We start from the raw sequence: 144,179 nt of genomic DNA, 5'->3' as shown, positions 1-144,179 counted from the left end.
GACCTGGAAACCCAAGAGCGTGAATTAATGACTGGAATACGGGAGCTAAGACAAAAACTCGCAACACGGGCTCGACAAGAGATATCCAAGTAGCTCTCTGACAGATGGGCAGACTCATTAAATAATGTCTCTATTAAAATGCAATATTAATATATTAGTGCTTTTGGTGCGATAGTTTATATTGATTGCTCTTTGATTTTGACTCGATTGATGTGAAATCGAGTTTTAATGTTGTAGTTATGTACAGAGTGGTTAAGATGTGCATATCATGATTGTGTTTTTTTTAAAAATGCTGCTATTGTACAGATTTGGTAATAAAACCGCAGGGAATTTTTAAGGTACTTAGAGTTTGCTCCTTTGAAAAGATGCTGTGTTCTCATGCCTGTGTAATTGAAGCTTTAATCCCTTTGTCCCACTCTGGAGCATTGCGGTGAGATGTGACAGTTGCTGCAGTTCAGGGCTCCGCTGGGTTGACTCCTTCCTTGGGCAAGTGAGGTTTACAGTAGGAGGGAACTGATTAGGCTTAGACCCCAGGACATCACTTGTCAGCTGGGGGGTGGCTTCACAGCTGGAGTCCCCAGGTCTGAAGTGCGGTTAAGTAAAGCAAATAGAAAGCTGTGACTGCTAATTCTCACGAGTACGGGATATCCCAGCCACTCCTCCACAATATGTCAACATTTATCGTTGCCATTTTAAAAAGAGACTCTCGCTAATTTTCAAAATGAGTCTTGTTATCCAACACAGGCACTAGCACTCAAGATCCCTTCCATTACATTATCTTCCTGTCCTGTAGTATGACTACAAGGTTGACCTGATGCACATCTGGTATGCTAACAACCTTAAAACACCTTCCTTCACTGTAACACCCTCTTCCACTCACACACCCCCCACCCCACCCCCCACACCTTCCTTCACTGTAACACCCTCTTCCACTCACATCCCCCACCTGCCCAACTCTCCTGTGCCACATGCTCTTGAACTGACCCAGCCTTATTTACCTAGCTCTCCTCTCTAAGAAAGTTGGCAGGCACACAGTCCATTCCACCCAAGGACAGACCAATTCCACCTCTTCAAGGGTTTGTTAGGGCAGATTTGCCACTTGGTAGGGAGGGGAGGAGAGAGAGAGAGAAAGGGGGAGGGAGAATCTAAAACCAGTAAATCCAACAGGGAATTCGGAAGGAACCTGGGGGCTGGTGCGAATGTGGAAATCGCTAACATGAACAGTGTAGATGCATTTAAGAGAAATCAGATAAACATATGCAGACGAAAGGAATAGAGGTACATTCTATTAAAGTGAAATGAAGCAGTTGGGAGGAACCTTGTGTGGACCCTAAACACCAACATAGAGCCAAAGGTTGGGCCAAATGGCGCTTTCTGTGTTGCTAATACTTTGTAATTAGTACCTGCAGATCCATCACAGCAGTGAGGGGAGGGAGGGAGGAAGATGGTGCTGGAGAATCCAGGGCCTTTCTTCTCCACCCTCAATCCCCATCTCCTACAAAGGCAAGAATGACCAATCCTAGGCCTGATATCCCTCAATGTGGCTCAGTAATTTAATCACCTGATTATGTGTCTGAAGCAACTTGGGCTATTCAAGATTGTAAGTCTGACATGGAAATACTTTTAATTGCACAGCTTTGAAATGTAGATAAGCAGACAACTTGGCGTCTGTATTCACAAATCCTTGAAGGAGATGGGAAGCTGAGAAGATGGTTATAAAGTACGTGGGGTGCTAGAACATTATCAAACACTGGTTAGGCCTCAGCTGGAATATTGTGGGCAGTTCCAGGCACAGCACTTCACGAATGATATAAAGGCCTCAGAATGGGAGCGGAGAAGGTTTGCCAGGGATCAGGGACTTTGATTCTGAGGAGAGGTTGGAAAAGTTCGGAAAAATTGTTCTCCTCGGAAAGAGAGAAGAGTAAGTGGTGACCTTGTGGAGATGATGGGTTTTGATTGGATAACTCAATCCTTCTGGTGATTGGGTCAATAACCAGAGGTTGTCGATTCTAAAATCATTGGGAAGTGTTCACTTGGCATCTTTGCCAATCAGATATTGGCAATCTGGAACATTCTACCTGAAAAGGCGGTGGAAGCTGATTCCATGAGTAATCTGTATGGTTGAACATACAGTAAGAGTTTCATAGAATCCCTACAGTGCAGAAAGAGGCCATTTGGTCCATTGAACCTGCCCTGACCCTATCCCTGCAACACCACATATTTACCCCACTATTCCCACTGACACTAAGTCACTGCCACCCGGCTTGTGTTATAAACAATGCTGACTGGCATTTCATGTGGGTAATCTTCAGTTTCCTCCTCCTCCAACCAAAAATTCTTCACTAAAACAAAGCACCTGTATTTCTATTTTTAAAAAACTTTCTGACCATGCTTTAACATGTTTACAATATTCCGTTTCTGGCTTTCCTCTTACCATACCCATGTATCTCACTAATTTCAGCACGCAGTTCTCTCACAGGAGACAATGAGATGAGCTGGATGTCGGTGTTGGGTGACAACACATTGACAATCAAAGGTGTGTCTGCAATTCAGAGCTCTTTGATTTGATTTCATACAGTGCAGAAGGCGGCCATTTTGTCCATCGAGTCTGCACCAACCACATCCCACCCAGACCCAATCCCCATAACCCCACATATTTACCCTGCTAGTCTTACCCTTTATTATTTTCACATGTATTAGGATACAGTGAAAAGTATTGTTTTTTGCGCGCTATACAGACAAAGCATACCATTCATAGAGAAGGAAAGGAGAGTGCAGAATGTAGTGTTACAGTCATAGCTAGGGTGTAGAGAAAGTTCAACTGAATGCGAGGTAGGAAAAGAGGTAGAATGAAGTTTTAGAAGCATTGAACCAGAGTAAAAGATAGAATCATCAGGTACGCTGGGCATAGCTTGCAAGAAGTCGCCTCCTCTGGCGCCATCTTGAGAAAACAAGTTCTGGAGAGTCGTGTCCAAGTGCTGGTTTCCCACATTTACATCAATCCGCTTCCTGGTGCGTAGCAGTGAGATTACGGACAACAGTCACATTGTGGAGTTTAGTTTGTTTATTACTGTCACAAGTAGGCTTACATTAACACTGTAATGAAGTTACTGTGAAAATCCCCTAGTCGCCACACTCCAGCGCCTGTTCGGGTACACTGAGGGAGAACTTAGCACCTAACCAGCACATCTTTTGGACTGTGGGAGGAAACCGGAGCACCCGGAGGAAACCTACACAGACACGGGGAGACTGTGCAGACTCCGCACAGACAGTGACCCAAGCCGGGAATCGAACCCGGGTCCCTGGCAGCAGTGCTAACCACTGTGCCACCCTCATGCCACTGTGGGGACCATATGCGGTCTGGCAACTCCATATAACTGGAGAAGGCTGCCCTTGATTCATAATTCAATTGGCTCGCCACTGCTGGCAGACGTGTCACTATTACCCTACCGCCACAAAAGCCACTTCTCTGAAAATAGGCCAGGAGCATGGTGACAGACCGTCTGGTTGTTGCCATGCCCATCTCCAAATGCCCCTCTGCCTCTGTGGCAAAATGATGTGGAGATGCCGGCGTTGGACTGGGGTGAACACAGTAAGAGTTTTAACAACACCAGGTTAAAGTCCAGCAGGTTTATTTGGTAGCATACACATTTCCACTCCATCTGACAAAGGAGCAGTGCTCCAAAAGCTAATGGTGTTTGCTACCAAATAAACCTGTTGGACTTTAACCTAGTGTTGTTAAAACTCTTTCTGTGGCAAAATCCAGTCCTACTAACTTTGGATGTTGAATTTCAGCATTGGCTTTGCAAAGTTGCACAAGAGGATGCACATTGTTGACATTGATGTAAAGGAGCTGCGTTAGGATTAGTGGGTATTCTTTAGACGGGCCTGTTTCAGTGAATTCATCGCGCCCATAATCACAGCTATTTGCTTTCATTCCACTCACATGCACTTTCAGCCTCAGTAATTCTTCCAATCCAGTTATTTCAATGATGTGATCTGCACAGAAATTTAACAAAAGTAATGGTTAAAAAGTTAATTGTGTATCCGATGATTTCTCATTAATTGAATTCTTGCGATATGAAGATATTAAAATCTCCAGGAATATCCCCAGTTTGAGTTCGATTGTCCTGACTTGGCCTTTAAACTCTCTGGAGATACAGGTGAAGTTAAGTAAAGTTTATTTATTAGTCGCAAGTAGACACTGCAATGAAGTTACTGGGAAAATCCCCTTGTCGCCATCTTCCAGCGCCTGTTCGGGTACACTGAGGGAGAATTTAGCACGGCCAATGCACCGAACCAGCACGTCTTTCAGACTGTGGGAGGAAACCGGAGCACCCGGAGGAAACCCACACAGACACGGGGAGAATGTGCAGACTCCTCACAGACAGTGACCCAACCGAGGAATTGAACCCAGGTTCCTGGCGCTGTGAGGCAGCAGTGCAAACCACTGTGCCACCATGCTGCCCCGAAGGTGCTCCAGTTGGGTTTTTGGTGAGATAGAAATGTAATGGTGTGTGGGAACACTATATGGTCTGAACGCAATAGCCTCCAAGTTTGGAAAGCTTCCACCCATCTGTACCTAGACTCACTCACTAAGAGTAGCCCTGGATATGTACCCCAAAGCCAGTCAGAGTCTTCGGAGCAGGAGGGAGAAAGGCAATTGGGTTGTTGAAAAAGCGGAGTTTGGTGCAAGTTAGGATTTGAGCAGTGGAGTTTCGAATGGGCTGAAGGAAGGTGAAAGATTGGGGATTACTGAGGAGAGAGTTGGAATAGTTGAGTCTGGAGGTTACAAAAGAAAAGTTGAGGGTTTCAGCAGTAAGTGAACAGAGAGTAAATAGAAAGTGAACATAATTCAATTTAAATATTGTCGCAGTTCTAAAAAGATGCTCCCTTTGTCTCAATCAAACGAGATGAAAGTTTTACATAGTAGAGTGTGAAATAAATGACAATATTTGATTTGATTTATTATTGTCACATGTATTAGTATACAGTGAAAAGTATTGTTTGTTGCGTGCTATACAGACAAAGCATACCATTCATAAAGAAGGAAAGGAGAGAGTGCAGAATGTAGTGTTCCAGCCATAGCTAGGGTGTAGAGAAAGATCAACTTAATGCAAGGTAGAACCATTCAAAAATCTGATGGCAGCAGGGAAGAAGCTGTTCTTGAGCCGGTCGGTACGTGACCTCAGACTTTTGTATCTATTTTCCCGCTATTGCACGGACAATATTGAGCTGATAGCAGACTTCAATCTGCACGGTTGGATGTTGACACTGTTTGCCATTGAAACATCTTTGCAGACTTTACCAAACCTCAAATTAAATACCCCCTTATATACCTTATGACCTTGAAAAAACTTTGAATGTTGCATGAATGATTTAAACCTGTCAGTATAGACATGTCAGTTACACAATTAATTGGTAAAGGAGTGGCTGCAATGAATTAAAAGTTTTCAGACAGGTGTTGGAACTGAACATAGAACAAGAATCGAATGTTGTATATAAACAGACATCTTCCCATCAAAGGAATGTAAAGGCAATTGTGATTTAATGCAGCGATCGTTAGATCTGTTGGGGCAAATATATTCTTGTTCCTTTATTTCCATTTTAAAGGTTAATCTCACTCATTGCATTTTCCCAGAGCAGTGCTGACACAATGGGGTGATAATGAAACGTGGAGATTAGAAAGTTGTAACTGATAAATCTCCTGCAACGACTTCTCTTCCCATTCGGTGCATCATTCCAAAGATACCATGTTAGGTTCCACGTACGGGGTGGCACGGTGGCACAATGGTTAGCACAGATGCCTCACAGCGCGAGGAACCTGGGTTCAATTCCGGCCTTGGGTCACCGTCTGTGTGGAGTTTGCACATTCTCCCCCGTGTCTGCATGGGTTTCCCCTGGCTGCTCCGGTTTCCTCCCACAGTCCCAAGATGTGCAGGCTAGGTTAATTGACCATGTTAAATAGCCCCTTAGTATCAGGAGGATTACTGGGATAAATATGTGGTGTCACGGGGATAGGGCCTAGGTGGGATTGTTGTTGGTTCAGGCTTGATAGGCCGAATATCCTCCTTTTGCATTGTAGCGATTCTATGATTCTAAGTTCACGTTGATAGTAAGCAGTTCCACATTTCTCAACTCCTCCAATATCTCGAAATTGTCAGATTGCTTGTCGGACGTCAAGTCCTGGATGCATTGCAATGTTTTCCAATTAAACACTGGCAAGACCAATGGGCAAATTTTCTACTCCCGCCGTGACATGTTTTGTGGAGGTGGAGCGTCATTGGCCAGTGGTGGGATCTTCCAGTCCTTCCGCCGTCAATGTCTTTTCCGTTGTTCGCCCTTCCACTGCCAGGCAAACCACGTGGGGTCGGGGGAGGGAGTGTCATCGATGTGACAGGAAGATTCCACCAGCAGGAAAATCCCACCCATTCTCTGAGACCTGCTCACAAAATCCATTCCCCCATTACCAATTCCGTCTCCCTCCCCTAGACTCTAACATTTGACCCTGCACTAAATTTCCAACCTCGTATCATCTCTTTCAAAAAGATCACTTGTTTCTGCCTCCATAACATCCCCTCTCTCCAGCCCCGCCTCAGTTCCCCTGATGAAACTCTCAACTTTTCCAATGCTCCCTCGCTGATTTCCCTCCATACACTCAAAACTGCTGCCCAGATCCTAACTTTCCTCAAGTCCCATTCACCCTTGGGTTCACTGACTCAACATTAGCTCCTCGCCCCAGAAATGCTTGCATTTATATAGCACCTCTTGTTACTGCAGGAAGTTGCAAAGTACTCGACAGTCAGTAAGAAACATTTTCTGAAGTGTAGTCACTGGTGGAAAGTAGGAAATTCGGCAGCGAATTTGAGCACAGCAAAATCACACATACAGCAGAATGGTAATGACCAGCTAATAAGCCAGAGTTTCCTCAAATTCTGTTTTTGAAAAATGATTTTTTTCCCCTCGTGTTTCTGCTCAAACTCAGTTGCATATCGCTGAATATAAAACCCGCCATGGGCCAATGCCATCATTCCTTTCTTCAGACAGCAATTTGGGAAAATAATTTATTTTAAGAAATATTGCTCAATTTATTTGGTCTAAATGGAGTGATGAAAAATCAATCATTTTAATCTGGATAACACGGTGGCACAGTGGTTAGCACTGCAGCCTCACAGTGCCAAGGATCCGTGTTCAATTCCTGGCTCGGGTGACAGCCTGCGTGGAGTTTGCACGTTCTCCCCATGTCTGCATGGGTTTCCTCCAGGTGCTCGGGTTTCCTCCCACAGTCCAAAGATGTGCAAGTTAGGTGGATTGGCCATGCTAAATTGCCCCTTAGTGTCAGGGGGATTAGTGGGTAAAATACTTGGGGTTATAGGGATGGGGCCTGGGTGGGATTGTGGTCGGTGCAGGCTCGATGGGCCGAATGGCCTCCTCCTGCACTGTGGGGATTCTATGATTCAGAGTGAGTAGGACCATCAGCTGTGAGTAGATCAGTTTTGAATTACTCAACAGCATTGAAAAATGTGCCTGTTAGTGCACTTTTAAAGATCTTGTGATGAGTGCAATTAATAGACATGTTCATGGTCATTACTTTATCCTGGGGGGTAGGTGTTGGCAGGTTTGGGTGGGGTTTACTTCCATAACACAATGTTTTTTAAACGAGTGCAGAAACTCGATTTCCTCTGAAGAGAACTTGTAAATAGTAATATAACTTCTCTCTCTTTCTAACTCCCTCAGTACTGACCCTCTGACAGTGCAGCACTCCCTCAGTACTGACCCTCTGACAGTGCGGCACTCCCTCAGTAATGACCCTCTGTGAGTGCCTCACTCCCTCAGTACTGACCCTCTGACAGTGCGGCACTCCCTCAGTAATGACCCTCTGTGAGTGCCTCACTCCCTCAGTACTGACCCTCTGACAGTGCGGCACTCCCTCAGTAATGACCCTCTGTGAGTGCCTCACTCCCTCAGTACTGACCCTCTGACAGTGCAGCACTCCCTCAGTACTGACCCTCTGACAGTGCGGCACTCCCTCAGTATTGACCCTCTGACAGTGCGGCACTCCCTCAGTGCTGACCCTCTGACAGTGTGGCACTCCCTCAGTACTGCCCCTCTGACAGTGCAGCACTCCCTTAGCACTGACCCTCTGACAGTGCAGCACTCCCTCAGTACTGCCCCTCTGACAGTGCAGCACTCCCTTAGCACTGACCCTCTGACAGTGCAGCACTCCCTCAGTACTGACCCTCTGACAGTGTGGCACTCCCTCAGTACTGACCCTCTGACAGTGCGGCACTCTCTCAATACTGACCCTCTGACGGTGCGGCACTCTCTCAATACTGAGCCTCTGACATTGCTACACTCACTCAGAACTGACCCTCTGACAGCGCAGCACTCCCTCAGTACTGACCCTCTGACAGTGCGGCACTCCCTCAGTATTGACTTTTTGACAGTGCGTCACTTCCTCAGTACTGACCCTCTGACAGTGCAGCATTCCCTCAGCACTGACCCTCTGATAGTGCGGCACTCCCTCAGCACTGACCCTCTGGCAGTGCGGCACTCCCTCAGTACTGACCCTCTGACAGTGCAGCACTCCCTCAGTATTGACCTTCTGGCAGTGCGGCACTCCCTCAGCACTGACCCTCTGACAGTGCAACACTCCCACAGTACTGACCCTCTGACAGTGTGGCACTCCCTCAGAACTGGCTCTTTGACAGTGCAGCACTCCCTCAGCACTGACCCTCTGACAGTGCAGCACTCCCTCAGTACTGACCCTCTGACAGTGCAGCACTCCCTCAGTACTGACCCTCTGACAGTGCAGCACTCCCTCAGTACTGACCCTCTGACAGTGCGGCACTCCCTCAGTATTGACCCTCTGACAGTGCGGCACTCCCTCAGTGCTGACCCTCTGACAGTGTGGCACTCCCTCAGTACTGCCCCTCTGACAGTGCAGCACTCCCTTAGCACTGACCCTCTGACAGTGCAGCACTCCCTCAGTACTGCCCCTCTGACAGTGCAGCACTCCCTTAGCACTGACCCTCTGACAGTGCAGCACTCCCTCAGTACTGACCCTCTGACAGTGTGGCACTCCCTCAGAACTGGCTCTTTGACAGTGCAGCACTCCCTCAGCACTGACCCTCTGACAGTGCAGCACTCCCTCAGTACTGACCCTCTGACAGTGCAGCACTCCCTCAGTACTGACCCTCTGACAGTGCAGCACTCCCTCAGTACTGACCCTCTGACAGTGCGGCACTCCCTCAGTATTGACCCTCTGACAGTGCGGCACTCCCTCAGTGCTGACCCTCTGACAGTGTGGCACTCCCTCAGTACTGCCCCTCTGACAGTGCAGCACTCCCTTAGCACTGACCCTCTGACAGTGCAGCACTCCCTCAGTACTGCCCCTCTGACAGTGCAGCACTCCCTTAGCACTGACCCTCTGACAGTGCAGCACTCCCTCAGTACTGACCCTCTGACAGTGTGGCACTCCCTCAGTACTGACCCTCTGACAGTGCGGCACTCTCTCAATACTGACCCTCTGACGGTGCGGCACTCTCTCAATACTGAGCCTCTGACATTGCTACACTCACTCAGAACTGACCCTCTGACAGCGCAGCACTCCCTCAGTACTGACCCTCTGACAGTGCGGCACTCCCTCAGTATTGACTTTTTGACAGTGCGTCACTTCCTCAGTACTGACCCTCTGACAGTGCAGCATTCCCTCAGCACTGACCCTCTGATAGTGCGGCACTCCCTCAGCACTGACCCTCTGGCAGTGCGGCACTCCCTCAGTACTGACCCTCTGACAGTGCAGCACTCCCTCAGTATTGACCTTCTGGCAGTGCGGCACTCCCTCAGCACTGACCCTCTGACAGTGCAACACTCCCACAGTACTGACCCTCTGACAGTGTGGCACTCCCTCAGAACTGGCTCTTTGACAGTGCAGCACTCCCTCAGCACTGACCCTCTGACAGTGCAGCACTCCCTCAGTACTGACCCTCTGACAGTGCAGCACTCCCTCAGTACTGACCCTCTGACAGTGCAGCACTCCCTCAGTACTGACCCTCTGACAGTGCAGCACTCCCTCAGAACTGGCTCTTTGACACTGCGGCACTCCCTCAGTACTGACCCTCTGACAGTGCGGCACTCCCTCAGTACTGACCCTCTGACAGTGCAGCACTCCCTCAGTACTGACCCTCTGACAGTGCGGCACTCCCTCAGAACTGACCCTCTGACAGTGCGGCACTCCCTCAGTACTGACCCCCTGACAGTACAGCCCTCCGTCTGTACTACATAGGGAGTACCTGTGAGTTCTGAGTGCACGAGTGTGTCTAGATTTCCCCAAAGAAAAACACCAACATTTGAAATGATTCACGAGTGTTGAAAATACACCAGAGGAAAGTACTCGAAGCTTTCCAATCTCATGAATTTATCTAATGTGACAGATACCCAATGGTATCTTGAGCTTGTGATAATCCGGATTCATCATTGCCTAAAGGTTGGGCAGTGTAGTTCTCTTGTTTACACGTAATTGCATGTCTTATCCTCAGTGACAGCCCTGCTCTATTAATGCAGCTGTGGCTGCAGCTGTCAGTGAGCTGTCCTGTTGCCGTGGAGCCGGTCGCAAGCATTAGTGATGAATGCTCAAAGTTACCGGAAAATTGGCTGGTATCAGCCCAAAAAGGTTGGCAAGATCAAGAGGCGGCTGGAAGCGATTAAAAACCCCTGGATCGCAACACCTGAGTTCAACCTGAGCCACAATGAGAGCGCGAGGCTGGCTACGGATGCTCTGTTGGATATGGGCACGGATGCTTATGACAAAATGTTGACCCAGGAGGGGGAGGTGGGCTTCTTGTCCCCTTCCGAAATACAATACATTGTCAGTAACCCCAAGGAACCCCTCCAACTTGAGGAACCAGCTTTAGCAGGAGCACAAAGCAAAGCTGGGGCGTCGGACGACTCTTCAGACCTGACTGGCACTTACCTGCCACTGATTTCAGACAGCAACGGGCCAATGTTGGATCAAGGGTGGCCAATGGCGGACAAAAAATATTACCTGAATGGCCCTTCGACCATCAAAGTTTACTTTCAGACTGAAAGGTCACAAAGCATCAAAAGCATTTTACGTTTTTACATCAGTAAAGCTATCGAGGTAATTCCTTTGCTACCGGCGCAGTTCAGCAATGTTTGTTTTGTTTGTGTAATGGCCCAGAATTTGTCAGTGATGTTAAAAGTGAATGAAACTGTCGCGCCGCTGCTGTTGTGTAAAAAAAAAATCCAGCAACTTGTGATGAGGAAGAGTTATTCTGTGAGTTGCGAATAGTTACAAATGGTTGGTGATTTGCATTTGCTTCACATTTACTCTGGTCTATAGGAGGTCATCACTGCAACTTTCTCGTGATTGTCATGGAGTTGGGACATTTGTGCATTAATTCCTCGCTAAACCCACCACAGAAAGTTAAGGCTGACACTTAACAGCACAAGGGCCATCTCAATGTGAAGATTTATATTCCTGCAATGCCACTCAACCTCTCTGGCACAGAAAGGGAAGAGTTAAAATTCTGGAATCTCATTCCTAAAGCCAGTAAATTGTTCCAAGAAGTTTTTAAAAATAATCTTACTTCTGTGGGTGGCATGGTGGCACAGTGGTTAGCACTGCTGCCTCACAGCGTCAGGGACATGGGTTCGATTCCCGGCTTGGGTCACTGTCTGTGTGCAGTTTGCACATTCTCCCCGTGTCTGCGTGGGTTTCCTTTGGGTGCTCCGGTTTCCTCCCACAGTCCAAAGATGTGCTGGTTAGGTGGATTGGCCATACTAAATTGACCATTAGTGTCAGGGGGACTAGCTAGGGTAAATGCATGACATTATGGGGATAGGGCCTGGGTGGGATTGTGATCGGTGCAGACTTGGTGGGCTGAATGGCCTCCTTCTGCACTATAGGGATTCTATGATTCTTTTTGTCTTTCTGCTCTCTCGCTCTCTCTCTTTCTCTCCCTCTCTTGTTCTCTCTCTCACTCTCACTCTCACTCTCTTTCTTTCTCTCTCTCTCTCTCAATCCAATCTCTCTTTCCTGTGGTTAATTTCTCTTTCTGATTTGACTCAAACTCACCTAATTTCCTTCTCCATTCTCTCTCTGCTTCTTTCTCAATCTCATTGTGTAAGGAGACTGTTGGTTCTCTCGCTCACTGGGGCTCTGGGTGCCCAGTTGCCCCTCACTGTACTGCTACCAGCTCACACACCCAGCACATTACAAGATATAAATTTTAGAGCTAAAGGGAGCAGGAACCGTTGACCCAGATGCCCAACACCAGCACAATTGTCAAGTGAGGATACTCAGTGTGATTTACTCACATTCAAAGTTACCAAAATAGTGTTAACCCAGAATGGTCAAATTCAAATCGATGTATTCCAAAATCTGGTCACTCCATGCCCCTCCACCAGAAACTGTTCTCTAACTGAAGTGTTAAATGGAGATTAATACAAACCTGTCACCTACCAGAAGGTTCAGGTTATTCCATGATTTACAGCAATTAAACTCGTAAATTAGAATTTCACTCTGAATATTTTGATTTGATTTATTATTGTCACATGTATTGGGATACAGTGAAAAGTATTGTTTCTTGTGCGCTATACAAACAAAGCATACTGTTCATAAAGAAGGAAACGAGAGAGTGCAGAATGTAGTGTTACAGTCATAGCTAGGGGGCAGAGAAAGATCAACTTAATGCAAGATAAGTCCATTCAAAGGTCTGGCAGCAGCAGGGAAGAAGCTGTTCTTGAGTCGGTTGGTACGTGACCTCAGACTTTTGTATCTTTTTCCTGACGGAAGAAGGTGGAAGAGAGAATGTCCCGGGTGCGTGGGGTCCTTAATTATGCTGGCTGCTTTTCCGAGGCAGCGGCAAGTGTAAACAGAGTCAAGGGATGGGAGGCTGGTTTGAGTGATGGACTGGGCTTCGTTCACGACCAATAGATCGTACCTCTGAAGTACACAGTATGTCTACATCTAAGAGGTCTTGTGGGTCAGTAGGGTTAGTGTCCCTGCCTCTGAGCCAGAAGCTCTAGGTTCGAGTCCCATCCCAGGACTTGATGGCCAAGGAAGGTTCATAACGCGGCCAAACAGGTTGAGTATTGATCTGAAAATCCTTCCAAACACACCAATGGCTGGCGGTAAGAGCGGGAGCGACTCCTGGTCAGCCACGCTTGATGTGGAGTGGTGCCTCTCAAGCTATAAGCTCCTGGCGACAGACTAACAACTTGTTCCGGGAATTACTAGCGACGGAAACAAACGCAAGTCTCCCTTAGTGCACCACTAGATGTGGGAGGAGAATTGAAATGGAATATTTACATCTATCTCTTGATCTAGTTGTGTTACTTAGTTATGTGGACATAGAGAATAGGAATAGGCCATTCGGCCCTTCGAGCCTGCTCCACTGTCCATTATGATCATGGCTGATCATCAACTCAATAATTTTCCCTCCATAACCTTTGGTGCTTTTAGCCCCAAGAGCTAAACCTAACACCTTGAAAACATGCAACTGTTTTCTATGGTAGCGAATTCCACAGGCTCACCGCTCTCTGGGTGAAGAAATTTCTCTTCATCTCAGTTCTAAATGGTTTATCCCATATCCTTAGACTGTGACGCCTGGTTCTGGACTCTTCCATCTAGTCCTGTTAGAATTTTATAGCTTTCTATGAGATTACCCCCCCTCATTCTCCTGAACTTCAGCGAATATAATCCTAACCAACTCAATCGTTCTCATACATCAGTCTCGCTATCCCAGGAATCAGTCTAGTAAACCTTCTCTGCAATCCCTCTATAGCAAGAACATCTTTCCTCAGATAAGGAGACCAAAACTGCACACAATATTCCAGGTGTGGCCTCACCAAGGCCCTGTATAATTGCAGCAAGACATCCCTGCTCCTGTACTCGAATCCTCCCGCTATGAAGGCCAACATACCATTTGCCTTCTTTACCGCTGTACCTGCATGCTTACCTTCAATCACTGGTGTACAAGGACACCCAGGTCTCATTCCCTTCTCCCAATTTATAGCCATTCAGATAATAATCTGCCTTCCTGTTTTTGCTACCAAAGTGGATACCTCACATTTATCCAAATTAAACTGCATCTGCCATGCATTTGCCCAATCACTCAACTTGTCCGAATCACACAGAAACATCTCTGCATTCTCTTCACAGCTCACCCTCCCACCAGCTTTGTGTAGCGAAGCTGGGGCTTAGAGAAGAGAAGGTGTTAAGATTTGATATGTATTTATTTAGCAAATGCTATGTCCCAAAGCCAAGCAGTTTCTTCTGGTTCTGCTGTGTTGAGTGCGGATTGGCCTCCACTGAGTCTGTGGATTGGACACTCTTCTATGATGTGGTACAGAGTTTGTTCTCTCCCACAGGCACGTAGCAGGTTGGCACTAATGCCCCATCTATGGATGTTGGCCAAGCATTGGCTGTGGCCACTCCTGAACCTGTTGAGGATGGGCTACTGTTTCCTTGGAAAGTTGAAACCAGATAGCTGTTGGGTTGGGTTTGAGACCAGGTCCTTGTTACTCGCGTCCAATGATTCCCATTCATTTGTCCAGGTGGAATTTGAGTTGAAGTGAGTTGAAGATTTGCTAGAGGGGTTCAAAATCAGGAGTGGTCTAAGACAGAGTAGATCAGGAGGAACTTTCCGCTGATACAGGGATTGAGAACCAGAGGACGCTGATTTACGGTGATTGACAAAAGAAGCAACAATGACACGAGGATCGCAGTGTTTTTGCAGTGAAGTGGTTTGGATGTGGAATGCATGGCCAGAGAGCGTGTTGGAGGCAGATTCCACTGTGGCTTTCAAAATTAATTGGAACCACTCCTGAAGACAAAATATTTGTAGGACTGCGGGGAAGGGTCAGGGAGCATGAGTGGCTCAGTTACTCACACACCGAGAGTTAGCACAACCTACAACCGTACTATAGCTAATGATGTTTGGGAGTAAGTTATTGTTAGACAGAGGTTATGAGTGTTAATGTTAACAGACAGTCCAGTCCTTATCATGATTTCCTCATCTCTCTCTCTGGTTCCTTTGCAGTGACTTTATCTCTGTGTCTACAGGTTACTGACCTTTCTGCCGCCAGGAACACGTTCTCTCTCACTCTAGTCCACCAAAACCCGTCATTGTTCTGAACGCCACTATTAAATCTCCCCAAATCCTTCTTTGCTTTAAGGAGAACAATCCCAGGGCAGCACGGTGGCACAGTGGTTAGTACTGTTGCCTCACAGCACCAGGGGCCTAGGTTCAATTCCCGGTTTGGGTCAATATCTGTGTGGAGTCTGCATGTTCTCCCCATGTCTGCGTGGGTTTCCTCTGGGTGCTCCGGTTTCCTCCCACAGCCCAAAGATGGTGCGGGTTAGATTGGCCATGATAAATTGCCCCTTAGTGTCCAAAGACGTGCAAGTTAGGTTGGCCATGCTAAATTGGCCATGCAAAATGGCCATGTCCTTAGTGTCAGGGGATTAGTAGGGTAAATACATGGAGTTACAGGGATAGGGCCTGGGTGGGATTGTTGTCAGTGCAGACTCGATGGGCCAAATGGCCTCCTTCTGCACTGTAGGGATTGTATGACTCTCTGGCCTCTCTACATAAGTGTGTAAGTGGAAGTTCTGAATTTGATTCTAACCTTCTCTCTCTCCCCCAGCTGATAGCGATTGTGATGGATATATTCACTGACATTGACATCTTCTGTGATGTCCTTGATGCTGCCAGCAAACGCAATGTCCCAGTCTACCTGCTACTGGATCAACAATCTTCACAATACTTCATCGAAATGTGTGAGAAACTCCAGATAACGAGCAGCCACTTGATAGTAAGTGTTTGGTCTGCTTTATATTCAAAAATAAAACAATCCAGTTTGTATGTGGCACAATGCATGTCCAGATGTCTACACTCAACCGCACAAACCCCAGGCCTAGCACAGAAAGCAAGTGTGCTCATGTGATGCTGGATTTTGTAGCTTTGCAACACCTGCTGGGAATTGGTCCTTTGGAATATAACTGAGGCTTCCCAGCCCACCTTGAGAGACGCAACCTGGTCAAGGCATGGGAGAATGGCCAGGTTTTATGAAGCTGGATCTGGTTAAGAAAAGGTTAAAGAAAGTATCAGACTCGATGGGCCGAATGGCCTCCTTCTGCACAGTAGGGATTGTATGATTCTCTGGCCTCTCCACATAAGTGTGTAATTTGATTCTAACCTTCTCTCTGTCCCCCAGCTGATAGCGAGTCGCAAAGATTCAGGGGAAATTTAATATAGATATTAAACATTATTAAGGCTTTTGATAGGGTAAAGATAGTGAGAAACTGTCTCAGAGAGGTTGCAGGACATTCTGAAGTGGGGGGGTGGAGGGGGGGGGGGGGTGAATAGTCAGTTGTGGTGGTACCATTGGTACAAACAACATAGATTAAAAAAGAGATGAGGTCCTAAAAGCAGAATATAGGGAGCTAGAAAACAAGTTGAAAAGTAGGACCTCAAAAGTAATCATCTCAGGATTACTACCAGCACCTCGTGTTAGTCAGAGTAGAACATAAGAACATAAGAACTAAGAAGCAGGAGTCGGCCATCTGGCCCCTTGAGCCTGCTCTGCCATTCAATAAAATCATGGCTGATTTTTTTCGTGGACTCAGCTCCACTTACCCACCCGCTCACCATAACCCTTAATTCCTTTACTGTCTCAAGTAAGGAGACCAAAACTGTACACTACTCCAGGTGTGGCCTCACCAGCACCTTATACAGCTGCAACATAATCTCGCTGTTTTTAAACTCCATCCCTCTAGCAATGAAGGACAAAATTCCATTTGCCTTCTTAATTACCTGCTGCACCTGCAAACCAACTTCTTGAGATTCCTGCACAAGGACACCCAGGTCCCTCTGCACAGCAGCATGCTGCAATTTTTCACCATTTAAATAATAGTCCATTTTGCTGTTATTCCTACAAAAATGGATGACCTCACATTTACCAACATTGTACTCCATCTGCCAGACCCTCGCCCACTCACTTAGACTATCTATATCACTTTGCAGACTTTCAGCGTCCTCTGCACACTTTGCTCTGCCACTCATCTTAGTGTCATCTGCAAATTTTGACACACTACACTTGGTCTCCAACTCCAAATCATCTATGTAAATCGTAAACAATTGCGGTCCCAACACTGATCCCTGAGGCACACCACTAGTCACTGATCGCCAACCAGAAAAACACCCATTTACCCCACTCTTTGCTTTCTGGTAGTTAACCAATCCTCTATCCATGCTAATACATTACCCGTAACACTGTGCACCTTTATCTTATGTAGCAGTTTTTGGTGCGGCACCTTGTCAAATGCCTTCTGGAAATCCAGATACACCACATCCACAGGTTCCCCATTGTCCACTCGCATGTAATGTTTTCAAAGAATTCCACCAAATTAGTCAAATATGACCTGCCCTTCATGAACCCATGTTGCGTCTTACCAATGGGACAGTTTATATCCAGATGTCTCGCTATTTCTTCCTTGATGATAGATTCAAGCATTTTCCCTGCTACAGAAGTGAAGCTAACCGGCCTATAGTTACCCACCTTTTGTCTACCTCCTTTTTTAAACAGTGGCGTCACATTTGCTGTTTTCCAATCTGCAGGAACCACCCCAGAGTCCAGCGAATTTTGGTAAATTACCCCAAGTGCATTTGCTATTTCCCCGCCATCTCTTTTAGTACCCTGGGATGCATTCCACCAGGGCCAGGAGACTTGTCTACCTTTAGCCCCATTAGCTTACCCATCACTACCTTTTCCGTGATAATGATAGTTTCTAGGTCCTCACCTGCCGTAGCCTTCCTGTCATCAATTTTTGGGATGTTATTTGTGTCTTCCACTGTGAAGACCGACACAAAATACCTGTTCAACGTCTCAGTCATTTTCTCATTTCCAGTTATTACATCTCCCTTCTCATCCTCTAAAGGACCAATGTTTACTTTCGCCACTCTTTTTCGTTTTATATATTTGTAGAAACGTTTGCTATCTGTTTTTATATTCTGAGCTAGCTTACTCTCGTAATCCATCTTACTTTTCTTTATAACTTTTTTCATGGCTTTCTGCTGACCTTGAAAGATTTCCCAATCCTCTAGTTTCCCATTAATCTTTGCCACTTTGTTTGCATTTTCTTTCAATTTGATACCCTCCTTTATTTCCTCAGGTATCCATGGCTGATTATCTCTTTTTCTACAGTCCTTCCTTATCACTGGTATATACTTTTGCTGAACACTGTGAAAGATCGCTTTGAAAGTCCTCCACTGTTCCTCAATTGTCCCACCATAAAGTTTTTTGCTCCCAGTCTACCTTAGCCAACTCCTCCCTCATCCCTTTGTAGTCTCCTTTGTTTAAGCAGGATACATAGGATGAATACATGGCTGAAAAGATGGTGTGAGGGGGGAAGGTTTCAGATTCAGTCGCAATAATAGGAAGGCAGGTTATTATTTGAATGGGTGTAAATTGAGCGAGGGGGATACTCAGCGAGACCTTGGTGTCCTCGTGCATCAGTCGCTGAAAGTAAGCGCGCAGGTACAACAGGCAGTAAAGAAGGCAAATGGTATGTTGGTCTTCATAGTGAGAGGATTTGAGTACAGGGATAGGGGTGTTTTTCTGCAATTGTATAAGGTGTTGGTGAGGCCACACCTGGGGGATTGGTGTTGGTGTGACCCAAGCCAGAAACTCCAAGGTGTTTTATGAAGTCAGTCTGAACTATAAGTTTTGCACTTTGATTTTGGCACAAGGTGTTTCACTCCAGGTATGATTCAAGTGTCCCACTAGAAAACTTTTATCAAACAAAGTTAATTTAAGTACACAGTTAAACTATAATAAGAAAATTAGCGTAACTTCTACCAATTACAAGAGAACAATCATAATATTGTATAAACCTTAACAGCTTAATGATACTGTTCCAAATCAAACAACCCCACAGACATACACCCTGGTCTCGGCGTAGCACAGAAAGCAAGTGCGCTGATGTGATGCTGGATTTTGTAGCTTTGCAACACCTGAATTGGTCCTTTGGATTACAACTGAGACACGGAGACACTGCTTGTCCCTAGCTTCTAGCTGCACCTCACAGACAGCAGAATTTTCACTCCAGAGAGAGACAGAGAACACTGCTTTCAGGCTGCAGTCCAAACAGCTTCTAACTAAAATGAAGCTTAAACCTGAAATTTACTGTGAAAGGAATTGTCCATGCAGGTATCACTGAATTGCCAATCATTCACACATCAAACCGCAGGCTGCAATCCCAAAAGACCATAAGATTCCAGGACACTGCATTAGTCTAAATTAAAAATAAACAATGCTTCAATTATCCTGCTTCAGTAACAATAAAAGATACTGGTTACAGACAGCACGGCAGCAAAACAAAAATGACAGACCCGCTTGAAAAAACCCTGCAGAGAAGAGATCAGAAGAAGAGATCACAGAATCTGACAGTGCAGAAAGAGGCCATTCAGCCCGACAACAATCCCACCCAAGCCCTATTTCCATAACCCCACACATTTACCCTACCAGTCTCCCCTCCCGACACTAGAAGGCAGTTTAGCATGGCCAATCCACCGAAGCTGCACATCTTTGGGGTGTGGGAGGAAACCCACGCTGACACGGGGAGAACGTGCAAACTCCACACAGACAGTGACCCAAGCCGCGAATCGAACCCAGGTTCCTGTGCTGTGAGGCAGCAGTGCTGAGAAATATGATTAAAATACCTTTGGTAAAGGCACAGTAGCGTGACGGTCTCCTTATCTGAGGAAGGATGTCCTTGCTATAGATGGAGTGTAGCGAAGGTTTACCAGGCTGATTCCTCGGATGGCAGGTCCGCACATGAGGAGAGACAAAGTCGGTTAGGATTATATTCACTGGAGTTTAGAAGAGTGAGAGGGGATCTCATAGAAACTCATAAAATTCCAACAGGGTTAGACAGGGTAGATTCAGAAAGAATGTTCCTGATGGTGGGGGAGTCGAGAACTCGGGATCATAGTTTGAGGATAAGGGGTAAACCTTTTAGAACTGAGGTGAGGAGAAATTTCTTCACCCAGAGGGTGGTGAATCTGTGGAATTCACTCCCACAGAAAGTAGTTGAGGCCAAAATGTTGTGTGATTTCAAGAAGAAATTAGATATAGCTCTTGGGGCTAAAGGGATCAAGGGATATGGGGGAAAGGGGGGGGATCAGGATATTGAATTTGATGATCAACCATGATCAATATGAATGGTGGAACAGGCTTGAAGGGTCGAATGGCCTCCTCCCGCTTCTAGTTTCTATGTAAATTATTCCCATTGATTGGCGGGTCAGTAACCTCAATACTTTGCACTGGCAGTAATAAATAATCTTCCCCGTTGTGGGAATGCAGACTAATTACAAAAATTTGCATTTATATAGCAGCTTTAACATGATAAACCATCCCAAGGTGCTTCACCCAGGAGAAATATCAGACAATATCTGAAGTAGAGCCGCATAAGGAGAGATCAGAACAGGTGAGCGAAAGCACGCTCAAAGGGATAGGTTTTAAGGAAGAAAGAAGGAGTGACACAGACGGATTTCCAGAATTAAGGCCTCAGAAAGCTGAAGGAACTGTTGGTGCAGTGATTACAGTTGGGGGATATTTTTTAATTCGGTCATAGGCTGGCAGCATTCTGGGCTAAGCCTGCATTAATTACCCATCTCGATTTGCCCCCGAGACGGTGGTGGTGAGCCAGTGTAGGTACATCCACAGTGCAGTTAGGGAGGGAGTTCCACGATTTTGACCCAGTGACAGTGAAGGATGCTCAATGGGGCAGAACTAGAGGAGTGCAGAATTTGGCGGCACAGTGCCAAATTCACAGCGCCAGGAACCCAGGTTCGATTCCCGGCTTGGATCACTGTCTGTATGGAGTCTGCACGTTCTCCCCGTGTCTGCGTGGGTTTCCTCCGGGTGCTCCGGTTTCCTCACACACTCCAAATTTGTGCAGGTTAGGTGGATTGGCCATGGTAAAAATTGCTCCTTAGTGTTGGGGGATTGGCAGGGTAAATGCACAGGGTTACAGGGGTAGGACCTGGGCGCGATGGGCCAAATAGCCTCCTTCTGCGCTGTAGAGATTCTATGATGTCTCGGAGGGTTGTGGGATCGGAGGAGGTATAGGCTGCTTATATTAAAAACCGACAAGTAATGGATGGGTGTCATGAGGTAACCACAATTGCCACATTCACACACTGTCTCAGTACAGAGCAGACATTGTGCCACTTCTTGTGTCATTCGAATATAAACTTTGATATTGCGTTCCCTCAATAATTTCCTCCCTCCTCACTTATACCTCTGCAGAACATAGAAATCCGCCACGTGTCTGGTGACCTCTACTGTTCAAAGTCAGGAAAGAAATTTGTGGGCCAGGTTCATGAGAAGTTTATCATCATCGACTGCCTGTATGTGTTAGCGGGATCTTACAGGTGAGTGCAAAGTAATTCGGCCAAAGCACATCATCGTGTTTCTGTACAGTACAATTAGCAAAAGGTGCTTGGGGCTAGTGATGCCAACCTCCCCAGGGATGCCCAGGAATGAACCCAAATCCATTGCAAACCCACCCTGCTGGAATTCAAATATTTTGCTCAGTATAGTCAGGATATAAATATACTATCGCACCTCATTGTCTCTACAATATTTATATAACGTGTCCAATACAATATCAAAACCCATAAAGAAATATTAGGAACGGTGACCAAACGTTTTGTCAAAGAGGCAGGTTTACTCCCCCTAAAGGAGGAGCGAGGCGGAGTGATAGAGAGGTGGAGAGGGAGAGAGATGGAGAAACGGAAAGATAAAGGGATGGAGAGGTAGAGAGATGGAGAGGTGGAGAGATGGAGTTGTGGAGTGGTAGAGGGATGGAGAAGCGGAGAGATAGAGGGATGGAGAGGTGGAGAGGTAGAGAGTTGGAGAGGTAGAGAGATGGAGAGGTGGAGAGCTGGAAAGGCGGAGAGGTAGAGAGTTGGAGAGGTAGAGAGTTGGAGAGATAGAGAGTTGGAGAGATAGAGAGTTGGAGAGGTAGAGAGTTGGAGAGGTAGAGAGTTGGAGAGATGGAGAGATGGAGAGGTAGAGAGTTGGAGAGATGGAGTGGTAGAGAGTTGGAGAGGTAGAGAGTTGGAGAGGTAGAGAGATGGAGAGGTAGAGAGATGGAGAGGTAGAGAGTTGGAGAGTTGGAGAGGTAGAGAGTTGGAGAGGTAGAGAGTTGGAGAGGTAGAGAGTTGGAGAGGTAGAGAGTTGGAGAGTTGGAGAGTTGGAGAGGTGGAGAGGTGGAGAGGTGGAGAGGTGGAGAGTTGGAGAGGTGGAGAGTTGGAGAGGTGGAGAGGTGGAGAGTTGGCGAGGTAGAGAGTTGGAGAGATGGAGAGATGGAGAGGTGGAGAGGTGGAGAGTTGGCGAGGTGGAGGGGTGGAGAGGTGGAGAGTTGGCGAGGTAGAGAGATGGAGAGGTAGAGAGATGGGGAGGTGGAGAGGTGGAGAGGCGGAGAGTTGGAGAGATGGGAAGGTGGAGAAGTGGAGAGATGGAGAGTTGGAGAGGTAGAGAGATGGAGAGGTGGAGAGATAGAGGGATGGAGAGGTAGAGAGATGGAGAGGTGGAGAGATAGAGGGATGGAGAAGTAGAGAGATGGAGATGTGGAGAGATGGAAAGGCGAGGAGAGAGTCCTCTGGAGCTGATGGTAGAGTGATGAGCTGGGTTTGCCCAAGAGGCTCGAATTGGATGAACGCAGAGGTCCTGAAGGGTTTTGTGTGTTTCTCCTTTGGTGATAGTTGGTCAGGACTCTGGGAAGAATTCTCACGTTGTCCTTCAAAATTGTCTCCCTGACTCGGGTTAACGTTCAAAGTGGCACCTCCAAAACTGAAGTAATCCCTCAGCCCAGCACTGGATATTTCAGCATAGATGTTGCCCTCAGCTCCTGGAGTGGGACTTGAACCCTCAACCTTCTGCTGACAGAGTGACTGACAGAGTCACAGCTGACACCTGATGCTGCAAAAATTACTTTCGAGTTCTGAAGAAGTCATATCGGACTCGAAACGTTAACTCTCTCTCTCCACAGATGTTTTTTCTGGCACGTTCTGTTTTTATTTAAAGAAACATTTGATATTTTTGTGGCAAGAAATAGCAGCATTTTAATTTCAATTTGAGTCAAGATTTGATCTCGTTTTTCCCTTCTGTTTTTCCAGTTTTACTTGGTTATCGGGGCAGGTGCACAGGAATTTCATCACTCTCTTTTCCGGACACATTGTGGAAAGTTTTGATGAGGAGTTCCGTCGACTCTTTTCTCAGTCAAAGCCAGTCAGCAAATTCAGCTCAGCGCAAGCGACGTCTCGCTCCATCCCGAGAATCCTGTCGAAAAGCAGCCGTGAGCCAGCAATCAGGTGGCCAGAAAGTCGCAACACCCACTCGGAAACCTTCAGCAGCCTGTCCAGTTCCAGCGGGCCCACACTCAGCCCTCTTCACGTCGTCCAAGGCGAGGACCTTCGCAAGGAGAGGCACAACAACTGGGCGGTGCCTCAGCAGAGGCTGTTGTACACCCCACTCCTCCAGCAGAGGAACTACCCCTCCCTACGTACTGGCATTGGGAGGTTATGCCCCAGTCCGGTCGACCGCCACCCCAATGAGATACTGAAACCAGCTGTGAATTCCAAAGACATCAGCCTTCTCAGAGCCCAGAGGGAAGCTTCACCGAACACGTCGCGACCGTTACCATTCAGGCAACATTATTTGCTACCAGACACAAAACACTCAGCCAACCCAGATCAAACCCACATCGGAAAATATTCACTGGAATCCCCATACAGAATGAACAATCTGACCAACTCCAAGCTCTTCAATAATAGATATCAAAGGTGTCTGAAGCACTGAAAATGATCATTTGGATGCAATTGAAGAAATTTGGGTTTGGATGTAACACAAGGACAATAATGAGGTTGATTGAAATTTGCCATTCTTGCGTTTGCAAGACGTAAAACTTCAGTAACACGTCTTTCTTTTCAGTAATTGGAAAATATTCACAAGAGGCCGACAATCATTTTGTTGAATCCTGAAGCTCTGGACTAACATTATTTTTAAGGTCACAAATCATGCATGACTTCATTGTGGCATATCCAAATTTAATCAGAGAGTAAAACAGGCTCTCATCCCTGTGACTCCTTCTCTTTGTCCCTGTGTGCTTTCGGTTTCATCGTTCTCTCTGTATCTCTGAAGATAGAGTCATAGAGGTTCGGCCCAACTTGTCCATGCTGCCCTTTTTAAATGCCTAAGCTAATCCCAATTGCCCGCATTTGGCCCATATCCCTCTATACCCATCTTACACATGTAACTGTCTAAATGCTTTTTCAAAGACTAAATTTTACCCGCCTCTACTACTACCTCTGGCAGCTTGTTCCAGACACTCACCACCCTCAGTGTGAAAAAATTTCCCCTTTGGACACTTCTGTATCTCTCCCCTCTCACCTTAAACCTATGCCCTCTAGTTTTAGACCCCCCTACCTTTAGGAAAAGATATTGACTATCTAGCTGATCTGTGCTCCTCATTATTTTATAGACCTCTATAAGGTCACCCCTCAGCCTTCTACGCTCCAGAGAAAAAAGTCCCTGTCTATTCAGCCTCTCCTTATAACTCAAACCATCAAGTCCTGATAGCATCCTAGTAAATCTTTTCTGCACCCTTTCTAGTTTAATAATATCCTTTCTATAATAGGGTGACCAGAATTGCACACAGTATTCCAAGTGTGGCCTTACCAATGTCTTGTACAACTTCAACAAGACGTCCCAACTCCTGTATTCAATGTTCTGACCGATGAAACCAAGCATGCCGAATGCCTTCTTCACCACCCTGTCCACCTCTGACTCCACTTTCAAGGAGCTATGAACATGTAACCCGAGATCTCTTTGTTCTGTAACTCTCCCCAATGCCTTACCATTAACTGAGTAAGTCCTGCCCTGGTTCAATCTACCAAAATGCATCACCTCGCATTTGTTTAAATTAAACTCCATCTGCCATTCGTCAGCCCACTGGCCCAATTGATCAAGATCCCGTTGCAATTGGAGATAACTTTCTTCACTGTCCACTACGCCACCAATCATAGTGTCATCTGCAAACTTACTAACCATGTCCCCTATATTCTCATCCAAATCATTAATATAAATGGCAAATAACAGTGGACCCAGCACCAATCCCTGAGGCACACCGCTGGTCACAGGCCTCCAGTTTGAAAAACAACCTCTACAACCACACTCTGGCTTCTGTCAAGAAGCCAATTTTGTATCCATTTAGCTACCTCACCCTGGATCCCTTGAAATTTAACCTTATGCAACAACCTACCATGCGGTACCTTGTCAAAGGCCTTGCTAAAGCCCATGTAGACAACATCAACTGCACTGCCCTCATCTACCTTCTTGGTTACCCCTTCAAAAAACTCAATCAAATTTGTGAGATATGATTTTCCACTCACAAAGCTATGCTGATTGTCCCTAATCAGTCCTTGCGTCTCTAAATGCCTGTAGACCCTGTCTCTCAAAATACCTTCCAACAACTTACCCACCACAGATGTGAGGCTCACTGGCCTGTAGTTCCCAGGCTTTTCACTGCAGCCCTCTTTAAACAAAGGCACAACATTTGCCACTCTCCAATCTTCAGGCACCTCACCCATGACTATCGATGATTCAAATATCTCAGCTAGGGGACCCGCAATTTCCTCCCTAGCCTCCCACAGTGTCCTGGGATACACTTCATCAGGACCCGGGGATTTATCTACCTTGATGCGCTTTAAGACTTCCAGCACCTCTTTCTCTGTAATATGCACACTCCTCAAGACATCACTATTTGTTTCTCCAAGTTCCCTAACATCCATGCTTTTCTCAACAGTAAATACTGATGAGAAATATTCATTTAGGATCTCACCCATCTCTTGTGGATCTGCACATAGATGACCTTGTTGATCCTTAAGAGGCCCTACTCTCTCCCTTGTTACTCTTTTGCCCTTTATGTATTTGTAGAAGCTCTTTGGATTCTCTAAAGAGATTCTCCAAGAGATCATCTTTCTTTCATTTATGGCATGTGGGCGTTGCTGGCTAGACCAGCATTTATTTCCCATCTTTCGTTGCTCTTCAGAAGGTGGTGGTGAGCTGCCTTCTTGAACCTCTGCAGTCCCTAGATACACCCACAGTGCTGTTCGGGAGGGAATTCCAGGATTTTGGCCCCGTGACAGTGAAGGAACGGCGATATATTTGCAAGTCAGGGTGGCGCGACTTGGAGGGGAACCTCCAGATGGTGGTGTCATGGTGTCTGCTGCTTTTGTCCTTCTAGATGGTAGTGGTCATGGGTTTGGAAGGTGCTGCCTAAGGAATCTTGGCGAGTTGCTGCAGTGCATCTTGTAGATGATACACATGGCTGCCACTGTGGGTCAGTGGTGGAGGGATTGAATGTTTGTGGAAGGGTTAGCAATCAAGCGGGTCTGCTCTGTCCTGGATGGTGTCAAGCTTCTTGAGTGTTGTTCGAGCTGCACTCATCCAGGAAAGTGAAGAGTATTCCATCACACTCCTGACTTGTGCCTAATAGATGGTGAACAGGCTTTGGGGAATCAGGAGGTGAGTTACTCATCACTGGATTCCTAGCCTTTTACCCGCTCTGGCAGCCACAGTATTTATACGGCTAGGTCCAATTCAGTTTCTGGTCAATGGTAACCCCCCAGGATGTTGATAGTGGAGGATTCAGTGATGGTAATACCATTGAATTTGTTTATTTTCAATGCTGGTGATGCATGGCTTTGGGCAGTCAATTTCCCAGTGTATTCCTGCTTGTGAAACTCTGCTCCCGGGGAGTGGTAGAGGTGGAAATTGACCCCGGAATGCCAATCTTGGCTTAGTGGCAACACTCTTGGCTCTGCCAGAAAGTCAAAAGTTCAAGCCCCATCTAGGGACGTGAGCACATATTCCCGGGAGCACTGCACTGTCAGGGGAAATGAAACATTAAATCCTGTCTATTCACCCAGGTGGAGGTTCAAGATGCCACAGCATTACATGGCGAAAACCAAGGGAATTAGCCCCATTGTCCTGGTCAATATTTATCACCAATACAAACTATCTAGTCAGCATCACATTGCATGTTGTACTGTGTTTCCTACATTACAACAGTGGCCACATTTCAAAAGTATTTAATTGTCTGTATAGTGTTTCGCGGTGAAATAAATTAAAGTTTGGTCTTTCTCTTTATCCTTCACGCTTCATTTGAGTATTGCGATTTTTTTTTCTCTCCATTATTTTCTTGATCTGTCCATGTCTGTGATTTACTATTTCTATTCTCTGGCCCTGTTGATAGCCGCGATTCTTTCTCTTTCGATCCTTGTCTCTGCCTACGATTTCTGCTTCAGTTTGTGATTCCCAGTACATCAGCTGTCCTGTCTACTTTTGCATCTGCAATTATCTTGATCTATGATCTAGATTCTATGATCATCTTGCTGGTGCCAGTACAGAGCGAGACTGCGGATAGTTGGGAACCTGTCTCGGGGGCAGGGAATTCATATGGTGTTCGTGGAAGTGGAAATGACTAGGGTTGGGAAGCATTTCCTGATCAGGGCCATTGTGATCTCCTGGACTCGTTTCGATCGCCTCAGGGGGTCGGAGAGGAATTTCCCAGATTTTTTTTCCCCATATTGGCCCTGGGGTTTTTCACTCTGGGTTTTCGCCTCTCCCTGGAGATCACATGGTCTGGAATGGGGGGGTGGGGGTGAGTTAATAGGTTGTAATGAACAAAGCATCGTAGCTGTGAGGGACAGCTCGGTGGATAGGATATTGGTATGTAGATAGGCTGGAAAATTGGGCGGGGATCCTGGATTCAGGATTCAATCCTGGACCGGGGAGCGGCGCGGGCTTGGAGGGCCGAAGGGCCTGTTCCTGTGCTGTATTGTTCTTTGTTCTTTGTTCTTTATCTCTACATTGAAGATTTTTAACTCAGTGTATCCACGTTTCTCTCTCTGTGTTTGTTCGATTCTCTTTCTCCCAGTGTTCAACTCTTTATACTCAGTGGACAACATCTTGCCAACACACCGGACAATATCTTGTGTGGCAGAGAGCAGCTAAAGTTGGCTCAAAGTATTTCACATCCCTACCGATTGGAGTGGCAAAAAACAAGGATCCAAAATGAAAATGGTGGGACCTATTTTGTCCAGGTTAAACTAAAATATTGCCTGCTCAGTAATGAATTCTGGATGTGAAGCCTGGAGCATTGGGAAAGGGGGAAGAAAAGTAAATCAACAGCTTTGAAATGTGGGGCGTGGAAGGGGCCTAAGGATGAGCTGGGTGGAGAAAAGAGCTTAATGACGGAGGCTGGAGGAACAAGAGAACCCTTAAATAATATCAGAAGACAACTGGAGTTCTTCAGAAATGTTCTAGAACTCCAACAACCAGGGCTTCCACTGTTGCTACGATCAGAAGGTTCAGAAGATGGCTGACCTACACCACTCAGCATGGCACTTAAATAACGACTACAGAATAAACTAAACCCAACAAGCCAGCAGTTATAGGCAGCAATTAGGAACCTCTAAGTGATTAAGGTTTCTCACCCTCTTCTCCTGCCCTCTGCTGTGGTTAGAATAATTTGTGAATGTGTTTTAAGTTATGATAGGAGGCAACTGAAGATCAGTCCCATTATTGCTGTACAGAATGTTCCAGAACATTTATTGCATTTGTTACACGATTGTGATGAAGCAGCTAAAATGTGACTCTTCACAAAATATAAGCCACACATTCAACCTCAGAATAAGGAGTGGCTTCATTTCAACTGTTCATCTGACAAATACATAGTGTACCTTGTTGTATAAATTTATAGTTACATTCTTTATTAAAAGTTGGTCTTCTCCATTTTGAGCTCTTAACTTTGAAATTAGTTGCTCAAAGGAATTTGTCCTTGGGTAATTTCCATTAATTTTGACAGCAACCACTAGGGGACACACAAGAGCAGATCGGACCAATACAATCACCTTCCTCAGATAGAAATCCATTCAACACCTTCCCTGTGATTCGGAAAGAGCCTGTATTTTATAGCAACCTCACGACGTCCCCAAGCGCCATACATCCAGTAAGTTTTAAGTTTATTTATTAGTGTCACAAGTAAGCTTACATTAGCACTGCAATGAAGTTGCTGTGGAAATCCCCTAGTCGCCACAGTCAGGCGCCTGTTCGGGTACACTGAGGGAGAATTTAGTATGGCCAATGCACCCTAACCAACACGTCTTTCAGACTGTGGGAGGAAACTGGAGCACCCGGAGGAAACCCACGCAGACACGGGGAGAAAGTGCAGACTCCACACAGATAGTGACCCAAACCAGGAATCAAACCCAGGTCCCTGGCGCTGAGGCAGCAGTGCTAACCAGTGTCCCACCGTGCCGCCCCAATGAAGTACGTGTGAAGTGTAGTCACTGTTGTAGATGTAGGGCACCATGAGAACTCCCTTGTTCCTCTTCTTAAAGAACTTTAAACATCCACCTGTCAGTGGACAGGGCCTCAGTTTAATGTCATGTCTGAAATGCAGCACCCCCAACAGCGCAGCACCCCCTTGATTACCTGCTCACGTCTGTAGAGCAACACTCAAAATGGTGGCACCATTTGCCATCTTGATTGTAAGTCCCCACTCCAGAGACTTGACTACATAATCCAGGCTGGTGTTCCAGTGTTGAAAGGAGTGCTGCACTGCCAGAGGTGCTGTCCTTTGGATCAGAGATGGGATTGGGCTGGAAGGCTACTTGCTGGCAGTCGTGGACATGATGGGCCAAATGGCCTCCTCCCAAGCTTTATTTTTGTGGCCCCCATTTGCTCTATTCTAGAAATCTCTCAGCAATGTAACAAAAACAGACCAACTGGTTGTTAACTCATTGCTGTCTGAGGGAACTTGCTGTGTGCAGATTGGCTGCTGTATTGCCCTGTGACAGTGACTGCTCTTCAAAATTACATAATTGGGCAGAAAGTGCTTTGTGTCTTCCCGTGGTCATGAAAGGTGCTATAGAAATGCATATCTTAGTTTTTTTTCTTTGACAGAACTACTGTCCATCCTTATCAATAAACCGTCAAGGTACACTGTGGATTTATGAAGAAAAATATACTTTTCTCTCAAACTACAGCACCTCTCATCTGGTCTCATATCAGGTTAATTTAATGGTTCTTTAGATGATGCATGAAGGAGTGATAACTGTATCATCTAACCATGAATCTAAGGAAGAATATACTTACCTTGGAGACAGTCAGCAAAGGTCACTTATTGTCCAATGATGAAAGGCTGAGTAAACTGGGTCTGTACTCTCTGGAGTTTGAAAGAATGAGGCAATCTCATTAAAACATACAAGATTCTGAAATGGTCCACACCCTGACTGGGGAATCTCAACACAGGCATGCAGTCTCAGGATAAGAATCAATCATTTAGGACAGGGATGAGGAGAAATTTCTCACCAATAAGGTTGCGAGAATCTTTGGATTCGAACATTGTCCACACCTCAATACAGAATCACAGAATAGTTACAGTGCAGAAGGAGGCCATTTGGCCCATCGTGTCTGCACCAGCTCTCCAAACGAGGATCATGACTTAGTGCCCATTCCCCTGCCTTTCCCCCATACCCCTGCACATTGTTTCTATTCAAATAATCATCTAATGTCCTCTTGGATGCCTCGATTGAACCTGCCTCCAGCAACTTCCAGAGCATTCCAGATCCCAACCGCTCGCTGGGTGAAAAAGGTTTTCCTCACATCACACATTTGCTTCTTTTGCAAATCACTTTAAATCTGTGCCCTCTCATTCTCAATCCTTTTACGAGCGGGAACAGTTTCTCCCTGTCTACTCTGTCCAGCCCCTTCATGATTTTGAACATCTCCATCAAATCTCCTCTTAGCCTTCTTCTCTCCAAGGAGAACAGTTCCAACCTCTCCAATCTGCCCTCGTAACCGATGTTCCTCATCCCTGGTACGTTTTAACACATTTTCACATTCCATCTTAAACATTCACTCCCTCCAACAGTGACAGCAGTGTACACCATCTACAAGATGCACTGCAGCAACTCAACAAGGCTCCTTTGACTGCACCTTCCAAAGCCATGACCTCTACCATCTAGAAGGAAAACGGCAGCAGACACATGGGAGCGCCACCACTTGGAAGCGCCACCACTTGGAAGTTCCCCTCCCAGCCACTCACCACCTGGACTTGGAAATATATCAGCCGTATCTTCACTATCGCGGGGTCAACATCCTAGAAATCCCTTCCTAACAGCATTGTGGGTGTACCTACCCCACAGGGACAGCCCACAAGGTTCAAGAAAGCGGTTTATTATAATTCAACTATAAAAATTAATTGCTGGTGGATTGAATGATCACACTTAACAATTGTTTCTCTTTACATGGGATGCCTCTGCATTTTGTGTTTGCATTTCCTTCATCTGTTTTCCACATTGATAATGTAAAAGCAACTGAACGTTTAGTTTTTTCCTTGACAAACACTGCTTCTGATGATCAGGCTGTGTGGGGGGGGGGGGGGGGGGGGGAAGAAGGCATGGATGGACAACAAATGGCAACTCTGAGCAACACCCACATCCTGAGAATGAACATTTCTGCAGTATCATGTTCTCATATCCTTCCTCTCTGGGCTCGTCTGTTCCACATTCAGATAAAAAACACACAAGCTGCGGCAGATCTGAGTGCCAGGGACTTTTTAAAAGAAAAATTATTACCAACCATCTATTCCACTTGAAAGAAAATGAAATCCCCAAAGCATCTGGGTTGCAGTGACGTGTTCAGCAGAGTTGCATTCTTGCCTTTGCTGTATTGATGAAGTCCTTATTTTCATTGCAAGGGAGACAACATCAGGCTGCCAGATTTTGGGGTCAATATTTCAGTCCATCAAGCAACATAGAATCAAATGGAACTAAATCCCGTTCAGCCATTGTTCCCTGCACTCCCTGAAGTGGGTGACGCGGTGGCACAGTGGTTAGCACTGAGGCCTCACAGTGCCAGGGACCCGGGTTCGATTCCCGGCTTAGGTCACTCTCTGTGTGGAGTCTGCACATTCTCCCCATGTCTGTATGGGTTTCCTCCCACAATCCGAAAGGCGTGCTGGTTAGGTGCATTGGCCATGCTTAAGTTCTCCCTCAGTGTACCTGAACAGGCGCCGGAGTGTGGCGACTAGGGGATTTTCACAATAACTTCATTGAAGTGTTAATCTAAGCCTGTTTGTGACACTAATAAATAAACTTTCGAAGCTACACTGGGATACCAGGACAATCAAAGCAACAATAATTTACAATTCTTTTCCTCCAGTACAAATCCTTCCATTGGGAAAGGGGTCCAAACATTTGGTCAAAGGTATTGATTTTAAGGAGCTTTCTTGAGCGTAGGGAAACAGAAAGGTCTAAAGAAGGGGCTGAGGCAACCAGAGGTTGGGAGGACAATGAGGAATGCACTGAGACAAGAACTAGTGGAACATGGATGCCTTGGAGGGCTGGAGTTAATTACAGAGATTGAAAGGGGACGAGGCCAGGGAGATTCCGTCTTAAATGGATGTCAAAGATTCTACCTCAGAAGCCAGCAGGCTAACTAGAATATTCTGTGCACAAAATCACTGCTCACTTTCCTCTTCTGAAACCGTACCCCCTTAATAGAATCATAGAATCCCTACGTTGCGGAAGGAGGCCATTTGGCCCATCAAGACTGTATCGACCACAATCGCATCCAGGCCCTATCCCCTAACCCTACTTATTTAGCCTGCTAACCCCCTGACACTAAGGTCCAATTTAGCATGGCCAATTAACCTAACCTGCACATCTTTGAACTGTGGGAGGAAACCGGAGCACCCGGAGGAAACCCACGCAGACACGGGGAGAACGTACAGACTCCACACAGACAGTGACCCAAGCCGGGAATCGAACCCTAGTCCCTGGCGCTGTGAGGCAGCAGTGCTAACTGCTGTGCCACTGTGCCACCATGCCACCCCAAATACAAATTCTCCAATTCACAGAAACAATGTTTATTTTTCCTCTCAAAAGCTTTTGGAAGTCTTTATTAGGTCCTTGTTTAAACCTGAGCAGACCGTTCAGGGGTGACATCCGGACGCACTCCTTCACACGAAGGGAAATGGAAATCTGGAACTCCCAAAAAACTGCCCAGGCCTCAGGGTTCTGTTGAAAATGTCCAAGGCGAGAGTCACGGACTGATCCATGCTGGTGGATGTATGCATTTAGCTCAAGGTGGCACGGATACAAATCATAACAAAGGTATATTAATTAGAAAATCATCAAACAGCTTTAATTTAGAGAAATTGTTCAATCTTCCTGCAATAAGAATAAAACCAACATTTAAAAATGATTACAAGCAGTGGGGGGAAAAATGATCTTCCAGGACATCTTCAATGTAAATATTACTGTCACAGACATTGTTCTTCGCACTTCCGGCTACGAAGCTTATATCAGAGACTCTACACGAATAAAACCACATCCTGGCCTGGCAGCTCATGGGAGAAACCCTATCACTAACTGTGTCCCAGTGTGAAAAGTCTGACAAAGAGTCATCCAGACTCAAAACACTGGCTATATTCTCCCTACACAGACACTGAGATTTTCCAGCATTTTCTGTTTTTGTGTGTGGAAAGTCTATGATATTGGTAAGCGCTCGAGGTCCACAGAGGTAAAGCGCGAACCAGTTATTTTCTTCCAAGCCAGTCTGCAAGTTTTAGAACTCTCACATCTGAAGTCTTCAGGAGTCTCACTGAGTCTGTGAAACATTAAGATCAGCATTCGACCCGCTCCATCAGGAGTAGGTATTCTCGCCTGGTGTTTGATTTGTGTGTGTGCTCTGCTCTTAGAGCCTGAGTTCCTTCATTGTCTGCTACGCATACGCACACATAGGGTCACTTTCACAGTCTACGGCAGTGACGAAACCAGACTGACATTTTCCAAGGACGCTTTCTCCTTCCCATCTTGCTCTACTTCCAATGTGGGGCCACAGAAGGTTTCGCACCCGAGCTTCTTGAACCACCTCTCCTCAAAGTCGGAGCCTGACTCGATGGCAATGTGGGTCAGTGAGGATGAACTGAGGGGGGTCCCAGGCCTGTCGGTCTCTGTGCCATTTTTAAACCTGTCCGGAAACAGATCCTCTCCCATTGTCTGACGGAAGGAGGAAAGACAGACTTAATATTTTAAATACTTAGAGCTTAAAGACTTTAATCTTAAAAAATAACATCCTGCATCTTAATGCTCGAGTTCCCCGGTGGAAAAACTCTTACTGTCCATGGAACAGAAACAATTGATTAGTAGGTTTTATGAGACATTATGCTCTCGATCCAGTACAAATTGGCAAGAGGTTCTGCAGGTTTGGGAAAAAGGGCCCCACAGTGAATGTTGAAGGGGAGATCTGGGGCCTTATCTGGGAGAATGCAAATAAAATCTCAGTCTGTATTCAAACAAAGGAGACTCAATTAAAAATTCTACACTGTCTGTTTATCACACCAAGCTTCAGACACAAGATGGACCCTGACATATCCCCACTGTGCCAAATCTGTAAATTGGTGATAGGGGTCTATACCTACTGTGTCTGGTCTTGTGTCAACATTTTAAGCTGTTAGTCGGGTAGATTTAAAAAGCTAGAAAAAAATTTGATATGGAGACGGCACCCTGTGTTTCTGACTCGAGGACTTCCAGATAAACAGACAATCGATATCATGGCACAGCACGGCACGGTGGCACAGTGGTTAGCACTGCTGTCTCACAGCTCCAGAGCTGGGTTCGATTGCCAGTTTGGGTCACTGCCTATGTGGAGTTTGCACGTTCTCCCCGTGTCTGCGTGGGTTTCCTCCGGGTGCTCCGGTTTCCTCCCACAGTCCAAAGATGTGCGGGTTAGGTTGATTGGCCATGCTAAAATTGCCCCATAGTGTCCTGGGATGCATAGGTCAGAGGGATCAGTGGGTAAATATGTAGGGGTAGGGCCTGGGTGGGATTGTGGTCGGTGCAGACTCGATGGGCCGAATGGCCTCTTTCTGTGCTGTAGGGCTTCTAAGGGTGCTTTGGTTTCCTCCCACAGTCCAAGGACGTGCAGGTTCGGTTAAATTGGCCATGCTAAATTGGCCTTTAGTGTCTTGGGATGTGTGCGTTAGAGGGATTAGCAGGGTAAAAATAGATGGGGTTTTGGGGATAGGGCCTGGGTGGGATTGTGGTTGGTGCAGACTCGATGGGCCGAATGGCCTCCTTCTGCACTGTAGGGATTGTATTGTATGTAAATGAGAAACGGTTGTATAATATTCTAACACTTGCAGATCGGAAAAATATTTTATGCTCTTGGATTAATGATAGGTCACCTTCTGTATAGAATTGGCACAAAATTATTCTGGACTGTATCCAAATGGAATTTCTAACTTGCATACTTCGATTTAAATCACTTATTCCAGTAAGTATTGGGCCGTTATTTTTACGATACAGGCTCCGTAATGTTGGGTTTACTCCGACAGGACTTTCCATAACGCATGCAGCGCTGTCTCGAACACAGTGTACTCCAGGGCTTGTGTCTCTTTTCCAATTCTTTACAGCATTTGTCCATTTTCTCCCCATCCTGTTACTCGTTTTATGTACTCATCTTTTATGTGGAAGAGCTGGGTTAGACGAACCAACTGTGTTGGTTCTCTTTAGTTTCATACGGTGAGCTGATTGCGCCGTACTGTACCAGTTTTAAGAGTGTGTTGTTTCGTTCATAAAAAACAGAAGAACTCAAATAAAAATACTGTACTTATGATACAAATTGAATAGAATCACACAGTACAGAAGGAGGTCGTTCAGCCCATCATGCTTGTTCTGCCTCTTTGAAAGAACTATCTAATTATTGCCATTCTTTTATTCTTTCCCCGTAGCGCTGCATATTTTCCCCTTTCAGGTTTATATCCAATTCTTTTGTGAAAGTTCCTGTTCCCTCCACTGTTTCCGGCAGCGGGAACCAGATCCCAGCAGTATTGCATAAGAAAATATTTCATTCCCTCCTGGACCTTTTGCCCATTACCCTAAACAATACACAGTATTTTAAAATCATCATCCTTGTTTTGTAAAATTTTTTCTCGATCTCACCCTTCCCCAAACCTGTAATCTCCCCCCAGCCCCACAACCCTCTGGGATCTCTGCACTTCTCTCATGGGGCGGCACAGGTGAAGGACCCGTGGTTTCTGCTGAGAACGTGGACATTGACATCCAAGGGCAGCAGACACATGGAAACACCACCACCTAGAAGTTCCCCTCGCAGTCACACACCATCCTGGCTTGGAAATACATCGCTCGACAATCACCAGGCAGGAGTGTTCCCTTCCTGTCGGGGAACACTTCAGCGGTCACGGGCATTCAGCCTCTGATCTCCGGGTAAGCGTTCTCCAAGGTGGCCTTCACGACACACGACAACGCAGAGTCGCTGAGCAGAGACTGATAGCCAGGTTCCGCAGAAGAGGACGGCCTGAAGCGGGATATTGGGTTCATGTCACACTATCTGTAACCCCCACGACTTGCCTGGATGTGCAAAATCTGACTAGTTGTCCTGTCTCGAGACAATACACATCTCTTTAACCTGTGCTTAATGCTTCCTCCACTCACATTGTCTGTACCTTTAAGACTTGATTAGCTGTAAAGACTCACATTCCAATCATTATTCATGTAAATTGAGTTTGTGTCTTTGTACCCTGTTTGTGATCAGAACTCCCACCCACCTGACGAAGGAACAGCCTGTTCCGAAAGCTAGTGACTTTTGCTACCAAATAAACCTGTTGGACTTTAACCTGGTGTTGTTAGACTTCTTACTTGGAAATATATCGCCATTCCTTCACTGTCACTGGAACTTCCTCCCTAACAGCACTGTGGGTGTGCCTACACCATATGGACTGTGTGTTAAGGCAGCAGAACACCACCACCTTCTCAAGGGCAATCTGGGGTGGGCAATAAATGCTCTGTAGCCAGCAGCACCCACATTCCATAAATGAACTTAAAAATTGACTGGGTGGTGAAGATTCACAATCTGCAGGTTGAGTGAATTCCATCGCTTGCAGCTTGATATAAAGTTGTAGGAGTTGTGGGCAGACAGTGGTAGGACCACACATTCCATCTGTAACCCCCCCTGGACCTCAAAGGAATCCAGCCATGTGACAGGAATTTGCAACACAGCTACACACAGGGCTGCTGATTGGCTAAGGGCCATCCATCTGCCCGTCTTCACTGGCTAGAGCAAAGTCAGCTGGTGCATGTACCTATGGGCGAGTGGATATGGACGATAAACCACTATGGCAGCTTGGAAAGATTCTAATAAATAAGTGAGGGGGTAGTGACACTGAAATACAAGGAATAGGAGCAGGAGTAGGCCACACAGCCCCTCGAGCTTGCCCCACCATTCAATACAATCATAGCTGATCTTCTACATTAACTCCATTTTCCCACACGTTTCCCACATTCCTTTAGTATCCAAAGATCGTTTGACCTCTGTCAACAGCTGAGCATCCCTGGATAGAGAGTTCCAAATATTCACAACCCTCTTAGTGAAGGCATTTTCCTCGATCTGGGTTCTAAACTCAGGGGCAGCACTGCTGCCTCACAGTGCCAGGGACCCGGGTTCGATTCCCGGCTTGGGTCACTGTCTGTGTGGAGTTTGCACATTCTCCCCGTGTCTGCGTGGGTTTCCTCCGGGTGCTCTGGTTTCCTCCCACAGTCTAAAGATGTGCGGGTTAGGCTGATTGGCCATGCTATATTGCCACTTAGTGTCAGAGGGACTAGTAGGGTAAATACATGGAGTTATGGGGAATAGGGCCTGAGTGGGATTGTGGTCGGTGCAGACTCGATGGGCCAAATGGTCTCCTTCTGCACTGTAAGGATTCTATGACTCTTTAAACAGGCAAGCCCTTAATCCGAGACTGTGAGCACTTGTGCTAGACTCTCGAGCAGTGGGGACCGGCCTCACATCACCAATCCTGGGGTGTGGCAATCACACCGACTGTGTATCAGTCTCTCCCTTTACTTGGTCCAGGGATCACAAACACAGTGGGATTCCTGGGGAATGAACACCTGAATCACAAACGGAAATAAATCAATGCAAATCGGTTAGTATCCTTCTCGGAGGCAAATGTAAAAGAAACTGCTTCAAAGATTCTTTCAACATAAGGCGGTTCAGGTGGTGAGCAAACTTGCATCCCTTCCTGCACTTTCAGATAAGCTGGACAAGATCTTTCAATGAGCTTTTACTTGCATTGTGTGTGTTTCAAGGGCAAAACTCTGAAAGTACACATGCTGCCCTCAAGCAGCTAGTTTGAACATTACAGCAAGAAATTTGCTGGTTTTTAGTGAGATGGTCCAGTCCTGAAGAGGGTGCTAAGTTAAAACAGAAATGGAAAATGCTGGAAAATCTCAGCCGGTCTGACAGCATCTGTGGAGAGAGAATAGAGCCAAAGTTTCGAGTCAGAGTGACCCTTTGTTAGAGTCATTCTCAGGGTCATCCTGACTCGAAACGTTGGCTCTATTCTCTCTCCACAGATGGTCTCAGACCAGCTGAGATTTTCCAGCATTTTCCGTTTTTGTTTTAGATTCCAGCATTCGCAGTATTTTGCTTTTAGTGTACTAAGTTAGTCTGGTTGTTCACTGTCCATACCTCTGGCCCCTAACAGCAGAGATTCATAAAATATAGGAGCAGAATTAGGCCATCTGGCCCATCGAGTCCACTCCGCCATTCGATCATGGCTGATATGCTCCTCATCCCCATTTTCCTGCCTTCTCCCCATAACCCTTCAACCCATTACCAATTAAAAATCTATCTAACTCCTCCTTAAATTTACTCACTGTCCCAGCACCCACCGCACTTTGGGGTAGCGAATTCCACAGATTCACAACCCTTTGGGGGAAGTAGTTTCTCCTCAACTCTGTTTTAAATTTGCTGTCTTATCCTAAGACCATGACCTCTCGTCCTAGAATGCCCCCACAGCTATGGTGCATCACCATCACCTCTGCCTTGCAGCAGGGGAAGGCCTCGATGAAGATGTTTCGAATGAAAGGGCACTGTATGTTCAAAAAATAAAAACAAAATTCCTTCGAGAAGCTTAAATGAAATACTTCCAGAACAAACAGAACGGATGGACCCGTGGCTAATGGGACAAAGCTGCGCCACATGGACTGACCACAGTATACAATGAACCATTTTAGTTAAAGAACAAATTTCTGCGCATGCTGTCTTGTACAGTAAAAACTTGCAGCCTTACTTAAAATGAACCATACTGTTTTCTAACACACTGGGCTGCTTTCCAAATGATCTGCTGCGTAATAGACCAAATTACATACATATGTTCTGGAGCCAAGGGAGTTTGATATGGTCTAAAAGGAACTGTACATTTTGTTCTGCCCGAGTTTTAAACTATACAACACAAAAGAAACCACACCAAATGTGCACGACATATCTCTCAGTGCTTTATCCTATACAGTCATTAAAACGGTCTCCAACAGAGACAACATAAAAATTATTAAAAGAGACATTGATTGAGATATTTCCCACAAATCAAAAACAGATTTGCGTTCATAAACCAGCTCTTTACATCTCTCAGAAACATCGCAGTGCTTCAGCTGCAAAAACCCAGTTATCTCAGTAAAATGCGCCAGTCATGTTGCACTCTGCAAAATTCTACAGACAGTAACTGAGATAATGGCTAATTAATCTGATGACTGGGAGAGAGAGGATGATAACTCTCTGCTCATGTGGTTAGTTTAGAGCATGTTGTACTTGTTTGACAAAATTTGATCAAAGCTGGACGTTAAGATGTGACGGAACTGCAAACTCGCTAACCAAAGTGGTAAGATTCCTCCCATAAAAAATGTTAACAGGAAATTAAAGGTCAGCGCAAACACAAAAACAGATTCCAGTGAGTCCGAGACCAGGACTTTGACGTCATGTTACACGCCTTCAGAAGGTGTAACATGACATCCCAGCCCAAATCTGCCATTACTCACAGGAACGTTTGACTGTATTTCTAGAATCATAGAATTCTACAGTGCAGAAGGAGGCCATTCGGCCCATCGAGTCTGCACCGACCACAATCCCACCCAGGCCCTATCCCCATAGCCCCATGTATTTACCCCAGCTAGTCCCTCTGACACAAAGGGGAAATTTAGCACGGCCAATCCACCTAACCTGCATATCTTTGGACTGTGGGAGGAAACTGGAGCACCCGGAGAAAACCCACGCAGACACGTGGGAGAACATGTAGACTCTGCACAGACAGTGACCCAAGCCGGGATTTGAACCCGGGTTCCTGGCGCTGTGAGGCAGCAGTGCTAACCACTGTGCCAACGTGCCGCCGCATAATGATATAAATAATGCAAAGTACTCTCTCAAAAATAGATGTTACTCAGTAACAAAATATACAATTAAAAGAGAATTAGAAATGTTTATTTCTAAGGCGAGGCAGTGGCGTCGTGGTATTGTCACTGAACTAGTAATCCAGAAACCCAGGGTAATGCTCAGGGGTTCGAATCCCAGATGGTGGAATTTGAATTCAATAAAAATCTGGAATTAAGAATCCACTGATGACCATGAAACCATTGTCGATTGTGGGAAAAACCCATCTGGTTCACTAATGTCCTTTAGGGAAGGAAATCTGTATCCTTACCCAATCTGGCCTGCGTATGATTCCAGATCCATAGCTCTTAAATATTCTCTGAAATGGCCCAGCAAGTCACTCAGTTGCAGGGCAATTAGATAGGCAATAAATGCGTGCCCAGCCAGTGACACCCACATCCTATGAATGCATTTTTAAAAATTTAAATTATAGAATCTTACAGCACAGGTGACCATTCAGCACATTGTGTAAATGCCAGCTCTTTGAAAGAGGTATTCAGTTAGTCCCACTGCTCCTGCTCTTTTCCTGTACCCTTGCTTTTTTTTTTCTTTTTAAAATATTTATCCAATACCCTTTTGAATGTTATCATTGATTCTGCTTCCCCCATCCTTTTCGGAAGCGCACTCAAGACTGCAGTATGTTAAACAATAAAAATCTTATCTTTCCCCTGGATACTGACCCTCCAGCCACAGGAAATAGTCTCTCCTTATCTTCTGTATCATAGAATCGTTGAATCCTCACAGTACAGGAGGCCAACTGGCCCATTGAGCCGACACCAACAATAATCCCACCCAGGCCCTATCCCATGTATTTACTCTAACTAGTCCCCCTGGCGCTAAGGGGCAATTGAACATGGCCAATCAGCCTCACCCGCACATTGTTGGACTGTGGGGGGAAACCGGAGCACCCGGAGGAAATCCACGCTTTGGGAGAATGTGCAAACACCACACAGTCACCTGAGGCTGGAATTGAACTTGGGGCCCTGGTGCTGTGAGGCAGCAGTGTTAACCGCTGTGCCACCATGCCATCCTTCACCAGATTCATTCCCTCACCACCAATGCAATGTGGCAGTCATGTGTACCATCAACAAGATGCGCTACAGAAACTCGCCAAGGGTCCTCAGAACAATGTTGAACACGTCTGTTAAGTATCCCCTTGACCTTTTCTGCTCGAAGGAGCACAATCCCAGCTTCTCCACAATCTCATCACACTTTGGTTTGCGAGTTTGCCATTCTGTCACATTTTGCCAAACAATTGTAATTGCCTCCAAATTAGCTGTATGAACATCTGCTGGCATATTTAACCCTCAGTACCTTTCCAGTCAATCTTCTCCGCACCCTCTCCAAGGCCTTGACATCCTTCCTAAAGTGTGGTGCACGGAATTGGACACACTAGTCCCGCTGAGACCTTTCCAAGCTTTTATAAAGGTTCACCATTGCTGACTTGCTTAAGGATGCTACACAAAAGGTCAACTGAACTGTTCAATAGTTCTTAATATTTGCAATACCTGCTTGTATATAGCACCACATCAAGTTCAACTCCTTTGGAGATGGGATTGGATGAAGATGGACATTGCTCCAGAATACCAAGTCTACTCATAGAAAGAAATCATAGAAACCCTACAGTGCAGAAGGAGGCCATTCGGCCCATCGAGTCTGCACTGACCACAATCCCACCCAGGCCCTACCCCCACATATTTACCCGCTAATCCCTCTCACTTACGCATCTTAGGACTCTAAGGGGCAATTTTTAACCTGGCCAATCAACCTAACCCGCACATCTTTGGACTGTCTTCATATTACAGTATCTAACAGTTCCTATAATTAGTGCAGTAACCTCTGCACAAAACCGTCCTGCGCCAAAGCGCCCTGCACAACCTTGGACTTGTACTCTTGTATGTCTATCTTAGAGTAATGATCTAGGCTCACTTTACACTTTTGTGGGAAAATGTATGCACCTCTGAAGTACGGTGACATATTTTTAAGAATGCAATGATGAGCAATGACAACTTACACTTACATAGCGCCTTTAACGTAGTAAAATACCCCCACACCTTGCACAGGAACAACTATCAGACAAGATGCCACATAAAGCGGCACGGTAGCGCAGTGGCTAGCACTGCTGCTTCACAGCTCCAGGGTCCCGGGTTCGATTCCCAGCTTGGGTCACTGTCTGTGTGGAGTTTGCACATTCTCCTTGTGTCTGCGTGGGTTTCCTCCGGGTGCTCCGGTTTCCTCCCACAGTCCAAAGATGTGGGGGTTAGGTTGATTGGCCAGGTTAAAAATTGCCCCTTAGAATCCTGAGATGCGTAGGTTAGAGGGATTAGCGGGTAAATATGTGGGGGTAGGGCCTGGGTGGGATTGTGGTCGGTGCAGACTCGATGGGCCGAATGGCCTCCTTCTGCACTGTAGGGTTTCTATGATTCTTTCTATGATAAAGAGATATTAGGCTCAACGCTTGGTGAAAAAAATTGAGGCTTTAATGAGCATCTGGGAGGAGGAGAGAGTGGCCGAGAGTTTTAGGGATGAAATTCCAGAGCTTAATTCAGGCAACTTGGGAACTCTAATTGTATGACATGTCTGAATGCTGGACAGAAAAATGTACACAGCTTGCTCACAGTGAACAGAAATACAAATTCACACAACTAATAGATCCAGTTACCTTGCTTATTGCATTCAGTGCCTCTTCCCTCAGCTCCAGGTTGCTGAGTTGCTGCTTGATCTCTTCTTGGACAATCAGGTTCCTCTCCAGGACGAAGGAGGCCTGCTGTGTCTTCACCATCTGCAACAGGAGTCTAAGCACAGGTGGGTTTCGCTGGTTAATCTCTCATATTGCAAAGACAACTGCAGCATGTAGTAAATGATACATAAAATGCACACTCCAAACTCACTGGCACCATACAGAACGCCTCTCAAAACGGTCAGAACTGGGTCTTGTCTTCAGACCCTGTCATAGTCTCTAATCCCAAGCCACTGTCTCTAACCTCAACTGTCTTGAGACTAAACCAATCTTTCTCCACCTTGCTGTCTTTTTGAGTGAAATGAATTTCTAATCAAAGATCACATATAGGTGGCATGGTGGTTAGTGCCAGGGCCCCGGGTTCAATTCCCAGCTTGGGCCACTGTCTGTGCAGAGTCTGAACATTCTCCCCGTGTCTGCGTGGGTTTCCTCCGGGTGCTCCGGTTTCCTCCCAGAGTCTGAAAGACGTGCTGGTTAGGGTGCATTGCCGTGCTAAATTCTCCCTCAGTGTACCCGAACAGGCGCCGGAGTGTGGCGACCAGGGGATTTTCACAGTAACTTCATTGCAGTGTTAATGTAAGCCTATTTGTGACACTCATAAATAAATTTTAAACTTTATATCTATTCAGTAAATATTTCCACCTCTGTAACATCACCCAGCTCCTCAGTTGATTTGCTGTTGAAGCTCTTGTCCCAGCCTTTATTACCTCCAGGCTTAACCATCCCAGCCTAATACTGGTCAGCCTCCCACACCCGACCCTCTGTACACATCAGGCCATCCAAAACTCTGCTACTGTCTCCCAATTCTGTTTAAAATCCTGTCTGCCCATCGCCCCTGTGCTTACTGATCTGCATTCACTCCTGATCCAGTAATGTTTTGATTTTAAAACTTGCACCATTATTTTCAAAACCTTCCAGGGTCACAACCCTCATCCATAAAAAACCCATACAAACAGAAAAACAAGAATCATATTGAAAGGTAAAGGGCAGGATTATACAGCCTCATTCGAGCAAGACCAGAAATTCCCGCCCAAGGTCAACAGACATTTCCGTTGTCCGCTCCTCACCCGCTCCGATTCCATGGTGGATGAAGCGGTAGAATTCCAGCGATAAGATCCTGAAGGGACTGGATTGAGTGGATACTGGCAGAGCGTGCACTCTTCAGGAGGACACCAGAACTAGGGGCATAGTTTAAAAATAAGGGGTCTACCGTTTAAGACGGAGGAGAAAGTCTCTCCCTTCAGAAGGTCATCAGGCTGTGGAATTCTCTACCCCAGAGTCGAGTAAAGGCTAGGCCATTGAAGGCTGAGTTAGATTGATTTTTAATTAGCTAGGGAGTCAGGAGTTCTGGAGGAGTTGCAGACAGGAAAGTGGAGTCGAGGTCACAATCAGATCTTATCAAATGGCGGAGCAGGCTCCAGGGGCTGAATGGCCTGCTCCTCCTCCCAGGTCCCACATTCCCAGATTGCATTAGGGTTTCCTCTCAACTCCACAGCTGGATATGGGGATGGGGAATTACATGAAGGAGTAGCTAACAAATTTGTGAAAGGGAGCAAGTTACTTCTGATAGAATATGTCCGTGCATAATAGAAAAATTATCTTTTGAAAATAAATGAGAAAAAATGCAAAGGAGAAAAAAAAAGTAAAAGAATGAGAAAGGGGGTAAAAAGCATAGAGGATGCACACAGACTAAGAAACCCGCAAAATAATAATGGTGTGCTAATTATTATTAATTTGAAAATTAAAAATAGTTTGAAAATCCGGTTTCCTCCCACAGTCTAAAGATGTGCTGGTTAGGTTGATTGGCCATGCGAAATTGCCCCTTAGTGTCAGGGGGATTAACAAGATTAATATGAGGGTTACGGGGTAAAGGCATGGATGGGATTGTGGTCAGTGCGGACTCGATGAGCCGAATGGCCTCCTTCTGCACTGTAGGGATTCTATAATTACCTACCAGATTCAGGGGCTAAAGATGTACAGCATGAGTTGCAAATCTCCAGAGCTTACTGGTTGATTTAAGTCTTTCCATGTTGGTTCACACAAACTTCCCTCTCACCCCTTAACTTCCCCATTACTTTTGAAGACTTGCTGGATTTGTACATTAACTGCGTGTGAAATTCATCTCAGAGAGCTAAGGCTGGACTGTGACAGCACCAGTATCTTTTCTAGCAACATGATAATTGTCAATGCAGAGCAATCAAACTGGCCCAGAAAGGAAACAATTTAAACTGCAATCAAAACTATCTTTCTGTGCCCGATCCGACCTATGTTACCAGATTTCCTTTGCCACTGCTGTTCTGTTCACCGTTTACGAGTGTCCTCACTTTCCCAGCAAGATACAGGGCAAAACATCCAGCCTCAGGCCCATTTCTGGTTGTATTACAGCTTGGTATGGCTCCTGCTCTGCCCAAGACCACAAGGGACTACAAAAGGTTGTGAATGTAGCCCAATCCATCACGCAAACCAGCCCCCCATCCATTGACTCTGTCTACACTTCCCGCTGCCTCGGAAAAGCAGCCAGCATAATTAAGGATCCCACGCACCCCGGACATTCTCTCTTCCACCTGCTTCCGTCGGGAAAAAGATACAAAGGTCTGAGGTCACGTACCAACTGACTCAAGAACAGCTTAGAACATAGAAAAGCTACAGCACAAACAGGCCCTTTGGCCCATAAGTTGCGCCGAACAATTCCCTTACCTTCTAGGCTCATCTATAACCCTCTATCTTACTAACCTCCATGAACCTATCCAAAAGTCTCTTAAAAGACTCAATCGAATCCGCTTCCACCACCACTACCGGCAGCCGATTCCATGCACCCACCACCCTCTGAGTGAAAAACTTACCCCTAACATCTCCTCTATACCTACTCCCTAGCACCCTAAACCTGTGACCTCTCGTGGCAACCATTCCAGCCCTGGGTAAAAGCCTCTGAGAATCCACTCTATCAATACCTCTCAACAGCTTCTTCCCTGCTGCCATCAGACTTTTGAATGAACCTACCTTGCATTAAGTTAATCTTTCTCTACACCCTATGACTGTAACACTACATTCTGCACCCTCTGGTTTTCTTGTCTATGTAAGGTATGTTTTGTCTGTATAGCATGCAAGAAATAATACTTTTCACTGTATCCCAATACATGTGACAAAAATAAATCAAATCAAAAGGTCAGGGTCAACGGCAGACACTGCAATATCTGATCTGGTGACACAGGCACCATAACCTGCTCCGTGTCACATGCATACCTTGCCCTTACAAAGGAGGAACACGCAAACAGCCACAGATCCCTCAGCCGCTGCCTGCTTTTGGGATCGATTTTGACGTTATTGCCAACAGCTGAATAGAAAGAGACCACACTACTTGATCCAGACAATTCTTTTAAGTCGCTTGGAGGTATTGAATCAGGATTCTCTTCCTCGGATGCATTCCTGGAGAGAAATGTCCGCCTTTCCGAAAGACCTTTGCTCGGTTTCTGAGGCCTTGTACAGTCAGCTTTGGTTGGAGGTGTTTCTGTCTTTTCTGACATGCTGAGACACTGTCCATCCTTGCAGACTGGGACCACTGGCATTGTCATAGATAATACGGTTTGGGCGAGACCCAGGTAAGACTCAGCTAGCTTCTTCCAGTACCATGGGTTGAGAGGGTGCAAGGAAATTAATTGTTGCAAACAGCAGAGCTCTCGGGATAGACGGCCAGCATTCCGATAGATCAGCATATCGAGGTTAAGAACTGTGGTGAGATGGTCCGAGTTGGTTACCCCAGCTCTCTGGTAACAAGATAAAAAGAGAGTAGAAAATAAGGAAGGGTCGACGCCCTTAATATAGATGAAAATAAACTAGGAGCTCAGCACAAGTGACACACACTCTACGTTTTGCATTAGTAATCACCATGTCAGCAACACAATATCACAGAATCACACAGCACAGCAGGTGGCCATTCAGCACATTGGGCCTTTGAAAGAGATACTCAAACAGTCGCACTCCCGCTGCTCCTTTCCCATAGCCAGGAAAATTTCCCCTTTTCAAGGAATTATCACACATTTTGCTGAACTGAATTCGCTGAATATTATTCCAATGTTTTCGGTTTTGCTTAACATGGGCGAGACGGTGGCACAGTGGGTTAGCACTGCTGCCTCACAGCGTCAGGGACCTGGGTTCGATTCTCCCGGCTTGGATCTCTGTCTGTGTGGAGTTTGCACGTTCTCCCCGTGTCTGTGTGGGTTTCCTCCGGGTGCTCCGGTTTCCTCCCACAGTCCGGAAGACGTGCTGGTTAGGGTGCATTGGCCATGCTAAATTATCCCTCAGTGTTACCCGAACAGGCGCCGGAGTGTGGCGACTAGGGGATTTTCACAGTAACTTCATTGCAGTGTTAATGTAAGCCTGCTTGTGATACTAATAAAGAAAATTGACATTTTTGCTTCGTTTTAGTGCCTTTATGTCACATAATATTTTCTAATTGAGATATTGGGCGCGATGTTCCAGCCATTCACTCCCCACCACCACTGCAAGCGAGGACGGAGAATTTGGCCAAAACTTCGTTCACTGCAGCGGGACCAGAAAACCCTGTCGGCATGAACAGCCAGAAAATTCCACCCAGGATCTACGAGTGTCAGCTGCGACGCGGTTGGAAGCATTCTCGGGTCTGAATCAGAAGGCTGTGGGTTTCAGTTCCACTTCAAGACCTGAATGCAGATACGTAGGCTGACACACCAATATAGTACTGAGAGTAATGTAGAAACATGGCAGGCAATCTGCGTGCAGCAAGGCCCCTCAAACAACAATGTGACAACAACCAAATAATCTGTTCTTTCTGGGTGCAATCGTTATCAGTGCAAGCTCGATGGGGCAAATGGCCTCCTTCTGCACTGTAGGGATTCTATGATTCTATTCTATGGAATAGTAGCCATGTAATTGAGGGCAGAAGGAGCTTCAGTTTAATGTCCCATTTGAAAGGTGGCACCTCTGATAATGCAGCACTCCCTCAGTACTGCGCTGGGACTGTCGGCTTAGATTACATGCTCAAGCCCTATTGGGATTTGAACCCCTGACCGACTGGCTCAGAGGCGAGAGTGCTACCCACTGAGCAGCAGCTACCATTTCCGTACTCTGTGATATAAGCACAGTATGTTTTGATAACCATGTAGCTTCATAGCACTGTGCAACTTAATGTTATACCGCTGCTGTTATGACTAACCAGCTTTTGCGCTATATCCAAGGCATCTTCAGGTCTGCCAAGAAAGCACAGGCAGCGAGCTTGGGCCTCCTGTAGATCTCTTCTGAGAGCTATATTTGACTCTGGAACAAGGGCCAGGCTGCTGGAATATTCGCCCAATGCTTTCTGGAAAAGAAAAGGTACGGTAGACCACACGTTATACAGTATTTTGTGATCACGTGGCAGTTTACAATGATACAATTTTAGACTATTACTAAAATCTGACATAGCCAAAAAGCATCTTGAAGTAAAAATTGAGGAGAGAAAAGAACTGGTGTTTTGAGTCCAGGCCGACCCTTTGTCAAAGCTAAAATGCATAGAAAGGTGAGGGAATGAAAGAGGAGTAAAGCAGGGAAGGTGGATTGGGGGTGCCGGGGGGGGGGGGGGGGGGGGGTGTTGAGGGGAGGGGGGCGGGGAGGTTGTGGGGGATGCCTTTTAGCCTCTATGCCTTTTGGCTTTGACAAAGGGTCATCTGGACTTGAAACGTCAGCTCTTTTCTCTCCATACAGATGCTGCCAGACCTGCTGAGATTTTCCAGCATTTTCTCTTTTGGTTTCAGATTCCAGCATCCGCAGTAAATTTGCTTTTAAAATAAAAAATTACAAATCTCCTGCTATCAAAGTATGCATCCCCCTCCTCCCCCACCAGAAGTCAAACTTTGTTGAATTCAAAACTTTGCATCACCAATTTCCTGATTTCGAGAAGACCGTGTACTTTTTAGATCTAAGTCCATTGTTTTAAAAAACAAGGCACCCGTAGGCTTTTGAGAAAATGTAAGAAGCATTAAAATGTTACAGGATCCTTCCTTGGTCAGGGCAAACCCTCCAGGTTCCTAGATACCTGATAATCCTGAGACTTGAATGCCAAATCGCCCCGAAACTTCAGCGTCGTCAATTTCTCCACATCGTCAACTGTGCAGATCTCACCCCAGAACCACTGCAAGTCATCAGAGGCAAGAAAGATTGAAATCAAAGGAGGGCTTCATTTTTAAAAAAAAGAATCTACTGCAGCTAGTTTCACGATATGGAAATTACTGACAACTTCTCCCACCAGCAAACCCACTTTTCCTTTTTTCTTAATATAGAAATCATAGAAACCCTACAGTGCAGAAGGAGGCCATTCGGCCCATCGAGTCTGCACCGACCACAATCCCACCCTGGCCCTACCCGCTAATCCCTTTTTTTTTACCCGCTAATTTACCCGCCAATCCCTCTAACCTACGCATCCCAGGACTCTAAGGGGCAATTTTTAACCTGACCAATCAACCTAACCCGCACATCTTTGGACTGTGGGAGGAAACCGGAGCACCCGGAGGAAACCCACGCAGACACGAGGAGAATGTGCAAACTCCACACAGATAAGAGAGACACCTAAAAATGTCAGACGGATGAGTAATTATTTTTACACAGAGGGCAGTCAACAGCAATGGCAACACGGAGAAACTGTTAAGAATCACAAGTGAAGCCTCAACCTGGGTATTATGTCCAATTCTGGGCACTGCACTTGAGGAAGGACGTCAAGGTCTTGGAGTGGGTGCCGAGGAGATTTAGTGGCATGATTAACAGAACATCAATTACGTGGAGAGAATGGAGAAGCTGGATTTGTTCTCCTTAGAGCTGAGAAATTTTAGCGCAAGATGTTCCAAATTATTGAGATTTTTAATAATAGAGTTGTAATAAGGAAAAGCTACTTTACTTGCAACAGATTGAAGGTACAAAAACAGAAAATGCTGGAAAATCTCAGAACGTCTGACAGCATCTGTGGGGAGAGAATGGAGCCAATGTTTCACATCTAGATGATCCTTCATCCGAGCGAGCTAGATTCATCCAGACTCGAAACGCTGGCTCTATTCTCTCCCCACAGATGCTGTCAGACCTACTGAGATTTTCTGCTTTTGTTTCAGATTCCAGCATCCGCAGGATTTTGCTTTTCACAGATTTAACGTAACTGGCAAATGAACCTTTCTTTCAATGAGTTATGATTTAGAACGTATTACCTGAAAGCGAGGTGGAAGCAGATTTAACAGTAACTTTGGGAAGAGAATTGGATAAACTCTTGAAAAGGAAAGGTTTGCCAGACTATGGTTTTTTAAAAAGCTTTTATTTATTAGTGTCACTAGTAGGCTTACATTAACACTGCAATTAAGTTACTGAGAAAGTCCCCGCGTCGCCACTAGGCAATTCTGGTTTGTTTAGCCAGAGAGTGGTCAGAATGTGGAACTGGCTACATAGCGAGTGGGTCGAGTGAATTAGACAGATGCATTAAGGGGAAGCTGGATAATAACAATGGTGTTATTTTAATCAAGAAATACATTTGCAACCTAAAGGCTGAATTTCAGTGCAACTTATATCAAAAAATTCATGTATAAATTAAATAATCAAGTTACAAACATGGTCAATTACATAGTAACAAAAACAAACAAATTCAGCAGGTACCTGCGATGTGGTGTTTAGGACATTAAAGGAAGGAATATTGAATTAAAATTATAAACCAATACACCACTCCAACATTACAGGCACCGAAATATTGACACAGTGGTTAACACTGCTACCTCACAGCGCCAGGGACCCGGGTTCAATTCCCAGCTTGGGTCACTGTCTGTGCGTAATATGCACGTTCTCCCCATGTCTTTGTGGGTTTCCTCCGGGTGCCCGGTTTCCTCCCACAGTCCGAAAGACGTGCTGGTTAGGTGCATTGGCTATGCTAAATTATCCCTCAGTGTACCCAAACAGGCGCCGCTGGAGTGTGGCGACTAAGGGATTTTCACAGTAACTTCATTGCAGTGTTAATGTAAGCCTACTTGTGACACTAATAAATAAACTTTAACCTACATGAAAAAACACATGCAGGAAATGGGTATACTCTTTTTAAATTGATTTATTTGTGTCACAAGTAAGCTTACATTAACACTGCAATAAAGTGTCTGTGATGCTGATAGATTTGGATGTGGAGAGAAGGTTCTCCAGGGCAGCATAAACAGCAGCATGGATTGGTTGGGCCGAATGGCCTGTTACAAAGCTGTACATTGTACAAAGCCACATCTGACTCTGCCCAGAATGGCTCAGAGGGATTGAAGGCATTCTGGGGAATGCTATAACTTTGATCAAGATGCAGTTATTTTCCTACAGTCAGCATTGCTTGATTGCCTGTAAAATCTGTTCCATGGCTGACCTCAAAGAGCCCTCCAAAAATCCTCCAAATGCCCCCCAGAAATCCTCCAAATCCCCCTCCCCAGGGTTAAAGCCCACCCTTGTTTCCAGCCGGACCACAATCTGTGTAACCCACTCTCCTATAAACTCGCTCCAGCCGGTAACGCCTCGGATTAAATTCAAACCCTCTCACCCCCGGCTGGCAGATCTTCGCTCGGTAAGATCCCAGCTTCACCCCCGGCGCCGGCCTCCTTTCCCGGAACGCTCCAAAGACGGAATCATCAAAGTCACAGCCCAGAGCCTCCATCGTCCTGAGCCTGTGCCCAACCGCCAGGCTCCCCCCGGAGCTCAGCAGCTCAGCACAACAGTTCCACCTGCTCCTCCCCCACAACACAGCCTCCTAATTAACCAACATCTGAGTGAGCTTGTGCCAAACTCTGGAGATCCCAGCAATTTAAAGATTGTGCCAGCCTTTGGCTGTCACTCCCACCCCTACAGACTAATTGAGCACATAATCATAGAATCCCTACAGTGCAGAAGGAGGCTGTTCGGCCCATCAAGTCTGTACTGACTCTTCAACAGACCATCTTACCCAGGTCCTATCCCCCGTAACTCCACACATTTACCCTGCTAACCCCCCTAACCCACAGTTCTTGGGACTCTAAGGGTTCATTTTAGCATAGTTGATCCTAACCTACACATCTATAGACACTAAGGGGCAATTTAGCATGGCCAATCCACCTAACCCGCACATCTTTGGAGTGTGGGAGGAAACCAGAGCACCCGGAGGAAACCCATGCAGACACGGGGAGTACGTGCAAACTCCACACAGACAGGGAAGAAGTTGTTCTTGCCAAGCCGGGAATCGAATCCGAGTCCCTGGAGTTGTGAGACAGCAGTGCTAACCACTGTGCCACCATGCCACATGGTGCAGGAGTAGGCCGTTTAACCCCTCGAGCCTGCTCCACCATTTATTAAGATCATGGCTGATTTGGTTGGGGTCCCCCCCCCCCTCCCCCCAGAACTCTTATCTATCAAAAATCTTTCTAACTCAGCCTTGAATAAATTTGGTAGTCCAGCCTCCACTGCTCTGTTGGAAGAGAATTCCATAAAACTAACACCGTCTGAGAGATAAAAATCCTCCTCATAAAAGAAGATTCTTAAACTTTGTCCCCTGGTTCTAGACTCCCCTACAAATGGAAATATCTCCCGGTATCCACCTTATCCAGTCTCCCAAGATTTTATATGTTTTAATATCATCTCTCATGCTTCTAAATTCCCAACCTTTCTTCGTAATATTAGCCCCCAGGAATGATTCACACGAACCTACTCTCAACTGCTTCCAATGTAATTATATCCTTCTTCAAATAAGGAGACCAAAACTACACAATACTCTAGGTGTGGTCTCATTAATCGAGGCTGACACACTCAGTGCCAGTACTAAGGGAGTGCTGCACTGTCAGAGGTGCTGTCTTTACTAGTTCCATGACATTACCCCCAATCCATCACACAAACCAACCTCCCATCCATTGACTCTGTCTACACTTCCCGCTGCCTCGGCAAAACAGCCAGCATAATTAAGGACCCCACACACCCCAGACATTCTCTCTTCCACCTTCTTCCATCGGGAAAGATACAAAAGTCTGAGGTCACGTACCAACCGACTCAAGAACAACTTCTTCCCTGCTGCTGTCAGACTTTTGAATGGACCTACCTTGTATTAAGTTGATCTTTCTCTACACCCTAGCTATGACTGTAACACTACATTCTACACTCTCTCCTTCTCTATGAAAAGTATGTTTTGTCTGTATAGTGCGCAAGAAACAATACACTGTATGTTAATGCATGTGACAATAATAAATCAAATCAAATCAAATAGAAGGATTTAGGAGGTTGATAACCAACCCGATTGACCACATGATGCACGCACTTTCCTTGGTCATCAAGTCCTGAAGTGGGACTTGAAACCCAAGCTTCTAGCCCAGAGATAGGAACACTATGCAATGCGCCACAAGATCTCAACTATTATACTAACACGTTTAAACTGAGGCTCACTATTGTTTCATTCTTGCCAACAGATTGCAGCATTTCACCATATTTACTTTGTTATTAACAGGCAATGATGCAACTTCTGATATTACGTAATGGTTAGGGAATTGCAAACACAGTTCTTGCCTGAGAAAGACCCTTGGCTTTATTGTACACAAGCGACAGATAAAGCTAATGGAGCAGGGAATACAGGTTCCACAAGGAGATCTATCACTGTTGCAGCTGTTATCTCACTCTTCCAAATCCCAGCCGATTGTCCAGGTACCGCTTTGCTCTCTTCCTGAATGCATTAGCCCTGTCACATTTGCTTCCTCCTTCCCACCTGCTATTTCCCACAGGAGTGGCAGTTCAGTCCCATCCCCCTGTTCAACCACAAACTGCATTGTTATCTGAAACAGTGTCAAGAGGGATAACAGGATTACTTAACCAGCTATGGATGAGGTACATATTAAGTTCAAACATTTCCCATTTACCCTTCATTAGGAAAGTGTGACAGCGCAGCTCCTTGAAGGGGTGATCGTTCACAGGTCACGTGACTCGCCCAAACATAGAAAATAGAAGCAGGAGGAGGCCATTCGGTTCTTCAATTTGATCATGGCTGATCATCAAATTCAATAACCTGATCCCCCCCCCTCCCCCCATATCTCTTTAGCCCCAAGAGCTATATCTAATCTCTTCTATTGAAATCACGCAACGTTTTAGCCTCAACTACTTTCTGTGGTAGCCAATTCTACAGATTCACCACTCCCTGGGTGAAGTTTCTCCTTCTAAAAGGTTTACCCCTTATCCTTAAACTATGACCCCTAGTTCTGGACTCCCCAAACATCAGCAGCATTCTTTGAATCCACCCTGTTAGAATTTTATAAGTTTCTAGGAGACCTCTTCTCTCTTCTAAACTCCAGTGAATATAATCCTAACCGATTTAACCTCTCCTCATATGACAGTCCTGCCATCCCAGGAATCAGCCTGGTAAATCTTCACTGTACTCCCTCTATAGCAAGGACATCCTTCCTCAGAAAAGTGACCTAATGGAACAGAGCACACAAATCCCGAGCTATGGAGTGGTTGAGCGCTTGTCCGGGAGGGGAATCCCGCACTGCAAGCTAGGGAGTTGGAGGGACATGAGCTGTATCAATGTTGAACTTGAGTGCATTGTGTTGCTGCTGTTGTTTAATAAATTATCATTGTGATTTAAAGTTTCCTCGTCGTATTACCTTGCACTACAGTATTGTCGACCAGAATAAATCAGTCCACTCTCAAAATTTATTATTCAGGAAAAATCGATCCATTTGATCTGGAGGTTGATACATTTTTGCTGCCAATTAGATAACTTCAGTAGAAAAACAAAAAGTTATTTTACTCTTAGTTGCCGCCCACAAACGTATATCCTCTTAAGAAGCCTAACATCTCCAGAGGCTCTGAATATGAAGTCCTTTGCTCAAGTAGTGGCAGTGAAAGACCGACCTCCCATTATTATATAGCAGTACAAGCTCCATTCAGTCAGTAGGGACCTAGGAGAGAGTTTCTGCTTTTTGTAGCCACGCTTTGCCAAATGGCTGAACACTCCGAATTCAGGTCATCTCTAAATGATATGTTACGCGACCGCTTGGTCTGTGGTGTCAATAATTTGAGTATTCAAAATAAATTACTGGCAGAAACCAAAATATCAAGGAACAGTAGAAGATGCATTGGTATATGGGAAGAATTTGGCTTTTTAAAAAGGTAGTAATAATTTGGGGTTGGTTAGGTTAGTAAAAGGGGAATAATCACCAATAGCATGGGCTCAATCCCTGTGCTGGCAGAGGTCGTTCTTGGGGGCCTACCTTCTGGCATAGCCCTTTAATGATACCATGGCTTTAGACATGATTAGCAATGCTCAAAGCAATGAGGAGAGAATGCGAATTTAACCTTGCTTTTCAGTTTTTAAATGTTTGTTGCAGTAGAACGGAAAAGTTAAATTAACATTAAACCCAACAACACCCAAGTCACAGAATGAAGGTTTATTTTGAAATGTGTTATGTTCACATATTACAATCATTGTAGTCAATGGAAAAGAATTTGCCAAATCTACATAAAAACAAAACATCAAGACAGAACTGCAGTAGACAGCTGAACAGATGTCAATTTAAAAACATTATTTGCAGGAATAACAGAAAAATAAAAAATAACAAGCCTACATAGAATCTCCACTGACCCCCTTCAAAAGCACAGTTAAGTTTCCTCGTAAGCCATCAAAAGCAGGAATTCCATCTGTTTATGTCAGATATTCACAGATATTTAAGAATCTGTTCCTAATCTTTATTAAACATCTTTGATATCTTGGTTGTTCACAGACTCTTACAAAGACGGTGGCTGGACAAGCAAGATAGCAGTGCAAACCTAAAACAAGAAAGGTTAATTGAGATTGTGGAGGAATTTGCATTTAAAACTTAAAATCAAGTGATTTATTGGACATCGGCAGGAAGGTGAATCGGTGGAGAGGGCCAGCCAACTCTCATTGGTGGAAAAGTTGTTATTGGGCTGTGGCCAGTATTAAAGCTAAGTGCACCTACATCACCAACTTATCAAAAAGTTTTGATTAAATACTACTCAAGCTTCCTGAAAAAAGTGATGTATTAAGGCTTCCTAAATTTTCATTCAAACATAGTCCTGATGTTTAAAACCTTTCAACTTCCTGTGTCAATCTTATGGGGGAGGGGCTAAGAAGGGAACGTACCATCATAGCCTCCATCTAAAAATGCTCAGTCGTGTTAACATTTCACTGTTCATGATCACAGTGATATTCGTTAACATCCTTAAGAACACAGGATACTAAATCTTTGAGATTTAGGCAACTAGCTCCCTGCACAAACTAAAAACTGTTGCACTGGTGAGCCAGAAAGAGCAGCAAGTGCAGCATTTCCTGGAGAAGTGCTTGTGAAAGTTTCTGCACAAGCTGTACTAGTGTTATGTGCTAAAAGTCTTTGCTAGATTTAGAAACTAAAATACTGTCCACATATTTTAAATCTGAAAAGGTGAAGACGACCAATGTTTATGTCCATTTTGTGAATTTTAGAGAAGTAATATTTTGCCAGGATTCTTGGTGTGAACTAAAATAGTGAAGGAAAATATAAAGCTAAACTGCTTTCAAAATTTATTTATGCAGGTCTAAACTACTTTCTGATGACTTGTGTGTGTGTCATTAGTGGTTGAACAACCAAAGTTCAAACTAATAATGATCAAACTTTGAAGAATTTAGTATACAGTACTTGTACAATAAATGTGCAAATGGCTTTTTGCATTATAAAGACGCACATTTACCAGGACCCGCCAGTACTGTAATCATGATTCTAATTCGTAAAAGGGATCAATATTTCTGTAGAATTAAAGAGCATCCATCTAAAACTGGGTCCACGTGTTAACTGGTTCACCTTAGCACTGGTGGTTAATAGATATCATTTCTGCTTCTGAAAATAATCTAACGTTCTTGAAACGGATGGAGCACAAACGGTAATTTGTTTTATAAGCAAGACAAACTCAACACAATTAACTATAGTGGTGACTTGCTAACTATAGATTTATTTTTTTTTAAAAAGGCATGATCCATCAACTTGGATGCTTCTCCTCATCTGTACTCACACCATAAAGTACAATAAATAGCGTGAAAAATTAGAACCGGACATTGATTTATTCAAACCACAGCTTGCAACCCCCTTACTCAATGCTTACAATATTTAAATACTATATATATATTATATAAATGTAGAACTGTATATATAGAAGCAGCAACTTCCTAATTTCAGTATACAAAATCACTTTTGCAGAAGATACTGAAAAATACTAGCAACTGGGCATATGGCTTCTGAAGAAAATATCTGGGGAGAAACAAATCACTGACTCGATCTACGTCTATAATATGCGTGTAATTCTGAGTAACTACCAAAGCTTAAAAGCATAAAATTGAACAGATAAATTTTCAAAAGCAAATACAAAACGTACCATGCATAATTAAGTCACAAATATATCAGTTTGCACTTTCCTCACTGATGGCTGTTAAACTAATGCTAAAATGTCATTTGGTTGCTCAAAACTTATTGTAAATGCCCGTATCCCAGGAAGGTAGATCATGATATGACACTTGAGCCAAATCTACGTGGGTGATGTAACAGCCTACGTGGAAAAAAAATACAAGTGGTTGATAAATCTAAAAAAATCTGTTCAAAGACACATCTCACTAAAAAATGTAGTAAATTCCCAAACTGTACAAATCTGTTCCAAAACAATCACCTATGTACAAAAATCCTTTCTTCTCCTGTATTAAAACTTTGGCACTATGGAAATTTAAAGAAAAAACCTTTTGCTTTATTGGGAAATAAAATGTGGTGCGTGGACATTTCTTTACTCAAATTATCTTGCAGCTCAGAGAGGATAACCACAGTGGAGGATTTTCTCTTTTAATTCTTTTGACTCAAGTGCCCAATGACGACTTTCACATATCCGCAGTTCCTAGGAGGAAAAATGCAGTCGATTATTAGGATTGTTTTTTTAAAAGATCACTATTTTGGTATATTAATAAATAACAGGAATGAATAGTAACAATGGACGACAGAAATCCCTTCCAGCTGTTACACGATTATATAAAGTAACTAATTTTTCCATAACAGCATACCTAGAACATAGAAACTAGAAACAGGAGTAGGCCATTCAGCCCTTCAAGCCTGCTCTGCTATTCCTTTTGATCATGGCTGATCATCAAATTCAATATCCTGATTTCCCCTTCCCCCCCCATATCCCTTGATCCCTTTAGCCCCAAGAGCTATATCTAATTTCTTCTTGCAAACACACAACATTTTGGCCTCAACTACTTTCTATGGTAGTGAATTCCACACATTCACCACCCCCTAGGTGAAGAACTTTCTCCTCAACTCAGTTCTAACTATGACCTCTAATTCTGGACTCCCCTACCATGGAAACATTCTTTCTGAATCTACTCTATTTAACCCTGTTAGAATTTTATAAGTTTCTACAAGATCCCCTCTCACTCTTCTAAACTCCAGTGAATATAATCCTTACCGACTTAGTCTCTCCTCATATGACAGACCTGCCATCCCAGGAGTCAGCCTGGTAAACCTTTGCTGTACTCCCTCTATAGCAAGGGCGACATGGTGGCAGAGTGGTTAGCACTGCTGCCTCACAGTGCCAGGGACCCAGGTTCAATTCCGACCTTGGGTCACTGTCTGTGTGGAGTCTGCACATTCTCCCCATGTCTGCGTGGGTTTCCTCTGGGTGCTCCGGGTTCCTCCCACAGTCCAAAGATGTGCAGGTTAGGTTGACTGGCCATGCTAAATTGCCCCTCAGTGTCAGGGGGACTAGCAGAGTGAGTGTGAAGGGTTATAGGGATAGGGCCTGGGTGGGATTGTTGTCAGTGCAGGCTCGATTGGCTGAAGGGCCTCCTTCTGCACTGTAGGGATTCTATGAATCCTCAGATAAGGACACCAGAACTGCACACAATACTCGAGGTATGGCCTCACCAATACCCTATACAATTATTGTAAATAGCTTTTCCAAACTAATGTTCAAATTTGCAATTATTAAAAACAATGAGATTCAGTTGGACAGATTGTTCTGCCTTGCTGCCAAACATTCTCCTGCCATGTCAATTGTCCTTCCTTTTTCATCCAGCCCACTCAGTTGTTTCGGCTGCTGATTAGCCTGTCTAGTGATGTTCTTGCTAGGTATAAGAGTGTCATTTCCCTCTGCAACCACCAATAACCTTATGGAACACCACTGGGAAACGTCTATCCTGATGTTGAAGCAGCAGCTACTGTGGTTCAAATAATCACAAAAAAAACCCACAAATGGGTCGAAGAGTGTTTTTACTTTTCACACACTCACACATTACAGCAATGTTTAATGCATCACAGCAGGGGCTCAATAAGTAGCATGTATGGGAGGCAGTGGTGTAGTGATACTGTCGTTGGACTAGTAATGCAGAGACCCAGGGTAATGCTCTGGGGACCTGGGTTCAAATCCCACCACGGCAGATGGTGAGATTTGAGAGCACGTTGCAACCCAGATGTGATGGAGAACAATGCCTGGTAGGGACTGTTGTTTCCAGGGTGGGCTTTTCCATATTTTGGGCCACCGGATAAGGGGTCTGGAACCTTTTTCTATCCTTTTGGATGAGGCCCTCACAAACCCTGATGAGCTCACAGTTGGAGTCATAAGTCTCAGTGGAGGCCTGGTGTCTAGACTCCCCATTGCTAATAAGTTTTCAGAAGAAATCCTTCAGTGGTGTCAGGCCTTTCATTAACACATTGAAGGGATCCAAAGCTGAAACGCAGGCACAAAATTCATTGGGAGCATTGTGACCAAAACTGGTCCTCCACAACCCCCATTTTGTTCCCAGAAAGCAGATGCACAAGAACTAATTTCTCTCCCAAAGTCTCTTAGAGGCTGCAGGAAAACTAGAAAGAGGCAGCCAAAGCTAGATGCTGGAGTACTCCAGAGGCAACTAGGTGGAGGCAATAAGAAAAACAAAGAATGGAACCATAACATGTACAATCCCTCCAAAGCAAACTACTGGGAAAAGGCAGTAGAGGGATGGATGGATGGGTGATCGATTTGCAGTCCGTTGAGGAGGAAGAATTTTACCAAAAGAAAAGGCACAATGAGCTGAATGGCCTCCTTCTGTGCTGTATCATATAACGAGATGGATGGAAAAGTTTGACAATCCTTAAGAAAGTTCCGCTCTAATGCTCTGGTTAGTAATGAAACAGGACCGATGTCTTGAATGCTGAAGATAAATGTCTTACTTCTTTACAGGGCAGAGAAACTAGGGCAGTTTTCAGTATTAGGAGAAAACATACATATTCTCTACAATAGCAAACATAAATTCAACATACATGTGAATAAACCACCAATAAGATTTGCAAGTGTCCAAACACGCAATAAATAAATGGGTATTCTCGATGCGTACTTGTTACATTTTTGGATTTCACTTGTGTCAAAGATCACTTCCATAGGCAAATCATAGAATCCCTACAGTGCAGAAGGAGGCCATTTGGCCCATCGAGCCTGCACCGTCAACAATCCTATCCCTGTAACCCCCGTGTTTACCCTGCTAGTCCCCCTGACACTAAGGGGCATTGAGCATGTCCAATCAACCTAACCCACACAACTTTGGACTAGGGGTGGAAACCAGAGCACCCGGAGGAAACCCACGCAGACACGGGGAGAACGTGCAGACTCCACACAGTGACTCAAGGCTGGAATTGAACCCGGGTCCCTGGCGCTGTGAGGCAGCAGTGCTAACGACTCTGCCACCGTTCTCCATGACCCACCCAATTTCTGGGAACATATAAGCCCTTTTGTAATGTCAACTTCAGAAAGTGGTAGAGCAAACATCCTTACTTACAGTATGTCTGCTGTAGATTGTAAGGCCGGCTTATTAAAAAACATATAAGCAGCAGCAAAAGCAAATTGGATTATTTTTACACTTTTAATTCACATTCATTGCTTAGATATAAAGACCTGATGTTTCCCTAACTCTGAGACAAGTACCTGCCTCCCCAACATAATATATACATTGGGGTTCCTCGACATTGTCCATCTGTATCCCAATGGTCTCAGAAATAATGCTGAATTAGGAATCACACACTCCTGGAATATACCCTGGTCTGCACTGAGGTTCCAACAGAAACAAGAGAAATCGAAAATGGATCATAAAATATCAGATGTCGCTGCCAGGCAAATGTATACTTAAAGAAGAAATAAGTACCCAGCTAACAACCAAATCATTTGAGACTTAACAAATTCCTCCATTCTTAACTAACAATCTCAGTACAAATAGTTCTCAATTTAGAATCCTTGTTCAAGCTTTTGCAATAAATTGGATCTGCAAGGGAAGAATATCCCCATCCATTTAACAAAATACACGGACTTCATCCACTCTCTCATGTATGTTGAGCTGAAGCAGTAGCCACAATTTAAAGTTTTAAAAAAAATATTAGAGTATATTTACTTATTAGAATTGATACAATTTCCCCATTTGTCCCAGTACTGCTGTAGTACACATGAATAAAAATGTTGATGCATACAAAATTAAACCACAGAATAAATAATTGCATCAACTTTCTGTTGCTCAAGGAATAGAAAGTGTCCAATCATTTCTGGGACCTCGGAGTTCAAACGGAGGAATAAAAGCAATCCTGAAAGCTGTTAAGTTTCCCAAGTTTATAAAAGGCTCAGTCTGACCACTGCGGACAAATTTTCCAACAAGCCTGTCCCTGTGGTATATCTAAACAGTATAATACAAGTCATTTTGCAAACCAGGTTTCAAGTTGTGCAGTGGTGTTGTCTGGATTTAAACATGCCATTATAGTGGCATAGGAAGAGCTTTAGATTGCAATTTACACTTGTGTACTTATGAACGATTGGACATTAGATTGGTATTACCTTAAACAAATGCAAATATCATGCAGACATCCTAATAAATACCTGTACGTTGACAAAACTCATACGCAATTAGCATATACCATGGAATGCCATCACGTGATTTATTCAAATACCATATTGACAATACAGGGGAGCCAGGATGTGGAGTTGCCAGCGTTGGACTGGGGTAGGCACAGTAAGTAGCCTCAACACCAGGTTAAAGTCCAACAGGTTTATTTGGTAGCACGAGCTTTAAGAGCGTTACCCCATCATCAGGTGAGTGATGAAGGTCACATAAAAGTCTAGAGACTTTTAAACGTCCTCTGAAATGGCCAAGCAAGCCATTCAAGGATGCAATAAATGCTTGCCCATGTCCCATTAATGAATAATATGACGAAATCTCATTACTGGGTATGTGTATCTGTGCTGAATTAATATTTTGATGGAATACAATACTGGAATTAAATCAATACATTACTCACTTATTTAAATTGGTAGCACCAATTAATAACATTCTACTGCACTACTAGTTTTCAGCATTAAATCGGAACATAGTTTCAAATTTCTAGATTTATTACAACTGAAAAGGTTCCTTCTATAACTCACATTTATGCGTTGGAATTCTCTGCAGAAATTTCACCATCTGGTTCCATTGCTTCATTGCTTTTTTGTGAAGGAGGCTTCCATACGTCACTGCTGCCACTTGCATCAGAGGCATCATCCTCCTCCTCCTGGCTCGCATTCCCTTCCCCAGGCCAATCTTCATCCTCTTCAAGTGGTTCATTCTTCTCATCGTCACCGGGATACTGTCCATCTGAATTATTGCTCTCAGAAGCGCCGCCTTCTGTTTGCCTTTGCAGAAACCATTCCCTAATGCTCTCATAGCTCATACACGATCTTGCAACAAGATCGTCGAGGTCCTCTTCATTTAAATATTTGTGCTTCAAGTAGTATTGTTCAAGAATGCCTTTCCCTGAAGAAGCAGGGCCTGGTTTGCTGGTTGACGTTCCACTCCAGTTGTTTGGCCTTCCAGTGCCTCTGGGCCTTCCTCTTCCTCGTGGTCTACCTCTTGATCTACCTCTGCCTTTACTCTTTTTGGAGAAGAATTGGGTTTGTCCATTTTGGCAGTCTACGTTACCGCTTTGATAGTAATAGTACCATTTCAAGTTACCATTTTTCCAAGCATATCTGGTATCTCCAAACCAACTTACTATATCAGTTCTGGCGAGTCCACTCTCTGCAGCTAATCGGTCATATTCCTCTGGGGATGGCCACTGTGTGCGAACAAATGCACTTTTAAGAAGATGTAGTTGCTCTGGAGTTTTCTTATATAGCCTACTAGCTGCAGCAGCCATTACTCTTGGTATTGCTAACCCACTCGCCAAAGATGTGGTATGAATTTGTCCATAATTTGACTTGCCAGGTACCCCATCAGTGTCTTTGTATTTACCATCAACCTCGCCACTAATGGCTTTTCCACTCTCCTCGTTTTTATCCTCTGGGCACTTAGCTTTCCTTCTTTCACAGAACCAGACATCAATCTCCCTCCTGGTGAGTTTTGTGTCAGTCCTTAACTTGTTAATTTCATCGTCAGTAGCAAATGGATTTGAAAGGAAACTTTCTTCAAGGAGGTGAAGCTGCTCTGCAGATTTCTCTTTGAACTTCTGTGGAGCAAAATCGGGGAAAGCGTTCCATCCGTGTTTGCGCTGCTGATTTACTACAATGGATTCGGATGTGGTTTCATCACCAGAATCTAAAACAATAGTGCTGCTGACCTCTGGGACATTGACATTCTGATTACACCTCGAGTTTCTGTGGTTGTATCTTGTGTCACTGAACCACTTCTTAATGTCGCCCCTCGAGAGGCCTGTCACTTGTATAATTCTAGCAATCTCTGCATCACTGGGGAATGCATTTCTATTGAAGCTGGCTTTCAGTTCCGTCAGTTGCTCCTTTGTCTTCTTGAGGCGGACACCATATGGGTCAGTGGCTGCGGCAGGAATGAGAGGGCTTCCTTGTGCCGCAAGTTGTGGAAGCTGTGTATTGTTTGCCCGTTTTGCATCGGGACCGGCGTCACCATCCTGTGCCCTACGCTTCTGCCACTGTGACGTTTGATTTGCAACTCCTGCGACGGTGACAGTAATTGGAGAATTCCCAGCAACTGCATTTGTACTGGCGACCTGCGCCAAGACAATACCAGTCTGGCCAACTATCTGACAAGGCTGAAGGATCTGCTGCAACCCATTAGCAGATGTTGAAATCTGTGCCGGAATGACTGTAATTGTCTGTGGTATACTGTGCACAGTTCCATTGAAAAGCTTCTTCTTGGCATCTTCCACCTCCTCTGGCGTCCAACTGATGCCATGCTTGAGACGTTGAGCTGTGAACCAAATTTTAATCTGCTCCTCTGCATATTTTGTCTGCGTCTTTAGTGTTACAACTTCTGACTGTGTGGGATAAGGAAATCTGTTGAACGAGTTCACAAGATGCGTATTTACATCCATATTAGTGTTGTAAGTTGGAATGCTGTTCATGGGAATCATAACTTTTGGAACTAAATTAGAAACTTGAGAAGATATGACTTGACTTACATTAACTGAATCAAGTATCACCCCGTTTGTTTCTTGGTTAATGCAAATTGCACTGGTATTGGCAGTTCCCGAGACTGAGTTGGCCCCCGTTGTCTCATCATTGTTTTCTTGCTCAGCAGTGAATTCATCTACCAAACTAGGAGAGACAGAGATTCTTTTGGTCTCGGTTTTATTTTTAATCATCTTCATAATTGAAGTTTTGCTTATTGAAATTCCCATTGGCGTACTGTCAGTGCTTTCTGCCTGTTCCTCATTTGTAGAAATACCATTGCTATTGGATTCTTCCACAGTCTGTTCAAAGACAGTTTGATTATTGTGTTTTACCATCTTAAGCTTAAAATTTATTTCACCCGAATGGTATCTGGTATTGTGGTCATTAAGAGTGTCATACCTTTTGGTCGTAAAATTACATTCCACACAGAAGTAGGATGGATTAAGAATAACATTTGGGTGCTTTGAGTCAACATGCAAAGTGAATTCATTCAAGTCCTGCGTTTCAAAAGTGCAATATTTACATTCATAGCCTCCTTCTAGTCTCTTGATTTGAGTATCTTGCACTTCCTTTTCTGGAATAATCTCATCATCGATTACTGCACTGTCTGTTGTCAAGCTCTCATCGGACATATCTGGAGGAAGGTCATCTGTAATCATGTCCAAATCTGGGTCCTGGTCCAGTGTCTCACTGGCAGGAACCATGCAAGGAATTTTAGATTTCCTTTTGCTAGCCATGGTCAGAGGTGAAAAATCGAGTTTTCTTCAGAAATTACCAATGTCACTGAAAGTTGATCTACCTTCACTTTGATATCTTGATGTGCCTTCCCACAGGCAGTACCTACATTACATTGCATTCACCTACAGATAAAATAAAGAAAATGTTCAGGGTTACAAAGAAAAATGGTTTTGATTGTATTAAAATACACGGCCATCATTTTGATACACTACATTGGAGTATTATTGCAACAATGGGATCGAAGCTGGATTCCCAACCTCAACAGTGATCCAATGACAGCAAAGATCACATATTAACCTACAGAAAGTGAGGGAAACTCTCCAGGCAGGAGCTATCGCCACACTATTTCATGAATCTCTTTACATGTCACTTGCCGCACATCTACAAAAGGAGCTGGTCACTGAGACACATGGCGGACACTCAAGTGCGCGAGGGAGTTCAAAGAAGAATCACAAGATGGATCTCTAGTATTCAAGGTCTGAGTTTTGAGGGAAGAACGGAGAAACTCGAGCCAATGAGCTGAGAAAAATGTCAATAAATCAGTTAGGTTTTCCACTTCCTATCGCACTCAATCAAAACTGAAACAAAGCAAGATCTGAAACACGAGCAGGAATTTCTTCTGTGCAACCTAGGAAGACGCCAGGTACCAAAGCAACTTTCCCGGAAATAAGTCAGTTGGTAAAGTGGTCCCCCTCAGCAGGAGACACGATTCCCTTAGAACTAAGGTTATCAGTGAGTGAGTTCCTGTGTGGGAGATCATTTGCAGATACCCCGGTTCCAACTTTCAAAAGATATCAGCCCCACCCAGAGAACAGGAATATGCAGAAAATATGTACCAGTAATAGGCTAGACCCAGATATTTGATGATCATGCTAACTGTTACTGGTATGTTCATTATAATGTTAATATACATAAGCGAAGGGCATTGTTTAATTAAGTATTCAGCACACCAATAAAAGGGTGGTCCCGGAAAGTGGCCAAGGAACTAGTGCTAGGCTTGGGATCCATTAGCCACTGACCCTCTCAGAGTCCTTAAGGGTCCATGGGCCCTAGTTTGGACGGTTGTCAGAGCTTCCCAATCCTTGTGATTTTCTTTAAGGAAAACCATTTGAAATCCATTATCTGGCCACTGCAAGTTAGACACAGGGACATCCTTCCCATCTTGGGAAGAGGTAAAATCTCCTAAGTAGGTGGTAGGTCTTGGTTTGCATTAGAATGACCGTTGCCACCTCTCAGACATCAAGCTCATCAGACCCTATTTTAATCTCTATCCAATGGCATGTTTCCTCCTGTATGTACACATTTAGTTGCTGAGCTTCTCATCCATCTTTTTCAAACTCGTTGTCCCTTAACCACAAATATTATAGAGTTCTTTATCTCTCGAATCTTCCGTTCCCCAAAATCTTTTAAAGACTTTAAGGTTGGAGTCACCTAGTCGCTACTTTTTGTATTTTCCTTCACCCGTTTTAACCTTGGTGATATCTTACTCTTGCATTCTTCACATCGGTCTCTCGCTTTTTAAAAAAAAAAATGTGCATGTTAGCCAAGATCAACATTTGGGTTCACCGTGTATGGCTGAATAACATGCCAATGTCCACACTGGCACATTTAGAGCAACCATTAAGGCACAGCATTGGAAGCTTGCTGGTGGCCATTTAACCATATCATTCAGTCACCACTTTTAGAAAAGAAAATTGGAAGAAATATGTTTGATTAAAGAAAAGCTACAAAATCTGCCAATTAAATGACTGCCAACTGAATTAATCATAATTACTCTTAACTCAGGGCCATCAACCATAGTTTAGTCCAACAATTAGTACAAATCAAACTGTGGCCAACATTAAGCTCTACATGTAGTCTAGGAGACACAACAATTCTGTCCAGCTTTTTTTGTTAAATCTTGAATGCAAGTAACAGGTTCTTTAGAATATTAGTATTTATTTTTGTTTTACCAGTTTTTTATAGTTCTTCAGTGAGAGTGGATAAGATATATATCTGGATGCATTTGATAATTTATCAGCAAAAGAGTCCAAACTTAGTTACATGGCCTCATGTCATCATGAAAGCATACACTCCTAATTCGTACATACGAATGTAAGTAGGCCATTCAGCCCCTCAAGCCTGCTCCTCCATTTGATAAAATCATGACTGATCTGATTGTAGCCTTAATTCTACTTTCCTGTCTACTCCTATAACCTTTGACTCCCTTGTCAATCAAGAATCTAACTCAGCCTTAAAAATATTCAATGACTCTGCTTCCATTGAGCTGTGGGGAAGAGAATTCCACAGATTAATGACGCTTAGAGAAAATATTTGTCCTCATCTCTGTCCTAAATGGGAGATCTCTTGCTTTTTAAAATGGTGTCCCCTACTTCTGATCTCTCCCATTAGGGGCAACATCCTCTGAGCATCCATCCTGTCAGGGTCCCCTCAAGATCTTACATGTTTCAATAAGATCATCTCTCATTCTTCTAAACTCCAGTGGATAAAGGCCCAACCTGTCCTCATAGGATAACCCCGTCAGCCCATGGGTGGCATGGTGGCACAGTGGTTAGCACTGCTGTCTCACAGCGGCAGGGACCTGGGTTCAATTCCGGCCTCTAGTGACTGTGTGGAGTTTGCACCTTTTCCCTGTGTCTGCATGGGTTTCTTCTGGGTGCTCCCGTTTTCTCCCACAGCCCAAAGATGTGCAGATTGGATGGATTGGCCATGTAAATGTGTGGGGTTAAGGGTTTAGGGAAGGGCCTGGGTGGGATGCTCTTTCAGAGTCAGTGCAGGCTCGATGGGCCGAATGGCCTCTTTCTGCACTGTTGGCATTCTATGTACTTTAAGCCAGAGGATCAGTTAATAACAGTGAAATTTGCTACCCAAGTGACAATAAAAATATTGTACTTTATTTTGCTCATAACTTTATTCCCAATACTAACTTTTTTTTGTCATATCCTGAATCATAGTCAGTTAATCTTAGTTAGCTAATCTTCGACAGCAACATCCTACGCTGTGGCCTCTACCACCTCGAAGGGCAGCAGATACGTGGAAACACCTCCACCTACAAGTTCAACCCAAGCCACTCACCATCCTGAGTTGGAACAACATCACTGTCTCTAGGCCAAAATCCTGGAACTCCCTTCCTAACAGCACTTGTGGGTGTACCTACACCTCAGGGACTGCTCAAGGCGGCGGCTCACAACACTTGCTCAGGGGCAATTAAGGATGGGTGATAAATGCTGGCCTAGCCAGTGATGTGCATGCACACCCTCTGAAAAGATAAATAAAAAATAATTATTTTATTTCTCTGGCTTAAATACGAAAGTGCCCAGAGTTTTGAAGCTTTCCTCAAAATCAATTTAAAAGTATTTTCCAGCCTTAGCTTTATATCTCTAAGCTACAGCTTCCCTTGTTATTGAAAACAGGAGAAATGTCTGTTTTTGAAGCATAATTCACAACTTAACTAAATTGCAAGAACAGACAGTTTTAGATGTGCAATTATGAAAAATGACAAAATGAAGAGTCAATCACGCCATGTACAATTCAGTTCACAAACAGTAATTGGGTTACTAAACTAGTTTAAACATATAAAAGCTCATTAAGCAGCTGGGTCACATACAAATCTTAGAGACTGGCACAACTAAGCTTGCTTTTCAGACCTAGCCTGTATATGCTAGTAACTACTGGAAATGGAGAAATAGAAACACATGCAAACATTTTTAAGCAGGAGGGAGACAGAGTGCAATTTACAAGAAGCCACAACTATGCCATTATGACAATCAATGATGCATCAAGATCTCTGAAGACCCATCATTAGGTCCAGAACAAACTACACGATCCGAACAACACAAAAATGTATGGCATGAATGTTACAGTAAATTAATAGCATGTGAAAAATGGAAAACAGTAGTTAGTAAAAGTGTATCACAGGATTTCACTGGGACAGACATGCAAGAATGGCTTAGGAAAAAACTGCATTTTATACAAATTATATTGTGCCTGCTGTGATAATTAAGAATCATCAGGATGCCCCATAAAGTGTTGAATGCCAGATTATTAGTACAACAGGGTATGGGAAAAGTGATTCCTGATTTCTCTCCTGGGTGACCTAGTAAGATTATGTCCCCTTGTACCTGATTCCCTGTCACAGGCGTTCCACATCTTCTGACAAAAAAGCAAGAAAGGGTTGTGAACGTAACGCAGTCCATCCCGCAAACCAGCCTCCCATCCATCGACTCCGTCTACACTTCCACTGTCTCAGGAAAAGCAGCCAGCAGAATCAAGGACCCCACACACTCCGGACATTCTCTCTTTCACCTTCTTCCGTCGGGAAAAAGATACAAAAGTCTGAGGTCATGTACCAACCGACTCAAGAACAGCTTCTTCAGTGCTGTCACCAGACTTTTGAATGGACCTGCCTTATATTAAGCTGATCTTTCTCTATACCCTTGCTATGACTGTAACACTATATTCTGCACCCTCTCCTTTCCTTCTCCCCTATGTACTCTGAACGGTATATTTTGTCTGTATAGCTCACAAGAAACAATACTTTTCACTGTATCGCAATACATGACAATAATAAATCAAATCAAATCTACCTGATCAAATCCCTTTCAACATTTTAAATAGCAAGGTCCCTCAGGTAGCAATGAAATAACTGATCAGGTATTCTGCTTTTAAGATGTTAGCCGAGGGATAAATAGTGGCCTGGACACACTAGAAAATACAAATACAGAATAATTACTACACAGAAAGAAGCCATTTGGCCCATCGAGCCAGTGCTGGATCTTTGCAAAGCAATTTAACCTGATTCTCCGGCCTTGCAAATTTTTCCCTTCAGTTGTCTACCCAGTTCCCTTTCGAATTGATTCCACCACACTCTCAGGCACAGCATTCCAGATCCTAACCACTCATGTAAAAATATTTCATCTGTTACCTTTAGCATTTAGTTCTTTTTTCAATTGCTTTAAGTCTGTTTCCCCCTCTGGCTTTTGATCCTTCCATCAGTAGGAACAGATTCCCCCCATCTATTCATGATTTTGAACACAAATCTTCTCTCAACCTTCCCATCTTTAATGAGAACCAACTCAACCAGCTCCTATCTGTCCACCCAACTATAGTCCCTCATCCCCAAAACCGGTTTTTGGAAATCTTTTCCACACTCTCTCTACAGAATCTACAGCTTTTCTTTGGATAATGCTACGGGATCTTTTACTCTCCAGGGGACAAAGTGGATCTTGGCTTAACACCTCATCCATAAAACAATACATTAGTGATGGACTAATGTACTGAAGTATTAGCCCAGATTATGTGGTCTTATCACTGGCCTTCTGAATCAAGAGGTGTCAACACTGTGCTAAGCTTCAAGAACTCCCTCAAGAACGCATGGACAATGTTTCCAGAAAATGGAAGATATTTTACTACTCGAAAAAGATGGAGTTCTGCAGTAAGATCAGTAAATGATGCATCTGTGGCTTTAGTTTGAGCATAAGAAGGAACATGAACTAAGATCTCCCTCTTTGAGCTGCCTGGTGAGGGTCTTTGTACCTTAGTTCCAGTCGACTGCTGTGGTAAATCAGCAGGCAGGTTGTCTGATCTTTGTCAAAGATATCTGGTTCAAAAAAAGTTTCAAGGGGGTTTAAAAGCATGCCTGATAGACTACTGGTCAGCCTGGAATATATTTCCCAAAATGTAAACCTAATCAAATGCGTGCAAGTAGAATTCTGGTATAGCAGGTCTTCAACCTGTTTCATCCCCAGTTGAATATGATATCTAGAGTCAAACAGCAAAGAAAGGCACAGCACAGGAACAGTTCCTTCGGCCCTCAAAGCCTGTGCCGATCATGAATCCCTAACTAAACTAAAACCTTCTACCCTTACTCGGTCCTCAGCCCTCTATTCCCTCCCTATAAAGTCATGAATAAATGTTTTTGTCTTGTTGATCCGAGTTTAAAAAAAACTTGGGTCCAAATACAATTCAATTTAAATTTGATCAAGAATTCAGTAATTACATTTTCCAAATTATATCATACAATAAGACGGCAACTAATACAAGATGATTGTGCTGTGTGACATCTATACTTGTGCAAATTTCCAACAGGGACCACAGATGGTGTACAAATCCAAGTTGGAACACCAAAGAAAGTTGACAAATACGGACAAAAATTGCTAAAATACTCAGGCATCCTTAGAGAGGGAAGCAATTTAACATTTCACACCTTTTGTCAGAACTGAGAAAGTTAGAAATGCAACAGGTTTTTTTGGGGGGGGGAGAAGAGAGAGAGAGAGAGAGAGGAATGTTAGGAAGAAAAACAAAAGGGCAGGAATTTGTGGCCCGGATATAAGCGAGCTTGGAACTTCGCACTCACAGTTAAAGGACTGCTCTCCCAATCTTCCAGTCCCACCCAATCCGATTCCTGCCAACTGCAGGACAGAAAATCCCTGGCCAAGGCTTGTGAAAGAGTGAGGAGCAGAAGACACCAACCATATGGCACAGGGTTTCCTGGTTGGCAAGGCCAAAGGGAGTGGTAATGGGACAAGTAAAGGAACGAAAGTTGTGTCAGGAGGAAGTGCGAATGGCAGGATCCTGAATAGCTGCCATCCGAAAGCAAAGTCAAGGAAATAAGACAGAAATGAGGAAAAACACCAAACCAGCAAAGAAAAGCAAAATAACATGGAGGTTGAGGTGACCATCTAAAACTGTTGAACACAACGTTGAGTCCAGAAGGGAGTGCAGAGTCAAAAAATGATTTGATTTATTATTGTCACATGTATTAATATACAGTGAAAAGTATTGTTTCTTGCGCACTATACAGACAAGGCATACCATTCATAGAGAAGGAAACGAGAGGGGTGTAGAGAAAGATCAACTTAATGCGAGGTAGGTCCATTCAAAAGTCTGACAGCAGCAGGGAAGAAGCTGTTCTTGAGTCGGTTGGTACGTGACCTCAGACTTCTGTATCTTTTTCCCGATGGAAGAAGGTGGAAGAGAGAATGTCCAGGGTGCATGAGATCCTTAATTAAGTTGGCTGATTTGCCGAGGCAGCAGGAAGTATAGGCAGAGTCAATAGATGGGAGGCTGGTTTGCATGATGGACTGGGCTACATTCACGACCTTTTGTAGTTTCTTGCTGTTGCTCAAGCTTGCATTGAGCTTATTTGGAACACTGCAGCAGGTCAAGGGCAGGAAGAGCAGAGTGCAAGGAGCAAGGTGGAGTGTCAACATCTTATCAATTATATGTTACATTTTGGTAAAGTCAATTACATTGTTGTGGGAAACCAGTGATGGGTATTTGAACACATATAAGTAGGGAATATGTCATGTGAGTATTGACTTCACCAACTGGTGTGGATCCTATTAATGTGGAGAACAAAAATGGCAAAATACTGGAAGCTCAGGATCACGCCCGCAGACTGGATGGAGGTGTTTTGCAAAGCGGTCACACAGCCCAGCTTTCATCTCCCCAGTGCAAGAGACTGGAGGTGGCAAAGATAGCAAAAAATGATGGGTCATCAATACATAAGCTGCTGGGGTGAAAATGAAGACAAGGTGAACCTTATGGTGCGACTGGAAGGGAGAGCTGGGGGTGAAAGAAGCAGCGCAGGAAACAAAACAGGCCGAGTTTATTACATTTCTAACTTTTCCTGGTTCTGATGAAAGGCCCTAGGCCTAAAAGGTTTCTCTCTCCACACATGTAGCCAGACCTGCTGAGTATTTACATTTTCAAAGTTTTATTACATATATCTAGCACCCACAGGATTTCACTTTCGTTACAGGGCTAAGCTGAAGCTGGGACTTTCCTGGTCGGTATGTCTGCCTGCCACACTGGAATTTATCTGTGAAGCATGCCATGTGGGGACAGGCTGTGTGCGGTTGGCTTGTTGCACTGCACTGCACCTTTAACATTAACACGTAGTCTTCCATTGCTCACCTCAAAGAGAATGCTAGTGGGCAGGAAGCAAGAAGCCAGATGACCCCAGTGCTTTTACAACTTAAATTAAAATATACTTTTACATGTTTACATTGCAGGGCAGATTCCATAACAACATGAAACAGGAAGAGTGCTTAAAAATATTCTTATAAATGATTTTTTGATTTTTTTTCTGTTTCCAACCCTTCACTCCTTCAGCTCCACAGCATTCAATTATTATATTGAATACTGGACTACTGCTCTACAGACATGAGGTCAAATACCACCACAGCTCTGAGAACTTAAATCCAGTTAATTAAGTAACAAAATAAATCTGGAATAAAAAGCTAGCATCAGTGATGGTGATCACAAAACCACCAGACTGACATAAAAACTCACCTGGTTCAGTAATATCCTTCAGGGAGAGAAGTTTGCTGTTCTTACCCGGTCCAGCCTACATGCAACTCCAGGCGCACGCCAATGTGATCAACTTTCAGAAGCCCCCCTGAAATGGCCTCGAAAGTCACTCAGTTGTCAAGAATGTGGCTCACCAGAACCTCCTCAACGACAATTAGGGATGGACGATAAATGCTGACCTGGCCAGTGACACCCACATCCTGTTAATGAATCAAAACAAAATGTTTACCAGTGTCACAGAGGTGTGACTACAACCAACTCCTTTCTCAATTCCTCATTTGGAACTGAAAGCAACTTGTGAATTCAATGCATTAACTATGAAGACTTCAAAATGTGACAATGCACTTCTGAACAAGACCGGAAACAGGTTACGTCAAGTTACTGAGATGTACGAAAGTTCCTGCCTTATAATTATATTAAAAATACAAGGTACTTTTTAGTTACACTACTGTGACTTGTGCAAACGCAGAAACTTGATGGAACTTCAAAATTCTAACAACTAATTTTTAACTCAAGAACATTATAACACCAGTGAGTCATCAGACCTCCAAATGCCAGAAAAACAGATTACTCATGAGTTGCTAAATTCTTCACCAGCACTGGAATATATTCTGTATTCCACAGTTCCCTCATTAACTCTTTTCTAGACATTAGAAACATAGCAAAACTGAAAAAAAAACCCACCGCTCATTCAATTTCTGAATCCCCGAGTGAAACATGGTTAATTTAATTTGGAAAATATGGTGCAGTCAAAAACCACAGGGGGGAGGTGGGGGGTTATTGTCTCAGGCTAATACACCGTGCACCCACAGAAAAACAGCCTGAGCTCAGAATTTTAATCTTGCAACTTTGGCCATTTGCCAAGTGGGAGGACATACACCTCTAGGGGAGAAGACACATGAGGACCCACAGTCACGGCTAAACTACCATTTCAGAAGTTCAACAGAACACTTTCAATTGCCCTCTGCATTATGAAGGGTAGATCTAATTATATATCCTGAGTGTCACTGTTCAGGTACTATGCACGCATACACCTCTAACAAGAGGATTTTATGATGTGGAGTTGCCGGTGTTAGACACTCACCTGATGAAGCTTATGCTAACAAATAAACCAAGAGGATTTTAACCTGGGCAGACAGTTAAAAATCGCAAGTGGGTCTTTTCACCAAAATCCTGCTGTCTATGCAAGTTTATATTTCTTCCTGCTCCTCTGACATACGTGGCTTGAGTTCAGGTGTCATGATCAGAACTTCACAGCTATTTTCAAAGAGGCCTGCATGGCTTTCTTGTCAATTAGTCACCCCGAGGAGTCAGGACTAGAACACAACCAAATAGTTGCAGTGTCTTACTCTTTGACACTTAGGCCCCAGGCTTTATCCAACCACAAGGCTCTCCCCAGCTCCCTTCCTTCTAGTTTGCCGACCAGTACATCTGTCCCGGATAGTGGAATCCTTCCATTTGAGGTTCTGCTCCTTCCTCCCCACCCGCCACTCCCCATCAGCTTCAAGTGGGAAACCGATGGGACCTAGACACTGAGGCCTTGGGAAGCAGCTTGCTTCAACCCCTGGCTGCAACTCTCACCCAGAGTAAGAATCAGGGTTACCATCGAAATACGAAAAAATATTCTTGCACTCTATGTAAAAGATTAATAATTGGCACCTTTGCAAAAAAAAAAAGCCACCTTAAAATCCACCGAAAGGCATTCTCTGACATTTGTCTGAATTCGGTTTAGTGCACACGAGCATTCAGCCAGTTTGGAATCAGCATTGCCCTGAAGCGGTGACTCAAACCTGCCACCATAGTACAAAGTGAAACCACTTCAACCAGACCTTAATCAATTGCTCCCAGTATGTTTTGAGGGCATTGTCACATTTCATGTTCACTTCCCAGAGGTACATTTGTATTAACAAAAATGTACAGTTAATCTAGCCATTAGACCGCGTCTATATTGAAAGTGACACGATCACAATGCAAGGCCACTGAGATACAACTATCAGATTTTACATTTACATGGCGAAAGTCATCATCTTGTTCGAGGGAAAATGGGAGAGGGGGGAACTTTCAGCTGCCTTTATAAAGGCTGGATTTTCTTTTGGATTGAATGAAAAGTACAGCCAGCAAAACAACGAAAACAGCAGCAGTTCAAGTCAATTTTCACCACGCCACACCCAAAAATAAAATTAACAAGGCTAGAGCAATAGGCTTTCAACAAAATAAACCAAGCTTGCAACTTGCACCAAGGCCAAGACAAAATGAACTTTTAAAAAAAGTACAAGTTGCAAGATAATGTTTTAAACCCTCTGAACTATTGCAAGATTCTTACCAGCTCTCAAAATAAGCCATTACTTATTTTGGTTTTGTTTGTTTATTAGTGTCACAAGTAGCCTTACATTAACACTGCAATTAAGTTACTGTGAAAATCCCCCAGTCGCGCCACACTGGTGCCTGTTCGGGTACACTGAATTTAGTAGAATTTAGCATGGCCAATGTGCCTAACCAGCACGTCTTTCAGACTGTGGGAGGAAACCAGAGCACCCGGAGTAAACCCACAGACAGGGGGAGAATGTCTGTATGGAGTTTGCACAGTCACCCAAGCTAACCACTATGCCGATTAGTGATCTGATTGAATTATTACTTTGGTTCTCCTGGCAGTTTAATCAGTTTTCCAATCTTTTTATCCAGCTTTGAATAGGATAAAATTGGCACTTGAGAAAAAAAATCATTGGATAAAAGCTGCTTCTGAGTACCTGCTCTATCCCAAGTCAAGGTTAGTGCTGCTCACTCACTCTCCTTCCAAGGCCATGCTCACTAGTTGTGGATTTCACCACTGCTTTCAGCCCTTTATTAGTTCTGACTAATGCGGATGTTGTCTCTTCCTACCCATTCCCAGCAGATAATTTTTCTGCTTGCCTGATCCCAATGCACATTACTTCTTTTACCCTGGCTCCTGCTAATGCAACCAGCTCTCCACCCAGCCCAGCATTATCTCATCCAGCATCCCAGAGGAGATTAATTCCCAATATTTGAGAGGAGGAATTACAATCATACAAACAAAAGGACAAGAGGCACACAAACAGCCATAGAAGAGTAAATTTATACAGAATTGATTTGATTTATTATTGTCACATGTATTAACATACAGTTTCTTGCGCGCTATACAAAGCATACTGTTCATAGAGAAGGAGAGAGTGCAGAATGTAATGTTACAGTCATAGGTGTAGAGAAAGATCAACTGAATGCAAGGTAAGTCCATTCAAAAGTCTGACAGCAGTAGGGGAGAAGCTGTTCTTGAGTCGGTTGGTACATGACCTCAAACTTTTGTATCTTTTTCCTGATGGAAGAAGGTGGAAGAGAGAATGTCCGGGGTGCGTGGGGTCCTTAATTATGCTGGCTGCTTTTCCGAGGTAGCGGGAAGTGTAGACAGAGTCAATGGATGGGAGACTGGTTTGCATGATGGATTGGGCTACATTCACGACCTTTTGTAGTTCCTTGCGGTCTTGGGCAGAGCAGGAGCCATATCAAGCTGTGATATAACCAGAAAGAATGCTTTCTATGGTGCCTCTGTAAAAGTTGGAGAGAGTTGTAGCTGACGTACCAAATTTCCCTAATCTTCTAAGAAAGTAGAGGTACTGGCGGGCTTTCTTAACCATAGTGTCGGCATGGGGGGACCAGGACAGGTTGCTGCTGATCTGGACACCTAAAAACTTGAAGCTCTTGACCCTTTCTACTTCGTCCCTGTTGATGTAGGCAGGGGCATGTTCTCCTTTACGCTTCCTAAAGTTGATAACATTCTCCTTTGTTTTGTTGACATTGAGGGAGAGATTATTGTTGCCGCACCAGTTCACCAGATTCTCTATCTCATTCCTGCATCCTGTCTCGTCATTGCTTGAGATCCGACCCACTATGGTGCATCGTCAGCAAATCTGAAAATTGAATTGGAGGGGAATTTGGCCACACAGTCATAGGTGTATAAGGAGTATAGTAGGGGGCCAAGAACACAGCCTTGTGGGGCACCGGTGTTGAGGATGATCGTGGAGGAGGTGTTGTTGCCTATCCTTACTGATTGTGGTCTGTGAGTTAGGAAGTTCAGGATCCAGTCGCAGAGGGAGGTGCCAAGGCCCAGGCTACGGAGTTTGGAGATGAGTTTCGTGGGAATAATGGTGTTGAAGGCTGAACTGTCGTCAATAAATAGGAGTCTGACATGTAGGATGTCTAAATTGTAGGATAAGGGAAAAGTAGACATTTCAGGAGTGAGAAACGAGAACACAATAAAATAGAGCGCATAAAGATAGAGCAAGGCACTGGAATGAGGAAAAAGGAGTAACTAAAGAATCAGATACAAACTTGTTTTGGCACTTCGTAGTCAGGTGTAATGAGCCTTTGCTCATCATGGCTAGATTGGGAGTAATAAACTTTTATATAACATCCTTTCACCGGACGTATTCTGGTCTCTGGCTGTTACTGGTTGTTTGCACTTTATTACAAAAATCTGGAATTTCCATCTCACTTCTGCATAAAAAGATTATGTTTTATTTTTTTTTAAAACCCTTGGAACGTACAAGTTTGAAAAATCCCCCAATTGGAAACAAAAATGATAAAACAATGTGCAATCGTTTAAATATTTTCGAATGTTCAAACGGGCTTGCATGATGAGCTAAAACGACACTGGTCCGAATTTTCAATTAGCTCAAATAGGAAGCAAAACCTGCAAATATTGGAAATCTGAAAATAAAAACAAAAACATGTGCAGCAATTTTATTCAAAAGGTTTGGTTTATTGTGTCCTGCATTTACTGTTCTAAACTCACTCTAAACAAGATCGCAATCATAACACAGCTTTGTTGAGTTGGACAGTTCTTGGAATACTTCAGTTCAAATTACAGTTTATGTTGGAAGCTGCAAATAAACAAACGAAACCGGAACACCTTCAATCACCCCTAAGCAAATTACACTGTTTAGAAACAAAAAAACAGTTTCACCGATTTACTTTAGCCCAGTAACAGACCTACAGCTGGGTGCAAAAGAGCAATGTTTGACACACGAGAGCTTGCATTTATATAGCTCCTTCAACATAGCAAATATCCTACAGCACTTCACCAAGAATGTTATCAAGGACATTAGGACTTAGCTTCTAAAAGGTGCTAACCATTTTATAAGTTTATGTTCGGCAGAACAACATGCATCAATATAGCATCTTTTCCTCAAACATCTTAAGATGCTTCAGAGAAGCAGTGTCAGACAAAATTATAAGAGCGATACACATAAGGGCAGCTTGGTCAAGGAGATAAGATTTAAGGAGCAACTTAAAGGAGAGGGATTTATGAAGGGTTATATGCAACTTCAAGACTACTTTTTTTGCAGCGCTATCCTGACCAGCATATAAATACATATGGCTCGTAAAGGAACACAGAAACATAGCAGCATGAGAAGGCCATTTAGCCCCTTGAGCCTGCATCGCCATTCAAATAGATCATGGCCGATGGCATCCAGGAAATACTTTGCCATTTCCCCATACCACCCCAACATTCCTGATCAGTACCCACACATCAACCGATCTCCCGTCACCAGCATCCGGGAATCAGATCGATCTGAGAATCACAGTATGCTACAGTGCAGAAGAGGCCCTTTGACACATCAAGTCTGCACCGACGTATGAAAGATGCTGACCTGCCCACCTAATCCTACTTGCCAGCACTTGGCCCATAGCCTTGAATGTTATGATGTGTCAAATACTCATCCAGGTACTTTTTAAAAGGATGTGAGGCATCCTGTCTCCCCGACTCTCCCAGGCAGCGCATTCCAGACCATCACCACCCTCTGGGTAAAGAGGCTTTTCCTTAAATCCCCATAAACCTCCTAACTCTCATCTCCCGCCGGCACCCGGGAACCAACTGACCGATCTCCCGCCGCCGCCATCCGGGAACCCATCGATCTCCCGGCGCCGGCACCCGGGAACCCATCGATCTCCCGGCGCCGGCACCCGGGAACCCATCGATCTCCCGGCGCCGACACCCGGGAACCCATCGATCTCCCGGCGCCGGCACCCGGGAACCCATCGATCTCCCGGCGCCGGCACCCGGGAACCCATCGATCTCCCGGCGCCGACACCCGGGAACCCATCGATCTCCCGGCGCCGGCACCCGGGAACCCATCGATCTCCCGGCGCCGGCACCCGGGAACCCATCGATCTCCCGGCGCCGGCACCCGGGAACCCATCGATCTCCCGGCGCCGGCACCCGGGAACCCATCGATCTCCCGGCGCCGGCACCCGGGAACCCATCGATCTCCCGGCGCCGGCACCCGGGAACCCATCGATCTCCCGGCGCCGGCACCCGGGAACCCATCGATCTCCCGGCACCGGTACCCAGGAACCCATCGATCTCCCGGCGCCGGCACCCGGGAACCCATCGATCTCCTGCCGCCAGTACCCGGGAACCCAACCAATCTCCCGCCGCCAGCACCCGGGAACCCATCGATCTCCCGGTGCTGGCACCCGGGAACCCAACCGATCTCCCGCCGCCAGCACCCGGGAACCCATCGATCTCCCGGTGCTGGCACCCGGGAACCCATCAATCTCCCATCACCAGGGAACCGAATGATTGGTGCATTCAATGTTTGTTATGGAAAACAAATTAGCCCCCAGCCTAACTTCAATGTTTTCATGGTCTCCCCATTCCATCATCTGGTAATGGGGAGTGGGGAGCCCCCGCCTCCCCGGTAGGCAGCAGTCAAAGGGAGGGGAAGTTGCACCTACCTGGTCCACGCTCTGTACCCCCCCCCCCCGGTGGGAGGGGCTTCAGGTGGCGCTCGCCCCGGTGGCGTGTGAGGGGCGGGGTCAAACCTCGCGCTTCTTCTCACCCCCACCTTATTGTCCCTGTCACCCCGCGCATGCGCACTGGGGGGAAGGTATGCGCGTCTCTCCCCCCGCCGGGAGAGGAGTGGCCCCCGCGCGCGGGGGGGGGGGGTTGGTGCCCCCGCGCTGACCCCCCGCCCGCACCAACGGTCCAGCTCGCCTCCTTGAGAAAACAGTCCGAGCCCGATCGCCGCTGCTGGAGGGGAACCACCGCCGCCGCCTGCCTCCTCCACCGGTTCCCCCGCCCTTTCCCCCCGCCCTCCCTCAACCCGACATCGACGAGCCGGCTTCCCCGCCTAGATGACATACCCGGCTGCTAGAAACCCATCCGGACCGCATTCTCCTGCCCGCCGGCCGTCCCGGCTCGCCGATATCGCTCTTTAATTAATCCGCTCATTAATTTATATATCGAGGGAACGGGAGGGAGGAGGGCGACGCGGGCGACCTGACGTCATCGGAGCGCGACCCTGCCGTAAAGCGGGGTGCCCGTCGTGATTTTCACCACCGCGGACGGCTTCTTCCGGGGACACCCCACAAAGGGGCAATGGGCCGTTTAGCGGCACCGCCAAGTGTTGAAGTTGGGAGAGAAGTGGTTTCTCGCGATTAAACATGATTAAATCGCGAAAAACTCCTCGTGAGGTGAAATCCCAGCGGGAGTGCCGGCACTGATCCCGCACCCAGCCGGCCAGGTGAGTTCCTTAAGCTGCTCATCACCTGGATTAAGCGCGGCGATACCGCCTAAAAGCAAATTACTGCGGATGCTGGAATCTGAAACTAAAAGAGAATTTGTGGAAAATCTCACCAGGTCTGGCAGCATCTGTAAGGAGAGAAAAAAAGCTGCCGCTTCGAGTCCAGATGATCCTCTGTCAAAGCTTTGTCAATACTGCCTTTCGCTTTATTGGATGGGGTTTTTAAAGACGAAACCTGAGGAGGAGGGGGAAATGCTTTCGGCAGCTAGTGGTTATGATGCGCTGCCTGAAAAAGGAAGTCGATTTGACTAACTTTCCAAAGGAAATTGGGTACATCCACAAAGTGGGAGAAGCTAATGGGCAGCTCTGTCAAAGAGCCAGCACAGATACCACTTCAGTCTGCTATGATTCTGATGAAAGTTTTTATTGCCCATCTTTTATTGCCCGAGGGCAGTTGAGCATCAACCACATTGCTGTGGCTCGGGGGTCCCATGTAGGTCATCTCCCATCCCATGATGGCAGGTTTCCTTCCCCAAGGGACATTAGTGAACCAGATGGGTTTTTCCAACAATCATTTCATGGTCATCAATAGATTCTTAATTCCAAATATCTTTTATTGAATTCAAATACCAGCATCTGCCATGGCAGGATTTGAAGCTGGGTCCCCAGAACATTAGCTGAGTTTCTGGATTAACAGTCTAGTGATAATAAATAGCACTAGGCCATCACCTCCCCAATAGAAATGTTCATTAGTTTTTGTGATACTGCTGCACATAGTCTTTCTTTCAAAAATGATTTTTGTCAAAATTAAACAAGGGCTTGAATCAGATTTATTTCTAAAAAAGTTTTTAATTAAAGTTTCAAACAGACATAAACCTGAACGAAATTTAGTGTGTACAATCAGGGGTTTTCTGCCTAAGGAGTGATGCACAGTCATATAGCTCCCTGCACGCAATGCAATTCCTCACTTTAGAGATTTAAAAAAAAAAATCAGACAGTGGTTAGCACTGCTGCCTCACCAGGGACCTGGGTTCAATTCCAGCCCTGGATGCCTGTCTGTGGAGTTTGCACATTCTCTGCAGGTTTCCTCCCACAGTCCGAATGTGTGGGTTAGGTGGATTGGCTATGCTAAATTGACCCTTAGTGTCGGGGGGTTAGCAGGATTAAGGCTGTGGTGGGATTGTCAGTGCAGGCTCAATGGGCCAAATGGCCTCCTCCTACATGGCAGGGATTCTACGTAAATTCCTATGGAGACAAGATAGTGTTTTGCCTTTAATAGGAACCGCTTACCAGTATAAAGCTATAATGGATGGTTAGGTTTTCTTAAATGGTACATCACTCGTAATTTTGTGGTTGACAGCTGCGCTGCCCCTCCTGAAAATGGATGGAGCCTGGATGAAACTGGACTTTGCTGTACTTAATAAATCTTTATTACAGGCATATGAAAAAAGCTTTATGCAATACAATGGATTTCAGCAGCTTCACATAAAATCCCAGTTTCTGCCATTCAATATTTGCAGATATTTCTGCCAATGGAGCAAGCTCATGTTTCAATAACCACAGAATACTATGCTGCTCTTCATGGTTAGGAGAGCATGCAAGCAACTGCTGAATGTCACTTGCTTTATTAAATTTGACAAACAAAACACCAATTTAAAAATTGTTTTGCATTAGCATAGTTGGGATGTGTAAATAGTAAATCATAAACTTTGTCTTGCTTTATTAAATTTGACAAATGAAACACCAATTTAAAAAACTTGATAAAGTGAGAACCACCTCATCTGGCAACCATAATTTGGACATGAAAGTAGTATTTGATGAAGCTCAACCAGTGATCAATGTGGATCAACTTGGTGTTTGTGCTAAACTGTACATCATGGCCACTAGTGACCTAAAATTATTTGCTTCTATCACTGACCTTTCCAATTATGTTCCTTGCCGTGGATCTGAAAATGTGAGATGCAGACCAAAGTGTGAAGTACATAAATGCAAATAACAGGCAGAAAACCACCAACTGGTCCATTAACCTACTTCATTGGCCAGGGTATTATTACTACACATTTGCAGCCATGTAATCTCCTGGGAGAAGCAAAAAGAACCCCAAGTCCAACAAGGGGGATAAAACCTCCCCTGCCTGAGCAGCTGCCCATGTTATTTTCCAAAGTGTATAGTTCCAAGAAATATCAATTGGTGTTGCACTGTGAAAACGTTGTACTTATTGTAACTATTTCAGGCGGTTTCTAAAAATGTCAAGTGCTAAAAATCTTAAACATCTAGTTTTGAGAGAATATGATCAGATAGAAGTTCTCAGGTGTCATGTATTTTTATAATGTTTCAACATATCAATATCCTGTTTTCTGGTTGTGAATGTAATAAGCCTTAAATATTTCAATTGATAATTTGCAACTGTATTCAGTCTTAAGCACTGAAGCGAATATGGAAGGTTGTGATTCAAGCAAAGTTTAGAAACATTTCTGTAACAGCACAAAGTGCTTCCTTTTAAATTTCAATTGTTGCAGAATTTGTTTAATTTTACTTGGTTATTTGTTTAATGAATGGATCCAAACTTTTGAGAAGTTGCAAGCCATTTTTGCTCTATGTTCCTGCAGTTTATAAATAGATACCCACATTGTAAACGATTCTAACCAATGTTTTATCACATGCAATTGTGTTTTGTTACATTTGAAGCTGTATCTCAGCTGCAATCCAGTCTTCCTATTTGTGTTGCCGGTGATTTGCACAATACATTTTCAACATTATTTTCCAAATTGCTTAAAAGGTGTAATAAATAAAACTGCTGTTTACCATGACAAAGTGTAACTAAATGAACTAAAACCAACAGTCCAATTAAGGTGTTTGCTGCAGGTTGGCATGAATCAAAGATTGTGGTATATCTTACACCAGATAAAACAGGAGATCCGACTAATTTTGTTTTGTATTAGCATACTTAGCAGGATGTGTAAATAGCTTGGTAAACTGAAAAATTTATTTTTGTTCGGTCGGTATGGGTGGCTGTAAAGGTGAGAATCCATAATAATACTGAACGAGCTAGTTTAGTATCTGACCAAAACAAGTAAATAACAAAACATGGGATTCATTTGTGTTTTTTCAAAAGGGGGACTTGGATGAGGCACATATGACCACTCTTTGAAAGAGCCAGCACAGGCTGGCTACAAATGGTTATCTCTGTGCTCAATGATGATTTTATGGTAAAAGTAAGTGCATCTAAATAAATAAGCTCTTAAAAAAAAAAATCAGACAAATGTAACATGCAAAGAATACAGAATATTGCAGTTCCAGCAGACTTAAGAGTAGAAATTATTTTCTTAAAGTTGAAATTTTATTCTTTACATAAAATTACAAAATATGGCTTTTATCAAGATAATATTGGCAAAACATTTAGTCCAACTATAAACTTCATGTTCAAGTATATATTCAGCAAAAGGATTAATGAAAAAGCTGGTTTACATTCTATATTACAAACTTTCAAACTACAAAAACTTGAAGTGATGGAAACTCAAGCACAAAGAAAATCTATTTGCAATCAAAAGTTCAAGATTGACTCAACTTCCTCACTTCTTTTTCCATTTCCTATAGGGCAGAGGAAAAAGGGGAAAACAATCATCCAAAGGCATTCAAAGTGCTACAATTATCATACCCCATCAAATGTTTACCACAAATAAGTTATTCTTTGATAAATTCTGGATTCAAAAAAGTCGACTTTTTCTCTTCCCAAAGGTGATTTTCTTGTTAAGATTCAATAATGGCAGCTGTCCACATTCTTCTATCCTTCATGTGTCAGCCTTGACAAATGAGCATTAAGTAACTTTTTCAGCTGAGTAGGATATCAGATTTGAACCTTGCCCTTGTTATCTGATACTCCCATATGAATAATTCTAGTAGAGGTCGCTGGGCACTGCTTAGGATTAGGGACCTTCATCACTTTCCCTTCCTAACCTAAAAGTATTGAAATTAATTCCTGCACTTCTAATGCAGCTCCAATAGAGACCAGTTAATTCATACGAGATCTGGAGATCTTCCTAATCTCTGACTCAGACTGAAATTTTATTTTGAAATCATGGGATGGGAATGTAGCATTTTGTTCATAGAATCATAGAAACCCTACAGTGCAGAAAGAGGCCATTCAGCCCATCGAGTCTGCACCGACCACAATCCCATCTAGGCCCTATCCCCATATCCCTATTTACCCGCCACTAATCCCTCTAACCTACACATCCCGGGACACTAAGGGGCAATTTTAGCATGGCCAATTAACCTAACCCGCACATCTTTGGACCGTGGGAGGAAACCGGAGCACCCGGAGGAAACCCACGCAGACACAGGAAGAATGTGCAAACTCCACACAGACAGTGACCCAAGCCGGGAATCGAACCCAGGTCCCTGGAGCTGTGAAGCAGCAGTTAATTTAGACCATAAGATATAGGAGCAGAATTAGGCCTTTTCGGCCCATCGAGTCTGCTCTGCCATTCAATCATGGCTGGTAAGTTTCTCAACATTCTCCCACCTTTCTCCCGTAACCTTTGATCCCCATACCAATCAATAATCTATCTATCTCTGTCTTAAAGACACTCAATGATCTGGCCTCCACAGCCTTCTGTGGCAATGAATTCCATAGATTCACCATCCTCCGACTGAAGAGATTCCTCCTCATCTCGGATGTAAAGGGTCGTCCTTTTCCTCTTAATTTAGCTATTGATAAAACCAGTAATTCTACCTAAAATTCTAAAGCACTTATGCACAGGATGATTCAAAATAATTTGTTTATTTATTAGTGGCTTGCAATGAAGCCACTGTGAAAATCCCACAGTTGCCACACTGGCACCTGTTCGGGTACACTAAAGGAGAATTTACCATAGCCAATGCACCTAAACAGCACGTCTTGCGGACTGTGGGAGGAAACCGGAGCGCCTGGAGGAAACCCAGGCAGACACGGGGAAAACGTGCAGACAATGACCCAAAGCCAGGAATCAAACTCGGGTCTCTGTTGCTGAGAGGCAGCAGTGCTAACCACTGTGCCACCCCTTGAAATACTTCAAGTAGAGGAGAAAAACAGAATAGGACGAATCAGGGGCGATAGAAATGGTTGTTGAGGTGTAGAAGATTTGGATACAGAGAGTGGTGCAATGCAATACAAAACTGGCTTCGAATTTGCACTTTTAGTACTGAAAAAGGATATTCCAAGATGCTTCACTTCATTTTAATCTTATAAAGATTAGCAACAAGTTAAAAGGACAATGCCATTGTGAAGTGACTAAAAGCTTAATCTAAGTAGTAATTTTGTAATTGCTTGACTGATAGAATTCAGAAGGTTCAAGGAATGATCGTAAGACTGGAAAATTGTTGCCAGTGGCCAGAAGCACACTGGCCAAATCTGCAGATGATATTTGGTTAAAAAAAGATTCCTTCCACCAAAAGCTTACTTACAACGTCAGAACTGCAGCCCCACTCCCCACCTCATACTGCTGAAATACACTTTTCAAACTTTATTATCCCAATGCTGTCTTGGTCAGACTTCCATCTTCTATTAATTTTAGTTCATCCCAAATTCTGCAGTTCTGTTTTCTAAACTGTATCAAATCCCATTCAGCTATCTACACTGACTCCTGATACAGCAATCTCTCTAAAATTCTTATCCTCGTTTCCAAATCCTTCCATGATTTCTCCTTTCCCTAGCACTGCAAACATCCTCAAAAACAAATCTGTATTCCCACAACTTGATTTTGTTCATCCCCCATGGTAGCCATGACTTCAGCTGTTTGGGACTCTAAACTCAAATTACCTGTCGAAACCACACTCTTTCTTTAAACTTACTTCTTTGACCAAGCTTTTTGTCACCTTTCCTAGTGTCTTTTTCAGCTCAGCATTCCTGAGTAGGTTTGTGGGATATTCTACCAAGCTGAAGTCACTATAAAAATCATTGTTGTAACATAGAATGTAAAGCTGCACAGAATCATCTACAGGAGGATGTGAATATGCCTGAATTTGGTATATAGCTAAGGGGCTACAACAGGTAGGCTCACATATGTAAAGTTGCGGAGAAATAGCCAAATTGGCTATTTATGAACTTTGTTTATAGAGAGAGTATTACATACTGTATAGTACTAGGTTGATGCATTTACAGATTGGTGGAACTAATGAAATAACTTTTAATTACTCAAATTGCATATTAATGTTTTCAAATGCGAAGTAAACCTAGAAAGAAAGGAGTAGAGAATGCTTTGCTTCAAAGTTGAAAGGCCTTGTAACATACCTGTATTAGCACAGTCTTGTCAATCTCTTTTCGATGACGGTAAATGCATTGACTGAGCACTGCATACAATTTTTCAAGCCGATGTACAGTGAAACCTTCAGTTTTCTGAGTAACTTGCTTCCAGAGATTCTGCATGTGAACCCAGATTTAAGTAATCAATGACAAATTCAGTTTCAAGTTATTTTGCAGCATACCTGACTACAATTCTACACTTGTTTAATCTAAAGAATTAGAAGAACATTATATTTCCCCATAGCTAGTTAACGGTTTGATATTACAAACATTAGGAGAACATATTACAGTGAATGGTGGAAATAACAGGTACTGAAAACTTCTGGACTAATGATGGAACTGTATAGCCAGTACACACAGTCCACTGCATGCATGAGTGCACCTTATGAAAATAGCAAGATAGCTTGATGTGAGTGTTGCATGAATGAGTGACACTTTTAGTCTTCATTTAAATTGTTATTTTGTATTTGCTTACAGGAAAGATCTGCTGAAAGGAGCAGTTCAGTTCGACTGTAGAATCACTAGTAAATTCAATACTATTACATTAATTTACTCAATTACATTCCAATATTACAAGAACAAAGCAATCAAATTAATGTTTCTCTCTGGGGAGATGTTACCTTTGGAGAGTTAGATGAATACAATTACAGAACTAGGAACAAACCTATTGGAAGTTTTTTAAAAAAATGCTCATTTCAAATAGGAGAAAAACAGAATAGGACGAATCAGGGGCGATGGAAATGGTTGTTGATATTCTATATTGCAACCTACTTTCAGCCTTTCACGGTCTACAGTTACAGGCGGTGTGCGTTCAGAAAGGATCTCCAGTGCTTTCTCAGCATTAATATGGTGCTGCTCCACCTGGGCATGTCTGCTGCGGGACATACGTAATGTTGAGTACTTATCTGTATGGGTTATAAATAGTAACACCTTTAAAATGTTACTCCTCTTTCCTCTGGAATTTCTGCAATCATTTTTAAAACATTCACATTTAATTGCCCCAAAACATGTACCATATCATTTATATGATGGTATTTTTTTACTTTCATACACAGTGAAGATGATACCATAGTGGTAATGTCACTGGACTGAAAATCTGAAAGCCCAGGCTAATGCACTGGGGACACGAGTTCAAAGCCCTTTTTACCACATGACACATTATTTGACAGTGCAATATAAATGAAAATGACAAGCTAAAAGTAATGTATCTAACAAAATAAATATTTGCAACTTGAAGACGATAAAGATGGCAATAGAAGATACCCATTCCCAACAGACTCTGCCATTTCAATTTTCCATAGTTTTGCATCTTCGACAAGAAAATGAGATAATGGAATCCAAGTTCACTGGCACACAATCACATGAATGAAGAAACTCCTGCCTTAAAAATCCATTATGTGCTGACCTGTGAACACAAACTGGGTTTAGAAAATATTCAGAATGGGTAGGCCAAGTCCAACCAAGCAGAGCCTCAGTCAGACAACTGCAGGTACTTGCTGGGCATCCCCAGAAAACTCATCAGTGTTGGGCCATACATGTATGACTTAATGGGGGTGGGTAGGAGGGGGCAGCAATTGGTAGCTGGCAATGGCCTGTGATTCCATGCTGATAAGCCTATTCCAACATATTTTGGTGGCAGCTTGCAATAGTCCCTGTAGACCAGGTTTTCCTGAATGAAGATCCAATGTTGGCTTTGGCCAGGAGAACCAAATTCTGCATGGGAACCTCAAATAGGTCTGAGATTTGTTCAGGTACAGACCATAGAGTCAGAGGTATTCAGCACAGAAAAATACCATTCAGCCCATCACGTCTGCACCAGTCAAAGACAAACTACTCACCTATTGTAATCCCATTTTCCAGCATTTGGCCCACAGCCTTGTATACCTTGACACTGCAATTGCACATCTAAATACTTAAATTGTTCAGGCAGTAGAGTTCCAGACTCCTACCAACCTTTGGGTGAAAAAAAACTTTTCCTCACATCCTCTCTAAATCTCCTGCCCCTTACCTTAAATCTATGCTCCCAGTCATTAATCTCTCTACCAAGGGGAAAAGTTTCCTCCTGTCCACTTGATCTATGTCCCCCATAATTTTATACATCTCAATCATGTCCCCTACTCAGTCTCCTCTGCTCCAATGAAACCAACCCCAGCCTAACCAGCCTCTCTTCATAACTAAAACTCTTCAGACCAGGCAACATCCTGGTAAATCTCCACTGGACTCTTTCTGTGCTTACAGCAATGTGACATGTGGCACATTTACGGCTTGTAATTAATGCATGCTTCCCACTTGCGATATCTGAAAACTTAGGTGCTAATTTAGCAGGGAATTCAGATGGTGTTCGTGGAAGTGGAAATGACTAGGGTTGGGAAGCATTTTCCGATCAGGGCCATTGTGATCTCCTGGACTCGTTTCGATCGCCTCAGGGGGTCGGAGAGGAATTTCCCAGATTTTTTTTCCCCATATTGGCCCTGGGGTTTTTCACTCTGGGTTTTCGCCTCTCCCTGGAGATCACATGGTCTGGAATGGGGGGGGTGGGGGTGAGTTAATAGGTTGTAATGAACAAAGCATCGTAGCTGTGAGGGACAGCTCGGTGGATAGGATATTGGTATGTAGATAGGCTGGAAAATTGGGCGGGGATCCTGGATTCAGGATTCAATCCTGGACCGGGGAGCGGCGCGGGCTTGGAGGGCCGAAGGGCCTGTTCCTGTGCTGTATTGTTCTTTGTTCTAAAAACTGCATGAAATTTCTAGACCCTAGTCATTAGCCTAGTCTTAAAGTGTCAAATCCTGAGCTTTAGCTAAACAAGCCCTGAAAGTCAGGCATCATTTATATGGAAAAATAGAGCAAGCATTCCTGAAGAATAAAATTAATTTGAAGTAAAACTCAGATTAAGATAGTGAAGTAAAAAACACCGACCCAGCATTTCTTTAATGCCTTTCATGACCTCAGTATGTCACAGCCAATATAACTTGCTTCTGAAATGTAGTCACTTTAACCTAAGCAAATACAGCTGCTAATTTTCAAACAGATGGCCCCACAGACAGTGCTGTTACCAATGAATCTGCCTTGACGGCTTTGATAAGGGATATATTTTGAGAACTCCCTTGCTCTTTGAACAATGTCATGGGATCTTTCAGATCTACCTCTAACCTATTCTCAACTTCAAAGTGAGCAGGCCAGAGGACTGAGCAAGGGACTTTATTGACTTGTACATTGCACGTATTTTTGAAATATAACCTAACTTTGCAATTCCATACTAAAGTTATTTCCTTGCACAAGGTATTTACATTAATTATTCAAGTGATTGAATTGCTTACATAGAGGGGAATAAAGCATAACCACAAACCTGCAGAATGATGTGCTTTATTTGTCTTCCTTTCCTTGTGTTCGCTTGACTCAAGTTGTTGGTTTTTAAGAGACTCTCCCAGTTCGCTTTCTTCCCATTTTGCCTCATTTGTGGAAAGCATCTTTCTCTTGTATACATTTGCACCAGCAGACACAAGTGCATCATCAAAACGCATTTCAATAAGCTCCTTTGTCAATGATTTTTTTATGCACCCATTGTAGAGACGTTGCTGAGTTTCCATGGAGGAATCTCCATCGTAGGTTGTCTGATCTATACTTGAATCAAAGTGATTTTCCATTCTCTCAGTGGCATCTTCACTATCACCATCCTCATCATATCTGATACTTGGTGAAGGCCTCCTGCGTTTATTTGTATATACATCACGGTCCCAGCGACGAAGTTTTTTCTTTGATTGAGCTACTTAAAACAACATATTCTGTTACTACATGCCAAAATAATACATGTATGCAGAATAACTCAATACCATCTGACTGCTAGCTATTTTACCATATACAATCATCCTTCATACTATGGATCATTATTTCCGAATGCCAATCCATTTTTAATCACACATTTGAACAATGACCAAGTAGTACTAGTTAAAATTAAATTACAAGTTAAATTCATAATTTAACACATTTTGTATGCAAGGGAATGCCTTTCTAGTCCATTTTTGTAGATGACATCTGCAGATGTTTTATTAGAAGTTTTAAACACAGATTCAGTGTGTTCAAATAAGTTGAAACATTAATTCGAAAGTTTACCCTTCAATTAAATGCTATATTTTAATTGCAACCTTTATTTATTATCCAAAAGGAATCTGAAGCTTTTCAAAGTCACAATTCAACTATTTTTAGTTCAGGTGTTTCTTCAGAACAATTCCTGTTATTCTGGCTATCTCACGCGTGTATGTCAGGATCACTGCTTTTGATGGCATCCATTTCTTTCTCCATAAGCTACTGATTAATGGGGATAGAAGTCCAAACTAGTCACTCTCCAGTATTTCACCCAAAATGCTGTTGCTCATATACAAGTTTAGACAGCAAGTGCAAGTAGGATAACCAGTCACTGAACAACAATTGATGGGCCTGAGGATCAATAAGTAGCAGACCAACCTTTTTATTTCTTATTGCTATCACTATACACAAACACCCTCCAGCCAGGGTAACTATACAGTAGTCATTAAGAACACTTACTGATTTTCTCCTCTTGGCCTTTAAGAATGTGGGACAATTGTAGCAACACTGCTGCCATCTAGCCGAGATGAGTTAACTGGGCACAGGTCAGAAACCAAAACCAAGTACAATTAACAATACAGCACAGGAACGGGCCCTTCAGTTCACCAAGTCTGTGCCGACAAAGGTGCCTCTTTAATATTTTCTTGCCTCTACGTGGTCCATATCCCTCTATTTCCTGCCTATTTATGTACCTATCCAGATGTACCTTGAACGTTTTTATAGAATCTACTTCCACCACCACCTCCGACAGCATGTTCCAGGTATTCACCACCCTCTGTATAATTCAATTGCAATGCTGCCTTACCAACTATGGAATAGATCAACCTTTCAACATTTTGCAGCCATGGGTATTAATATGAGATTACGTATGTTGGACAAGGACAGCACTCCAGGACGGTATGTGACAAACCATTTACTGTAATTACAATTATTCGCATAAGACTTGTATTTCCTATCAATTTAAAACACTTAATTGCAGCATGATTTTAAAATGCTTCAGGGCAGTGCAGCATTTTTCAAAATCACCATAAGCACAAAGTCAACTCTGGCAGTTCTCACTACAAAACTGAAGGAACAAGGGCCACAAAGTTTAATAACTAAAATACAGTAAAACATTTGAAGAACGTAGGTTGACTTTAAAAGATTACAAGAACTCCAACAATACTTGCCTGTGGAAACTGAAGGCGTGCTTACAGCAATTGGTGAGGGCACTTTATCTATTTGGTCAGGAAGTTCCTGACATGGCTTTTTATTCTCTGCTGTGGAACTCTTTGGTAGCACGTGATAAAATGTGGGTGCAAATTTGGAAGAAAAGCAGCCTGTGATAGCAACAGTACAAGTAAAAAAATTTGGATATGATATGAAATTCAATATTCACATTTTTCTGTTAAATGCTGGGTTTTGCATGATAGATGCTAGCACACCATCGACATACAAACTCTCAATGCTGGCAAGCATCTGCAATTGCTTCAAAACTTCATTAAGTGACTCTTCCTTATGTCCTATCAAATGTTATGGCATCTAACATGAGCAATTTAAGGAACATTTATGCAAGGCCCTCCACTTTTATACTAGTTAAAGAAAATGACCATACCTCTATTCTTTCGAGATTCTTGAATTTCTTCACAGAGTTTTTCAAATTCTTCATCAAGTTCTGATTTTATAATTGCATTGGCTGTGTCTTTCAAAGCACAGGCACGGTGTCTAATCATACGATCTAAGACAGCAATATAAATTATTCAATAGAAGCAAAAGCAAGCTACCTTTTATTTTCATTTCGGTTTTGACAGGAAGCAGAGGTACAGCAGCATAGTGGTTATACTAGAATTCCAGAGACCTGGATTAATGCTCTGCTGACACAAGTTCATATCCCACTGTGACAGAAATCCAAACTCAGTTAATTAAATAAATTTAGAATAAAAAGTTAGCATCAATAATGGTGACCAATTAACTATAAGATTGTCATAAATTCCATCTGGCTCAGTAATGTCCTTTAGGAAAGGAAATCTGCCATCCTTACCTGGTCTGGCATAATTGTGACTCCAGACCCCACAACAATATGACTGGCTCTTAATTGCCCTCTGAAATGGTCTAGCAAGCTAGCCAGTGAGGTGGCTCACCACGACTTTCTCAAGGAAAATTGGTGATTGGCAATAAATGCTGGTCTTGCCAGCAATACTCACATCCGTGAATGAATTAAGAATACTCTTAAAATAAAAGTCTAGCAAAGACTATAAAATGCCAATTTTAACTGAAGGCATGCTTACACCATGCTTGACCATCAATTTTATCTGCAATGTAACAATGCACTGTTTAAGAATTCAAGTTTAAATAAACCATAGAAATTCTATTGCAATTTGAAAGCAACAAACACAATTCACGCAGCAAAATCCTCTGCATTTTCCTATGCCTATTTTCATGCCAGTTGGCCCTTTTCATCTCTTTACAGAACTTTGCACATGAGTAGATCAAGGCAGATAACTGTTTATATTTTGGAATAGCATCATGTTAAATAATACTAAGCATCTTATCGCCACAATTGAAAAAGACAGGTATGGACTGAATGGAATACCCCGTTCTGTGACCCTAAAGTCCCCTTTCCACTTCCATCTTATAAAAAATTAATTCAAGACATGGGCATTGCTGGAAACCCAAATGTTGCTGAAGCCCTCATCCATATTCCAGGCCAACCTTTTATCCTCCAGAGAATTCAGGTTTTTCTGTTCTGCACTGAGTCCCACTTACCTATCACTCCTACTTTCATCGTTCCCAGATAAATTTACCGTCTTCATTCTTGCGTCTAAATTCATTCCTAGCCTTTTCCTTCCTTGTCTCCAACATCCGTCAGCCATATCACCTCTCAAAATGCTCTACTTTTTTGACTCTAGTCATCTCTACCTAATCCTCCCTAACTGATGTCTGAAATTTCAGCAGCCCAGGTCCTAACCTCTGGAGTTTTTCCCCTAACTCTCTATTTCCCTCATGACCCCATTTAAAATCCAGCTCTTTTACCAAGCTGTTGGCCAGTTCTAAAATCTGTTTCTTTGGCTCTATGTCCATTTATGACTACACCTGAGGCACTTTGAATCTTTCTGTACATCAGAGACACACTATAAATGTAGTTCGTTATTATAATAAGTTTCTTTTAAACTAGAACAATGCAGTCAGGTCTGTTCAGTTACTGAATCAGTCACTGGCTCACAGCAAATGAATGTTAAATGCGAGGATTTTCATTGGCGGTTTAGGGATTGCATTCCAGAGTTGTGCCAGTTCTCTCCATGATAATAAAAAACTGCAACATTACCTGCAATGTATGAAGAAATTGCTATTCACTATAATCAGGACCACTGGGTTGCAGGACTTAATTATAATTTTGTTCACTATATAGAATCTAAAACCTTTAATAACTTGTGTGTTGGATTGCATTCTACTATCCAGAGTAGAATAGTATAAAATCATCTTGACCCGGGTGGACTTAATATGCAGCAATTTAGAGAATGAATTTAGAGGTTAGGCAGATACTCTCCAATGATTACAAAATGATTCACTATGGCAGATCAGCAAGGGTTAATGTTCGGTTCATAGTCTATGCCAAAGTTCTTTGCACAGTTGAGTTCAGGAAAGTTTAACATTAGTCATAATGCCCTGGCGCAGTTAAAGCATCAGCTCTTGTTCCTGCATCTGATCACTTTCCACTAGCACTTGTCTGAAAAGACTAGTGTGTGGATGTAAAATGAGGATAGGGTCATGTTCATTTAACACATCTCATCCGAGCAAGATTGAATAGAGGGATAGCAATTTTCCAGGTTCAAGCAAGAATACATATCTGAACAAAGTACCAGAGACTGTATCAACATGGATCATCAGTCTTGGGGAATGTAGACAGAGAACAAAAACTAAACCTACAACTGCAGCTTGACAAGGATCCTCTGACAGTGCCTTTTAAACCCCTGACCTCTACGACCTAGAAGTTCAAGACAACCAGGTGCATGGGAACATTGGTATCTGAAAATTCCCCCACAACATTATCTTGGAAATGTATCATCACTCCTTCAGCATTGATGGGTCAAAGTCATGCAACTCCTTCCTGAATGGCACTGTGGATATACCTACATCAAATGGACTGTAGCAGTTTAAGGTAGAGGCTCACCACTGCCTTCTCAAGGGCAGTTAGGGATAGATAGGGTTAGGGATAATTTAGTAGTGTGGATAGAAGACTGGCTAACTGACAGAAAGCATAAAGTCGGGATAAATGGGTCTTTTTCTGGATGGCACGATGTAACTCGTGGGGTGCCACACAGTTTGGTTCTCGGGCCCTAACTATTTACAATCTATATTAATGACTTGGATACAGGGATAGAATGCACCATAGCCAAATTTGCCGATTACACTAATAGGTGGGACAGTAATTTGCAATAGGAAATACGACATTTGCAAATGGATATAGATTGGTTTGGTGATTGGGCCAAAATGTGGCAGATAAGAGTTTAACGTGGATAAGTGTGAGGTTATTCATTCTGGTCAGAAAACAGAAAGGCAACTTATTATCGAAACAGACATTTTACGTTGCTTCGGTGCAAAGGGATTTGGATGTCCTCATGCAGAAGTCACCGAAAACTGGCATGAAGGTACAGCAGGTAATAAGGAAAGTAAATGAAATTTTGGGAATTTATTGCTAATGGATTGGAGTATAAAAGTAAGGAAGTGTTGCTGCTACTGTACAAGACATTGGTGAGACTGCATCTGGAGTATTGTGTACAGTTTTGGTCCCCTTATTTGAAGAAGGATGTAATGGCATTAAAGGCAGTTCAGAGGTTTACTAGATTGATTCCAGAGATATGAGGTTTGTCTTATGAAGAGAGATTGAGCAGTTTAGGCCTATACTCTCTCAAGTTTAGAAAAACGAGGGGAGATCTAATTGAGGTATATATGATGATAAAAGGTATTGACAAAGTAGATGTGGAGCGGGATGTTTCCTCTTGTGGGGCAATCTAGAACAAGAGGTCATAGTTTTAGGATAAAGGGTAGCAGATTTAAAAGAGATTAGGACAAACTACTTCTCAAAGAGTTGTGAATCTGTGGAATTCATTATCCCAGAGTGCGGCGGATGCTGTAAATTTAAGAGATAAGACAGATTTTTAATGAGTAATGGGTTGAAGGGTTGTGGAGAACGGACAGGAAAGTGGAGTTGAAGCGGAGTTGAGATCAGCCATGATCATATTGAATGGTGGAGCAGGCTCGAGGGCGAATTGCCTACTCCTGCTCCTAATTCTCATGACAATCAATGCTGGTCTTGTGAGCAATGCCTACATCCAGAACAAGTGAGTTGCTTTCATTACTCAGTGCAACATATGCTATGTCATTCGGTATGCCATATTAATTCAAGATTGAAGTTTTCCTTTCAGTTGATCACTGGAACCTTGAGTTTTGAGACATTTAACTTTCTTTTTCAGAGCAAAATGATTTTGCTTTGTTCTTGGTATGCAACAAATCTTCCAACAAGGGAAATAACTAAAAAACTTAAATCAAAAATACATGGACTCAGCATATAATTATTGTTTGCTACATATGCCTAAAGACTAGCAAATTCACCATAACATGTCAGACAGAATTCAATAAAATACAGCGTAAGAATATTCTGGCAAAAGATACTTTTAATGCAGACTGGTCTATTTGCTCTACCATAAATATTATAGAAACAGCTTCTGTAAATTCAATCTCAGGGTCTTGCCAAAATCCAGTTACACACTTGCCTGGAACTGCACCCTCTTATTGGATTACAATTTGGAATTTCATTTTTCAATAGATTAGCCTAGCTTGTTTGTTCCTCACCTGAAGGATCTCTATCAGGGTTGTACTCCAGTGCATTATTGCAGATTAATTCAATGTCTTGAAGGTATGCCTTTACAGTCATGTATCTGTGTAGGTCAATGTTTGACATCATAGTGGAAAGATCCATTGGTTGTTCGATAACAGCACAGTAATCTGAAACCTAACAGAAAAATTATTACTTTTGCTAGTCAGACACTAGAGGAAACACTAATGGTATGCAAAATGTTTATACTATTTAATTCAGATGCAGGTGAATAAAATTCAAATGCTGATGAACAGAACTAGACCGATTTGGAATATAATATCCCATTAATCATCATAATCATGTATTCTCAACTCTTTTATGGCACACCATGCTGCATGTTTTATTTTAAATATGATCCTTAGGCATATTCATTCACTCTAGTTATTTAATCATAGAATCCCTACAGTACAGGAGGCCGCCATTCGGCCCATCGAGCCTGCACTGACCACAATCCTCACTCTCATAACCTCACATATTTACCCTGCTAATCCCCCTAACACTCGGGTCAATTTACCATGGCCAATCAACCTAACCCACACATCTTTGGACTGTGGGAGGAAACCGGAGCACCCAGAGGAAACCCACGCAGACATGGGGAGAATATGCAAACTCCGTACAGACAGTGACCCGATGCCGGAATTGAACCCGGGTCCCTGGCACTGTGAGGCAGCAGTGCTAACCACTGTGCCGCCAAATGTTAATGTTATTTTTCCAGTAACTATGGAGTTAATTTTTCACTGGCAAGCCTAGCAAACTGGCATATCTCCAGAGAAAATGTCAGTTCCTTGTTTTAATTGTCCTAGAACATAGAACAGTACAGCACAGAACAGGCCCTTCGGCCCACGATGTTGTGCCGAGCTTTATCTGAAACCAAGATCAAGCTATCCCACTCCCTATTATCCTGGTGTGCTCCATGTGCCTATCCAATAACCGCTTAAATGTTCCTAAAGTGTCTGACTCCACTATCACTGCAGGCAGTCCATTCCACACCCCAACCTACCTCTGATATCCTTCCTATATCTCCCACCATGAACCCTATAGTTATGCCCCCTTGTAATAGCTCCATCCACCCGAGGAAATAGTCTTTGAACGTTCACTCTATCTATCCCCTTCATCATTTTATAAACCTCTATTCAGCCTCCTCCGCTCCAGAGAGAACAGCCCTAGCTCCCTCAACCTTTCCTCATAAGACCTACCCTCCAAACCAGGCAGTATCCTGGTAAATCTCCTCTGCACTCTTTCCAGCACTTCCACATCCTTCTTATAGTGAGGTGACCAGAACTGCACACAATATTCCAAATGTGGTCTCACCAAGGTCCTGTACAGTTGCAGCATAACCCCACGGCTCTTAAACTCCAACCCCCGTTAATAAAAGCTAACACACTATAGGCCTTCTTGACAGCTCTATCCACTTGAGTGGCAACCTTCAGAGATTTGTGGATATGGACCCCAAGATCTCTCTGTTCCTCCACAGTCTTCAGAACCCTACCTTTGACCCTGTAATCCACATTTAAATTAGTCCTACCAAAATGAATCACCTCACATTTATCAGGGTTAAACTCCATTTGCCATTTCTCAGCCCAGCTTTGCATCCTATCTATGTCTCTTTGCAGCCTACAACAGCCCTCCACCACTACTCCACCAATCTTGGTGTCATCAGCAAATTTACTGATCCACCCTTCAGCCCCCTCCTCTAAGTCATTAATAAAAATCACAAAGAGCCGAGGGACCAAGCACTGATCCCTGTGGCACTCCGCTAGCAACCTGCCTCCAGTCTGAAAATTTTCCATCCACCACCACCCTCTGTCTTCGATCAGATAGCCAATTACCTATCCAATCTGCCAACTTTCCCTCTATCCCACACCTTACTTTCATCATAAGCTGACCATGGGGGACCTTATCAAACACCTTACTAAAATCCATGTATATGACATCAACTGCCCTACCTTCATCAACACACTTAGTTACCTCCTCAAAACATTCTATCAAATTTGTGAGGCACGACTTGCCCTTCACGAATCTGTGCTGACTATCCCGGATTAATCCGCATCTTTCTAAATGGTCGTAAATCCCATCCCTAAGGACCTTTTCCATCAATTTACCAACCACCGAAGTAAGACTAACCGGTCTATAATTACCAGGGTCATTTCTATTCCCTTTCTTTAACAGAGGAACAACATTCGCCACTCTCCAGTCCTCTGGCACATTCCCCGTGGACAGTGAGGACCCAAAGATCAAAGTCAAAGGCTCTGCAATCTCATCCCTTGCCTCCCAAAGAATCCTAGGATATATTTCATCAGGCCTGAAAGTACAAACTGGAAACTAGCAGGATGCACAACTACCGATTTCTCAGCTTGCTGCAGTTAAAATGGCAGCCCGTGTAGTAAACCCTGACAATGTCATCTCTACTTTTCTTTTTTGCAAGTTGTTTGTGGTAGAAGAATACTATTAATAATTGTTAATGCCAAATTTATAACTAAAATTGGTCACTTTACATAATATGTTCTGAAATGTTTATCAATCACTTTTATACTCAGAAATGCCATTTAATTATTATGTTTCTAGATGGCAGTTATAGGAATTTCCCAAGTTTTACATCTGTAGATGTTATTTGTCATTGTTTAGAAATACTCTTTCTACGAATGGCCTTCGATGCTAAAATATTGAAGCCTTTCCCAATACTTTAGCTTGCTCCTTGATGACTAACTTAATGATTCTCTCAACAACATTAACAGTCTATTCCTGTCCACTTGTGCTGTGCGCCCTGGGCTCCCAGATTCGGAGTAAAAATTAAATTGCACTATATCCTAATTGTTCCCTGTCGAATAAAGTTTAAATGGTAAGATTTTAAGAATTTTACAGGGTGTATTCTGCCCCATTTCCCTCATTCGACCAAAATCTCATTGTGCCTCTTGATTTCTAACTTCACCCAATATTGGGATGTCTCTAGGATGAGAAAAGCACTTTGTGAATGTAAAGTTCCTTTTGTTTTTAAGCCTAAATGCTTCGCCTCATCTTAAATTCTATTAGTGATGCAACAGGAGATGGTCGGGTTTCTCAACTATAAAAGGTCACAATTGACATTTGACCAATATCATGGGCCAACGTGCTTCATTAACATTCCACAATGCCTACCTCCTCTACATCAACAGGCTTTGTGAATGCTCTGAAACGCTTGTCATTTGCCAGCCTGTGAGTCACATCCCGGAGGAAAAGCCTCAGCTCCCGTAGAGTGCCTTCCTCCTCCTCTTCTAGTCGTTTCACCTCTTCCTTGGAAAGACGTCGTGGTTCCGGTGGTGGTGCTACTGGAAGGACCTCCAAAGCCTGAAGGGCTAGAGTGATTTTAAACATACTTAATAGTCACATAGCAGATAGAACACAATGTAATAACTGGGAGGCATTTTGAAATAATGCTCCACATTATAAACTTAATGCTTTCAATTTTTAAGCTTAAAAAAGGCTGAAAAGTAAAACAGGGAAATATTAATTGCAAGATATTTTTCTTTTACTAAGCACCTCAATATTGGCTCAGTGTAATTATTCTACTTCAGCAACATTAAATCTTTGACTTACCAGCTTTTCTCTTGGATGGTGGGGGTTTTGCAGCCTGATTCAATACAAGGTCTTCAAAGAACTTCTTTCGTTCTTGATGACTGGGAAGTTCAATATTGAAAACCTCTCCATAATGGCAAACAAACATTTTTTTTACCTTAAAAGACAAAAGGTCAACTTAAAAGATGAAAGATTAGAACCAAGAGTAAAAAATTGTTGGATGTGTTTTAGAAGGCTGAAATAGTCTTGAGGTTGAGTGTGATTATTCTACAAAAAAAATGATATTTATTAAACGCAAAGATGTGGTTACATTCTTCTAACCAATTGCTTATTTGTCTTTATGCAGCACTTACTTGATCCAACCAAAATGTTGCTGGGAATTTTCTTTCTTTGCAACATTCAGGTTATTAAAAACAAATCAACTAGGTTCAAACCATCAGAATTAACCTGGAAAATGTCGCAATCTAGATCAGACAAAACGTAGTAGTTAATATAAAATGACATCCTGTATATTTTAATATGAAAAATCACCTCTTCTGTCAGCTCACTGTGTGGAACATCACATGTTGCAAGTAGCAAGATTGGAGTAAATGTGGGAATATCTTGAAGTAACGTAATGAACGTGGCTCTCAAGGTGTCTCCAACTGATTCCCACCACTGATCAATGTGCGGAATATATAGTATACTTGGAGCTGTTCTTCGAGCTTCTTGGAACCGCTAAAAGGATCAAGATAGTGTAAAAAATATTATACACAGCAGGGATAATGTTCCTTATAAATCACCTCAAATCTAAAAATGCACTTTCATTACGACAATAAAAAAAAGATGCACATCACAGACAAGAACATGATAGCTTTTCCGCATTCCCGGTGAGCAGAAATACTCCAGTAGATCATATTTGGATTCTTTCAATACTGAAATAAAACTCACTCGAACCTTGTTTTCTTTACCTGGCTAGCCAGCAAGACCAATGCCATTTACTGAAACCTACTTGATGTAGTTTTCCAATGAACTTTTCAGCAGTTTTGCCGATGGCAGTGACTAGGAGTCACGGAACACAAAAGGAAGCAATGGACTAATTTTTGGCCTTCTTATTCAACTTTTCCAAAACATTAAACTGTGGTGTTGAGACCATCCTTCGTCTGCCAGACATAAACTTGCACTGGATACTAGGTAGGTGTTGGAAATATTGCGGCTAAATTAGAACTGTGGTATTTTAGAGATGGTATTCTGATATTTACCTAAAATTAGCGTTTGCTACTACTGTAACGCAGTGAGAAATCCTATAACCCCAGCCAGGCACAATGGTAGAAGGTAAAGAACTGAGCTTTCATCCAGAGTGTCTTTACTAATGTTCAGCAGAGATCATCAAAACTTTTTTCCTTACTCAGAGCAGTAGTGAAGGAAATCTGGATATTATGAAGACAAAAATCTCTAACCAATTTTTTGAACCTGTGAACGTCTCATGCATATTTTCTTTCCACTACACTACTTCAAAAGTTTGCCTTCTATAGGAATTGTTAGCCTTTTCATAATTTGTGAATAGACAAGGTAAAGTAAACATTTTTAAAAGGGGAACTCTCCAGGATTGTTGGGTTTCAAAGCCACTCTGCCAGTTTGATATAAATTATTCTGTTATCCCCTCCCCTATTGTGGTCCACCCCAAATGGAAATTAAAATCCAGACAAATATTGAGACTCAAATCTTGCAGACAGGGCAATTTAAAAATAAACACTTCAATTTTGATGAGAATTGAGACATATCCTCTGTATGGTTTGCCTCAGTTAAAAGGCTTCATTTTAAAGTATTTCTGCCCATGTAACTAATTACACTATGCTTTAGAGCTAATTTGGCCACATTTTAAAACTCAGTTTGGAATTCTGGGTTTTGAACTTAGAAATTGACTACATTTGAAAGTACAAGGCAAGCAAAGTTTTGCATAAACAGAAGCTTTCATGGTCACACAGCTGTGAATTGTTTTTGAAAGCCGGAGGCTGCTTGTACCCAGCTCTTTAATAACACAGATAACCAAATTTGTATATTGTTAATAACAACTATGCATTCTGTTCAATCTTGTACAAGCTTTTGGATCAAGTCTATATTGGTTCTCTCACTAGTAAAATATCTTTCACTTTCTGTAAATGCTAATTTTAAATGATGCTCAATAATTGAGGTTTTACTTCTGACCAGTTGTGCTTACGTCTATTCTAAGAGAACATTATCCCACTTAAATATAATTTGTGGAAGCTTTAAACACTACTCTGCTGGACTGGGGAAATATTAATTTATTATTCTCATACCAAGTTAAGCCACAGCAGCAAGTACAAGGCAGGTGGAATGGCAAACACACAAGAGTTGTACAGAGCAAAGCAAGTTAATACAGTAATAATGACATTTTTAAAAAAGCTCCAGGAGCTAATGTGGATTATCCGCAATGATCTACAGAAAAGGACACCATTATACTTGTATATCTAAATAATTGATTTTCTACCATTGAAAAATGAGCAACAATTACATTCCCACTAAAATATATATCCAGATGACTTCAATCACACAGAATCTTACCTGTGCACAGGTTTCTTCAGGTGATGTTGTATTGATGCCATACAATACCGGAAGGTCTAGCACATGCACTGTATATTTCTCCAAACTGTGAAGCAGTGCAGGGGCAAGATGCGAACTCTGACCTGAACCCAGTATTCCAGCCAGCAGTAGCCTTGGTCTGTAGGAGGTCGGTTGGTGATAGGCACACCTAATGAAAATGCTCTTTTTTAAATCATGCATGTTTACCACTCGACTTTGAAAGGCATCCTTCTAATGCTCTTACACAAAAAGAAATGATATTCAACATGTCAAAAACAACCATGGGATCGTTTACGTCTACCAAAGCCTTGGTTTAAAGCCTTGGACAGACAAGGCCTTGAATTAACACCAGATCTGAAGGTTAGGAGAAGTCTTGGAATGTTAAAAGAGGACACGGAAATTTATCACTGAAAAATGTTTACAGGTACGCATAATTAATAAAAAAGGATAAAAGGACAGATTGGCAATACTCAGTGAATTAGAAAATAAATCCCCAAGTTACTATTTAATTTTTGACAACATATATCGCTTAAAGCTTTAACGCTGAACATTAGCTTCAGTTATATTTATCTCCATTTCCCTTTTAAAAAAAATACAAGTCTCACTTTCTCACCAAGTCTCCAAAACCTTGAAGTGGGCGGTCTGCTCCTTAGTTGTGCTAGCACCAGTTTAGTCAACCCAAGAGCCTCCTCTCCACAATTCTTTGTTATGCCTCTCAGGTGATACAGCCAGGAGAAACATCATGAAGAGAGCAAGCCCACAAGCATGGTTATACACACACTATCTCTAGGCAAATAAAGACTTCCTCAAAATAACAAAAATATTCTTACCTGCTGTAGCAGAGAAAGTTTCCATTATGCCCCTGCTTACTAGGCGATTTTTGAAGTGGTCCATCTTCGAAAATGGATGGACCCTCGTCATCACTGTAAATGCCATCATTTACTCTTATTCCATCTGCTTAAGGGGAAATCACAAGTTATATTCAACTGACTTGAGAGAGCACCTTTTCTCCCTCCCTGCACACCCTGCCAAAATGAAATCTGAAATGGTCAGACATTTGGCCAAAAGGCCAAATTTCTCTCCTGAAATTTCTATGGTTTTATAGAACCTGGTAGCCCACTTACGGTACAAATCTTACAGTGCAAAAACTGAGGCAGATTGATAGGATGAATGCAGACACCTAGGACTTCTGAGGTGTAAACTTTAATTCTGCCTTTGGTGCCAGGATCTCTATAAAGAAACAATGCTTACAACAAAGATGTCGGTCGGAAAAGAGAATTTGATTTTGCCCTGCAACCCACCCAGCCTCTTCAATCCATTTACAGAAGTAAAGATCTTATCCCCAATTACCTGTCCAGTGCTTCTCTGGACACAACCATCCTATTCCCTAAGTGATGATTATGTTACTGAACATAATCCAGATTCAAATTCCACCACAGCAGTTTGAGAACTTGAATTCAGTTAAATAAAATCAGGGAATAAAAAGTTGGTATCAATACAAATGACAGTGAAGCTATCAGACTGTTGTTAAAAAACAGCTGGTTCACTGCTGTCAATACCCAGCCGATGTAATTCCTGTCCCACACACTAGGTGCCCTTTGAAGTGGCTGAGCAAGCCACTCGGTTACTAGGATCACTTGAGACAGACAATAAATGCTGGTCTTGTCAGTGACGCCTACATCAGAAAATGACCTGAATAAAAGACTTTTATTACCCCATGTTGTAAATGGAGTTTAACACAGTGGTGGTTGCAATTCAGAGATAAAACCAAATAAATAAAAACAAAGTTTGCACATTCTCCTCGTGTCTGCGTGGGTTTCCTCCGGGTGCTCTGGTTTCCTCCCACAGTCCAAAGATGTGCGGCTTAGGTTGATTGGCCATGCTAAAATTGCCCCTTAGTGTCCTGGGATGTGTAGATCAGAGGGATTAGCGGGTAAAATATGTAGGAATATGGGGGTAGGGCCTGGGTGGGATTGTGGTCGGTGCAGACTCGATGGGCCGAATGGCCTCTTTCTGTACTGTAGGGTTTCTAAAAAAAAAGTCTATGACTGTAAAACAGTCATGTTGCTCAGTGTACAATTGATACTGAAACCAAACATCTTGAAGTGTTTTTAATGTTCAATTGACAAAAATAACAAAACCTAGGAATAAGTAAGGCTACTAATGGCTAATTTGCACAAAGATTGGAGTAATTTGCACCAACTCACACCTGCAAAAAGTTTCCAGGGCACATAAAACACTGCCTTCCATTAAAAATCAATGGCGCTTGCCTAGAATGCGCGTCTACTGCTTTGAAAATGTGTTCAAGTCTTTGCTTTACCATTAACTTCTATTTTGGGAACAGGATGGGCAGGAAATTAATGTGCTGTCATTTCACCTTTAACTCTGCATCTCCAATCCAACCTAGTTTGAAGGGACAAGCTGCCAAATGGCCTGTTATAGTGTTTTAAGTATCATGTACAAATTCTCACCAGCCGTGCTATTGGTTTTAAAATCTTGCTCTGCGTGTGGGAAAACCTTTCTCAACGCCTCTCGAATTCTGGTGAAGGCGTTTTCCAGGAGCGGCCTGACAACAAATGATAGCACTTGTCCAGGTGAAGCCACCGTCCGTTGAGAAGCAGGTACTATCTTTTGCATAGCCCTCACAAAATCTTGTGCTTTTATGCCGATGGAAGAAACATCTAGTTGCAATTTCTCACTCGTGACGTAGATCTGGGGATAACGGCGGCGCAAGGCACACAGTACTGCTTCAGCACAGACAGATTTAATATCGGCACCACAATAACCTATGAGGGAGGAAAAATGGATTGGTGAGCGTATATTAAGCAGCACTGTTCAATGAGATACATTCCAGCTGAACACACAAACACATTTGTGGACAGTTGTACATCATGAGTTCATGACCAGTGTATTCCTCACTTATCCACTAACGAATTACTTACCTACACATTTTTCTGCCAGTTCTTGGAGAAATGCATCCGATGGTTTTGGATTCCAGTCCCTGGTATGGATCTTCAGAATCTCTTCACGGGCCTACAGGCAAAATGGAAGAGGCCAGAGAACAATTTAATTAGAGTGCTGGCAAACAACTCTCATTGTATTTCCAGTGAAAGTTGATTTTCTATTTCTGCAAATAGCATTGTTTTTAAATACTCTTATGAATCTAATGCATAGGTTTGTGTGACCTGAAAAGTGGGACACTAAAAATCAGTGCCACAAGGGCATGGAGTGAACAATGCCACCACAAGCAAACTTATAAATATACATTGATTCTGGAAATAAAACAGAAATCACACTTCCACTTAATCGGCGGAATTTTACGAGAAAAATTCTAAGTGGCCAGCTAGTGTAAAAATGAGTGTTGCTGATCCGTTTTTTTGGGGTGCATTTTTACTCCCAATCTTCTGCAAAGTGCTTGAAAAAAATAGGCTAGACTGTTTCTAGCTTCTGAGGGCAGTCGGCAGGGTTTAATTTGCCAGCCAGCCTGATCAGACAGCAGAGGGAGCTATTGTGCATGTGTCTGCACATGCGCAATTTCAACAGCAGCGGCCAGACAGAAAGAGCGCTGTAATGCTCGCTAATCACCTGGAAATCAGGATTTAAATAAATTTAAATATATTCAGCCTCTCGCCAGAAATGGACAAGAGGCTGACCGCACTGGGAATCCAGTGCTAGTAAGATCGCAAGAGCCAAGAAATCAGATGTGATCCTGATTTCTAGGCTCTCATGCGATTTTACCAGCTTGCTCCACCCATCGATGGGTGGGGCGAACCGGTAAAATCACAGTCAATGTTTTAATCCCTTGCCCATCAATCCTCATAAGTTCACAATACTTCCCTTTTCTTCAGTCTATTTTGAGTAGAATTTCATTCAGAAAGTTAATTAAAGTTTTGGAAAACATAGGTTGACAACACTGATAAATGTCTGGGGAGCGAGCCAGCAGCATGTTTCTCTGCCATTGTTGCTTAGCGGCATTGAGAAACTTCCAAAATGAAGAAAAGCAGTTCAGGGCACAAGGGCATCTTGCCAAAATTTAACAAAACTGCAATCTTATTTCAGGAATAAGAAAGTTATTAGCTTTATACTAAGTTAATCCGTTAACCAAACTAACTTGCTAATATAGCAAACTGCACACTTACATCTTTGTCTGGGAGGCCAAAAAAAAATTCTCTGTCAAATCGTCCCGGTCTTCTTAAAGCAGGATCAATTGAATCCAGTCTGTTTGTTGCCCCTATTACCACAATCTCTCCCCTGCTATCCAGCCCATCCATCAGTGCCAACAAGGTAGAAACTATAGAACTGAAGAAAATGTACAATAAAAAATAGGTAAACACTATAATTCAAGCTGAGACTTCAGAGTAGAAATGCGTAATGAGGGAATCAAACTTTTGAATTTATTAAATAAAAATCACGATCATGAAAATGTAGAATTTTGAAGTTGACATTCTGTTGAAAGCCAAGAAACAAAAAATGTGTTCAGCATTTATGGCTCTCCATATATCAATTTTTAAAAAACTATTACACACAAATTTATCAAATATCACATTGAACTCTATTTTCTTGATGAGATCTTGCTTTAGAATGATAGAAAAAGAGCAAACATGCTCGCTTTTAGTGACTCATGAACCCAGTGATTAAGATACCCTAATTCTAGACTCACCAGCCAGAGAAAACAACCTCTCAGCATCTACCCTCCCAAGCCCTCCACGAACTTTTTAAGGAGCTATCCCCAGCTTCAGCAGCTCCACTCCAATTCAGACAAAATATATTAATAAAATCAGATTAGTAATGCATTGAACATTAAATGACATCAGATTACCTTACTAGCAATGGTGCAGAAAAGAAAAAAAAACTTTTGCATCCTTACCTGTGTATCTGATCCTGCCTGCTTGAACGAACTGGGGCTAAGCCATCTACTTCATCAAAGAAAATAATCGAAGGACGCATAATATAGGCCTTTAAAAAAAGGTTACTTGTCTTAAAAATTTCAAGAGGACAACACAAAATGAATCATCTGAAATCAATTATAATAGAAGACAAAATGCTTGGACTGAAGAACATTTAGAAGTGGTATGGCCAGAAGTCCAGTCCTGGGTCCACTTTTGAAATACATACATACATAATTTGGGCATGGAAAATACAACAATTTTCTAGTGAGAAAGATAGGGAAGTTGGCACAGAAAAGTGACAGATTCAATTTTATGCAAAGAAGTATAATGTAGTAAAGCCAATAGCAAGTAACAAGAATATTTATCCAATGTGTTAAATTGGATCTAGAAGTTTAAAATATATGATTTACTCAAAGTGAAACTGCAGGGAAATAAAGCCATAAAAAGGCCAATGATATTTTGAGTTTTATAAATAAGTATAAGAATGATAAATATCTGTCATGCAATGATCAATATTTAAGCCATGAATGGCTAGTTTTAGGCATGCAATTACATCAGGACATTAAAGCCACAGAAAGAAAACTGTAGATTTACAGAGATGATATCAAGCATAGGAAACAAGTTACAAGGAGAAGTTGGTGATACTGGGACATTTGCCATTGGAACATTAAGATTTACTAGAAATTTTTTAAAAATGAATACTTTACAAACATATTAGAATGGGATCCTGGGCTTTATAAACGGAGTAAGAAGTCTCACAACACCAGGTTAAAGTCCAACAGGTTTATTTGGTAGCACAAGCCACAAGCTTTCGGAGCATTGCCCCTTCATCAGGTGAGTGGAAGTTCTGTTCACAAACAGGGCATACAGACACGAACTCACTTTACAAGATAATGGTCGGAATGCGAGTCTTTACAGGTAATCAAGTCTTAAAGGTACAGACAATGTGAGTGGAGAGAGGATTAAGCACAGGTTAAAGAGATGTGTATCGTTTCCAGACAGAACAGTTAGTGAGATTTTGCAAGCCCAGGCAAGTCGTGAGGGTTACAGATAGTGTGACATGAACCCAAGATCCCGGTTGAGGCCGTCCTCATGTGTGCGCAACTTGGCTATCAGTTTTTGCTTAGCGATTCTGCGTTGTCGTGTGTCATGAAGGCCGCCTTGGAGAATGCTTACCCGAAGATCAGAGGCTGAATGCCTGTGACTGCTGAAGTGTTCCCCAACAGGAAGAGAACACTCTTGCCTGGTGACTGTCGAGCGGTGTTCATTCATCCGTTGTCGTAGCGTCTGCATGGTCTCCCCAATGTACCATGCCTCAGGACATCCTTTCCTGCAGCGTATCAGGTAGACAACATTGGCCGAGTTGCAAGAGTATGTACCGTGTACCTGGTGGATGGAGTTCGCACGTGAGGTGATGGCATCTGCGTCGATGATCCAACACGTCTTGCAGAGGTTGCTGTGGCAGGGTTGTGTGATGTCGTGGTCACTGTCCTCCTGAAGGCTGGGTGTTTACTGTGGAAAATGGTCTGTTTGAGGTTGTGCAGTTGTTTGAAGGCAAGAAGTGGGGATAGCCTTGGCAAGACGTTCGTCTTCATCGACAACATGTTGAAGACTCCGGAGAAGATGTCGTAGCTTCTCCACTCCGGGGAAGTACCAGACAACGAAGGGTACTCTGTCTGCCGTATCCCGTGTTTGTCTTCTGAGGAGGGCGGTGCGGTTTTTCACTGTGACGGGTCGGAACTGTTGATCGATGAGTTGAGCGCCATATCCTGTTCTTATAAGGGCATCTCTCGGCGTCTGGAGGTGTCTGTCACGATCCTCCTCATCTGAGCAGATCCTGTGTATACGGAGGGCTTGTCCGTAGAGGATGGCTTCTTCAACGTGTTTAGGGTGGAAGCTGGAGAAGTGGATCATTGTGAGGTTATCCGTGGGCTTGCGGTACAGTGAAGTGCTGCGGTGACCGTCCTTGATAGAGATGCGTGTGTCCAAGAATGCAACTGATTCCAGAGAGTAGTCCATGGTGAGTCTGATGGTGGGATGGAACTGGTTGATGTCATCATATAGTTGTTTCAGTGATTGTTCGCCATGAGTCCAAAGGAAGAAAATGTCATCGATGTATCTAGTGTATAGCATCGGTTGAAAGTCCTGTGTGGTGAAGAGGTCTTGTTTGAACCTGTGCATAAAGATGTTGGCATATTGAGGTGCGAATTTGGTCCCCATGGCTGTTCTGTGTCTGGATGAAGAACCTGGTTGTTGAAGGTGAAGACATTGTGGTCCAGGATGAAGCAGATGAGTTGCAAAATTGCACTTGGAGATTGGCAGTTGTTGGCGTTGAGTACTGAGGGCAGTTGCAGCAATGCCATTGTAGTGGGGGATGCTGGTGTAGAGTGCCGAGACATCCATTGTGACGAGGTGTGCTCCTGGTTCAATTGCTCCATGTGTGCTGAGTTTCTGTAGGAAGACCGTAGTGTCGCGACAAAAGCTGGGGGTTCTTTGTACAATGGGTTTCAAGATGCCCTCGACGTAGCCAGAGAGGTTCTCACCCAAGGTTCCATTGCCTGATACGATGGGACGGTCGGATGTGTTGGCCTTGTGTATCTTCGGGAGGCAGTAGAGATCTCCAACGCGCGGAGTACGTGGGATGAGAGCACGGAGGGTGCTCTGAAGGTCCGGATCAAAGGTCTTGATCAGTCTGTTTAGTTGACGGGTGTGTTCTTTGGTCAGACCTGTGGGTAACTGTCTGTAGTGTTTCTCATTGTTCAGTTGTCGGTACACTTCTTTGCAGTAACCCGTTCTGTTCAGTATGACAGTGGCCCCTCCTTTGTCTGCTGGTTTGATGACAATGTTGCGGTTGGTCTTGAGAACGTGGATGGCGTTGCGTTGTGCTTGGGTGACATTCGGGGTTGTCTTGCGCCTGATGAATCTGGCATTGACACATCTCCTGACGGCTTGGGCATACATGTCGAGTCGAGGGCAGCGGCCTTCCGGAAGAGTCCAATTCGACTCTTTCCTCTTTGGTTGCTGCACCACGGATCTCTCTGTCGGCTGTTCCGGTTCATTAGCTGTCTCATTGTGCTCGCTGTTGGCCTCTTGGGGTTTGTGGAAGAACTCGCGCAGCCTCATTCGCCTGATGAATTCCTCTGTGTCTGCTGCGAGACTGATGGGGTCCATTTTGGTGGTGGGGCAGAAATTGAGCCCTCGGCTGAGAACTTCGATTTCATCTGGTTGAAGTGTGGAGTCCGACAAGTTGACAATGGACTTCCCTGCAGTGGTACTGTTTTCTACTGTGGTACTGGGGGAGGCTTGGTTGCTGCTGGTGGTGATGCCGAGTTTCTCAAGTTTCCTGTTCTTGGTGTGCATGTAGGTGGCATAGTTCCGTTGTCTCGTCTGCTTGGCAGTGTTTCGCAGCTGGTCTGTGTCCTGAGCGCAAGTTCAGAAATATGGACTCTATCTCAGCCAATGTTGCCTACCTGATACGCTGCAGGAAAGGATGTCCTGAGGCATGGTACATTGGGGAGACCATGCAGACGCTACGACAACAGATGAATGAACACTGCCCGACAATCACCAGGCAGGGTGTCCTCTTCCTGTCGGGGGACACTTCAGCAGTCACGGGCATTCAGCCTCTGATCTTCGGGTAAGCGTTCTCCAAGGTGGCCTTCACGACACACGACAATGCAGAATCGCTGAGCAAAGACTGGTAGTCAAGTTCCGCACACACGAGGACAGCCTCAACCGGGATCTTGGGTTCATGTCATACTATCTGTAACCCCCACGACTTGCCTGGGCTTGCAAAATCTCACTAACTGTCCTGGCTGGAGACAATACACATCTCTTTAACCTGTACTTAACCCACTCTCCACTCACATTGTCTGTACCTTTAAGACGTGATTACCTGTAAAGACTCGCATTCCAACCATTTCTTGTAAATTGAGTTCGTATTTATATATGTTTGTGAACAGAACTCCCACTCACCTGATGAAGGGGCAATGCTCCGAAAGCTTGTGGCTTGTGCTACCAAATAAACCTGTTGGACTTTAACCTGGTGTTGTGAGACTTCTTACTGTGCTTACCCCAGTCCAACACCGGCATCTCCACATCACGGCTTTATAAACAGGGCATTGAGCTCAAAAGCAAGGAAGCTCTAATAAACCTGTGTAACTGGAGTACAGTGTCCAGCTCTGGGCAACACTTTAGAAAGGATGGAAAAACATTAGAAAGGGTGCAGAAAAGATTCACAAGAATGGTTTCAGGGTTGAGGAACATCAGCAGGGGCTGTTCATCTTGGAAAAAATATTTCTTAGAGGTGCTCAAAATCATGAGGGGTTTGGACAGAGTAGATAGGAAGAAACTGTTCTTATGGGGAATTAGGGGCAACTACGTTAGCTAAATAGCTTCCTTATGTGTTGTAACCATTCTAGAATTCAATTCTGAATGAATAGAGTGGGAAGCCGGAGGAGAGAAGTCACCAGCATCCAGTTTCAGGGTGACACAGCTGCCTGTGTTAGAACATCAGAGGCCAGCCCAAAATTGGGTCTTGTACTTCATCTAAATAATCTGTGGAGGTGTGACAGGAACTCTTCCTTTTGCATCAACAGATCGCCAGCAGAAACAAAATGTCGTGCAAATATGCAGCAACACCTGAACAACATTCAGATTTGGGCTGATAAGTAGCAAATAACATTCCCGCCACACAAGTACCAGGAAATGACCATCTCCAACAAGAGAGAATCTAACCATCTTTTTCTTGATATTCAAGGGCCATTGCATGCCCACTATCAAAAGGGGTACAGCTCCACCAACATTCAGTAAGTTCGCCATCATTCAGGACAAAACAGCCCACTTGATAAGCACCCCATCCACCAGCTTCAACATACACTTCCTCCAGCACTGACACACAGTGGCAACAATGTGTACCATCGACAAGATGCACTGCAGAAACTCAGCAAGGCTCCTTTGACAGAACCTTTCAAACTCTCAACCCCTACTACCTATAAGGACAAGGGTAACAGATGCATGGAAACATCATTGTCAATCTGTAAGCTCCTCTCTGAGCCAAACACCATCCTTACTTGGAACTGTATCACCGTTCCTTGCTAGGTCAAAATCCGACCAGCACTGTGGGTGTATCTACACCATAGGCTGCAGCGATTCAACGCAGCTCATTACCACTTTCTCAAAGGCATTTCAAGATGGGCAATAAATGCTGGCCGAGCCAGCAACGCCCACGTCTGTTAAAAGAAAATGCTGTCCTATATGCACACATATCTTTCCTAGATGTAAAGTGCCTCTTATTTTTAATGAGCTAGTTAGCAGTACAAAAAGCTTGCATTATTTTAAACCCCAACTTAAATGTTAATTAATAAGCATGTGGGAAAAGGATCACGTTTTCTATTTACCTGATCAAAAAGCAAGCGTAGCTGTCGTTCTGATTCTCCTACCCATTTACTGAGACAGTCTGCACCCTTTCGCATGAAGAAGGACACCCTCCGGTCTCCATGGCTACACTCGTTGGCCAGAGCTCTGGCAACAAGGGTCTTTCCCGTTCCAGGAGGGCCACAAAATAAGCAGCCTCTAAAAATTTAAAGATGAGAAACTTTTAAGAATAGTTTGTCAAGTATTTACAAGTGAAGGAATGCTGAAGTGACAATTAGTTCAGTTCCAGCCTCATTGCACAGTACCTGCATGTTAACTGCAGATCAAGACTGACACTGGACAAGGCAACAGTGACTCAAACTAGCTTTACTTGAAGTTAAGAGCACTAGTAGGAATTAAAAACGACTTCCCAAAGTTTTATTTTTGCACAATTTAATGTAACTATTTCGTATGATTGCATTTCATTGGTTATTCTCTACATCAACATACATGTTCATTCTGTCACAGATTCTAATACATGTTGTGCGAGGCTGAAGCAAAATACTAAAGTATTCCAAGCAAGCAATCCAATTCTGAATGACCAGTTTTTATTTACTTAACTATTCAACTTTTGTGGCCTTAGAGATTAATCTACATCTCATGAACAGAATAACGCAATGTGATCATTCTGCAAATTTCTGTCCTTCAGACCTCTATTGCCTGAATCCTAACTCACAATAAAACTATCAGTTGTGCTGGCCTATTTTGACCTCAGGGTCTGGAAAGAATTCAAATTTAAAATTCTCATCCTTGTTTTCAAATCCATTCATGGCCTCACTCCTCTATCTCCATAATTTCCCCCATCCTGCAACCCTGATATCTCCACATTCCTCCAATTCTGGCCTTTTGGCCGTACAATTTCTTTCACCCTTTCTTTGGCAGTCTATCAGCCCCAATTTCTGTAATTTCCTGCCAAAACTTCCTCTCAAGATCAGGTTTTTGGCCTAATATTTCCCTATATGATTCAGTGTCAAATTTGGTTTGATAACACTCCTGCAAACCACCTTCAAACATTTTACTAGGTTGAAAGTGCTACACGTGAACAACATCATCTGAGTTTATCAATAATACATGCTTTAACATAGAATCTTGTATCTAGCATAAATTCACACTCTTGGTTCAGATGCAGTTTTTTAAAAAATGATTGATGAGTTGGTGCTTAAAATTTATAAGCATTTTCAACTTCCTCTTATACAACTGCAGCCATTCACATCACAATCAGCTGGATTTGTCCATTAACAGCAGTAGACTAAAAGGGACAGGTTAGATTAAGTCGCTAAACACCATTATTTTTTTCCAGATCACTGACTTTCTATGAGCAATATCAATGGGAAGACCAGAAAATAATGCAGCTTACAGATTAGCGTAGCAAGAACTCAAGCCAAGAAACTTAAAAATCTAATATACAATTTGTATTTTTTGTTCTCCTTTAACATAGTGACCTTAAATTTCAATTAACAGCATTAATTAAATTGATGAGCAAAATGGCCTTCCTGTACCTTGGAGGCTGAATCTTAAATCTCTCAAACACTTCAGGATAAAGCAAGGGAAAAACCACCATCTCCTTCAGTGCAGCAATATGGCTTGAAAGTCCACCCACACTATCGAAGCGAACCTAAGAGTATATAACAAACAAATGCCACTTTCAACAAGTAATGCATGCAGTTCATAGAATCCTACAGTGCAGGAGGTGGCCATTCGCCCCATCGAGTCTGCACCAACCATAATCCCACCCAGACCCCATCCCCACAATCCCATTCATTTACCCTGCTAGTCCCCCTTACACTAAGGAGAATTTAGCATGGCCAATCCACCTAACTTGTACATCTTTGGACTTTGGGAGGAAACCCATGTAGACCCGGGGAGAACGTGCAAACTCCACACAGACAGTGACCAAAGCCAGGAATCAAACCTGGATCCCTGTGCTGTGAGACAGCAGTGCTAACCACTGTGCCACCCGTTTCCTTCCAGTTATCTACACATGCCTTCCTCTCTAACATTGGTAAGCTAGAATAAACTGGATTCACATCATATATAGGTCTCCCCATTCACACCATAAAATTCTGAATACAGAATACCTGCCTTCAGTCATCCATTTTGCACTACCAAATCAACAAAAATGAATCTGACATAGATTCTCCCAAATATAGCAACGTATCCCACTGGCATTGGGGTTCATGCCATCAAACTTGTCAAAATTCAATAGGATTTATAAAATTGGAGAACTCTCCCCTCACCAGCAAAAATATCAGAAGCAGAAAGTAGTAAATCAGTCTGAGTGCTTGATAAAGCTGGGCTTTAGGCAGCATTACCTTTTACAAAACTGGATTTTTTTCTGCTTATGTAAAATTGACAGCCATAGGAATTAAATAAGCAAACACAGGGCATTAAGTTTAATAATTACAACTGAAACAATTTGCGCTGCGTGACAGTGCAGAAGAGGAAACTAGTCAGTACAAAATCTTTTCCGAATCCATCTATAAAAGTTTAAAGTCTATAATAGAAGCTGAGTCTTGGTCAAACTGATCCATGATCCAAGTGTCAGCCACACAGAATCTTATAGCGCAAAAGGCTGCCATTCAGTCCACCTTGATCCTCCTCTTGGGAAGAAATAATCAATTAATCTCAACCCTGTGCTTCCCCACAAATCATTGCCCTGCAATTCTTTTTCCTTCCAGTATATACCCATTGCTATTTTGAAAATTATTGACTCTGCTTCCACTGTTCTTTCAGGTAGTACATTCTTGATCATCATTATTTGCTGCATAAAAATGATTTCTTCTCATTTCATCTCTGCCTCTTTTACCAATTGTCTTAATCAGTCCCCTGCTTACCGACCCTTCTGTCTCTAAGAACAGTTTATCATTTGCTATCAAAATTCATGATTTTTAATACCTCTACTAAATGCCTCCTTAGCTTTTATAACACCGATTAGAATTCAAATCAAAAGAATAGTGATATCTTAAATATATCAAGGATCCCGTTAAATGATACATAAATGCAGGAACTGTTGTACAACTCAATTGATCTGCAACCAAGGGTAAACACCAAGGTGTAAATGGTCAATCTCCAGCGAGGAAGGTTACAGCAAAGTTATCAATCCAATGCCAGAAAGACCACAAACACAACCCTGTTCCCCAAGTGAAAAGGAAAACACCAAGCCATGTCAAATGGAGGCCTGATGCATTATGTTCAGCCATCCTGCAACCAGAATCGAATGCCCAGGTAGAATACAGTAACTGAATTTCCTGACAGCTGTGGGTAAAATACACATCTACCAAGTTACACCGCTAGCCTGCAAGTTTCAATGCTGCTCTGTACTAAGTTAGCCCTCAGCCAGGATAGCAAAAAGAGACCTCAGTCTCAATGACCTGGATGGGCAAGGTGGGATGAATTAAGGAAAAATTAACAAGACAGCAGGAGAAATTTTGCAAAGATCCCTCTCTAGGCGGGGCAAAGTCAGGAAGGAGAAAATAGAACAGGATGAATTTAAACTCTCTTGCTTAAAATGTTGAAATTGCCAAACTATAAGCACATTGGCCTCTGGAAATTAAATATTTAAAAAGTTGAAACAATTTAAGAAAACTCATTCAATGTCCTGTTCCTGTTAATTTTGCCCGACAGCTTTGAATCTCAAAAGCACCAGCAATAAAGAGAAAAATATTCCCATTATCCCGTGCTGAGGTGGTGAGTTGTTCTGGTTTGGTAGCTGCACATTTTAAAGAACAGTAAGTAGTCTCACAACACCAGGTTAAAGTCCAGCAGGTTTATTTGGTAGTACAAGCTTCTGGAGCATTGCCCCTCCAAAGCTCGTGCTACCAAATAAACCTTTTGGACTTTAACTTGGTGTTGTGAGACTACTTACTGTGCCTACCCCAGTCCAACGCCGGCAACTCCACATCACTTTAAAGAAAGCCCACAATCTTGCATTCAATAATGCAATGAGAAGTCAATGCCCTTTCTATTCATTCATTTATTATAGTTTCATTGTAATGTCTACTTAAGAGCACAGTGAAAGTTTTCATGATTTTGAATTGGATAATCAAACATGATCATCTAACCACTGAACTTCAGTCTTGATTCATCTATGTCAATAAAGATGAAAGGATGCCTCCTTTCTTCCAGCTTAAATAATCAAATTGGTAAAACAGGGCTGATTTCAACACGCATGCAAAAGCAGTAAGGACTACAGCTTGCTTCTTTGCATGAAATGTTCACAAGTTCTTGCATGCCCCTGCACACAATATCTCACCTATCTAATAAAGTACTTCAGAGGCAGAAACTATTAACCAGCAGACAAAATTGAGAACTCTATTTCTCAGGGAAAACAGTTTGAGTTTGGAAGAAACTACAAAAGCCTCAATCTGGGCAGCATGGTGGCACAGTGGTTAGCACTGCTGCCTCACAGCGCCAGGAACCCAGGTTCGATTCTGGCTTGGACTATGCATATTCTCCCAGTGTCTGCATGGGTTTCCTCTGGGTGCTCCGGTTTACTCCCACAGTCTAAAGATGTGCTGGTTAGATGCATTGGCCATGCTAAATTCTCCCTCAGTGTAACCGAACAGGTGCTGGGATATGACAACGAGGAGATTTTCACATTAACTTCATTGCAGTGTTAATGTAAGCATACTTGTGACACTAATAAATAAACTTTAACCAAAATATCCAACAACTGAAAATCTTCCATTGATGACAAGAAATCTTCATAATTGCTGGTATTTGAGTGCAAATAAAGAAGCCATCAAATTGCAATGGATTAACAGCTATTCCAATTTTCTATAGATCTTTTAACTTAATATCTAGTAATCAATCTGTTTAGTTTATTATTGAAAGAAAGGAAGAGTTGAAATAATTAAAGATCTGAGGAAGAAGCTCAAATTTCCTTAACTTACAGAAGTGTCAATTTGCATTGGATCCACATCTGCCAGGCTAGCACCTATTTTCATCCGATCTTTGCGAATTCCTTTCAAGTCATCTTTCCTAACATTCATTGGAAGGCATCTAGAAATGGAAAAAAATTTTAACAATGGAATTGTTGGCAAAAATCAGGCAGAATAAAACAGGCTTCCCATTCGCTATTATCCATTTTATATTACTGATCAAAACATATTTGACCCCCAATATCGGTAAGAATCTGTAAATACACAGTAGATAACTGATGGAGACACTCAAGATCAAGTTCTAAACAAAAAGGTGTATCCAAAACATTGACATGCCTATTCTTGCTACAGGTACTGAAGGACATGCTGTACTAATCCAGGATTTCCAATTTCTGTTTCAGTTTTGAAATGGACAAGTTCTTAAGTTAGTGGACAGAAGATCTGGCACAGGATGGGTGCAAGTATTTTCGCCACTTCATTTCATGCATTGTTGGTAGAAAGATGATTAAAAGACATCAAGAAAAAAGTGTTGCTCCAAAAACTACTTTTCAACAACTAGATTGTTACTCAGAAGCTAATCTGGTTCAGAAAAACAATCTATCCAGACAACTGAGACAGGAAGGTATCAGTAAGGAAGTGAAATCAGAGTGTAAACTCTAAATTCTGAAATGTTGAAGACTAATATGGAATTAACAAGAGCACCATTTGCCTCTTCCAAATTAACCTTCCTGAAGGACTGAGGATTGGAGGAAAACAGAAACATGCATGGTTACAAGAATGTATGCCAGCTTCCAAACAGTCATATTTGTAATTGAGAAATAATTCAATTCATTTGAACAAGGCTGTAAATGACAGCCACCAAAGTGCTCTGATGGCCCTCCTGCCTGATATCTACAGGAAGTTATGAATCCTTCAGTTTCTCTTCATTTGAAGCTTTCCCAAGGCATTCCAACAGAGGCTTTCTTTGAAAGATAACTCATGATTTGGGTGTGGAACAGATTGGGCACTGAATGCTTGCAGCTTTATGGAAGCTAAGCTGGCACAGATGCTTCATTTTGACCACCACAGCCTGTCAAACGGCTGAAACACATGTTGCCAACACTCCAGTGTTCATTTCTCTAGCGGCTTGCAAATCTACAGGGGCTCTGTTCAAAACCTTTTGTCTTCCTTCAACTGTTGCGGATATTGTAATGCAAACATAATCACTGACCAGCTGTACCATCGCCTGTAGTAGAATTTTATTTCAATAACAGATGCTTGTAGTGACCATTTGACTGAAAGCATGTGATTCTTTGCTCGTGTTGCATTTCATTGCTGGCTATTTGGTGTTATCTTTCAGCTCGAGTTGATGGTTGGGCAGAAGGGATGATTAAAAAATTGACAGAAAAAAATCCAATGCAGCAAAAATCACAGCACAACCATTGTTTTGCATTGATCAGGTTAGAGTACTGTATTGCTTTAGCAGGACATCTCACAGCTTGTTCTTTCCTAGGCCAATTCCCAACTAATGATACAATACTATTAGTCAAAGCACACACTAATATCTCCTCACTGCCCAAGTCCTCATGCCTTGTGCTGCTGACTAATGAGAACTTATTGGATATAAAGCAACCAGCTGGTGTTGCATTGAATGCCGCAGTGTGCTCACTATCAAATGTTCCTGTTTCACATTAGGAGTTCCAAATGTTTAAAATGCTATGAACAAAGTAACTATGGAATTTAACATCAATTATTATTTAATCATATACCCACATAAAAGGAAATGAGGGCAGTTGGGATGAAGCCGCATGGACATAAAATTTTGCTGCAGCAACTAACTTATTGGTGATTGTTCTATTGTCTTGAATATTACATTAAATTCTTCTGAAGAATGAAAACTTCAACAAATCCTTGTTCACCCCAGAAACTGTACGCAAACACATACTGCTTCATGTGAAAATGCTTGTGGGACAAAATCTGACAAAGTAGGAACAGGAGAATGTACTTTCAGCCCTCCCTGGTAATTAATACCTGTTTTTTCATGGCGGGAATTCCCACTGAATTTGTTACAAATCATTGCATATGGGAATGGCAGTTGTACAAACATTGCATGTCCACAGTAAGCTGTTGCTACTCTGTAGTAAATTGAAAGAATTGTCAGAATAACAGCAAGTACTGGATAAAGTATTGACCTCCTCTATATTGACATAAGTAAACTCAGTGACCTCTCTACCTGCTAAACAAGAACAGTCGATGAAAGAAAAACGGCTCCAAGGATTGCCAGACAAATCCAGTTAAATACAGCCTGACTGGCAGATCCCAGTCAAACTTCAGTTCAAGCAACTCTTTTCACAGTAATCAGATCAGGCCTTAATGACTATCAAGGTGGCTCTGACATCCATCATTATGAAGTGCTTCGAAAGGTTAATCATGGCACAAATCAATTCCAGCCTCCCGGACTACCTGGATCCATTACAGTTTGCCTACAACCGCAACAGGTCCACAGCAGATGACATTTCCCTGGCCCTGCACTCAACCCTGGAACACTAGATAACAAGGACACTATGTCAGACTCCTATTTATTGACTACATCTCAGCCTTCAACACTATTATTCCCACGAAACTCATCTCCAAACTCAGGTGGTCTGAGCCTCGGCACCTCCCTCTGCGACTGGATCCTGAACTTCCTAACTCACGGACCACAATCGTAAGGATAGGCAACAACACCCCCTCCACGATCATCCACAACACCGGTGCCCCACAAGGCTGTGTTCTCAGCCCCCTACTATATTCCTTATACACCTATGACTGTGTGGCCAAATTCCCCTCCAATTCGATTTTCAAGTTTGCTGACGACACCACCATAGTGGGTTGGATCTCAAACAATGACAAGACAGGATACAGGAATGAGATAGAGAATCTGGTGAACTGGTGCGACAACAATAATCTCCCCCTCAATGTCAACAAAACAAAGGAGATTGTCATCGACTTCAAGAAAAGGAGAACATGCCCCTGTCAACATCAACAGGGACGAAGTAGAAAGAGTCGAGAGCTTCAAGTTTTTAGGGTGTCCAGATCACCAACAACCTGTCCTGTTCCCCTCCCATGCCGACACTATAGTTAAGAAAGCACCCCATCGCCTCTACTTTCTCAGATGAAGGAAATTTGGCATGTCAGCTACGACTCTCACCAACTTTTACAGATGCACCACTGAAAGCATTCTTTCTGGTTGGATCAGAGCTTGGTATGGCTCCTGCTCTGACCAAGACCGCAAGGAAGTACAAAAGGTCGTGAATGTAACCCAATCCATCACGCAAACCAGCCTCCCATCATTGACTCTGTCTACACTTCCCGCTGCCTCAGCAAAACAGCCAGCATAAGCAAGAATCCCATGCACCCCGGACATTCATTCTTCCATCTTCTTCCTTTGGGAAAAGATACAAAAGTCTGAGGTCACGTACCAACCGACTCAAGAACAGCTTCTTCCCTGCTGCTGTCAGACTTTTGAATGGACTTAGCTTGCATTAAGTTGATCTTTCTCTACACCCTAGCCATTACTGTAACACTACATTCTGCACCCTCTCCTTTTCTTCTCTATGTATAGCGTGCAAGAAACAACACTTTTCACTGTATGTTCATACATGTGACAATAATAAATCAAATCAAATCACTCCAGCAGTTCCCGTTTTCCGAACGCCCACTCTCCCTTCAACTCTGAAGTCAGGCACAAAGGTGGATCGCATCAATTAATGTCATCAAATGAATAAGTTCTTTGTATTTGAGATACATATTTCCATGTTTCACTATGTTAGGAGTAAGATGAATAGCCTGTTTTTAAGTGGCAATTATAAAGATGTGCACAAAGCCTGTCACTTTATTAGGGAACCAATATACAACGCTTTAGCTGTAACATTCTCCACCTCAGTCTGTATAGCTTGTTTTCGTGGAAAAATGGTGGTATGATGGTTAGCACTGCTGCCTCACAGCTCCAGGGACCAGCGTTTAATTCCAGCCATGGGTGACTGTGTGGAGTTTGCACGCCTCACAGGGACCCAGGTTCAATTCCGGTCTCAGGTGATTGTGTTTGCATGTTCTCCCCGTGTGTGTGTGGGTTTCCTCCGGGTGCTCCGGCTTCCTCCAACAGTCCAAAGATGTGCAGTTAGGTGGATTGGCCATGATAACCTACCTCTTAATGTGTCCCAAGATGCACAGGTTAGGTGGGTTAGCCATGGGAAAATGTGTGGGAATACAGGAATAGGGCAGGAGAGAGGGTCTGGGTAATATACTCGTCAGGGAGTCGGTGCAGGCTCAATGGGCTGAATGGCCTTTTTCTGAACTGTAGGGATTCTATGATTCAATGCAAAACAACTGAACCCACCCCTGATTCAGCTAGACATTGAAAGCCATTCCAAAAGATTGCACTCTGGTCTACCATTAAGTAGACAATGTCTTGATAATGGGACATACAAGATTGTGCAATGTTACAGGGATAAGGTAGGGCAGAGGGACGAGGTAGAATGCTCTGAGAGTCTGTGCAGACTCAATGGGCCAGATGACCTCCGACTGTACTGTAAAGATTGTGAAATCATTTCGCACCCTTCTAAGTGTATTGCACACCAGTTAGCTGTCACACAGACCATTTCAACAAGTGATGTACCAAAGTCTATGGAAGACACTAAAAAAAGCATAATGCTGCTTTTTGCAGTGAATGTTTAGAAAACAGAGGATTTAGCTTGCTCTTGAAAAACATGAAAGACTCAAACAAAATGGTGGCAAAGCAGACTTTTCATATTAAAACAAAACTTTGTGTTTTCAGCTCATTCAAAAGTTTAGTCTTGCCTATACAGATTTCCCATTGTTCCTCAACAAGGCATGCAAAATAGTAGTGAGATCCCTTTTCTTACTTCTATCAAGTCTTTATGGAACCTCATCTTCCCATAATTTTATGGTTCCTCAAAGCAATATCTTGCATATGATCATACGAATTAGGAGTAGGCCATTCAGCCCGTCGAGCCTGCTCCACCATTTCACAAGATCATGGTTGGTCTGAATGTGATCTCAGCCCCACTTTCCTGTCTGTCGCCATAACACCACATTCCCTTGTCAATCAAGAATGATCTCTTAGCCTTGAATATATTCAAAGACCCAGCCTCCACTGCTCTCTGAGGAAGCCAATTCCACAGGCTAACAGCCGTCCGAGAAAAAATTCTCCTCATCTCCGTCCTAAATGGGAGACCTTTTATTTTTAAACTGCAATCTAAATTTCCTTGTTGGAATTGGAACGTCTCATTTATCCTTCGCTCTCGAGTCCTCCCTGTTTCAGTCCTCCTGGTGTCTAACTTAAGCCTTAGCAAGGGCTCTCATTCCTGGCAGGAACTTCTCACAAATAAAAACTATGCACAACAAATTCTGCAGTGAAATTCAGAATTAAAAGCAATGTTAATTCCCTGACCTCAGTTACAAAACTCACCAGTCACTATTACCATTTTCCAATTCCAGTCTATCCATCAGTTTTACATAAAATTACAAACCTCTCAAATCTCTTTTTTAAATGGTTTACTTCACTGTATATTAACATCACTTCAACCCATCAGCCTCACAACCACTTCTTCTACATTATTCATCTCACTGCCAGGAGTAACACGGGTGATTTACATTCAAACAACAAAGTCCTACAGTTATGATGCAAGCCTCTTTTTTAAAAGAGAACCAAATGACATCATAATTAGCTCAAATGAGATTTAAATAATTAACCCAAAATGTTGTGGCTAAAGCATAGCATTTCACACGCACCAATTAAAAATACATGCAGACAGGGACTGGCAAAAACAAGCCACATTTCCATAAGCATTATAATCACAATGGCACTAGCCTCATATTATTTAGAGTTACACTGGAACCGATTACAGCAGATACACGTTGAGGAAAAACAAAGTCAAAGAGTTAATAGCAAAATATATATTTTAACCCAAACTTATTCCAAAATGCTTCTTCTCTTCCTAACTGTAAAGTTAGCTTTTATGAAAATACTACACAAAATATTCGGGTCAGTGCGCTAAGATTTAAAACAAAAGAAAAAAGATGAAGAAAACAATCCTCCACTTTGTAGAATCTTCAGTGAAGGAGGTCATGTGGCCCATCAAGTCTGCACTGGCTCTCTGAAAGAGCATTTCACCTATTCCCACTCCCCTGCCATATCCTGTAACCTGCACATTCTCTCTTTTCAGATAACAATCCAATTCCCTTTTGAATACCTCGATCAAACCTATTTCTATTTCACATCTCTATTTAGAAAATGTGCAACATACCTCAAAAGTGCTTGGCTCCTGGTTTTGTTTCTTCTTCTCTCAAAATGCTCTTCCTCATCCTCTGAGGATGAGGAAGAGGAGGTGGAATCACTGCTGTGTATTGCATGTCGTCGCCTTCAACAAGAAAAATACTGTGAGCAGACTTACTTAAAAGTTCCACACTGCAATTCTATGAAAATTGCATTTTAAAGCATCAATATATCATTGATCTATTATCAAACCAGCAAGTGCAAGACCATTTGTCATCTTTCAAAGACTCTAGGACTAGTCTTAAGAATTTCTTTATATGACAGAGCTGCACAGTTAGAAAACTCTAATGCTTTACAACACCAAAGTATTTTATTAACAAGATATTTGTTTAGGATCACAAACAAATCAATTATCTGGAGTACAGGCGCCTTGATCCTTGGCCTGTACTTGCCAGGAAGAAAATTGAGACTATCCAAATAAATTTCCTTAAAATAATAAATAGATTTGTAGATACGGCATGAAAAACTGCAGATCTTCTACACCTCTAGTTCTGAGTTTTGCATTTCTGACTTGATGTGACTTCCATGACTAATGTTTATGAGAACAACGTGCAAACAATGTACATGTAAAATGTTTTGTAACGATTTAAGGAAAGCCTGTACCTAGTTCAGTAAAACTTTACCACAGTTGCATTGACCCTTCTGTTTGAGTAATGTTCATCCAAGAACTGCTCCCAATACCTTGTAACTTCAAGTAGTTTAAATGACTTCACGTTTTATTGGTTTCCAAACTAAATTATTTTGACTTTTTAAAAGTATAGAAATAATGGGAAGTGTTGAATCATGAATGTCATTTACACATCGTTGAAGTATTTCACTTCTGCAAATGCCAATTGGAATTCATTGACAGGTCTGTTGTATTTCATGATTTCTGGTATGCATTCTAATAACCTGTGTGTATAATCAAACTCTGTATTGTATCATATCTGTTTGGTACGCTATGGAGTCTTTCTATTGACTGTAATGTTAGTAATTCTGTAGAACGCATAATAAAGGCATTAAATTATTTATAAAATTGAATCTTTAACTTTCTTTGCATAAAGTTCATGTATCAATTGTGAAACTGCAACAATTAGAGTAATTTTATTACTTTATTAATCCCGACAAATTTGTAACATAGCTGATTCATTTGAATCTCTTCCAAAGGTGGCACGGTGGCACAGTTTTAGGCACTGCTGCCTCACAGCGCCAGGGACCAGGGTTCAATTCCAGCCTTGGCTGACTGTGTGGGGTTTCAACGTTCTCCCAGTGTTTCCTCCGGGTGCTCCGGTTTCCTCCCACATCCAAAGATGTGCGGGTTAGGTGGATTGGCCATGCAAAATTACCCTTTAGTGTCCAAAGATGTGTTAGTTGGGGGGGGTTATTGTGGTAAATACGTTATGAGGATAAGGGCCTGGGTGGGATTGTTGTCAGTGCAGGCTCAATGGGCCGGATGGCCTTCTTCTGCATTGTAGGATTCCATCCCTATTACTAAAGGGGCTGTTGCCATAGTTTAAACATTTTAGATTGCAGGTTATAATTTAGTTTCACAAACCTGGTCATTTTTCTCTTGCAGTAAGGACTGCAGGAAGCAGCTGTACCAAATCGAAATCTTCGTCGTACAGGAGAAGCTGGGTCACGATAAAACACCGTGCGTTTCTTTTTTGGTTCTAGTTAAAAAGAACATAAATGAAGCAATTTCATCAGATTCCTTTAGTATGTACATACAACAGACTGAAGGTTTTCCCAAACACCATGTAAAAGGCAGATTCGTAGTTACCTTTCAGTCAGCAATATCACACTCGTAAAAGCCAAAGTGAGAATTTGTAGGGTCACACCACTATTGTTTAACGGAATGTGATGCTGGTATGTAGAATAAATACACTTTGCTTTTAATGAAAAATCTAACTATATCGATGTCAGAAAATGTACAAAGCTGGATTAACATTAATAATTTTGGGGTCTCAGATTAACAGTTGAGAATCCACCCTAAACTCTAGAGCACAATGTTATTCTAAATAGGTTCATTGTTAGTCTTGGGGATACACATACAAAGATGCAGTTTACTGGCGATCAGGGATGTGGGTGCCTGTAATGTGTAAGCAGGTGGGACATGTTTGTACATACTTTAGGGACTGTTACAACAATCTAAAAAAAATCAGTTTACAAAGTTCAAACTTAAAGTTTTAAAAACCAGGCCAAGATAACAAAGCCACAAACCCAAGTAACCCATTTTCTGGAGTTGGACTGATGAACAATAATCAAAACGGATATCCAAGGCAACTCAGATGCCAGAGAATTATACTACTGCCATCTCTGAAAGCCAAGTCAAAACTTTTCACCCAGGCAAGCCTTCATTAGTCCTTGCCTCGAAAAACTCTGGTAATAATGCCAACAGAATAAAGCCATTGCAACCCCTCATCTCCAGAGTATGATCTGTAAAAGCTAGTCACCACTTGTTTCTTTTATTTGAAGGGAGGTTTGGTAAAGCTAGGCATTGAAGTCAGAGAGAGTCTCTGGCTTACCATTGTCATGCACTTTCTAGCAGCCAACTCAAGGCTGTATCAAGGGTGCAGATGCAAGGCCAAAAGAGGGAGTTTAATTAAAATAAAAATATTAACAAGGTGCCTGAGGGAGGAAGAGGAGAAAAAGACTGATTAAATTACATCAAGTAAAAAGCAGTTATACCTTCACCTGTAGTTTGGCATTGCACAACAGCTTTCCTCTGACGTAAATAATAGCGCTTTTGGGTATCCTCCTCACCATCCTCATCTTCTCTATCTTCAGCTTCTTCTTCCTCGGATAATTCTGTAGTTGGTTTGGGAAATTATTTATTAATTCAACATGGGCGATGAGGGAGGACATACCACATACTCAATCCTCAATTTCTTTGCTACTTGATCTGAATGATTCTTATCAAGCTATGAAAATCACCTAGTGATGAAATAAGTTTAGCCTGTTCCTAACCAGATTGTCCAAAGGAAAGCTGTAGCTTCTCCCATTTACGTACGTTAAGAAATTCAGGTATCTAAGATAGATTTTTATCCAAAGTCACAAAAGTTAATAGCTCGCAACATTTTATTTAACTAAACTTGTAAAAGATGGAAAACAGCAACTACTTGAAGAAGCTTTAATTCTCAGTTTATAGATGTGTTAACCCTGATTTCACTTTGAAACATGCCATGGTGACAAACACGTTTAAATTTGTTTCCATGAGAGTTGAACCAGTCGGGGTGGGTTTATGGGCTTTACTTTTATGGACTTTGTCAGCATGTGCATCAGATGACAGTCCCCAGTTATACTAGACTCATTAAGCATTCGTTGAATTCAGCATATAGTTGAATTACAATGATCACAAGGTTCCCAGCTGGGTTTGATTGTCATTATGCGCCATGATGACAGATCATAGTCCAGAATTCAGATCGGGCCCTCTCTAAAGAAGCGCCTTAACCTTTGGAGCAATAGTTACTGTCACAGGAAGTGGGACACACATTAAACTCGCCCTCTCATCAGCAATCCAAATGTAAGAACAGATGAAAGAGTTATCCAATTTAAGGCACACTTCAGCCTTTTCCCTTTAACCTTGAAACTCATGAATTATTGTTTGCAGAAGAGAAATTCTGTCTTAATCTGTCTTGATATACTTAGGATTTTTAAAAAGAGCAGTAACAGAAGCCAAAATTGTCTTTGGACAGCTAAACCTTTGGATTACTTACCACCACTCCCATCCTCATGATCTTCTGTGGTTTCTTCATCTATTGTCTGAACTGGCCTCTTTCTCACACATGAATACATATCTAAATTTTCCTTTAAGGCAAAAAAGACAGCATCAAAGTATCAATCTTTGGGGTGTGACTGATTTCAGTTCAGTTACTCTAACAAACGTAAAGCACTAAATTTGAAAAATAAAATCAATGTGTGGAGATCTATCATGATTAAGTAACACCACAAGATTCTATACTACAGTACAAACCTCCCAACAAAAATAGGCCATTCACTAGCCAAGCCAAAAAAGGATGGCCAGTATATGCTCTACCATGCCAGTCAACAAACATGAGTATTCAACCCAATACATGCTCCACACGAACCTCCTCCACCCATTTCAAAGCATGGGTAAATTGTCAATCACCTCACCTTCTTCCTCAAAACAACTAACTTCTCTAACGCACCAGCATTTAAACCATGCAATAATTCAAGTAAATAAGTCACATTAGATGCAGTTCACAAATTAAACTTCAAACATTTAAAGTACAAACTTACTTCATCTTCTTCTGTATCATTAAGCTCTCTTAAATTCTCTAATTCTCTCATTCTCTGACGTCGCAGCTTTTTCATGTCATCCATTTTCTGCAAAACAGCTTCTGCAGTGCTGTCCAACAAATATTTGCAAATGTTAGATTCCAGTGACAGATTACAGACATCAAGATAGTCTGATTCTGGATTATTGAATCATAAGCACAGAAAGAAAATTTTCCCCACTCTTACTTTGTTATCAATTTATCAAAGAGAACAGATTGGTTTAGTGTGTTGTAGCGATTTCTTCGGAGCCGACAACTGCGTCGCACTTCCGTATCAGTGCTTTCATGTACTCCTTCATGCACTTCCATTTCAACTCTCTTACTCCGACACGTTATGGCGAGTGGAGCTACATTCAGAAGAGAGAGGACACAATGCATGACCATTAGATTACAGAGTGCATACATGGTTTTAGCATTTAAAGCCACATTTTGCTTCTTTGGATGACTCAAAATGGCTTTACAAAGTACTGGAGGATATATAGTACACCAGGCCGTTTGGTCCAATAAGCCCATGCTCCACACGAAACCTCCTCCCATCCTTCTTTATCTAACCCATTCAGCATATCTTTCCATTCTTTTCTCCCTTGTGTACTAAGCTTGCTTCTCCTTAAATGCATTTACTATTCACCTCACCTACTTAGGAAGCAAGTCCCACATTCTAATAGCATCTCAGGGTAAAGAAATTGTTCCTGAATTCCCTCCATGATCTCACCAGCAAAGGAAACATATTTTCTACTGCTACCCTATCAAACCCTTTCATAATCTTAATGACCTTTATCAAGTTTGTATAGTACTGAATAAATATGAATAAATAGCTGAGCTTCCAATCCTGTATCTTCTTCAAAAAGACCATCTACTTCCACTTTATAATGTTTCTGGTCCCCTCCTCAGTTCAGCCTATCTACTGTTGAAATTTTAACCCGTGTTTTTGTTACTTCCACTCTCGATTATTCCAATGGTCTCCTGACAAGCTGCCCACTGATAACTCTAAACTCAAACACTGCCCTTATTCTAACTGATAACATGTGCTTCTTGTACATCACCCCTGTGCTCCGTCGCCTCCTGGTCTACCAACAGCTCAAATTTAAATTCTCAAGTGCTCAAATCCCACCATGATTTTGTTCTCCTGATCCCAAGCATCCTCCAGCCCAACAACCCTCTTCCAATCCTCCAAACACTTGCCCCACTCCTTTCGTGCCACCAATGGTGTCAAGCCTTTAGTTGTTTTGGCTCCAATTGCTGGAATTCCCTATTTAATTATGTCTCTCCTCTTTTAAGAAATTGTTTAAAACTCTTGAAGGTACATGCTTTCAGTCATCCCACCTACCATCTCTTTCACTGGTTCAGTGTCAAATATGGTCTATTTATACCCGTGAAGTGCATTTTCCCTATGTTAAAGAGAAGCGACTGTTGCTTAATGAGATATCGATGTGAGCCCATTTGTACAATGTTGCATAATACAACATATGGCTGCCACTTCCAATATTTTCAGAATAGCTACATTTTAACTGACAAAAGTCAGTAATGACAAGTCCCAAACCAATTAGAAAATGAAGCACATACTTCAAAACATTGAAAGATTTAATTCTCCTGTAACTTATATTCTTGGACTGATCCTAACAGATTTAATTTAAAATACCCCAATCTATTATGTGCGCATTAGGTTTTTTAAAAATTCATTTACAGGATGTGAACGTCACTGGCTAGGCCAGCATTTACTGGCCATCCCTAACTGTCCTTGAAAGTTGGTGGTGAGCTACCTTCTTCAACAGCTTCAATCCATGTGGTGTTGGTATACCCACAGTGCTGTGGGGGAGGGAGTCCCAGGATGTTGATGCAGCATCCATGAAAGAATGGCGATATATTTCCAAGTCAGGATGGTGAGTGACTTGGGAGGGAACTGCCAGATGATAGTATCTCCAGGGGTCTGCTGCCCTGGTCCTTCTAGATGGTAGTGGTCATGGGATTGTTAAGGTGCTGCCTAAGGAGCCTTGCTGAGTTCCTGCAATGCATCTTCTAGATGATACACACTGCTGCCATGATGTGTCAGTGGTGGAGGGAGGGAATGTTGTGGAAGTGCCAAAGTGGGTTGCTTTGTCCTGGATGGTGTCAAGCCTCTTGACTGTTGTACGAGCTGCATTCATCCAGGCAAGTGGAGAGCATTTCATCATACTCCTGACTTGTGCCTTGTAGATGGTGGACAGGCTTTGGGGTGTCAGGTGGTGAAATACAAAAATGCAATAGTCGAACTTACCTTCTTTATCATTACATTTGTTGATCTGCAGTCTTACCGATTGCCTGCAGAGAGAAGAGTAGTTCTTAAATACTGAAGTGAAAATATTTTGAGAGAGTGAGAGATAACATTCTTGGAGTTTTCTGAATGGGGGAAGGGGTGGTAATTTTATTGGGCTTTAACTTCCTCAGACTGGCAAGCAGCATCAGATTACCACTTCAAGAACAATTATTTACGCTAAATTTCTTCCAATGCCCGTCTCGTCTGACCTTCCAACTCAGGCCAGGTGAGATTTAGACAGCACAGCCGCCCTCGAGGCTAAGCGTCAAAGTCCAGTAGTATCAGATTGAAGACGGACATGCCCTTATTTGTGTTAAAAGCAGCACTAGCTGCTATAAACCAGGTAAGTTTAAAGGTCCACTGAAATTGACAGACCTGGGAAAAGATATCCGTCTGTGGTAAGTGGATGATTTTTGGGGTGCGGGGCTGGGTTTGCAGGGATAGCAGTCAGCTGGAACCTGCAGGGGGGCTGAAGATTTCCGTGTGGATGGGAGGTGTGTGTGTGTGTGTGTGTGTGTGTTTATGTCCCCTGGGGGAGTTTAGGGGTGGGAAGTCCCGTGAGGCAACTACGTCATTACAGTAGTTACCCAGAAGTCAACAGAGATTTTAATTACAACTTTTTTTTGAGTGATTATTAGCATAACCATGTCGGGACCATTCGACGTTCGTGATTTAAAATCACATTTTCGGATGCTTCACAGTGCAGGGCAATTGCCCAGAGGACGTGTGCTCTTCTGGGCAATTATCATGTCAATACTTATCTGTGAGGTACCAAGAGGGATTTCTCCAGCACATCTCTGGGGTACCTCCCAAATCCAACACTGGAGAGTTTACATGTTAGTCCATTGTATTTCTGTCACAAAGAAAATAACGCTCTCTGGTGGCAACAAATACAAAAGTTGCAACACAAAACAATGAAAAATAAGACTATCCAATGCATACACTGCAGAAGGAAACATTATATCCATTGGTTACAAACAGTTCCTATACCTGGTGAAATGTCGTACTTCCATCCCATTGTCACACAGATCTTCTACGCTCTTTTCATTATAGCTTGAATCTAAGGAGGTATCAGTTTGTAACTGACTTTTTCTCAAGGCTGGAGAGAGATTACCATTGCAGTTCTCCTTCACATCATCAGACAAGTAATTCTGCAGTTAAACAATGACAGTGTTGGAAGATTCAAACTGTAAAATTCACACAAATATCTATTACATGGTAGGCTAATATTTATCCTATACATCTAGATTGATTGGAAATTAGCAAAGATTATTCATGAACTATATGTTCAGAAGTCAGGGGTAAGCTATCTTTTCTTTTTTGTTGCACAGCTCCTGTAAGCATCCTAGTCCATGTACATTTGAGTATGCATAGGGGCGATCTCCCAATGTATTGAGGTTGTCACTTTAACTGTGTCAGCATTGTCACATGTCAAAATTTGACTATTTCCACAGCAAGTATTTGGGAAGAATTGTCAATTTTTCTGGCAAGTGATAATGGCTTAGTCTCTCAGGAAAAGTCTTCCATTAAAGGTGCCCCTTTTTAAACCTGAAATTTAAAGCCAAGCATTAATTAGCTAGATTCTTGGACACTTCTCCCCCTCTCTAATCTCCTCTAGGCCCAAATGCAATTTGGGTAATTCCCTCTTCTTCTTCCACTCCTTTAAAACATTCCTTAAAATTGGCCACTTTGGCCAAGTTTTTAGTCCTCAGTTCTAATACCTCTTTTGTCTCTGTGTCAAATTTGTAGAGGGCCGTTGTACTTTAACACCTTAAAGACACTATATAAATGCAAGGCATTCATGTTGACAAATACTTCTCAGCCACTGGGTTGGAAAACACGTTGTTTTGTGAGATGGTGGTAGAAAGAGACAGATAACAGAAAGTCATTCTGGCTTCTGAAAGAGGATCCGTCAAACAAACAGCTGTGAATGATTAAAAACTGCTGTGAAAAGTTATGATGCTCTGGGCTGCAAGAGTTACTTAATCCAGGAGCCAATCAAACAAAGCAACCACTAAAGCTGGGTAGTGTAGCAAGTTCAATATTTTTTCTTGTTATCTGGAGACATGCACCTAGAGATTTAGTCAGCTTCGCACTTGCTCTCTAAACTAATGTTAACAGGATCCACAATGATTGCTTAGGTCAAAGCTAAGACGCAAGAGCCTTTCCTTGCTCGGAGTTTGCTGACTTTGTTCAGTGTCAATGTTCCTCACCCACACCTAATCTCCCAGCTTTCCCCATTTGTGTTCAAATACCTAACACCGGTTTCCCTTAACAAGACAATGACAGAGCCCCTTCAAATTAGGACTTTTGAAAACACAAGAATATTCTTCCAGATTAAACAAAAGAAAAAGTACTTAACCTGGGTCTCACATTATAGTACAACCATTAAGAGATCCCATACACCTCTCCACGATGTCATAAACACTAACGTTGCAATTCAAAACATGAGGCCATTCTGTAAATTAAATTGACAGATTTCTCAAAAACAACTGCCATTATCATAGTCCACATCCAATTTAATTCCAGCCTTTTTCATAGATAGTAACAGTATTTCACAGAACACTAGATCTGTGCTGACAAAATGGTTAGCTCCAGCTATTTTATACAGAATCACCAGTCTTTGATTTAAACATATTATGGTCCCTGAAAAAGAAACAAGTAGAACGTGCATGTCCCTTCATCTTATTTTTTGTTTTTTATTATTTAGAGAATCCCAGTAACACATTAACTAATCCACTCCAAACATGGATCTGCACTCACCATCTAACACATTACAGTACCCAAAAGCTTCTGGTGGCCACAATTTCTCCTGATTGATCAAAATCATCATCTTCCCCTCCCGATATTTTGTTTCATTTCAAAAACCGTTATTCCGTTTCAGACAATCCATCTCAATGATATCTCAAGTCACATCTGAATCAAATGTTTACCATTCCTGGATTTATTCTTCTGTTGTAGTTACCCAATTCCGGTCATCCAATAAAGCTACCAAAAGGATCTCTATCCTCATTTTTTTTGTGGTCCTTATCTAAACAATAAGGGCACCCCTTATCTAAACAGTCTCAAAACGCTGCCAACACTGAATCCTCCAGCTTTTGTGTTACTGCTGAATGCTCTCCATTGATGCCATGAAAGTCGCTGGAAATAAATGTTGCCCCAGGTTTTTTTCAAAGCTTCAGACATCTGTTCCATAAGTGTATTTCTTTCTGAGAATCTAATTTCAGTCAAGACCAGGAGCCTAGCCATTTACTTTAGCACAATCTAACAATTTGAAAGCAAATGCTGAATTAGGATCTCAATCTGTTATATAATCTGTTAAATTCCATGTTTATGGAATAACCACCCATCCTTCAGAATTTATCAAAACCTGACCATGCATTCAACAGGTCATCTTTCGTATAAATTTTGTACATACATATTCAAATCTTCCTTGATGTCTAAATGATGAGCCTCCAGCTCCAAAAATACTTTGCACCTGATCCTGCTTCTGAAGAGAAGCAAAAGTGCTAAGAGTACCCCTTGCTTTCTCTTTAGGAAGGACGTAACCTGTGTCCATATATCCGCTTCATTCTTCCATTGGCCAAATGGTTCATTCAGCTTCACAGAACCAAGGGGTAAACCATACACTGATACTTATACTTGGATTCAGCCATTCTTCTCCAAAATAACTCCAATTGCAAGCTTCTGCCTGATAAGGTATCTTTTCATTCTTCACTTCTAGGCCAAGCATTCTCTGTTACGAATGTTAACAGGATCTATGCTAGTTGGTGAAGTCAAAACTAAAACACAGAACCCTTTCTTGTTGAGAGTTCATTAACCTTAGTCCAACACTCTTCACCCAGTGTCCCAACCATCCCCTATTTGTATCTGTTCAAATATCCATCACCTGTTTCCCTCAAAAAACCATAACAATGCAAAATGACAAGACATCAACAACCAAGACGTCCAGACGGGTTTGTCAAAATCCTGCACCTACTGCATGACTAGATGAGTTTATGCCCATGGCGAGATGTCCTATGCCTTTGCGGTAACCAGAGACATAAAGTAAGGTTGCCTTTGTGGCTCCCCAACTTTTCAATTTCTCTTTTGCTGCAATGCTTAAGAAAGCCACCACAGACAACATTATCCTCTGTTCAGGGTAACTCTTCAATTTCTCCTGAATGTGCCTCTACCAAAGCCACAAAAGCAGTATTCAAATGACTTCTGCATACAGATGTCGTGCCCCATCTGCTCACAACAAAGATATCCAGACTACAGCAAACAAAACAAGTGCTGCCAATAATCTTGGCTCCCAAATTCGTTTTTCCCCAGAACGTGGTTGTTTCAGCCAGAATTAGGATCACGCCACAAAGCACCAGACAGAACCATTGACAGCAGCAGTCCCAAAGCTGTTTAAAAATTCCTGTACCTTGATGGTTTGCTCTGTGGGGGTGCCACTATTGATGAGGATACCAGTGCAAACATTCAGAAAGCAGGTTCTACCTAAGGCCAACTCCATAATCAGTCAGGAAGCAGCAGGACATTAAGCTGAAAATTAAAATCAAACCTTGCCAGGCCTTTGTTCTTATCAGCCAGTATGGTGGAGAATCCTGGGTCTCCTATAAGCACCACATCAAAGTTCATCCAAAAACATCAACATCCATCATGAGAATTCTATGGCAGGATTAAAATCCCAAACGAGGTCTATCATACTGGAATCAACAGCATGAAAACCATCTTTCAGACAACTCGACTTAGATGAGGTCTGACGAAGGGTCATCCAGACTCGAAATGTTGGCTCCATTCTTTCTCCACAGATGCTGTCAGACTTGCTGAGTTTCTCTAGCATTTTATTTTTGTTTCAGATTCCAGCATCTGCAGTATTTTGCCTTTATTAGATTAGGTCATGACCCCTGCATGAATGATCTTAGAATCCCAAAGCAAAGCTTCTAGGGGCTACTGTCTCAGAGCAAATGACATCAAGGTAGTCAGTACTAACTATATCAGGATTATCCTAACAATCTTACAAACTTCAACACTGCAGACCACCTCTCTTGAGAAAACATTATAGCTATGCAGCCAACACACCCATTTGGAGGCACGTACCAAAATTTGGTCCATTGTAAAAGGTCCCATGGTATTAATTCTAAAAACAGCTGGGGAGCACTCTCTCATGTCCAGCTAATAGTTTCCCCTCAACCAGCATCACGAAAAGAGGCTATAAACTCATCATGCTGCAATTTTTTTGGCGTTTACTGAATCAGCTGCTTTATTTCCAACATGATTTCCAGTCAATGAATTGGAGGTTATCTACAGCAACTTCAGAGAAGCCTATTGCATTTACAGACATCATCCAGGAAAGAGTGTAAGAAGCAAGAGTTGGCATTGTTAGATTAGAAAGGTATCCTCTTCAGAGTGTGGTTACTTGCACTGCAAAGGATGAGTGCAAGCAACATGGCCTTTACTCTGATGCACATTTCACCACATTGAAATCCAGCACCTCCAATCATGCAGCACAATATTCCCTCAACATTGCACTGAAACAACAGTTTATATTCTGAAAAATTGTAGAAGGCAAGTGGTGCATGGGGGTGCTGAGTTGTTTATTGAACCAAATATTGTGAAGGTACAAAGCAGCATAAAAAACATCAAGTTTCTCATTACACTTTGGTCTTTGTATTTCGAAAGACATTGCATATTGTTACACAAAAGTCTTGGAGCTGCAATAACTTAACTTCCTTTCCATTTATTGATGGGGTATGGGCCAGCATTGTTCATGCCAAACTGCCCTTTGAAGGTGGTGTTGAGCTGCCTTCTTGAACATACATCCACTGTGCTGTTAAAAAAAGGGTTCCAGGATTTCAACCCAGCAAAAATGAAGGAACAAGATAGTTCCAAGTCAAGACAGTCAAAGGGGAAACTTGTAGGTGGTTGCTGTCTCCTAGGTGATAAGGTGTCAATACATCTTGTTGATTGTACCATTTTGCACAATGGCAGAGGGCATGGGTGATTCAGTTGGTGAATGATGCAATCTGAGATTCAGGAATTAAATGGTAATACCAGATAACAGCTTTCAGTGCTCCCTTTGCTCTTACCTAGAAAGCTAAACAAAATGCAGGCAGTTATATGGCACACACTGGAGTAGTGTGTGCAGTTTAGTCTCCATATCAAAGGATGAAACGCATGCATTGGAGACAACACAGCAAAGATTCACTGCAATAGTTCCTGAGTTGGGAGGGCTGTCCTGAGATAAGAGGCTGAGTAAACTGGGAAACTTTTCTTGAGTTAAGAGTGAGGAAGGAAGTTCTAGGTTGCAGGAAGATATAGACAAGTTGAGCAATGGCAGATGGAATTTAACCCTGAAAAGTGCAATTTGATGCACTTCGGAATGAGTGATAACAGAAGGGAATACTCAATGAATGGCAGGACACTAGGAAGCCCAGAGGGATCTTGGGATGCTTGTCCACAGATCCCTAAAGGCAACAGGGCAGGTTAATAATGTAGTTAAGGCAGCGTATGGGACACTCATCGGTTGTGATAAGAGCAGGAAGGTTATGTTAGAGCTGTACAAAACCTTTGTTAGGCCACAGCTGGAGTACTGCATGCAGTTCTGGTCACCTCACTCTAGGAAGGATATGATTGTACTGGAGAGGATGCAGAGGAAATTCACCAGAATGTTGCCTGGGGTGGAACATTTGAGTTATGAAGAGAAGTTGGACAGCTCAGGTTGTGTCCTTTAGGGCACAGAAGGCTGGGGGGGGGGGGGGGGGGGGGGGAACGGACGGACCAGATTGAGGTGTATTAGATTATGAGGGGTATGGACATGGTGGATAGGAGGCAGCTGTTTCCCTCAGTTGAAGGGTTAATAACAATGGGGCATAAATTGAAGGGGAGGGACAGGAAGCTTAGAGGGAATTTGAGGCAACATTTTTCACCTAGATGGTAGGAGTTTGAAATGCACTGTCTGGGTAGGTAGTAGAGACCTCACAACCTTTAAAAATATGTGGATGAGCACTTGAAATGTCAGCAGTCAAGGTCATGGGCCAAATGCTGTAAAGTGGGATTAACTGGATTTAGTCTAATTTTGTCAGTGGAGACTTGTTGGGCCGTACTATATGAGGGGATCTCATAGAAATATACAAGATTCTGAAGGGGTCTGACAGGGTGGACACATCATTTCCACTGTCTTGGAAATTGCCTCAGGTAAAGGGTCAGTAATTTAAAACAGATTATGAAATAAAATTCACTCATGCTTGTTCCAATCTTTGGAATTCTCTACCCTCGAGGATTCTGGCTACTCAATAGAAATCATAGAAACCCTACAGTACAGAAAGAGGCCATTCGGCCCATCAAGTCTGCACCGACCACAATCCCACCCAGACCCTACTCCCAAATCCCTACATATTTTACCTACTAATCCCTCTAACCTGCGCATCTCAGGACACTAAGGGGCAATTTTAACATGACCAATCAACCTAACCCGCACATCTTTGGACTGTGGGAGGAAACCGGAGCACCCGGAGGAAACCCATGCAGACACGAGGAGAATGTGAAAACTCCACACAGACAATGACCCAAGCCGGGAATCGAACCCAGGTCTCTAGAGCTGTGAAGCAGCAGTGCTAACCACTGTGCTACCGTGCCGCCCAACAATTATTAGGGGCTCTCTCCCCACCCCCATAACCACCACGGCAGCATCACCACCGAATTCAAATATCTGCAGTGGTGGGATTTGAACCCAGGTCCCCAGATCTTGCCTGTGTTCTTTCGATTACTAATCCGGTGACAATACCACTACACCACTGCCTCTCCTAGTTGAAACAATTTAAGACTGAGACAGGCAGATTTTTGTTCTTTTCAGGGAATCAAGCAATAGGGAACAAAAAAGTGGAGTTGAAGCCAAACGTCAACCATGATCATAGCGAATGGCAGACCAGGCTTGGGAGGGACTGTAAGGTCAACTCCTGCTCTTTTCTCATGTTATTTTCTAGGGAGCAGTAGGCCATTCAATCCCTCCAGCATGCCACGTTGGTAAGATCATGGTTTGTCCAATTGCAGCTTCTACTTTCCTCTCTGCCCCCCCATAACTTTTGACTTCCTTGTCAATCAAGTATCGGTCTAAATCTGACTTTAAAATATTCAACGATCCTGCCTCCACTGCTTGCTGGAAAAGAAAACTCAATGCAGCATGAGTAGATCAGTTAGTCATCCTACATTACAACAGTGCTGCTGCGGGTAACTACCCCTAGGCGACCTATCATGGTATGTCACACGCATCTGTCCGATGCTATCCTCACACATCTACTGTAGCTTGTCTAAAACCATTCCAGGACCTCCAACTTCCAAACGCATGTATTTGACCCCTTTCTGCTGCCCTCCATTTCGTCCTCTGGAAGAGACTTCTTGTCGGCTTTCAGCTCTGATCAAACGGCCAAAATACTTAAAAGATTTTCTTCTCCGGCTGTCATTTTTGATGAGCTCTTTTGTTTCTTGCACCTCTTCATGAGTCTTGTAGTTAGTATGCAGAATTTCTGGCAACCATCTTGGCACCCATGTTTCAGAGGCCTCAATTCCCCCCACCCCACTGGTTTTATTGACTGCACTTAGAAAAGTACTAAAATTGACTGTAAAGGGGCTTTGAGAGGTCCAGTGGCTTGGTATGCATTATACAAATGTAAACCTTTCTTTCACTGTGTGTGCAGAGTGTGCACGTTCTCCCAGTATCTGCCCGGTTTCTACCGGGTGAATCATAGAATCCCTACAGTGTAGGAGGAGGCCATTCGGCCCATCTAGCCTGCACCAACAACAATCCCATCGAGCCCCTGTCCTCTTAACCCCACATATTTACCCTGCAAATCCCCCTGACACTAAGGGACAATTTAGCATAGCCAATCAACCTAACCCACATATCTTTGGAGTGTGGGAGGAAACCGGAGTACCCGGAGAAAACCCACGCAGGCACGAGGAGAACGTGCAAACTCCACACGGACAGTGACCCGAGGCTGGAATTGAACCCGGGTCCCTGGCGCTGTGAGGCAGCAGTGCTAACCACTGTGTCGCCCAGGTGCTCCAGTTTCCACCCACAGTCTGAAAGATGTGCTGGTTAGGTGCATTGGCTATGCTAAATTCTCCCTCAGTGTACCCGAACAGGCGCCGGAGTGTGGTGATTTTCACAGTAACCTCACTGCGGTGACACTTCTAAACAACAAAGCTTTAAACTTTATAGACTGCATTTGGAAGTACTTAAATTGGTTGTAAAGGGCTTGGTGAGGTCCAGTGGCCCTGGTGATTATAAATACGAGCCTTTCTTGGGTGGTGGGGAATGAAGTGTGGCTCTCTGTAGCTTGGATAGAGGACTTTCCCAGTAGCTGGGAATGCTGGGATACCCTAGCCTCCATTACCAACAGCAAAAAGCGTCAGGGCCAGCAGAGAGAGAGAATAGAAATCAAAGATAAACCCAGGGCCAGCATCCAGAGGGAGGGGGGACAGCCCAGAGAGATCCAGAACCAAACAAATTAAAGCAGATCAACGAGGAGGCGGCCCAGGAGAGATCGTCAACCAGCCAAATGTGGAAGGAAAGTTTTTATTTATAAAAAAATAAAAACCCCGTCCCTCTCTTTTGGTCTGGTTGGGAAATAAAACGAGTCCTGCCGATCCGCGGAGGCAGCGCTTCTAGCCGTGGGCGGCCATCCCGAGGAAGAGGGAGGGGATTACATAAATATATAAATAAATAAGTGGCGCAGACTGCGCCACATGCCCGATCCATGGGCCCGGCGGAGGGAGGGGGGTTAGTCATAACCTCGGGAATTGAAGCAAACCCCCCACCCCAGAGAGGGGGACAGTCTCACCCCCCCCCCCCCAGCCCAGAGAGGGGGACAGTCTCACCCCCCCCCCCCCCCTCGGGCGAGGCCAGTGTCCCCCATCCCACCCGCCTCGGAATATCGGTCGGTCGATTCAAGCGAGTCAGTCGATTCAAGAGGGCCAGACTCCCTCTCCCCCCCCCCAACTTACAGCCTCGGCCCGTCTCCGTTTGGCGCGGCAGGCCCGCGGTGTGGACGACGGGCTCTGGCGGGAGCCCAGGGCGACGAACTCGGAGCTGGAGTCCAGGCTGAGGGAGGCCCCGCTCCTCAGCATCACCATGTTGCCGGGTGAGGGGGGTTGTTGGGGATGATATTGTCTCCCTCCTCCCCTCACACTCTCTCTCTGAGCGGACTAACAGGCTCCCGCCGGCCGCTTCTCCCTCACTGCGCCTGTGCGCGCGCCCCTGACCGTTGCTCTCGCGCTGCGGCCGTTGGCGGTTCTGGCGCCAAAACTTTCCCGCGCGCGCCCGCCCTCCAATCATTCCGCCGGCCGATCACCCCAACTAGTTCCATCCTAATCCCCGCTCCTTCCCACCCTGAAGGAGCGTCGGAGGGACCAGAACCCGAACCAATCCCCAAATCAATCGGACCGTATTTTTATTTCTGGGGACGATTTGGATTTCTAGCTCGCTTTTCCTCCGCGGAGGGATTCGCCGTGAGCAAAGCGTCGGTGTTTCTCCCACCTTCACTCACTCTGGGTCCCAGGGTGAGCGAGACCCCGCCCCCAACCTCCGCCGCCACTCCGATTGGTCAGTATCCCATCCAATCGGAGATTGCCGGTATCATGTGATCCCTCACCCCAGACCAATCAGAGCTAGGTCAACATATGACGTATATCATGGGCGTGGTTGAAGCGGAAGACACACGTGGGTCGCCTGGAGGGACAAGGGGGGCGGGGCTAGTGATGCGGGGACCCGGGTTCGAATCCCGGGGGAGGGATTTAAATTCCGTTAATTAATTAAATCAGTCTGGAATAAATACGCCAGTATCAGTAATGGTGACTGTGGAATGTAGATGTGCAGGTTAGGCCTCTTTTAGGGCAAACCAAATAAACCAACTCAAATTAACTCAGGGATAAAGTAAAAGGATGTGCAGGTTAGGTAGGTTGGCCATCCCTCAAGATATTAAGCCACTTGACTCACCTGCTGAAGGCTCGTGAAACCAAATAAACCTGTTGGACTTTAACCTGGTGTTGTGAGATTACTTGCTGAAGATATTGAGGTTAGGGGGATTAGCGGGGTAAATTTTCACAGTAACTTCATTGCAGTGTCTCATAGAATCCCCAGTGCAGAAGGAGTCTGTTCGGCCCATTGAGCCTGCACCAAACAAACCCACCAGACCCTATCTCCACAACCCCACGTACTTAACCTTCTAATCCCCCAACACTAAGGGGCAATTTAGCATAGCCAATCTACCTGACCCGCACATCCATTAACAGGTCCAGGCAGCGGGCGATCGACGGGGTCGTCCATCCTGACTGTCTGCCCCTCGACCGCGGCTACGTTCGCAGCCAGGTGTCCCTGGAGAGGGAGCATACGGCGTCCACGCAGTTGACACCTTCCGCGCCCATTGGGCACTGCAGGGGCTGGGGTGCATTATAGACCCCGATAATCACATTTTGATTTGATGTTTTAAGTTTCCTTTGTACTTCTGTTCGGGCTCTTCCCCCTCCTTTTGGGGAGCTGCCCCTTTTTACTTTATCCATGAGTTAATTTGAGTTGGTTTATTTGGTTTGCCCTAAAAGAGGCCTAACCTGCACATCTTTGGATTGTGGGAGGAAACCGGAGCACTCAGAGGAAACTCACGCAGACACGGGGAGAACTTGCAGACTCCGCGCAGACTGTGACCCAAGCTGGGAATCGAACCCAGGTCCCAGGCGCTGTGAGGCAGCAGTGCTAACCACTGTGCCGTGTTAATGTAAGTCTACTTGTAACTAATAAATAAACTTGAACTTATTAACTTTAAAACTTAAATGCAGGGGATGGGCTATGTTGGATAGTCAGTGTAGACTTAATGGGCTGAATGTCCTCTTTCTGCACTGTTGGGGTTCTATGAACCACATTAGCATTTGGTTTGCTAATGTCTGGCCTCCATGTGACTTCGGACCCACAGGAATATCACAGTCATATAGATTTACAACACAGCAATAGGCCCTTCAGCCCATTGTGTGTGTGCCAGCCACCAAACACCTACATATTCTAGTCCCATTTGCCAGCACTGTGCAGACCAGCGATGTGGGGACCCAGGTTCGAATCCCACCAGGGTATTATTTTGTGCCAAACAAATAAACTAAAACTCAGGGGCAAAGCAAGAAAGGCAGCCTCCAAAAAAGGGAACTGCCCAAACCAGAAGACAAAGTGTAAAGAAAATTTAAAACTTCAAATCAAAATGTGACTAAAAGGGTCAGTAACACACCCCTGCCCCTACAGGGCCCAGAAGGCCTCGGTGGTGACCGTGGACTCTGCATGTTCCCTCTCCAGGGACACCCAGCTGCAAATATAGCCACGGTAGAAGGGCAGAGTTGCACCAGGGCAGTTGGGGGGGGGGGGAGATTTAAATTCAGTTAATTAATTAAATCAGTCTGGAATAAATAAGACAGCATCAATCATAGTGACAATGAAACAAAGATGTCCAAAGATTTTCAGGTTTGGGGGATCAGTGGGTAAATGCGGGGGGTTACGGGGATAGGGCCTGGGTAAGATGCTCTGTCAGAGAATTGGCGCTGACTCGATGGGCTGAATGGCCTCCTTGCATTGGCACTGTAGGGATTC

The 144,179-nt window shown here is 43.3% G+C and overlaps 5 protein-coding genes across 10 annotated transcripts in view; 2 read left to right on the top strand and 3 right to left on the bottom strand.

The window, feature by feature from the left end:
• The window catches only part of tbc1d31 (TBC1 domain family, member 31), a 40,352-nt gene extending 40,012 nt beyond the window's left edge, over window positions 1-340 (top strand). For both annotated transcript variants that reach the window (XM_078216880.1, XM_078216881.1), the window contains one exon: window positions 1-340. This exon is cut by the window's left edge and continues 23 nt beyond it. In XM_078216880.1, coding sequence (XP_078073006.1) covers window positions 1-93 — 93 coding nt within the window. In that variant the 3' untranslated portion in view covers window positions 94-340.
• A 10,287-nt stretch (window positions 341-10,627) lies between these two features.
• On the top strand, window positions 10,628-23,898 carry fam83a (family with sequence similarity 83 member A). The gene is made up of 4 exons (XM_078215519.1): window positions 10,628-11,143; window positions 15,676-15,843; window positions 21,343-21,467; window positions 23,217-23,898. Exons 1-4 carry the CDS (start codon window positions 10,628-10,630, stop codon window positions 23,896-23,898), a joined length of 1,491 nt encoding a protein of 496 aa, XP_078071645.1.
• Window positions 23,899-33,289: 9,391 nt separating this feature from the next.
• Window positions 33,290-51,838, bottom strand: c7h8orf76 (chromosome 7 C8orf76 homolog). The gene is made up of 6 exons (XM_078216879.1): window positions 51,690-51,838; window positions 49,188-49,283; window positions 48,330-48,473; window positions 46,382-46,902; window positions 43,061-43,193; window positions 33,290-34,172 (listed from the first exon to the last, which is right to left on the bottom strand). The coding sequence occupies exons 1-6, from the start codon at window positions 51,801-51,803 to the stop codon at window positions 33,930-33,932; spliced, it is 1,251 nt and encodes a 416-aa protein (XP_078073005.1). The 5' UTR covers window positions 51,804-51,838; the 3' UTR covers window positions 33,290-33,929.
• Window positions 51,839-57,895: 6,057 nt separating this feature from the next.
• Window positions 57,896-73,707, bottom strand: zhx1 (zinc fingers and homeoboxes 1). The gene is made up of 3 exons (XM_078216878.1): window positions 73,577-73,707; window positions 62,567-65,403; window positions 57,896-58,030 (listed from the first exon to the last, which is right to left on the bottom strand). Exon 2 carries the CDS (start codon window positions 65,278-65,280, stop codon window positions 62,569-62,571), a length of 2,712 nt encoding a protein of 903 aa, XP_078073004.1. The 5' UTR covers window positions 65,281-65,403; window positions 73,577-73,707; the 3' UTR covers window positions 57,896-58,030; window positions 62,567-62,568.
• An 8,841-nt stretch (window positions 73,708-82,548) lies between these two features.
• LOC144495970 (ATPase family AAA domain-containing protein 2-like) lies at window positions 82,549-142,014 on the bottom strand. Of its 5 annotated transcripts, none has more exons than XM_078216874.1 (28): window positions 141,907-142,014; window positions 132,557-132,717; window positions 131,528-131,571; window positions 129,461-129,620; window positions 129,236-129,344; window positions 128,692-128,782; window positions 127,664-127,783; window positions 126,531-126,645; window positions 124,968-125,081; window positions 118,693-118,801; window positions 115,300-115,415; window positions 113,785-113,959; window positions 108,364-108,452; window positions 107,636-107,795; window positions 106,439-106,529; window positions 105,968-106,282; window positions 104,327-104,453; window positions 103,479-103,665; window positions 101,445-101,630; window positions 100,935-101,070; window positions 100,497-100,693; window positions 97,337-97,496; window positions 93,099-93,221; window positions 92,674-92,823; window positions 90,768-91,184; window positions 88,190-88,323; window positions 87,407-87,535; window positions 82,549-84,726 (listed from the first exon to the last, which is right to left on the bottom strand). In XM_078216874.1, exons 1-28 carry the CDS (start codon window positions 141,919-141,921, stop codon window positions 84,688-84,690), a joined length of 3,969 nt encoding a protein of 1,322 aa, XP_078073000.1. In that variant the 5' UTR covers window positions 141,922-142,014; the 3' UTR covers window positions 82,549-84,687. The 5 variants fall into 5 exon arrangements, with proteins under 5 accessions (XP_078073000.1, XP_078072998.1, XP_078072999.1 ...); XM_078216872.1 differs by lacking the exon at window positions 141,907-142,014 and adding an exon at window positions 141,560-141,856; XM_078216873.1 differs by lacking the exon at window positions 141,907-142,014 and adding an exon at window positions 141,560-141,856 and having other exon boundaries at window positions 104,327-104,450.
• Window positions 142,015-144,179: the final 2,165 nt, after the last annotated feature.

Source organism: Mustelus asterias, chromosome 7 (genome assembly GCF_964213995.1).
Source record: "Mustelus asterias chromosome 7, sMusAst1.hap1.1, whole genome shotgun sequence".
Classification (NCBI taxonomy): Eukaryota; Metazoa; Chordata; class Chondrichthyes; order Carcharhiniformes; family Triakidae; genus Mustelus; species Mustelus asterias.
This window is presented reverse-complemented; position numbering and strand designations above follow the sequence as displayed.

Excerpts from the sequence above, each read along its gene's own strand:
- c7h8orf76 (XM_078216879.1), bottom strand. The coding sequence starts at position 51,803 with ATGGAGGCTCTGGGCTGTGACTTTGATGATTCCGTCTTTGGAGCGTTC. Across the intron at positions 49,284-51,689 it reads CGAAGATCTGCCAGCCGGGG|TGGTTCTGGGGTGAGATCTG; the intron begins GTGAGAGGGTTT and ends GATGACTTGCAG. Across the intron at positions 48,474-49,187 it reads TCAAGTCTCAGGATTATCAG|AAAGCATTGGGCGAATATTC; the intron begins GTATCTAGGAAC and ends TTTCTTTTCCAG.
- zhx1 (XM_078216878.1), bottom strand. The coding sequence starts at position 65,280 with ATGGCTAGCAAAAGGAAATCTAAAATTCCTTGCATGGTTCCTGCCAGT.
- fam83a (XM_078215519.1), top strand. The coding sequence starts at position 10,628 with ATGAATGCTCAAAGTTACCGGAAAATTGGCTGGTATCAGCCCAAAAAG. Across the intron at positions 11,144-15,675 it reads ACATCAGTAAAGCTATCGAG|CTGATAGCGATTGTGATGGA; the intron begins GTAATTCCTTTG and ends TCTCTCCCCCAG. Across the intron at positions 15,844-21,342 it reads TAACGAGCAGCCACTTGATA|AACATAGAAATCCGCCACGT; the intron begins GTAAGTGTTTGG and ends ATACCTCTGCAG.
- LOC144495970 (XM_078216872.1), bottom strand. The coding sequence starts at position 141,688 with ATGGTGATGCTGAGGAGCGGGGCCTCCCTCAGCCTGGACTCCAGCTCC. Across the intron at positions 118,802-124,967 it reads AGGAGCCAAGCACTTTTGAG|ATGCCTTCCAATGAATGTTA; the intron begins GTATGTTGCACA and ends TTCCATTTCTAG. Across the intron at positions 93,222-97,336 it reads CCCTGATAGAGATCCTTCAG|ATCGTATGATTAGACACCGT; the intron begins GTGAGGAACAAA and ends TTGCTGTCTTAG.